This window comes from Chaetodon auriga, chromosome 8 (genome assembly GCF_051107435.1).
Source record: "Chaetodon auriga isolate fChaAug3 chromosome 8, fChaAug3.hap1, whole genome shotgun sequence".
In the NCBI taxonomy this organism is placed as follows: domain Eukaryota; kingdom Metazoa; phylum Chordata; class Actinopteri; order Chaetodontiformes; family Chaetodontidae; genus Chaetodon; species Chaetodon auriga.
The window spans coordinates 25309417-25449384 of record NC_135081.1 but is presented as its reverse complement, the minus strand read 5'-3'; the positions used below and the strand labels follow the sequence as shown (position 1 = coordinate 25449384).

General features: G+C 42.9%; 12 protein-coding genes and 1 long non-coding RNA gene across 19 annotated transcripts in view; 5 read left to right on the top strand and 8 right to left on the bottom strand.

The window, feature by feature from the left end:
• Positions 1-43254, top strand: part of grik5 (glutamate receptor, ionotropic, kainate 5) — a 78641-nt gene extending 35387 nt beyond the window's left edge. Inside the window, exons 4-23 of one of the 3 annotated variants that reach the window (XM_076736707.1) lie at positions 11169-11330; positions 12533-12697; positions 15615-15712; positions 16137-16302; positions 20218-20396; positions 21180-21233; positions 21953-22111; positions 22523-22675; positions 24331-24435; positions 26413-26520; positions 27536-27739; positions 28739-28852; positions 29450-29559; positions 29809-29982; positions 30582-30747; positions 31907-32132; positions 34866-34994; positions 36170-36336; positions 36902-36938; positions 37642-37839. In XM_076736707.1, the coding sequence (XP_076592822.1) occupies positions 11219-11330; positions 12533-12697; positions 15615-15712; positions 16137-16302; positions 20218-20396; positions 21180-21233; positions 21953-22111; positions 22523-22675; positions 24331-24435; positions 26413-26520; positions 27536-27739; positions 28739-28852; positions 29450-29559; positions 29809-29982; positions 30582-30747; positions 31907-32132; positions 34866-34994; positions 36170-36336; positions 36902-36938; positions 37642-37694 (2679 nt within the window). In that variant the 5' untranslated portion in view covers positions 11169-11218 and the 3' untranslated portion in view covers positions 37695-37839. Of the gene's footprint in view, positions 1-11168; positions 11331-12532; positions 12698-15614; positions 15713-16136; positions 16303-20217; positions 20397-21179; positions 21234-21952; positions 22112-22522; positions 22676-24330; positions 24436-26412; positions 26521-27535; positions 27740-28738; positions 28853-29449; positions 29560-29808; positions 29983-30581; positions 30748-31906; positions 32133-34865; positions 34995-36169; positions 36337-36901; positions 36939-37641 lie in introns of all 3 variants that reach the window. The other 2 variants (XM_076736706.1, XM_076736705.1) reach the window with 2 other exon arrangements.
• A 3113-nt stretch (positions 43255-46367) lies between these two features.
• On the bottom strand, positions 46368-47045 carry LOC143325298 (uncharacterized). The gene is made up of 3 exons (XR_013077515.1): positions 46960-47045; positions 46554-46592; positions 46368-46412 (listed from the first exon to the last, which is right to left on the bottom strand). It is a non-coding gene; the product is annotated as an uncharacterized LOC143325298 (long non-coding RNA).
• A 6345-nt stretch (positions 47046-53390) lies between these two features.
• On the bottom strand, positions 53391-57585 carry LOC143324783 (uncharacterized). Of its 3 annotated transcripts, none has more exons than XM_076737505.1 (8): positions 57458-57585; positions 57088-57165; positions 56825-56897; positions 55126-55470; positions 54527-54629; positions 53920-53954; positions 53751-53806; positions 53391-53586 (listed from the first exon to the last, which is right to left on the bottom strand). In XM_076737505.1, the coding sequence occupies exons 3-8, from the start codon at positions 56886-56888 to the stop codon at positions 53449-53451; spliced, it is 741 nt and encodes a 246-aa protein (XP_076593620.1). In that variant the 5' UTR covers positions 56889-56897; positions 57088-57165; positions 57458-57585; the 3' UTR covers positions 53391-53448. The 3 variants fall into 3 exon arrangements, with proteins under 3 accessions (XP_076593620.1, XP_076593623.1, XP_076593621.1); XM_076737508.1 differs by having other exon boundaries at positions 55126-55467; XM_076737506.1 differs by having other exon boundaries at positions 57088-57162.
• A 2678-nt stretch (positions 57586-60263) lies between these two features.
• On the bottom strand, positions 60264-62638 carry LOC143324734 (cell adhesion molecule CEACAM6-like). The gene is made up of 6 exons (XM_076737450.1): positions 62622-62638; positions 62430-62515; positions 62022-62336; positions 60846-61121; positions 60456-60704; positions 60264-60337 (listed from the first exon to the last, which is right to left on the bottom strand). The coding sequence occupies exons 1-6, from the start codon at positions 62636-62638 to the stop codon at positions 60264-60266; spliced, it is 1017 nt and encodes a 338-aa protein (XP_076593565.1).
• Positions 62639-71635: 8997 nt separating this feature from the next.
• LOC143324733 (cell adhesion molecule CEACAM6-like) lies at positions 71636-73655 on the bottom strand. The gene is made up of 5 exons (XM_076737449.1): positions 73649-73655; positions 73206-73526; positions 72281-72553; positions 71895-72146; positions 71636-71754 (listed from the first exon to the last, which is right to left on the bottom strand). Exons 1-5 carry the CDS (start codon positions 73653-73655, stop codon positions 71636-71638), a joined length of 972 nt encoding a protein of 323 aa, XP_076593564.1.
• Positions 73656-76276: 2621 nt separating this feature from the next.
• Positions 76277-91838, top strand: LOC143324732 (cell adhesion molecule CEACAM5-like; the record flags this gene model as incomplete). The annotated part of the gene is made up of 11 exons (XM_076737447.1): positions 76277-76610; positions 77614-77892; positions 78011-78277; positions 78650-78922; positions 79057-79308; positions 79804-79921; positions 80337-80356; positions 80442-80482; positions 80950-81167; positions 89079-89173; positions 91495-91838. Coding segments are annotated over 11 exons (2241 nt in total), but the record flags the coding sequence as incomplete, so codon positions are not given.
• Positions 91839-96463: 4625 nt separating this feature from the next.
• ceacam1 (CEA cell adhesion molecule 1) lies at positions 96464-103919 on the top strand. Its single transcript, XM_076737434.1, has 13 exons — positions 96464-96648; positions 96845-97138; positions 98492-98773; positions 98867-99130; positions 99393-99668; positions 99808-100059; positions 100216-100491; positions 100810-101061; positions 101177-101452; positions 101569-101820; positions 101918-102202; positions 102686-102937; positions 103199-103919. The coding sequence occupies exons 1-13, from the start codon at positions 96594-96596 to the stop codon at positions 103285-103287; spliced, it is 3105 nt and encodes a 1034-aa protein (XP_076593549.1). The 5' UTR covers positions 96464-96593; the 3' UTR covers positions 103288-103919.
• A 1887-nt stretch (positions 103920-105806) lies between these two features.
• pafah1b3 (platelet-activating factor acetylhydrolase, isoform Ib, gamma subunit) lies at positions 105807-109852 on the bottom strand. Its single transcript, XM_076737436.1, has 5 exons — positions 109409-109852; positions 108838-108927; positions 108621-108737; positions 107680-107802; positions 105807-107263 (listed from the first exon to the last, which is right to left on the bottom strand). The coding sequence occupies exons 1-5, from the start codon at positions 109487-109489 to the stop codon at positions 107003-107005; spliced, it is 672 nt and encodes a 223-aa protein (XP_076593551.1). The 5' UTR covers positions 109490-109852; the 3' UTR covers positions 105807-107002.
• A 4429-nt stretch (positions 109853-114281) lies between these two features.
• On the bottom strand, positions 114282-119905 carry tlr21 (toll-like receptor 21). The gene is made up of 2 exons (XM_076738062.1): positions 119839-119905; positions 114282-118792 (listed from the first exon to the last, which is right to left on the bottom strand). The coding sequence occupies exon 2, from the start codon at positions 118655-118657 to the stop codon at positions 115712-115714; it is 2946 nt and encodes a 981-aa protein (XP_076594177.1). The 5' UTR covers positions 118658-118792; positions 119839-119905; the 3' UTR covers positions 114282-115711.
• Positions 119906-121744: 1839 nt separating this feature from the next.
• cnfn (cornifelin) lies at positions 121745-122700 on the bottom strand. The gene is made up of 4 exons (XM_076736146.1): positions 122624-122700; positions 122144-122266; positions 121926-122062; positions 121745-121834 (listed from the first exon to the last, which is right to left on the bottom strand). The coding sequence occupies exons 2-4, from the start codon at positions 122262-122264 to the stop codon at positions 121745-121747; spliced, it is 348 nt and encodes a 115-aa protein (XP_076592261.1). The 5' UTR covers positions 122265-122266; positions 122624-122700.
• A 2805-nt stretch (positions 122701-125505) lies between these two features.
• cxcr3.2 (chemokine (C-X-C motif) receptor 3, tandem duplicate 2) lies at positions 125506-128518 on the top strand. Its single transcript, XM_076737467.1, has 3 exons — positions 125506-125545; positions 126262-126336; positions 126737-128518. The coding sequence occupies exons 2-3, from the start codon at positions 126301-126303 to the stop codon at positions 127835-127837; spliced, it is 1137 nt and encodes a 378-aa protein (XP_076593582.1). The 5' UTR covers positions 125506-125545; positions 126262-126300; the 3' UTR covers positions 127838-128518.
• A 1657-nt stretch (positions 128519-130175) lies between these two features.
• Positions 130176-133122, top strand: LOC143324115 (C-X-C chemokine receptor type 3-like). 3 transcript variants are annotated; one of them, XM_076736332.1, is made up of 3 exons: positions 130176-130659; positions 131248-131598; positions 131874-133122. In XM_076736332.1, the coding sequence occupies exons 2-3, from the start codon at positions 131248-131250 to the stop codon at positions 132675-132677; spliced, it is 1155 nt and encodes a 384-aa protein (XP_076592447.1). In that variant the 5' UTR covers positions 130176-130659; the 3' UTR covers positions 132678-133122. The 3 variants fall into 3 exon arrangements, with proteins under 3 accessions (XP_076592447.1, XP_076592446.1, XP_076592445.1); XM_076736331.1 differs by having other exon boundaries at positions 131245-131598; XM_076736330.1 differs by lacking the exon at positions 130176-130659 and having other exon boundaries at positions 131159-131598.
• A 1970-nt stretch (positions 133123-135092) lies between these two features.
• On the bottom strand, positions 135093-137938 carry cxcr3.1 (chemokine (C-X-C motif) receptor 3, tandem duplicate 1). The gene is made up of 3 exons (XM_076737334.1): positions 137797-137938; positions 136358-136750; positions 135093-136257 (listed from the first exon to the last, which is right to left on the bottom strand). The coding sequence occupies exons 2-3, from the start codon at positions 136742-136744 to the stop codon at positions 135520-135522; spliced, it is 1125 nt and encodes a 374-aa protein (XP_076593449.1). The 5' UTR covers positions 136745-136750; positions 137797-137938; the 3' UTR covers positions 135093-135519.
• Between the last annotated feature and the right edge of the window lie 2030 nt (positions 137939-139968).

The following is a 139968-nucleotide window of genomic DNA, read 5'->3' as shown; positions in this document are numbered from 1 at the left end:
CTTTTTTTCCGGTTTCTCAGCCGGTCTGAGAGGTACAGAAGAAGAGAAAATGCCTCTTGCTCGGGGCATCTGAAAACAATTTGAGAATGCTGTTGTCGGTAATGCATTTAGCACAGATGGATACACAAATAAAAAGCTTTTTATGCAAAACTGATGCACAACAACATTTTGAAAGTGCCCAGTCACTCCATATTTCTGTGTTTTGCTGAATCTTGCTGCCCCTCCCTCTCCCCTCTCCAGTCAGTCCCAATCAGGCCTAATGGTGTGATGTCCCGTGTTGAGCGGAGATGACCAATTTTAGACTCAGTCATGGGTGACAGAATTATACAACTTCTCGAGGAGACATGTGACATATTCAGGCAAACTGTGAAACGATTTTTAGGTGAATAAAATCCTGATAAATATCGACCGTAAGCCCCCGTTTAGACCACAAATCTAGAAAGATAATTATACGACTAATTTGATCTAATTAATATGCATCACAGCAGGTTGAATAGCTCAGCCAGGCTAGCATCAATCAGAGGAGAACAAACTATCCCTGGGCAATTTACATAAGATAAACGCCACTAAATTACGTTTTTATTTCATAATATACAATTATAATCTGAAGCAAGCAGCCGCGACGCAACATATGCACAGCTTTGGGATTAACATAATAAAATGTGGTCGGATGAAAGCAGTTTTCGTGGTCAGTTTTAAAATACAGTTATTAATGTATTTATGGTCTGCAGGCTTATATAGTAACATTGAAAAAGGAGAGTAAAGCTGATGAAATCATTTGATTAAAAGAATAATTTATGGCTCAACACAAATAGAACACTGAAAAGTCATTATTTTGCGCTTGTTGCCTCCTCCAGCAACACGCCGTTTTCTATGCGTTGTAGCATCTCCACAATCTGGCACAGGGCATTATTAAAGATTATTCTCCTGGTATTTCCACCGTGCTCGACGCTACAGAGCGCACAGTGAAAGACAACATGGAAGAGAGGCAATGACGTGGACCAAGGTCACGAGCGCCGTTCGTACCCATGTTGTTTTCAACATGAGACACAATGAAATAAAAGCCCTCAGGCCTTCATCGAGTTACACTATCGCTTCTGTGACCTTTTCAAAATGGATGGTGCTGGTTTTTTTTTTTTTTCTGCTCATAAATTGCTCATAAATAATTTGATCAATTATGTAATCCAATGCCACCACCAGGAGTGCCCCCGCTCATCAGTTTTTCTTCTTTTATGCACGCACAGGCACGCGTAGTGATGACAGTTACTTTGCATTATTTCAGCCGTTTATTCCTTTAATTGTAGATATTTAGAGTCAGTTTTCGGTGACAGTGAGATTTTTCCGCTGCAGTAACACGACGGCCAAAGTCAGTGTTATCTATTAAGACGCAGACTTCAGATTGTCACTGAGTCAACACAGATTGGTGCTGTCTTGACTTGAATGGCATTATTCATGGTTTATATTCACCATCTGGCACTGATGCAAAGTTCTCAGCTATTTTAGCAGCAGCAGCATCTGAAGTAAGAATGTATTTTTTATGTGTTTATCCCAAGGCACAATCCTAAACACAACCAGACAACAATGTCTGGCAGAGAAACATGAAGTAAACAAGATAATTACTGCATTTGTTTTCATTAAATTAAAGTATTTTAACATCCGCTGCCTGGTGCCTACTTAACTTCTAAGTGCATTACAGTAACAGATTAACAAGTGAATATGTGGAGAAGGCTGTGATTCAGCCAAAAGGCTGAACTGGCAAGTACTTACGAATAGCAATTACTAATAAAACACTGTTCTTACGCCGTTGTTAATTTGAAATCATCACATTGTCTGATCGTTTCAGTGATCAAATTAAATGTCGGTTCACAGAAAGATGTTTGCTGGAAAGCCATAATGATGTTTTTATGTCGTCATATTGATTCTCTGAAAGGCTTTCATCGCACCTGCAGCGACCGTAAAAGTACATTTCACCTAACTTAGAGATGATTCAAGTCTTGTTCATTTATTACACATCCACGCACGCTGTGCTTGAGAAGAGAGGCTGATGTCTGGCAGGTTTCTTTGTGACATGTCTTCAGTGAAAGAGCTGGTAGAAAAACCTGATGTAACGTTTAACCGCGGCGTTCCGCGTAAACACTCGACAGTTTAACTCTACGAGAGAGCGCGATCTTCCCTCTCCTGAGCGGGAACGCTGGCTTGCCCTACATATTTTGGTCTTTGCATAGTTACTTTGCATAGTTGCAAGTGAATCCTTTTCAGATGTTGAACTGAGTCTGAGAAGTGCAGTCAGAGAGAATTTGTCTCTTGCCGGGGGCAGCTGAAAACAAACCAAATTTGAGCATGCTGCTTTCTGCAGAGCAAATTAGTACAGACGAAAACACAAACCAGAAGCCCCTCATGTAAACTGGAATCACAAGAGCACTTTCGCAGCACTCGGTTACCCCTTTATTTTCATTATGTTTTTTTTTTTTTTCCGAGCTCGTCTCCTCTCCGCCCGGTCGGCCTCTATCAGCCCGGGTAGTGTGATGGCTCGTCCTGATCTCAGATGACCAATTTTGGACGTGGTCGTGGGTGACGGAATTACACAACTATCTGAGTGGACACGCAACATGCCCTACTCATACAGCACACACACCCGAGTCAGGCGCAGAGTGCGCGCTTGTTCCCAGTCACGTAGCACAAACACATTCCTTGTGTTTCTGCCTCTCACATAGTCAATCACACACACACACACACACACGCACACACACACACACACACTGCAGCAACGACGAAGCCCCGCCTCACATGACCAGTGGGCTCTGACTCCCCGATCTCTCATTTACCTGGTCCATCACCGGCTCCCTCTCCCCTCTCCTCTCTCCTCTCCTCTCTCTCTCACTGCCTCCCCACTCCCACTCCCTCCTCCTCTCATTCTCGACTCTGTTGCCACGGCAGCAAAACCTGACAATGAGAGAGAGAGGGAGAGAGAGAGAGAGAGAGAGAGAGAGAGAGAGAGAGAGAGAGACGGAGAGAGCAAATGCCATCTGAGTCATTTAATCCACAACCTGTGTATGTGTGTGTGTGTGTATGAGGGCAAATATGTTGGATATTTTTGTGTACATCTCCATGTATCTGTTGTGTGTGTGTCTGATGTGTGTGTGTGTGTGTGTGTGTGTGTGTGTGTGTGTGCGTGGGTGTCTAAGTGGGAGAGCTGTGTGGAGTCGGTTCATCGGTTCATCACAGAGCTACGGCAGTGCGCAGGCAAACACTCTACCTTTGCCAGTCACTGCATATAGCAGCACTGTTTCCGTTCCTCTGTTTCATGTTCACTGTAAATATGTGGTTATTTTAAAGCAATATTCACTCACCGGCTTTGAGTGATTCACAAACATCTCTGTGTGCTGGAGCCTGTGCGCGCCGACTGATTGAACAAACTCTGACTCTGAAGTGCTTTCTCTTATTGTACGGCGAGAGGCGTGATTTTAACATTGCAGTCAGCTGACACGTACAGAAGATCCCCGTGTTAACATAAGGTCCGATCACGTCAGATTTATTTGTACAACCACAAATAATGTAACTTCCAAATGTCTCAGCGGGCCTCACAAGCTCACACCATTGGTGCGAAGCTTTCTAAGAAGACAAGTAAAATACTATTCACACACACAAAAAGCCTTCAGCACATAAGCGAAAAAATGTGAAAGAAGCCTCAGGAGAGGCAATTCAAAAAGAAATCCCTCCTCCTCGGATGGCCGCTTGTAAAGTGGGAGCAGTATTTGGGAAAGAGACAACTATAGTACAAAAAAAAGAGCAAGTTAGTAAAAATTCAAAGCACAGGGGATTTATGGTCCAGCAGCAGGATTGTAGTAAGTCAAATGCAGTTAAGTACACACCAACGCTATTATATAAAATCCTGTAACTAAAGCAAAGCAGCTGTTTACGATGATGACAATCAAGACATTCGCTGTGACATCCACCTGATAGCTAACGCTGATTTAGATTGACAGCACTCAGTTCTGACTCATTGTTCTCTTCGCAGCACCGTGTGTATTAATACCGCTCTTATATTTCCAAGGCTTTGTTCTGAATGCACACTGTAGCACTCCAAACAAGCCAGGGGGCGAGTGAGTTCAAGGAGAGCTTCCTAATTGTGATTAAACTGCTGTGCTTACATAAGCCACAGCTGCAACAAGTGGGACCTGCGTCGACAGCTAGTGACACTGAGCAGCACATCTTTTTTAAACAGCTCCTGGGGAACGCAGTGCACTGAGCCCCCCCCCCCCCACACACCCCCCCACACCCCCTCCAAACCACAGCAGGTGAACAGCAGGTGGTACATATGCATGCAGGAAGGCTGAAATGCAAACTCACTCCTGGCACGTACAAATGTATAACACACAGGCATGCATCGGGAGGCGGACGCGGACAAAACAAAAAGACATGCGCTGCCCATGAGCAAGTGCGCACACGCCGTGTTTTTTGAACCTTCCTCGAGAGTTGGTGTATGTGTGGGCAGCCAGTGGATGCTTGTGTGTTTGTGTGTGTATATGCTTGTGCGTGACATACTCAGATGTGACAGTGTCACAGGAGCACGGTGGTTCCCCAAGCAGCCGGTGTCACTGACTGAGGGCCTCTTTGTCAAGGAGAACACTGGGAAGAATTTATCCATGTCCAATGAACAGAGAGAGGGAGAGGGGGAGAGGGAGGGAGGGAGAGCGGGGGGGGGGGGGGGGGGGGAGACTGTAACAGAGACAGTGCACTGTCGAGATTGAAGAGACCGGTGAGAGCTGAGATAGGGAGAGAGAACAGAGAGAGAGGTCAGTAAAGAGACAGGGGTATAGAGTGTTCCTGAGGAAGGGAGACAAAATAGATAGAGGCTGAGTGAGGAGAGATGGAGGTGGGGAGGACGGAGAGAGGGAGCGATGGAGAGAGAGAGAGAGGAGAGGAGAGGAGAGGGTAGAGAGACTGAAAATGAGAGATCAAAGTGTCTGCAGCCCTGCTGAGGGAGGACAAGGTGAAAACATATAGGAAGTGGGTGGGAGTAACAGCGAGACAGACGGCTGCAGACTGGAGCTGCTCGGGTTGGACACAATAACACGAACACCTGATGCAACCCACCATGTGACGGCCACGTACTTCATTTTGTGAAGCTCAGAATTAGCGTCGCTGCTAATGTTTATCCTACAAATTAGAAATAGCGTCGTTAAGCGCTCGTCAGTGGGCGCGAGGGTGGAAATCAACACCGATGGAACGACTAACGCCTGCACGCTTATTTATTGAAGCAGACAGCGTTTCAATCGCAGTCGGAGCTGCTTTCCACTTTGTTTTCTTCCATGGCCTGATGAAGACCTGACTGGGATTGAGACATTGTCCACTTAGATAAATACATTTGTGGGTTGCAAGCATTTCTCTTGTTGTCATTCTTCTACACAAGGACTTAAAAATGCACTTTCCCAAAGAAAGAAAGCCCGAAGAAACTCACTTTTACAATGATTTGGAGCAGAAATGCAACAAATCCTCACAGTGGAGAAGCTGGAGCGAGCACGTTCTTTAACTCTTTGCATCAAACTAGTATTCTTGGATTTCTGTGGTACATAATTTATGCCCGTTGCCAGTGTTTGGTGCCAGTCATACCGTAACAATGCAGGAAGTAGTGTGCCCCATTATGGAGCAAAGCAGAATGTAAGAGTGTGCAGGAGAATGCAATAATAATCCCAAACCTTAAAGCAGGGGCTTCAGTTGCCTCCCTTTAACCATGCAGAAAGAAGGTGCGCTGAATGTTAAAAAATATGGGTTTGCAGAATCATCCGGTATCAAAGTTCTTGTGATGGATTTGGCCTGAGAGGTGTTGATTCAACTGATTTTCAAGGCTGTGTTTTGTGGTGTTGCTGTGTTAAATCGCGCTGCATTGTCAGGTGTTTAGTGAGAGGAACTCTCCTCCGAAACAAACCTTTAACATGGCAAGCCTGTCGCACCAGAGTGGCAGTAAGACGCAAAGGTGAGGGTAATTAAAAAATGGAAACAGAGGTGGTAGAAGAGGAAGGCAGAGATGGTGAGATCGGAGAGGTACATGTAAGAGGAGAGGAGAGGGAGAAAGTGCAAATGGGTGCGAAGGGAAAATGCTGAGTCAGTGCGACCGAGAACATGCGCTGCTGCTTTGGTATTACATGCAGACACAAAGTACTAAACACTTAATCCTATGAAAAGCCAAAAGGGGTGAGTGAAGGGTCCCTGGTATTTTTTCCGACTCCCACTGACACTGATACTTACACACATGCACACACACACGCACACACATGCACACACAGCTCATCCACATTGTCTGGGGGTGAAGAAACGCTGTGAAATGGCCTGAGCGTGCTCGTGCAGGGACAGCAGCCCTGCTGTCTGCGGTGGCCCTTCCACAGACAGCAGTGACTCTTAATTGTGAGAAGAATGAGGAAAACAACGCTCGCGTCCCATCATGGCTGGCGGTTCAGTCTTTTTAAATCCACAGCCGCTGAAGCCGTTCCACTTGCAAATTCAATTATGGGAATGATTCATCCTTCCATTATGATAACTGTCAGATTTTCTTGTGTCATACAATAAGGCAGAAGGGGAAAAACAAATGATTCGCCAGCCCCCCCACCGACACCCTTCTCCTCTCCTCACCCCCCCCCCCCCCCCCCCCCCCCGCAAGCTGCTTTTCTCCATCTGAGTCCTCTTTGTCTTCCTCCGCATCCCCCTCTTCCTCCACTCCTCCCTTGCTATCGCTCATCCTGCTTCCTCTGCCTTAGTCTCCGTTCATCCTCTCCTCATCTGCCTGGGGGTTTGAGGCGAGATAGCGTTCCCTCGTTTTCTGATTTTCTCCATATCCCCCCCCCCCCACCTCTATCCCGCTCTGGCCCTCCCCCCCCCCTTTTCCTCACGCTCCCTAATTAAGATCTCTGATTTTACGGTTTTCTCTTTCATAATAGGTACTGCAGACACTATAAGCAAGCCGCCAAGTCTCCAGCACACACACACACACGCACACACACACACACACACACACACACGCACACACACACACACACACACACACACACACACACACACACACGCACGCACAAACAACGCACAAATATGCATATGCTCTCATACACTCATACACACACTAAGATGAATGCATGCACCAAACAGCTAAATCTCTAACTGGGATGAATGTCCTCTCTCTCACTCCCGGTTCTCTCTCTGACTCTCTGCCTTTTATACTCTCCCATGCACACACACACACACACACACACACACACACACACACACACACACACACACACACACACACACACACACACACACACGGAGCAAGTCAGGATATTTATGTATTTTTGCTTTTGTGTATTTCTCAGTGGTGCCAGCATGCGGGGTGACTTACAGCAGGGTGCAGAATGAAAGCAGGCGAGGGGGGCTAGAAGCGCTGTGTTCTGTGCAGCTCAGACTAGTCTGGCTCCGCTCGGGCCTCTCGCTGCTCCAGCTCCCTGCAGACTGACACCCGACTGCTACAGGGACTCAGCCATGTAATACTACAGCAACAGAGCACGTACGGCAGCCAGACACGCAGTCCTCGCAGATTGAACGTGGAAATAGTATCTCACCATTTGCTCTCTTTCTCTGACTGTATCTGTCTCCCTGACTCCCTCCACCTCTTACTACCACATTATAGCTGCCTGCTTTCTCTCTCTCGCCTGCAGTGGTGGAAGACGTAAAATCACAAAGGCCTCGGTGTAAAAATACTACTCGTACAAAAGTCTTGCCTTCAAAATTGTACCAGAGTGTCGAAGTATTGGAGGTTCTTTGCGCTTGCATCGAAAGTATCAGGAGTAAAAATACTCGCTATGCAGAATAAGTGGCTCCTTTCAGAGAGTTATATCTGAGGTCAGGATGTTTTTTTCAAGAGAGACTTAAGACTGAAATATTAATAGTCAGGTATCCACTCGACGTGCACACAAGAACACATCTAAACAGACAAACATCAAACAAAATGAATGGCTGGGGATTGGTTTGGATCACCCATTGATCAGGATTATGCTGTTACGATCATAGTTCATGTCCAACAGCTTCCTTCTTTACTATCAATGAGCAGTAATCAGGATGGGAAAACTCTTAATGTGGGCCTCTTAGCTGCAGAATATGGTCATGCAGAATAACTTATTAAGTGCCTTATAATGACTAATAAAGAGCCAACATGCTACTAATATGTATGCTAATGAGCAAATATGGTTAATGGCGAATACGTGTACTTGAATATGAAGTGTTACCTGATAGTAAAGCTTTAAAATCTCAAAGGGCAAAGAGAGAATCTACCTTTAGGGCAGTCTGCAGTTCAGTCCTTTACTCCAAGTGGAGCATATAGTTTAGTGTGTATCGTACACATGGGATATCTAAGAGAGATGTGAGGTACTTGATGTGAGAGCTTTAGAGGGGAATATCATGATGATATTCCTTCTTGTCAGTCGGAAGTTCATCCAGATTTATCATACGGAGAGCACTGATGAATATGAAATTTGTCATTAGCGATAAAGTGTAAGGCACTGTGATAAACTGAGTTTAATTGCTGAAGTAATGATGGAGCAGCCTGACAGCACAGAATGTCCCCAATATATTTAACTATATATTGGATTGGATTATAGTTACTGGTGAACATATGAGCAGCATTTCAATGCCGCAGCTCGGTGAGGTGGAGCTAATTTTACTTCATGTACTGTCGGGAGCTTAATCTGTAATAATCATACATGTGGATCACGTGTTAATCTTACTTCTACAAAGCAGTTAGCGGCTGTCAAATAAAAGCAGTGGGATTAAAACTACAATATTATACCTGAGTACAGCACTTGAGTAAATGTACTTTGTTACTTTCCACCACTGCTCTTCTGTGTTTCTGTCTCTATTCTGCTCTGCGTCTCTCTTTCCAATCTCTTCTCTGCGCTTTCAATTTTGTTCTTTTATTCCCCCATCGTCCCCAGCCCATTCCCTCTGCTTCTTTTTTTCTCTCCTTCTCCTTACTTCTATCACAGCTTTCCATCTCCTTCCTCCCTCCCCCCTCCTCTTCTCCTTGGAGTATAGATGCCGTAATCTTCCCTGTCTAATGCTGTCAATAGCTTTCAATAACAATGAAATAGCACCGGTTCCATCCCATCATTGATGAAGGCATAGCTCCAGTTAGGATCTTATTCGTCATCGTGGCAATCTGCTTCCTGGTAATAACCAATCAGATGGCCCCTGTGAAATGCAGTGCTCCCGTGATAGGTTCCCCATTGTTTTGATTGACCACACCTGAGGGCCCGCCACTTCAGCTGGGCTCGATCAATACGCCATCACGCTCGCACAAAGTAAGCACATGCCCATACATGGACTAGAACACACGGCTCGGGATGCTTCGCACACACACTTTAATGAAGAGTAAATTGAGAAAGAGGCCGCTGGTGTGTGGAGTAAACACAATACTGTAGTAACCAGCGAAATGGAGCACTGTTCAGCACAACACATGCTGCGCGACAGCAGTGATCTCACTGTATGGTCAGAATAATCAGCTGTTGCATAACTGTCTCTGTTGTACACCATTATGTGCAGAGGGTACATGCTCACAGACATGACAGCAGCGGAGAACATTTGACTCTTCGCTGCAGTAATAATCTATTTGCACCTTCGATGTACCATGCTGCGTTAGAGTAAGAATAATTTATTGCAAACAATGAGTGGGGGGAAAGAAACACTCCCACTGTGTGCCTGTTATTCTATGTTGTGTCACACATACAGATGGCCTGCATAAGCCCTGCCTCTGCTTACTTTGAACTGTGATAACCATAATGAGAGCAACACAGCCATCTGCACAGTATGGCGCATGCTGTTAGTAATGCAAGCATGGCGGCGTACACACTTGCCCACCCTTTGACACAACCAACCCGAGAAGGTGAGACATGTGAAGTCTGACAGGACGTAAGGGAGGACAGTAATTGCATAGAGAGCAAAGAAAAAAAAAAGGATAAAAAGGGAAGTTTGGTTGATTTATGAGACTTGAAGATGGATTCAAAGCACAGGGTTGCAGATTTTTTTGATGCGCTTTAAACTTCAAAGCTAAACAAGTGTTGGAAAGGTGAGCGGAGGAGGAAAAAAGACAAAATGAAGATCTCAAAGTGAAAAGGCTGTAAGAGAAGAAGAAAGGACGGAGGTGGGAGGACAGTTCATTCAACGCAAACCCCACATGCACTTGTCTGGGTCAAAGGTCGGCCTTCCACCACTCCAGCATCCCCTTGTTTACAGCAGCAGGGGTCAATAGAAGGCCGTGAACTGACTCTTTCAGTTGTCTGTCAGAACAGTCCAAAGCTCCGACCGGCGAACCAGACGTTTGAAACGCTCACAGCCCCCGCCACCATCGCCGCCATCACCAACACCACCCCTCCCTCAACCTCCCTGCCTAGTCCGTCACACAACACTTCTCCTCCTCGCCTGTGTCTTCATCCCTCCTTTCATCTCTCCATCCTTTCACACTCTGCCTTGTCAGGTTGTCAGTCAGAGCAAGGCTTTGTCACTCCTTGAGAGGGCTGCTCAGCACCACTGGAGCTCAGCTGAGCTCTTTCCGTGTGCTTCTTTTTCTGTTTGTGTGGTTGTTTAGAGGTGGGGGTGAGGGTTAGGTTATGGAAAATATATAAGTGTGTACAGGCGTGTGTGGGTGTGTATTGAATGGTTGTGTGTAGTCAATGCGGTTGTCTTCAGCCTTGTGAGTCTCTCGTGTGTGTTCACTTCGCTTTCGTAGCATGTAACCGCGTCATTTGTTTGTGTGTGCGGTGAAGATGCCTGTGTGTGGCGACGTGCGAGCCAGTCGTTGTGATGTTGTCCTTGAAACCCTGGAGATCTCTTCAAGGCTGAGTCCTGTCACTTCTAAACGGCAGTCTTTCTACAGGAGACATGAAAAGAGATGTGTGTGCTGTATTTTATTAGACAGGCTGTATGCATGGGACTGGGCCGCCTCTGTGATGTGACAGCGAACGTCTTCATATTTGAATATGAAATGTCTATTTATATGCCGTCAAATTACACGTGGCCCCACTACGTGGAAATGTGACAGAGCAAACTCAAGATAAGCCGAAGGACGACAATTTAAAGAGAGACATCTCGTGCCAGGAGTATGAGTGTGTGTCCAGTAACATGCAGTGTGTCCTCCGCTCCTGCAGGTGGTGGTACAGGCAGCCAGCAGACCATTCTCCATGAGGAGCAGTAGAAGATGCCGGCTCTGCCAGCACTGCTGCTGTCAATACACTTCCTCTCCTTCCTGCTAGTCACCATGCCGCCACGCTCCCTCAGTCAAGCCCCCTTGCTCTCCTCCGTCCGTATGGGTGAGTGGCCCGCCGTCCCTCCATCCCCAAAACTGCTTCAAAATGGTTGTTTTCAGCCTGGTTCGGTGCCTCAAAGTGGGTATTAAAGTCACAGCAAAGCACTTAAAAGACAAACTAGCACTAATAATGTACCTGTAGGTGTCTAAAATGTCCTTTTAGGATAAAATACTTTGGCAGCCAAAGAGTGATTGACAGATACAATCTCAAATTAAGTGTATCATTACATTAATTGAGTTTTTACACCAATCAAAAGTCTGAGTTAGTTATCAAACTCTTTTTATCACAGCTGCTTTACAGTAACGTTTACTCGCTTAAACATGATTAAGCAATCTGCCAAAAACGTATGAAACATCCTGTTTTTAGTGTGTTTGAAGAGGAGTTTCGTTGTCTCCTGATGTCTCCGGCTCAAACATGTGAGGTGGGACACTGTTCTCCTCAGCGGTGGCCATTTCCATTTGCATTTACTGGCAAGTTTTCCCAAGCAACAGCAGGCGTTGGCCTGTGGTTGGCCTGGCCATGCATCACCCAGAGAACAGTCAATCAGGAGAGGCACATGATTATGAATGACACAGGCTCAAAATGCTCTGTTCTCCTCATAGAGCAGCATGGAGAGGAGATAAACTAGGAGGTAAAACTACATCAAAGTGGTGTTTGATACTTCAAACCACAACTCTGTCTTAATATGGCTATCAGCACTTATTGGACCTTGAAGTCTTTTTGCTCTGCTTTATGTATGTAGGTGTAAGAACAAGAGTAGAGTTACAGCAATGCCTCTGTCCTCACTACGTTTTCAATATCAGTGGATCCCCTAGATTCAGCCATAAGAACATGTACCTGCAGAGTGTCAAATGTGTGGGCATTTTCTGTAAGAACTTAAGATTTTTGCTAATTTATACCGAGGTCAGTCAAAATAAAGTAAACATATCGTAGACTAAATGACTTGAGCTTTGAAGAAACTTAATTATGACAGCAACACTGATGAAAAACTGGCTAAAAATGTGCCGAATTCCAAATAGCAGCATTTGTCATCTTTGATAGTGAACTCAGGCCACTGAGGACAGATCTTATCAGCCCAAATGATTTAATATGTCAAGGGGAACCTTCTTCCACCTCTTCCTCCTGTACCTCCCCTCATCTCTTGTGCTTCCTCCTCACCTGTTCTCCCCTTCCCTCTCTCTCCCCTCTCCTCTCTGCTTCTCTAGCGGCAATCCTGGATGACCAGTCTGTGTGTGGGCGTGGGGAGCGGCTGGCGCTGGCCCTGGCCAGGGAGAACATCAACAGCGTGATGGAGGGTCCGGCCCGAGCCCGAGTGGAGGTGGACATATATGAGCTGCAGAAAGACTCCCAGTACGACACTACCGACACCAGTGAGTGAAGCTGATGCGCGCCAAAGAAGACCAGTGGAGTAGATTCAAACAACCCATCAGAGGATGATAAAATCCAGCTAAATCCATTACAGTCCAATAGGGCATAGTGTCTAATTAGCCAGGCAAAAACTGGACACTAAAAATACCAGTAGATATTATTAGTAATATGGAATATTAATATTAATAGTGACCAGTACAGAGAAGAGAAGAGCAGTTCCACTCCAGAGGGGTGTTTATACTTTTCAAAAAAGATAATTTTCTAAAAAGCCGCCCTTTTTTTCAGCAAAAGCCTCAAATGATGAGCAAAATGATAAAAACCCCACCACTTTCATGTGATTAGGAACCAGTCAGGGCTTCTGCTGATTAGTTTACATGTCAGCGGAGACTGGTAATGGGCCAGTAAGCCTGTCTCATTAAAAACAGTGGACTGGTGCCCTCCAGTAACAGCTGGCATGGTCTACTCTGCAGGCCACGACAAAAACACATCATCAAATACTAATACGGAGCAGTAGTGGCACACCGCAGAGGCCGCTGCATGAAATCTGTATGATATACAGGGATAAAACTGAATGTTTGGACTCTGTAAAGACCGAAGAAGAACTGCTGAATCCAGTCACTGAGGAGACACAGGCTCCCTGCTCCTATTCTAATAGGTTACTGACCCTGCCACAAGCTACTGGCAAAATGTCTATGTGTGCTTGAGAAGGGTTGTGTACATATGTGCATGCTTGAGTTGCAGGCATGTGTGTATGTGTGTATGTGTGTGTGTGTGTGTGTGTGTGTGTGTGTGTGTGTGTGTGTGTGTCCTTGACCGATGGGCAGGAGACTCTGACAGGCTTGTTTGCTCGCAGCGTTTTTTGGTCTCTGGATCAGAGAGCTCATCATCTTACAGCTACGGCTGTCTGAGGCACGCTCGCACAATCGCACACAAGAGCACACACACACACACACACACACACACACACGCACACGCACACACACACACACACACACACACACACACACACACACCCGCGCGTGCAGGCGTTTACACATGCATGCACACACGTCCCTTTCTGCAGATGCACATTCACACATGGGCACAGTGTGGGCTTACACACTCACACTCACACACACACACTAACACACACACACATACACACGCAGTGGCAAGGACTGAGGAGGACTTAATTGGGATGAATTAAAATACCAACCAGATATACCAGCCAGAAGAATTTCACGACTATCCGAGGAACTCAGGGAAGTCGCAGGGCTAAATTCTGCTCTAGCCTTGAAAGCATTTTTCAGGTGGGTAGACAGAAAACATTGTCAATAAAAATGAACTCACAGCACAAACAAGAGATACTGTACAACAGCAGGTTAGCACTTCTACAGTAGCAGATGTTTGAGTTGAAGGAAGTAGACATTTTGGCAAATTGGCTCACTTTGTTAAGTCAGCCTCAGACTGTATTTTACTACGTTTTGAGCTGATTTATCTCCGCTCTACCCTTCACGACAGTTGGAGGAGAAATTTGCTCCTGGACCATGGTCATCTGGTCATGTGAGAGGTTTCCAGGTCCAGTCTTAACCTCCCAAACGTCTCACACGCTCATCAGGACAGTAACTTCAAACATGTTTGATATTTTAGAGTTAAAATCTATCCGGTACTTTCTGAGCAACAACCAACGAGAACGTTCAGCCCTCTGCTTGTGTTTTCTTCTCACTGCGAAGCGTTTCTGCAGCAGGTTTTTGCATCATGTCGGTCTCCGCTTTGTTTACATCTCCTTTCCCATGAGATCACTTGAGAGGAATCATGTGAGGTGGTGCATTGCCCCCCTCTTGCGTGATAATCTTAATAATGTATTGTTTGATGTGCCATTATTTTCAAATCTTGTAGTCATATTTGAGATTAGAGAGAAGAACATCTGTGAAGTTTCTCCTTATGTGAGTGATGCAACCCCATTTTAAAATTGGTTAGTGGTAAGTCTGAGCCCGGCTGTAGATGAGGAGACTGACACCACTCTCGTATCTGTACGCTAATTAAGAAACTGCAGCTGGTTATCTCACCTTGGTGTAGACACAGGTCTTCTCAGCTAATCCTCAAGTCTTTGTTTCACCATTTCCTAGTTTCCTCAAATTGTCTGTGGCAGGTGGACATGTGAGTCTGTCACAGCTGTTGTTCCGTAACACAGACTACAAGCTGGTCAATTCGTCAATAACCTGCCATCTAATCATTCATGTATCCACTCAGAATAAAGCGGGAGTGTGTGGCGCTTTGATTAAAAAAAAAAAAAAAAATCATTAGTTTAGCTTAGTTAGCTTCTTCATGAAACAATTTAGCTTTTAGCAATTCAGCTGATCTTTGTCAGGGGTTACAGGTGGGAGATAATGACAGAAAACCGTCGTCACTTTGGGGTTTTGAACAGTGAAATCTGTTCTTGAATAGTCTACATACTGAATCACAGTGTTTACTCGAACCATTGCTGAGCAAAGTAGCTAATATAATCGACAAATGTGTAACAGTTTCTCCCACATTAGTGTCCTCCTGCAAAAAGGGTAATCACTCAAACTGGCGTTTATTTATTGAAGGCAAGTAACAATCTGTTGTGTTATTCTGATGCCAGATATGTAATTTTAGCAAAATGTCTTAAAAATTGTCTAAACGTCTTAACAAGTGAATAATAGCAGCAGGTAACCCCTGGCCTGCCCTGCTGCAGTCCTTTGAGTGTGGATCTCAAAATAAATCCGATTATATTGAGAAAGATTCTGAAGCTACGAACGAATCAGCGGTTAAACTGAAATCATGATGCACCCATTTTAAATTCGCACGTTTCTCTCCTGCCTGCAGCCTCTACTGTATGCCAGCTGCCATCAACATGAAGCAGAGGGAAGGTGTGTGTCTGCATATTCCGTGTTTACCTTCCTTTTTTCCTTTCAGTGTGTCAGATTCTACCCAAAGGCGTCGTCTCTGTGATAGGTCCCGCCTCCAGCCCCGCCTCTGGCTCTACTGTCAGTCATATATGTGGAGAGAAGGAGGTGAGTGTGGAAGATAAACACACACACACACACACACACACACACGTACAAAGCTGTCTCTGTGTCATGTGTGCATACAGACATCAAACACCGCTTTCTCTCTGAGCCGCTAACCATCCTACCCACGTAGACATCACGATGAATGCATCCAGAGATTCGATTTTTCTTGCTCATCGAATTTCTTCTCATTTATTGAAACGTCATCCAGTTCTTCTAAGTGGTTTCTCCTTTTATTCCCGTAGCCTTTTATCTGTAGGTCTCTGTGTTCTCTGCCTCTGCCTCTGTCTCTCTTATCTCTCTTCTCACCATGTAGCATCTCTAATTGATATTCCTCATTCACAGTTTTTTGTGTTTGTTTGGAGGGGAGTTAATCACGACACCTTCCTTAATGCTTCTCCTCTCCTCTCCTCTCTCCTCCTGCCAGATCCCTCATGTAAAGATTGGTCCGGAGGAAACTCCCCGCTTGCCGTACCTGCGCTTCGCCTCTGTCACTCTGTACCCTAGCAACGAGGACCTGAGCCTGGCCATAGGAGCCATCTTGCGCTCGTTCAGTTACCCCTCAGCCAGCCTGGTCTGCGCCAAGGCTGAGTGTGAGTACACGTGCAGCCCGTTTTCAAGTCATACAGTACATAATGTGCGACTGCATGGCTATGTTTGTGTTTAGGTGGGTGTAAATGCATCGGCTGTGTTCTGGCGAGCTTATTCGCTTACTATATGCGTGTGTTTGCGTGTATGTGTGCAAGTGCCTCCGTGGGAGTGTTGGCACGTTCGCACTGTTTGGGCGGATATGACTGTTTTGCGCCGTTGGACACTCATTTTGACAGTCTGGTCATAAAGTTCTGTCTGTTGTCAGAGTTCAGAACATGGCTCAGGCTGCAGCCTTCCTATTTATTACTCATGCTCTCGCACACCGTCTCTTATCCACCTCAGAGGGTTGTTAGGCCAAACCAATTTAATAAATATTCGTGTTTGAAATGCTTTCCAGTATTGGAAGAACTTAGGGGACATTTGATTTAACTTGCCAGGCACTCAGAGAGCTTTAACATCACAGGGGACTCAGGGCTTAGTCACCAGCCCTCCTTATTTTCATTTTGAAAGAGTGCGTTATTGATTTATTATGCACTACCCTGTCGAGTCGCAGGAATTAAAGGGCTTGGTCGGATGGTGGTTCTAGTGTTCAAACAAAGCTTTGTGAATACATGACAGGCTACGCTACGTGCTGGAGAACATGGCAAAATCCAAATTTCCCCCCCGAACTGGCCAAGTTTTTGTCCATTCCTGAGCAAATCTGAGGTGGGATGAGTTGTTGTGCAGCTGCTGACTGCTCACACAAGCCAAGTAGAGCCGTACAAGAACTCAAGGGCAATTACATAAAGAATAAGTGGCACCATTGAAGCCTGTGAACAGTTCTCATCGCAGTGTGAAAAGGGTAGATTCTGACAAACAAAAAGCTGTGACATTAAGAAAAATCGATTCAATCAGCGAGATGCTTTCATTATTTTCCCGAGCAGTTAAGCAGCCGTCCTGCAGCATCCTGAAAGTAAGCTGAATTCCTTGCGGACTTGTCATTTCGTTTAAGCAAAAGAGCTTTGAAATGGCATCAGACATCATTTTTTTCACGTTTGATCATCACTTGAATGGGTAGATTACAGTCCGGTCTCATAGGAATCAGAGGCAACAGATAGCCTGATAGTTGCTGTTCGGGCCAAAGCGCGCTGCTTTCACTGGCAGAGCGACTGAGGGGTGCGTGTGTGTAATATATTTGGCTTGAAGGTGATCTATACAAGGTTATCACACTCACAGACTCTGACCCACTTGGCTGCGCTATCTATCGCCATGGAGCTGGTTGCCATGGCTGCAGAATAGGTGCTAACTGCCACTCAACAGGCTTGTTCCACACTGAACGCCTGTGTGGGTGTGTGTGGCACGCCATGTGTGTGTGTTTGAGATATGCTTTTTTGTTCTCATGTTACTTTGTCCGTACATGTGTGAGCGTGCTGTATGTATGAGAGGGTTTAGGGTGTGTGTGTGTGTGTGTGAGTGTGTGTGTGTGTGTGTGTGTGTGTGTGTGTGTGTGTGTGTGTGGCTCTGCTGTGGCACCGCAGAGGTTCGACATCAGACAATGTTTACCACCAGAGCGCGCTTGTTTTATTCATCTTGTTTACCCCAGTGGTGTGTTCAAGTGAACTAGACATTCTCTCTTTTTTGTCAGCGAGGCGAGTAACGCGCAAAGTCACACATTTCATTGACACCCGCCGTGCATGCATCCTAATTAAGTAACGTATTTAGAAACTGGTCGTTTTTGGGGCAGCATGTTAACGGCGTTAATGTAATTTGTCCCGCGCAAGTAGCAGTTCACAGATATTCTGTCGAACAAGAGATTTTTGGGTCATTTCCGACGTATCCCTCTCTCGCCGTGGCTGGGTCACAACGTGCTATCTGAGCCTAATTCCATTATGCAGTTTTCATGAGATGGATGAGGTTAAGGACAGCGAGAGGGAGCGACTGAACACGAGGAGGAGGAGACGGTGGCGGCGTAAGAGCGAGATGGATAAAGACAGAGGGAGGTAACTGGAGCACAGGGCTAAGGCGAGAGACGTGGAGGGGTTAGAGCTTCTGTGTGAGAGAGAGAATATGTGAAAGAAGGAGAATGAGAGAGGAGGGGAGAGGAAGCTGTAAAGTGCATTGATTTTTCCCCTCCTTCCTCAAACTAATTAAAGTTTTGGCCTGGTTCAGTGATTACCCCACTGCTTACAGAGGCTTTCTCCTGCTGAAGGGCTCTGCGCGCTGCCTCCCCCTCCTCCTCTCCTCTCGCTCCCCTTCCCCTCTGTCCCCCAGATGCCTGCCCCACCACTTATTTACATAGCTAGGGGTGCTTTACTATGGAATTACAATTAGAAAGCAGCAGGGCAGACTTTCTAGTAAAGGCTCATTCCACGCACAGTGTCAAGTGAGTCTTGACTGCCATTGGTTATACTCATTCTTCAAGAGGAATTCACTTAAAGCGAGCGAACTGTCTCAAATGCTGTATTTGAGTCTTTCTGCTCCTGCATCTCTGTCTTCTCGGGGTGCAGAATTCCTGCATCTGCAGTTTTGTTATTTGATTTTAAGGTACTCATTTTTTTTTGAACACACACTTTTACACTCAAAGTACATACATCGCTCAAAGAACTGAAAAGCAGTTATTAATGGATGAGACAACGGGCACAAACTGAATTACAAAGCACTCAAAAAGTGACAAGGCACGACCCTCAAAATGTATTGTTCTGCTCATAGAAAATGTGAAGAAATTTGTCTTACTGATTGGCTGATGGCAGCAATTAGGACTTTGGGCAAAGATTCAGACGTGGAGAAACAATACCAGATGTTCAAAGCATATTTATAAAGACTAGATATCTAAAGGAGGAGGGAATCCTTAAAAGTTAAAACTGGACAAAATCTGTGAAAAAAGATTTCAAATGGAAAACATGGTGTGTGTAATATATAAAATCTAGCCACAGACACTCTGTATGGTGTAATTGGATGTAGTCTGAAAGATTGATGTGGAGTCAAAGGAAGAATTCTGCGTCTGTGCCTCGCTGCTCAGGTGTTATGAGCAAAATGTAAAATGATTTATGAATCGCCACATGGTCACACTGTACAGCACAAGCTAATCAGCTGTTCCCTGACCCATAATATAGACGTTACAAATGGTGGAAGGAGCTCCCGGCTTGGGAAAGTGAAGCCGCTGTGAAAGTGCCCTAAACCTTCATTCTGTCTAATGACCAGCAGGGGGCGACTCCACTGGCTGCAAAAAGAAGCCCAAGTGTGTATAAGCTTATGAGGAAAAGAGCCCACTTCTCACTTGATTTATTACTTCAGCAAACATTTACCTAATGAGTTTGTGGTCTCAATAGCTGGAAGTCCTCGTCAGCACAGCGTGATGCCCACTTTGTAAACTACAGTCCTGTTTGGAGTCAGAGAGACGATGAAGCACGGTGCACTTGAGGGTGCGGCTACCTTGTTGCTTCTACGGCTTGTCCTCAGGTTTTCAGTTAGATCAAATCAGGATAAAGGGGGAACAATGCGTCTCCGCTCTCTCGCCCAAATATGGCCGCTTCTGCCTCCAAAATACCAAGATGCGACGGCCATAATGCCACACTCGAGGCCTCAAAACGATAGTCCACAGACGAATGGGAGACATCGCGGCGGGTTAACTAACAATCAAACATGTGCTACAGGATCTAAAACCTCCTTGGCAGAGGTCAAAAGAGGAAACAGAAAGAAGTCGTCCTGTGAGAAACAGTGACTGCATACTGAGGAGTCCATAGGAAATTATGTTTCATTTCAGCGGGGATGCAGGCAAACCATCGATCATGTTTTGCAAAATGACACAAATATATGGCCGTCCGAGGATAAATCAAGATTTTCACAGGTCCTGCAATGCTTACATTTTGGAAATATGAGTTGTGTCTACTGATACAGACATTGATATGCAGCTCGGCTCTGCTTTGGCTCTGCCTCAGGCCTGCTGAGATTGGAGGAACTGGTGCGCCGCTTTCTCATCTCTCGGGAGACGCTGTCAATCAGGATGCTGGATGACAACCTGGACCCGACGCCACTGCTGAAGGAGATCCGTGACGACAAAGTGGCCACAATCATCATTGACGCCAATGCTTCAGTCTCCTATCTCATCCTCAAGAAGGTCAGCTCTGAAACATCAATACGCACCTCAGAGCTGCACACACACACGCGTCACGTGAAGTTACTCTTGTGTACACGCACTTGTACTGCACACGGTAATACTCTGGAAGTTGAGCTTTTCTCTTTAATGTATGCATTGGTCACATTCAGGTTACAGTCATGAAGGGTATGCAGAGCTTACCATCTGTAAAACAAACAAAACAACTTCCTCAGAGTCCCACAGGCTGCACATTTGTAGTCCTAACAGAATTAATGTGTATTTTTACCTTCTCTGCCCTCCAGAGCTGCACAGGGAACAATATTTATTCATGTCTGCCAGCAACAATCACTTACACTCTTAAGAAAATATTTGACGAAAGAACATTTTGCTGGGACGCGGTGCAGATGTTACCCAGGCTTGTTCTGATTCATGGTGCGGCCTGTAGTGCCGATAGCCAGCGCAGTGAGTCACAGTTTGAATACGTACTGGATGTTTTCGCTGGGCACGTTGGAGCGGCTGTCCGCCCTCAGCGAAATGTCCTAGTGTTAGCCCGATGATGTAAAACTGTGATTAACGTATGCTCCCTCTCCCTCCACCTCTCCTCCTCCGTATTCTCCCCTACTTTGTCCCCCAACTGTCCCCTCTGCTCTCGGCCTCTCGATAACTCTCCTCTTTCGCCCTCTCTCTCTCTCCTACTCCATCAATCTTTCTACATCTTCCCTGATTCTCTCTTTGCACATTCTGTATCCCACCTGGCTCTTCTTCATTTTTTCCTCTCACTCCCTCTGTCTCTTTGTCCTACAGGCGTCAGAGCTGGGGATGACATCAGCATTTTACAAGTACATCCTCACCACCATGGTAAGAGCTTACCAACTCCACCCCGTCCTCCTCTCGGCCTTCTACGGCTCCATTTTCACCTGCTCCTCTCCGCCGCTCCTCCTCTTTTGTCCCTTTATGAGCGGGCAGAGGTGCTAAGGTGGAGAAAGTGTGAGATAAAGGGAGAAAATAGAGGTGACAGAGAGAGAAAAGGAGAGGGGAGATGAAGGATGAGGAGAGGGAAGGAGAGAGGAAAGACCTGAGAAGTGAACATACTGTACAAAGATGTGGCAGTGCAGAGGAGGATGCCAGGAGAAGGGGGGTCTGAGGTGAAGGTGATGACAGACGTGATGCGCCCGTCTCTTCTACCCACCAGCTTCTCTGCGCTCCTGGTGTTTTCATCTGCCTCTTTGATAGGCTCCCCTGCCCTTCTACCATTTGAATTAATGTGTCACTTTATGCCGGGCGCCTCATTTTTACTTTTTTATCCCCTCTTCACTCTTGTGCTTTAGATGTCTTGTGTGTATATTTCTGTGAAAGCTGCCGGAGTCATTTCCATCAACCTCTCGTTCCCCTCTATCACTGTTTTCCTCTTTTCCGCGCCGTCTGTATCCTTTTTTTCTCCCTCCATCAGAGATTAGATGTTGTCACTCCCCGTAGCCTCTCTTCTTCCTCATCATGCTCTCCTTTGCCTGTATTATTCAGGATTTGATACACTGTCAACATTGTCATTTCTCTCTGCCCCTCTTCCTCCTTTCTAGGACTTCCCACTGCTGAGACTGGACGATATCGTGGATGAGCAGTCCAACATTGTGGGTTTCTCCATGTTTAACACCACCCATCCCTTCTATTTGGAGTTCATCAGGAGCCTGAACCTCTCTTGGAGGGAGGGCTGTGACCTAACGTACCCCGGCCCTGCGGTCAGTCTCATGGACACTTGAGTGTTCAAGCATGCGCACATTCAGAAGTCATTCTCAAAGCTTTGTTTGTATGCCACGTAGCATTAAGCTACTTTATTCCTCACTCTGATTCATGGAGCAGTTAAAGAGATTCAGCTAGTCTTTTGCTTGTGTTTAATGGGTATTGATGTATCCATCTGTGTTTCCTCCCCACTGGTTTGCTCATACCACACATCTTTCCTCTCTCTCTCCTCGTATTTTCCCTGCCTCCCTCCCTCCATCCCCGTTAACCATTCCATCATCTCTGCTCGCACCCCTCTCCTCGTTGCATCTTCTCCCTCGACTCCTCGCCTTTGCTGGCTTTGTTTCCATCCCCCTCCCTTGCCCTTCTCCCCCTCTACATCTCTCTTGTTTCCTCTCCCTCTTCTCCAGCTCTCGTCAGCGCTAATGTTTGATGCGGTGCATGTGGTGGTGGGGGCGGTGAGGGAGTTGAACCGCAGTCAGGAAATCGGAGTGAAGCCGCTCAGCTGCACCTCACCTCAGATCTGGCAACACGGGACCAGTCTTATGAACTACCTGCGAATGGTAAACGCTTGATAAATACGACATGTACTGTAAAATCACCCGCTGATATGCACGCTCGTACGCATGACACATCATCATGAGAAACATCGGTAAGAGAGCGCTCGAACTCTCAGTTTAATTACGTATTCAATTATTTAGATGTCTGCATTTGAGATTCACAACCATTGTAACGTCTCCATGTGTTATCATCATACTCACGATGTTTTTGCTCTATGCTGGACTACAGCTAACTATTATTTTCATTATTGATTAAACTGATGCTTTCATTTATTAATCTATAAATCATTTTGTCTGAAATTCTAAATAAATAATGAAATGTCAGAAGTTTTTTGCAATGTTAAATGTGAAAAAAGTAGAGAAAACACCATTACAATTTCCCAAAGCCTACAAGGTGACGTCTTCAAATTAGAGCTACAGCGATCACTTGAGCTACCAACAATTTATCGGCAACTATTTTAATAATTGATTGATAGTTTGAGTCATTTTAAAGCAAAAGATGCCAAACATTGTCTCACATTGTCTCGTTCTGGACTCCAAAATGTGAGGATTTGCTGCTTGTCTTTATTGTACGTCACGGTAAACTGTCTTTATGAAACATCTGAAAATGCCAACTTGGACTGAAGGAAATTCATTAAACAAAAAACAAATGATCAGATTAATCGATAATAAACATGATCTTGACCAGCAGCCCCAATATTCAGTCAGAGAAAAGTAGAAATCGTCAGACTTGAGAAGGTTCAGTTAGAACATGTTTGGCATTTTTACTCGAAAAATGACTCGAATGATTATAACTTATTAGCATTATTGATTAATGACTCAATGCAGCTACATTCTGTATCACCCTCATCTCATGTTGCATGTAACGTCTGTCTCTTGTTGCTCTCTGTCATCTCCCGCCTCTGGTCGTCCGTGTGTCTCTCTCATCGACGACCTGTTGTCAAGGCAGCCCGGGCCCCATCCCTCATTGCCTGCGCACCACCGGCCCGACATCTGCCTTTGTTAGTCAACATCATGGTGTGCTCCATCTTCAGCACTGTGCCATTCATCATAGATCTCGCTAACTGTGCCAGCATCTGGGTTTTGGAGAGGCAGAGCTGAGCTGTGAGGTGCAGTTCTGAGTCTTATTAGGAAGCCATTGACTCGTTTTGCTGCTCTGTGTCGCTCTCTTTCTCCGAGCTGATCCAAAACCGATCGTCCCTGTCTGGTCCAGCCTCAAACACTTACTCTGCCCCTCGAGCTCTTTCTGTGTTTTTGTCTTCCACCTTCTTTTTTACTCCTAACCACCTGTTTAATGATAATGGATAAAGGAAAGAAGAATGTTTGTGCAATACAATATGTGACATTAGAAGTTTTTCTCATAAGAATACTGGAAATAGTACTTTTTAGGGCAGTAGGTTTTTATAATCTGTACAAATGTACATAGTCGTTTTTCTATTCTTTATCCTGTACACTTTAATACTTGCTGGCTGTAACGGCTGAATTTCCCCAGCGTGGGATCAATAAAGTCTTATCTCGTCTCTTATCTTGCTGTATATAGAAGATTGCCTTTGTTTATTTTTCGTTCATCGTTTCTACCTGCTCCCCTCTCATTTTCTTATCCTGCCTTCTCTGCTTTCCCTTCCATTCTCACCTCACGCTCTCCGTCCGCCTGCCAGGTGGAGTATGATGGTCTGACAGGGCGTGTGGAGTTCAACAGCAAAGGTCAGAGGACCAACTACACCCTGCGGATCCTGGAGAAACACCGAGGAGGCCACAAAGAGGTCAGGAGTCACCTGTTAGCATGCAGCAGCCAGGTCACATTGCCCATAGGCTTTGGGTTAGTTACAGGTCGCTCGTCTGATTTCACAATGCCAGGGGAGGCGTTTAACACTGAGGTCAGCCTCATCACAGGCTCCCCTGATAGTAGCCAAATATATTTACTTTGTGAAGTTGGTTTGATGCGTTTCACCTGACGGCACTGCAGCGTAACCCGCCATCAGACGTGAGTCATGTAGTAGCTGCAGTTTGCACGTTTGCTTCATCTGAAGGCCTTTGGAATACATTAGCTGCTTGTGCAGTCCATCAGTTTCATTTCATTTAACGGAGCGGTTGCTAATTTTACAGCAGGTCTGCGGTATTGATTCCGGTGTAAGTATCGTTCTCAGTCTTGTGAATGGGCTCTGATGTTTGGACTGTCCCAGACGTTTTGTTTTTCCTTCTTCACATTTGGATGTTGACTTGATCCTGATCTAAAACATACAAACATGGTATTTTATTAACGGTTGATTTATTTCCTCCACACGGCTACAAACAATGACATTAATTTGTCGGAATCAGTTTTTGTATTTGGCCTCAAGCTCAGTACAGAGTGTACAGGATGTGCACATAAATCTGCATTACTGCTCGTCCTATATGTAATACTGGATATAATATTTATAAGGACTCTTAATGGAGTTTATTTTCGTCTTTGTCTTGTATGGAACTGCATCAGGTCTTGCAGTTGACCAAGATCAGACTTAAGTGGTCGGTTTCTTAGAACATCTTGAACTTGAACTGAAATGTCATCATGTCGAAAAGATTATTAGCATACCTGCTCCTTTTTTTAACACCCTGCAGTGTCTTGATATTGTTATTGCTCATGACAATATGGTCAAATCATGTTGTTGTTCACATGAATGATTTGTTTAAAGTGAAGATATGGCTTGGAGGAGAAGTGAGAAGTTTCCAAAGAGTCACAACAGATTTGTTAAGGGTAGATGGACAGTGTGGGAAACCAAAATAAAATGTCACCAGGCCCAGCCAGCGAGGTGCTGAGGATCATTCCGGTGCATTATTCTGTCAGTGCAGACTGCGTTTTCACCTGCATCTCAAAGTCAAGCTTACATGAAGAGTCACTGCAGATCCAGACTGAGGGAATTAATTGTCCTTCTGAACTCCACTGAAGACCAACACTAAATGCCACCTTTAACCAAAGTTAGAGCTGGATGTTAACTCTGTGGGAGAGCTCGGTTATGGTAATTAACACTTAAACTCTGCCCACCTCTGTGCACAGCGGCACCCTGTGCCGTAGGCAGGCAGTGGTGTTTAACAGGGAAAAGACCACTCTTAAATGTCAGGGCAGGATAAAGAGTGTCACTGAAAAACTGTGATTCCGTCTGAGGAGTCATTACCTCTCCTCTGACCTATTGAAAGATGTACAGTAATATCTTCCTCTGCGAGCTGCGGTTCCACCCCTGCACACTAGTTAGGTCATAATCACACACTTATGTACCTAAGCGACTTTACTGTCTCCATAAAATGAAAATATGTGAGCTGTTGCTTTATGCAATTTAAGAAAGGTGTTAGTAAAGGAAAACAGGCACGGCAGTGAAACTCATGATCGTGAATGCTTTCACTTTGCCGCCTTGTCTCAGCTCATTGCTCTGCTTGTAAACAGCTTTTTAATTTTTTTTCTTTTTTTTTCTTCAATGCATGGTGCTATAAGAACGCGCATGGCTCTAATGAGGGCAATTAAATCAATGTGAATATTCAGTGTGTAACAGTATGGATAGCAAAACAAAGCATAGAATATTCAGCATGCAGCGTTACCTGATAAAACAGACCAATAAAGTTAATGCACTCACTGAAATACTTATTTGCTCTACGCGGTGTGTAGTCTGTCACAATAGTGAAACAGTTGCAGTGAAGTTTGAGCGTAACAGTACATTATTCATCCTACAGTAGCCATTGATTTTCCCTCGCTTTCCCTCCTTTGTTAGATTGGGATCTGGTACTCCAACAACACCCTGGCAATGAACTCCACCAGCCTGGATATTAACGTCTCGGAGACGCTGGCAAACAAGACGCTCATTGTCACCACCATACTGGTAAGGTCACATTTACCTTCTGGACCGGCACGCTGGCGGGGTCAGAGTTGTTTTCGTGTTGCTGTGCAGGCTGTGCCGTAGCTCGTGCTGTGTTGTGGTCTGTTTCTGCTAATTTTGCTGTCACTGTAGCTGTCATAGCAACTGACAGAGCACTGAGGGAGAGATGTGTCACCAATTTCAAACTGCCAAAATCCTGGACAGAACACGAGGAGTCGTCTCCTTCTGGTTTCCATATGAGCAGTGTCATATCAGAAAATCAATAAATCCCTTACATGACGCTGCTCCATCATCTTCACGTCGGCCTAGACCTGTAATAGCACCTGGTACAGTTTCAGTGGCCAAGCTGTGGTCCCTGAATGTGTCATCTTTGGCTCTCTCAAGTCATTTGAAGTATTTTAAAAGAGTACTCCAGCAGTTTAGCACTGGACCTCAACAATGTTGGGGGACTCACAGGAGACAGAATATAAACAAACCCAAAAAATTGATTTCGCAGAGGTCAAGATATCCTGACGTTCAGTCCAAAGTTTTGGTCAAGCTCCAACACAGCTGAATCCTACAATTCCCATGACGAAACTGGACATATAGAATTTTTAATAACAGACTCTAACAGGTCAGATTCTGCCTGTCTGGTCAAGTCCTGTGCCTTTAAAACTCAATGCCTCCAGTTTATATGCACAACAGTTCTGACAGACTGAATGAACTGATTTTGTGATGTGATGAATAAACTTAATTTGGTGTTTAAAATTGGTGGAATTCCCTTTCAAATACCTTAGATTTCATTTGAGTGGAGGCTGGTGTGTTAGCTATGTTAAAGGAGTGGTTCAATATCTGGGAAACACGCTTATTTGTTCTCTTGGATGAGAAGATCGAAACATGTCTCATGTCTGCACAGCAAATACGAAGCCAGACAATCGATATCCCTGCTTTTGAAACATTGCATTTCACATTTCAGTCAGTAATGCTGGATTTTCTTAGTTTTGGTTTCAAGCCCCTCATGTTTTCCCCCCATGTTCAGGAGAACCCATATGTGATGCGCAAAGACAACTACCAGGACTTCCAGGGAAATGACCAGTATGAGGGCTTCTGTGTCGACATGCTGAGGGAACTGGCAGACATCTTGAAATTCTCCTTCAAGATCAAGCTGGTGGATGATGGGCTGTACGGGGCTCCAGAGCCCAACGGCTCTTGGACTGGCATGGTTGGAGAGCTGATCAACAGGGTGAGCGCTCTCCCTCTCCCTCCCTCTGTTCCTCTCACTCTCTCTCTGTCTCTCACACACACACCAGAAACGAAGAAACATGCTCAAATGTTCCAACCCGAGTCTCTGCAAACAGAAACCTACAGTGAACACACACAAATTCACACACACACACACACACACACACACACGCTGTAGCCCCAAACCACAACTCTGCTGTAACTTCCCATGTCTCAAATTGCCCTCAGAGGGGAGTAAGACTCTTATCTAGGACAAAAGCTGACTTGATAATTCCCCAAAAGAGAGTGGTAGCAATGCCTAAAATTGTCTGCACCATCTTTCCTCGCAGTAACCCTCCTCCCTCTCAGCCTGCGCCCCCTCTTTCTCTCCCAGTCCAGGCCGAGCGCGCCTCTGACAGACACTCTGGTTGAAGCAGGCTAATGAGAGCCCCTCTTTGCTTAATTACCATACGGTATACTTCAATTACCAGGCTGTGGTCCCTGTGTGGGGCCTGAAACACTGGTGCTCCCCCAGCTCTCCACGCTTCCTCTCCCTCCTTGCCCTCCCCACTGCCTGATCACTCAGCTCTAATTAGCAGCCCATGTTCATCAATTAGCTTTTAATGGAAGAGATGGAGGGGAGGCAGAGCGACCAGAGACCTGCAAGGTTTTATACAGGTGCAAAGACCAGCCACCTAGTGCTTACTTGCAATTAGCCTCATTTGGATGGTGGATAATGTGTGAGTGTGAGTGCCAGAGGGAAAGGGACAGAGTGCGCGTCTGTATGTTTTTCCAAATGTGTTTTCAAGTGCGTAGTCAGACTTTTCATTTTTCATTCGGGAAGTCAACATTTTATACAAACAGAGCTCTCTCCTACCCGCTGCAGCATCAAGTGTCTTTCTATTTTTGCACAGTTACCTGACCGCTTGTCGTTTTTCGCTCTGACTCTCCTCCACTGCCTCTATCTTTCTCTCGCCCCCACGACTATCTATCTGCCTATCTGTCTTTGTCAATCCCACAGAAAGCTGACCTGGCCGTGGCGGGCTTCACCATCACGTCGGAGAGAGAGAAAGTTATCGACTTCTCTAAGCCGTTCATGACCCTGGGGATCAGCATCTTGTACAGAGTTCAACTGGTGAGGGTGTTATCTGGGGCTGTAGGGCGCCTGCTGGGTGATGCTCGCAGCAGATCTTGTGTTGGATTTCATTTCTTTTGTTTGCTCGGCTTTTAAAGCTGGCAGGGTCACACAGAAGACGACGGGTTGCACTTGTTAGACGAGTCTTAACGAATCAGACTGAATATTACATAAGAGTTGATCTCATCTTTTGAAGCCGGGGTGTGTGTTTGTGTAGTACGCTGCATGCTGCATCCACTGTGTCCACAGTGAAATTTATAGGTGTAATTTAAAATGCTCCATAAGTGTTTTGTTACTGGGTAACAGTGGCAGCTTTACATTGCTAATGAGGTTTTGGGTCTAAGCCAAGTATGCTTCAGCAGTAGGCATTGTGAAACGGAGCGTTTATGGATTGTAGCATTAGCGTATCAAAGCACTGCAGACTTACTATCAGAGTGCAGTGAGGACACTGCCCTCCTGTGGTGCAAAGGGGGCTCTCCCCATCTGTGCAGACAGGACTCCTTGTCTTTTAACACACTGTCTCTTCCTGTCTGTCTGTCTGTCTCTGTCGCTCCATCTCTGAACTTCTCTGTCTCCTCTTCTATCTCTCTGCATCAGGGTCGGAAGCCGGGTTACTTCTCCTTCCTCGATCCCTTCTCCCCAGCTGTCTGGCTCTTCATGCTGCTCGCCTACCTGGCTGTCAGCTGTGTGCTCTTCCTGGCTGCAAGGTCCATACTTTATATCGCGCACTGCACTGATAGTCTGCAGCTCGCATCTGTGCTCTCTCACCATTTATCTTGTTGAACATGAGTCGCCTGTCACATAATGGAATTTTTTACCTTACACAACCTGCTGCAGACAGCTTGACAGGGATCGAATGACTGATTGGTGCTGACTTGAATGATGTGACAGATGTGCATTACTGTGCTGCAATCTGACCTCAAGGTCATTCTACTGTACCTGTGTCTCTCGATCAGGTTGAGCCCCTACGAGTGGTACAACCCTCACCCGTGTCTGCGGGAGCGCAGGGACATGTTGGAGAACCAGTACACGCTGGGGAACAGCCTGTGGTTCCCAGTTGGAGGCTTCATGCAGCAAGGATCAGAGATAATGCCCAGAGCCCTGTCCACCAGATGTGTTAGTGGGGTGTGGTGAGTTACACAATGGTTGAGTTTGTGCTTGTGTGCAGTTTAATGTGTTGCCTCACTTGGATGTTTGACCTTCAACAAAAAATGTAAATTGTATATTATTATTCAAAGCAGAGTATATTTATCTTTAAACATTTCTGGAGAAGAACTTTAGGCTTCCCAGATGTCACATCAAGTGTTCAAATTTGATATATGGTGTTACATATTTAATTTACACGTTGCTATAATAATAATAATAATGATATAAAAAGGTATTTGTATAGTACAAAATCAGAGGTTTACAAAGTGCAAAATAAAAAGAAAAAAAAAAAGAAATGCTGAATGGTTGAAAAAGATTAACATTAATACAAATTAATTAAATACATAAAAGGAAGGACGACACATTTGAACACATCAAAATGATAAAATGGCTGGTGAACAAGATTATATGTTTATTATTGTTTATTATTGTTTAATCCTTAAGAAGTCCCCCAGGTGATCTTCCCGACAGTCTGCTGTACCACGATATGAAACCTTTGTGGTCAAGAAATCACATATTCCAGGATAAAAGATGCCATCCGTAGTTTTCATCTTAGACTTCCTCCTTTGTCTCCACCTCGCAGGTGGGCGTTCACCCTGATCATCATCTCCTCCTACACGGCCAACCTGGCAGCCTTCCTGACCGTTCAGAGGATGGAGGCTCCCATCGAGTCTCCGGACGACTTGGCCGACCAGACCAACATTGAGTATGGCACCATCCACGGAGGGAGCACCATGACGTTCTTCATGGTACGCCCCTCTGCGGCTCTGCTTGACTTTATGTGTGTTCGCACTCGTGTGTACGTGTTAAACTCTGTTCTTCTAGGATTCACTCTGGAATGGGACGGTTTCCTAAATTGCAGCTATAGCGACAAAAGTTTTTGCGTTGTGTGTGTGCATGTGTGATTTAGTGCAGCGTTTTTGTCTTTATTGCCGCGCCTGGAGTGAGCGCTTGTCCTCATATTTGCTACTATATCTCCGAGTTCCTCTGCTGTTTTCTTTATGGCTGTTTGTGTTTGTGTTAAGTGGCTGACTGCCTGTGTTTGCTTATGAGAGTGCTTCCGGCATCTGTGCCGGCATCTGTGTTTGTCATAGAGCGTGTGTGTGTGTGTGTGTGTGTGTGTGTGTGTAGGTGTGTTTGCATGTGGGAGTGTGTGTAGGTGAGCGTATAAAAAGCTATGTATTTGTTTATCAGTGTGTGTGCATGGGAAATGGCTACGTGCCAAATTGTGAGTGTGTGTGTTTTGCCTTCTCGTGGTGTTTGTACATATTGACGTTATAAGAAAGAGGGTTTGTATTCGCCTAAATAAGCCAGTTTCAATGCTACAGTACATTACTCCTCTCAGTGCCTAATCCACACACACACACACACACACACACACACGTACAATACACACCCACGGTGTTACACACTGGCTGCCTTCTCTACCCTTTTCCTTTCTTCTCGCACAAAATAAACAGAGATACAACATGTAATTGTACACTTAATCCTGTTTTGGAGGTTGCCATATTTTGCTAAGTGCTGAACCACCTCCTGTGTGCTGATTTACCTCCATCTGTATGAGAGATGATGCATCAGCTACACCATGAGCGAATAATCTGTTGCCTTGATTCATGTCGCCTTTCTTCCCTCTGCTATTTTCTCTCCCTTTTCCCTGTATTTGCCATTGATGTCTTGACTGTGCTTGTCGTTATTCACAATGGATTCTCCATTCTGCGTGTACGTCCCTCCAAATGTTTATCGAGGGTGCATCTCTCTTCCTCTTTTCCATCTTCCCTCTTTCATTTTTATCGACCTCCATTTGATTTCGCCTCAGAGACAGATGATAGGACACGCTCGGAGCCTGGAATGTACAAACACGTGTAGTCGGTGTTTAACTCCCGTCGCTGTGCTCCCATTCCTCTGCAGAACTCGCGTTACCAGACCTACCAGCGGATGTGGAACTACATGAACTCGAAGCAGCCCAGCGTATTTGTGAAAAGCACAGAGGAGGGCATCGCCCGCGTGGTCAACTCCAAGTATGCCTTCCTGATGGAGAGCACCATGAACGAGTACCACCGCGGCCTCAACTGTAATCTCACACAGATCGGAGGCCTGCTGGACACCAAGGGCTACGGCATCGGCATGCCACTGGGTAACTGTCATTTTACAAACAGAACACATGTTACAAAGTGCTTGAGCTGTAAACATGTGGGAAAACCTGCAAATTTGACCAATTACGTGAAGGAAATGACATCCTGATAATAACTGATTCATTAGTTCTTTGCGTAAACTTCCATTATTCCAGTGTTATCTCATCATCAGTTAAACAAATCTCTCACTGCTTAAGATGTAATCATCAAGTTATTAGAGATAATCACTGTGTGAAGCTACTATTTGACAATCTGTTTTCTTTTTTAGTGTATTTACTATTTAGAGAAATACAGTATGTTATCACATTCGATGAGTTACTTTGATGTTGTTACCGAGTTGCTGCTATGATGTACACTGAAACGTTGCTGCAGCATGCAGCTTGCAGACCTCCGTCACAGGTTGCATGTGTTAGAACTCAGTCCTAGTAACCTTCCTTTGATTGACTGCTTCATTTGAATACTTCATTAAGACCCAGTGAGTGTGTTCCATATTTCACCAGAAAAAAGCAAATATCGGAAAAAAAGACAACATACGATGCAGCAGAATTTTGATTTTCTTATTTCCTCCCCTGGTAACCATCTCACAACCCCTTAGATTAACCTTGCAGGCCCCTGTGGGGTTTTTCTGAGGAGCAGCTGAGTAAAGTGATTGAATTTGCAGGGATATTCCTGCATTCTTGAGCTTTGTTTGCCTTCAGAAACGTGTCAGATATCCCTCCCTGAACATCAGCAAACTAATCATTTACTGCAACACAACTAGTGGGACACAAACGCTTCAACATCAACGTTAAGATGAGAATAATTAGTGTATTTCCAGGGGTATAATCATATTGTATGTGCCTGTTATGATCAGTGGTGTCACACAGATTTACTGTAGTTAAGATGGCATATATAATTAAAATTGTGTAAATGCTGCTCTTAAAGGACCTTCTTAATAAATCTCATCAAAAAAACCCTCAGTTGACTATGCAGAAACACCTGCATGAGATCAATTATGCTAAACAGACACATGTAGTAGCACTGATTGGTGAGAGATTACATCTGAAAAATGTCTTGTACGTGGTTGATTTATTTTTTATCTCAGGGATTAGTAAGTATTTGAACTGGAAGTAATGAACATGCAGTTAATTGCTTTTCCACACGCGTCCAGCTCCTCTGAAGCTCCTTTTTTAGCACATAGAGGTGGTGTCAGTGCATCACAGTGATCTGTTCTAATGAAGAGGAGGAGGGCATGGCTAGAGAGAGGAAGGAAAAGGACAGGAAGTGAGATGCGACGGGCCAAAAGTGAGGAGAAAGACGAGGCAGAGTTACTGTACATCAGCCCGGAGAGGAGGAAGAGGTTTTGAGGCAGAGACCAAAGGGAGAAACATTTAGATATTTTGTTAATCCCAATAACAATAATCCCAACTAAAAAACATGTGTTCTCATTTAGCTCTTGTTATAGTTCACTTTAAAGGAAACTTTGACAGCTTTGCTAAACACACTTGATGGCTTTCTTGCCTGAAGTTAAAAACAATCTGAAGTGCACTAAATGTGAAGCTACAGACAAGAGACAGTTATCTTAGTTTAGCATAAAGGCTGGAAATAGTGGGGGAACAGCTACTCTGGCTCCGTCCGAAGGTTAATAAAACACAGTTTTATAGGGAGTTATGTGCTGGACTGTTTCTTGGAAGGGAACAATGGGAATCTGAAGTCAACAAGTCTGCATCTTGCTGCTTTTGCATTTCAGTTTTTCTACAGATAAACACACAGAGAGATGTAATGTGTTAATTAGTGGGCTTTTTAAGTGCTGGTAAGCTGAATTTACTTTCCATTTAGATAGAAGCAGTCGAGGTTTTTCCAGCTAAGCTAATAATCTCCTGGCTGTAGCTTCATATTTAACGGACAGACATGGGAGTAGCATCAGTCCTCTCCTTTAACTCTCAGCTAGAAAGCAAATAAGCGTGTTTTCCAAAGTGTGGAACTGTTCCTTTAATTCACTTTGATGAGCTCACACATATGCAGGAGGCTTATTTATCATCATGGTATGGAGGCCGGCGTGTGCTCGTGGAGCCGGCAGTTCAGGCTCTGCAGTGGGGAATGAGAGCATTGTACTTGGAGATGGTTTGTCGTGGTGGGAAGTGATTTGTAGTGCCTCTGTGAGGATAACAGCTAGAGCAGGTGATGATCTGGGTTAGTGCCATCTGAGATCATTTTCCCTGCTCTGTCTCCAGGATGTTTTGGGGTAGTTTGGGTTTCATTTGAAGAAACACTATCCTTGTTACAATTCACAGACCACACCAATTTCCTTGCAGAAAGTAGTTCCAGTGAAAACTGTTTGCAGTGAGCTCTGCTGATTAACTTCACGGCTCGATAACATTTCTGGGGTAACTGAGAAAGCATATTTGCAATTTCCGATGAACTGACCCTTCAAACCTTCCCATTCTTTTCTACTGTATCCCCTTCGTAACGTGCTTTGTATGCTGTCTGACCGGCAGCCGCACCACTGGCTCTGTCTGGTTGTAATCTCGCTCTTTATCTCTCACTAATCCTCCCTTTATTCTCGCAGTGAGATTACTCGTAACCATCTCCAGGCTGCACCGGCAATCCCTTCTCCGTTTTCTCTTATTTCTCCTCATTTCGTGTTTTTCTCCCCCTCTTCTTCTGAAATATCCCCTCTCTTGTTTGGGCTCTTTCGCCACACCCTTTCCATCCCCCACCGCTTGCTCTTATCCCGCTTTCCTGTCATTTGCCAGGGTCTCCGTTCAGAGATGAGATCACGCTGGCCATCCTCCAGCTGCAGGAGAATAACAGGCTGGAGATATTGAAGAGGAGGTGGTGGGAGGGAGGCCAATGTCCCAAAGAGGAAGACCACCGTGCCAAGGGTCAGTCGACCGCAGCTGTCTGTCTCCTCTCCCTCCTTCTCTCTAATGTCCTCAGTAATAGTCTCCTCACTCTCTGCTACAGTCCAGCTAATGGCTAATGTCTGACCTAATGTCCTTGTGAAGGGTGCTTAGCACAATCTACTTTACCAAATGTCTTGTGTTTGTCTCAGGTGGTGTGTAATAGGACTTTTATTAGCCTGAGTGTGTCTGTTCATGCTTATGTGTTAAATGTGTGTGTGTCTCTATAAACGACAACGACGCCTTGCCTTGGAATCTATTCCGCTGCTGTCAGATCAGAATCTCTTTTGAAAATGGTTTTGGTAGCCCTGGGAATAGATTTCATACCTTACTTTTCAGCATCACTGAGCTTCATCTGTACAGTGTATCTGCGTTTCAGAGCCACATAACTCTGGCATTCACTCAGCCACTTCATCATGCGCCATTTACATTTTTTAATGCAATTGAGAGAGAGCACTCCTGCGATTCAGTATCGCACTCCGAGATGCTCGCAGGAGACAGATCTTAAAGCAGAATGGTCAGAATTGGAGCTGCAGAGGCTGACAAATCCAGATTTTCAGTCCCTTGTATGAGTCAAACTCCAAAAATACTCAATTGTATGCTTAGACTGTCCTTGAGTGCTAAGGCCTGCGTCTTTCAAACTCCCGGCAGTTTGTCACACAGTGCGTCTATTCAAAGACTTTTGGTCTCCAGATTACAAAAGTGAGGTCACTTGTAGTTCAACATTTGCTTTCTTGCTGAGAGTTGGATGAGGAGATTGATACCATGCTCATGTCTGGACAACAAACATGGCCCTGCAGCTAGCAGCTGGTTAGCTTAGCTTAGCCTGGTAACAAAATCTGGACCTCTACAGTGCACACCATGTCTTATCATATCTGGTTTTGTACAAACAGAGCCAGGCTAACAGTTTCCAAGTCTTTATGCTATGCTAAGCTAAGCAGCTGCTGGGCATAGCTTCACATTTATCATACAGACACAAGAGTGCTACCAATCTTCACATCTAACTCCTGATAAGACAGCAAAGAACCTCTTTACACAGCTGCTGTCGCAGGCTGTGTGAACGGGCTCCCCATGACGAGTACATTTACAGCGAAAAGTAGTGAATTAAATAAAAAAGATGTGTGTAATAGTGTTTGTTTCCTGTGGCCCACTTCCAGGTCTGGGCATGGAGAACATTGGGGGCATCTTTGTGGTGCTGATCTGTGGCCTCATTATTGCCGTTTTTGTGGCCATTATGGAGTTTGTGTGGTCGACGCGCCGCTCGGCAGAGACTGATGAGGTATGCCCCCATACCTGCCCTCGCCGACCCCACAGACACACCCCAGTAGGTTCCCATGGCATCCCGCCAACCCTTTTGATTATGATGTTTTGTGTGTGTGTGTGTGTGTGTGTGTGTGTGTGTGTGTTTGTGTGTGAGTGTGGGTAGACTCAGCTTTTTCCTCCATTCGTACGTGTCGGTCTGTGTGTGCCGTAACACTCGAGGTTCAGTGTGTTATGTGCATGTGAGATGGGAGGAATGTTCAGATATGCGGCGCTGAAGTGCTGCAGTGCCCACAATGAATACAGCAAATAGAGAGTTCGGTTTCACTCTGCATGTCCTGCCTGTTTGGAAGTCAGTGTGCCCTTTACGTTTTTGGTGTTTAACAGTATGGCACTAAGTGTTTGTGAGCTAAACTTGATGGTATGGATAAGCAATATTGAGAAATGCCAATATTTGCTTGCATAAAGTAGTGTGATCTTTTTCCCTGGCATTAAATGTCATGATGTATCTTCTTTTACATGCCTCACATGTACGCTGGTATTCTTCGTTTCCATTTTTGGATTACCTCTCACCCATCTCACTGTGTCTCCCTCTGTCTCTCTCTCAAACACACACCTCCTGTCATCAGTGTCTGTTTTCCGATAATGAGTACTGTTTCTGTTTATGTGAGCACATAACTTTTTATTATGATTTCACCGAGAATGTTGTTTGTCTGTGGTGGACTTGTTGATGCATTTTGTTTGTCGTGTGTGCAAATTACAGTAGTCATGCTGCTGGAATGATAAAAGAAAGACTGTGGGTGTGAAAGTGTGTCTTTCTGTGTGTGTGTGTGTGTGTGTGTGTGTGTGTGTGTGTGTGTGTGTTTACAGCTGCCGTATGCGTGAGTGTGCGTTCGTACATGTGCACCTGAGTTTGCAGGCCTGCCTGTCCGTTCATAGTGCATAGTGTCATAATGAAGTGCCCATAAACTAAACAACATTTTGGTGTTTTGTGTGTTTGGATTGTAATAACTCTCTCTGCTCCTTGGATATTCTCCCATCTCCATGTCCTTCCCCATCACCTCCTCGTTTCTGTTTTCAACCGCCATCCCTCCATTTGTTGATCTCTGTGCCCTCGCTTCTCCTGCGACTTTCCGTTCACCATGCCTTACTGTGTCTGTTCTTTCTGCCTTGTTCGCGCCTTGTTTTTCTTTTTGTTTTGCTTTTCCCTTCAATCTTCTTGTTTTTCCTCCGCTCTCCTGTTTACGTACTGCCTTACCACTGTGTTGTTCTGCTGCCTGCCTACTTTGGGTCTGTGGCGCCCCTCCTACCTTTGCCTCCTTCCCTTCCGTCTTTCCCTCTTTCCTCCCTCCTTCCTTTTCTCCTTTAGGTGTCTGTCTGTCGGGAGATGATCACAGAGTTCCGAAACGCCGTCTCTTGTAAGAAGAGCTCCCGTATGCGGCGCCGTCGGCCCCTCAGCAGCTCGGCGGCCCTGCGCCACCCCACACGCATCGCCCTGGGGGCCCCTCGGCCACTGCGCCTGGTCCGCGAGATGCGTCTCAGCAACGGCAAGCTCTACAGCGGAGCCGGCCCGCTGACAGGTGGAGCTGGAGCAGGTGGAGCAGGAGGCACGGGGCCTTCCGATCTGGGGCCTGGGCCACAGCGGATCCTAGATGATCCTCTGGGGGCCAACACCACCCCTCCTCCACCAGCCCCTACCCCTGTGATGCTGCCTGCCCGCAGCTGCACCCACGTGAGGATCTGCCAGGAGTGCCGGCGGATCCAGAGCCTGAGATCAGGCAGCAGTTTAGGGTCAACCACGACACGAATACCACCTTCATCAGCACCCCTACCCAGGCTACCCCCACCCCCACCCCCATCCTCATCCAACACAGACAGTGAGGGTGGAGGGGGGCCCAGCCCAAGGCGGCTACACCACAGCCCTCCACCTCATTCCTCCCGGCCCATTCCACCTCCACAGAACAGCAACACCACAGACCTACTGGGTGACCAGGACTGAGAGCAGACGCAGCAGGTGGGGTGAGAGGGCTGCCAGTGATGAGGTGACTGAGGAACGTTTGAGCTGCTGAGAGAGACACTGCTTGTTTCCGCAGGTGAAATTCATCGGAGAACAAGAGAGGGAGAGAAGGAGGGCAAAAAAGTAGAACTAAGTGAGGTCAGCCAGTAGAAAACAGGGCGGTTTAAAGGAGATTAAACCGTCACCCTTTCTCCGGTTGAGCTCGAGGCGCACAGATACAGTACCGGCCACGAGCAGGCTGTGAGATGGTTAAGCTTCTGTATCGAATAACAGTTCAGTTTGGACAAATCTGAGCGGGAATGCACATGACCGGATGACGGTTTCCACTGGCCTCCTGTTTCCCTCCTTACTCCCGTCTCACTTCACCTTTAGAGCTGAGGGCACTGGTTTTCCTCCGCAGACTCTTCCCTGGAAGCGAACTGCCCCTCCAGAAAAACGAAGCCTTGTTGGAGGACATACTGTCTCCGTATGTGATTTAAAACTAAGCAACTAAAAGACTTCCAGAGAATTATTTCCTGTTGTTTTTTTCTTTTGTTGTCTTTCTTGTTTTGTTACCATTGTTCAAAGTGGGAATTACAGAGTTAAATACAGACTATGTGTGACAATATGGTGGATTATAACATACTAAGACACTTGACTGCGGCTCGTTGTGTTTTGTGTCCCTCCCTGTGCCCCACAGCTGCTTTTTGGATGGTTTCAAGGAAGGTGGATGAGACAGCTTCAAGACAACGTAATGCAAACAGTAGCAGAGGAAACTGTTGGCCTGTCTGTCTTTACACTGTGCGAGTGTGTGTGTATGTGTGTGTGTGTGTGTGTGTGTGTGTGTGTGTGTGTGTGTGTATGTGCAACATTGTGTTCCCGTAAGTCTGTCTGTAACTACTCAAAATGAGGAGAACCATGTACGCAGCAACAGCACCCTTCTACAAATGTTAGATCATCAAACAGCCACAAAAGAGAGAGAGAGGGAGAGAGAGAGAGGCAGCAAGAGGCTTTGAAATGTGAAATTAATGTCCCTCGTTATCCTGGGTAACGCTTGCCAAGCCTTTACTTCTTTTTCACCTCTGTTCACACAGCGTAGAAGAGATAGAGAGACCAGGCGAGGCAAAGACGGAGAAGAACAGAAAGAGGCGAGATAGAGAGAGGCAGAGAGTGAAAAGGACACTCCTGAATTTGAATGAGAAATCCCTCACTGAACTACTTCCATTATTAGATCTGTCCTGATCTGTTAATTCTGGGCATCTTTTAAGGGGCTTGTTAATGCGCCAGCAGGCTGTAGCTGCAGCTTCCTCCCTTCTCTCGGTTTAACAGACAGACTTGGCCGTTCGCAGCAGAGGCTCCTGCCAGAGTGATAGACTCAACACAGCCTTGTCAATACTGTCTCAAGCTTTTGATCGCCTAATTACTCCCCTCGGTGGCTGGGGACTCATTCAGGAGGGGGTTGAATGCAGGGAAACATGCTGATAAATAGATTGAGAAGAAATACATGCTTTTTTCCTCTGGCTGGGAAAGGACTGTGGTCTCTTTTAATTGTGTTGTTAAAGTTACAGCCTTGCTGATGTGTGAAACTACAACTAAAACAATCTGAACGCTACAGTATATTAGCCACGGTGCTTAACGGGAATACTCTGGTGGATTTGCATGTTTTAGCCCTTTAACTTCAAATGGTGTACACTTCATATTATTGCTGATGATCACTCAAAGCGTACCACACGTTTTCACACAGATTTCCAATCTCTCAAGCAGCTACAGCTTGCACAGACTTGCTTTAGTTCTGACATCATGAGGAACGTTAAAGGCTGGTGACATTCAGTATTTTTCTCATTGTCAACAAATCCAATGAAAAGACCAAAATCACAATAAGTAGCCAAAGCCTCATGTAGCTTATTCCTCTGTGCCATAAACCTCCATTGTTTAAAAACTATTAAAAACACATTAATGAGTCACGTCGCTGCACTGAGTAATGTTTGCTGAAAACTGCGGTGCCCAGCTATTTTTGCAAAAAAAGAAAAAAAAATGTTTTTAATAAAACTTTGTATTTGTGCCCATTTTTTTAAGAGTTGCATCTTCAGTGGGACCAAAGGGGCTTGGGGCAGAGTATCACAAACAGGCTGGGAAGTCAGAGTATTGCGAGAAAGACGAACACATTGGTGGTTTGGGGCTTTTAATGGGATCTGTTGACAAAGAAAAAAATATGCAGTATTGCCAGCCTCTTTAAGTCGGCTTTATTTTATACACCACAGCCTCTCATCAGCGCCTGTTTGTGGGCAGATCAATCATTTTATTCATCCGAATGGAACCAAGAACTCGCTTCCATTGATGTTCAGGATCACAAGTAAAACAGATCAGCTCAGTTTTAGGTCTGTAGTAAAAGAACGAGCTGCAGCCCACTTGTTTACATGAATGCACGACAGCTATCGGGTGTGATTTGTTACTGCAGCGTGATTTCCCTTTAGTTTACTCCAATCAGATGTACCTGTGATTACTTTCATGTGCTGCAGCTGTGTTGTCTGTGGTGCGACACCTCTGAAAGGATCCCCTCAGAGCAAATGTAAGTGTGTCATTATTTGCACAATAGCCTATCATCCCCAGATTATTATTTTTATATATGACATCATTATCAAGTGCTGTATTAGCATTTTCTGCACTGCGGGTCATTGACTCATCAGCGTCTCACCGTTCTTTGAATCAGTTACCTAATCAGTTCCCAAAATACTCACTGTGGAGTGACTCACTGCTTACTGAACTACAGGGTGGTTTGATACACATACTAGTTATAGATAGTACGCTTAATTAGAAAATGTCTTTCTGGGGTATTCAAGGAAATGCTGACATCCAAGATTTGAGGGTTAGCTGATGCAGCGTTTTCAGTGGAAGATGTGACTGAATTCCCATCATCCTGCTCAGTGTCCATGTTTGCTTACTGTTTGTCTTTCACGGTTTGATTTCCTGACAGCAGATTTTATGAATGTAATGCTTTTCAGCAGTGATTCTCAAAGCTCCAGAGTCAACGTTTCCTGCCTTCTGAATGCATCAGTTTTTCCTTTTCAGCTTTTTCTCCTGGTTTGAAATGTCAGTTTGCCCATTTATATCACGATCTGCCTCTGGAAACTTCTTGACACCTGTGAGTCTCCTCCAATACACATAAAGTTACCAGCTGCTTTTTTTTTTTTTTTAATCTTTAACTGAGGAGCTTCATGCAACCATCTCATGACTGGTCCACATGCACACGGGTGTTTTGGAAAACAGGCTTTTTCCTACTTTGGTCTCAAAAAACAAAATAAAATCCCATCCACACAAGCATTGTTTTTTTGTTTTTTTTGTTTTTTTTTAATCTCTGTGCAAATGAAAATGCAAAAACACAATTGAAACTTCATCCAGAGCATGCTAAACCATCTGGCTGCGATATAACCCTAAGCCATTTGGCCAATCAGACGCCTGTAAATTGCACCAATAAGCTGACTGTCGGGTCTCATCCAAAACTGGCAACGTTGGCAGCGGGGTCTGTCTCATGGGAGTGCTGGATTATGTAGCAGTGACCTCTGTAGCGCATGCTGACGCCTCTGTTCCCCAACATAGTGGAAGAGTAACGGTACATTTCTAAAAAGTCCTGTTAGCGCCAGCAGCACCAGGCCACGTCTGCTGTTCGGCACAACATTGCCTCATGTAAACAAAGGAGATAACGGCACCCACTCTGATATCACAAGCCAGAAACCCTGCTGTCCCTGATGTAAACACTGAAACCAGAGTTTCTGAGCATCCTCACGTTTTCTGAAAGGTCTGTTTCCAGTGACCTAAAATGCAATTTGTGTGTGGACGAGTTGCCAAAACACACAGGCAGAGCTACATTTCACAAAACCCCCGTGTACATGTGGACCAGGCCTCAGATGTGGCCGAACAGCACGAGTGCGGCAACGAGGTTGGATCACTCACTGCCTTCCCATCCATCCATATTCAGCAGTAATAGGAAACGTGTGAGGTGGCCTGCGAAACCACCAGTTCAGCCCTTTACAAATCCCCTGAAAAAAAAAAAAAAAAAAAAAAGAAGCCGGTTTTGTTGTCTAGGCAAACATTGCATCGCTGTATAAAATTATGCATTCTGCAGTGAAATAGATTTGTCGACACTGTTGTGCTCCAGATAACGAATGATAACATTGTTTGCACACATTATGCTGTTTGCGTGAATGATTGCTGTCAGCAGAAGCAGGCCTGGATTTGACGCGTCTCTTTCTCTCTGTTTAGTTCTGCCTTTGTGTTCAGAATTGCTGACGAGGCAACAGCAGCCAATCAAACTTTACACGTGTAGTCAGAGCACACACACACACACACACACGCACAGATAAACAGAGACACAAGCATCTACAGCATCTTCATTTCTGATTCCCTTGTCGTCTAAGGGCTGTAAACCCACTGGTTGTTCTTGTAATTTTCAAAATTGTCTCCAGTCTCTTTTCCATATCTTCTTTGGTTTGTTCTGTGTAAGATATGTGACAGCACCACATGGCCATTAAGTGGCTATCAACAGCTTTAAACCATCAGCTGAACGCATTTATTAGCTGCAGAGCATGATTGTGGAGAGGCAAGAGGAGGGTACAAACCCTGCAAAGCCAAAATATTGTGTTAATATGAAAGGGAAGGGAGGGTCACAAAACCAGTCAGATGGGGTGTCTGAACGGTCGCTCCACAAGACAAACCTTTTTGTTTACTTTTATGTTCTTTTCTTTGGTATTTTTTCATATTTCTATACTAGTGCTAAATGGATTATTAAAACTGATGATGAATATTATGATTAAATTGTTGTTATTATTCCTATTGAGGAGCAAGAGGTTCTATAGTGTGATTGTGGGTGAAGGCTGTGGGGGTGGGAGGTGCTGGGGTGAAGGTGCAAAGATGTTCTTCAGAGAGATCGCCCTGTTGTTCAAACCTATAGACACACAAACTTCTTTTGGAATAAAAAATACTGAAACAGCCCCACAGTGAAACGTGTCTGCTTTCTGAGCGGGAGCTGAGTGACGTGATTCCCTGAAACGCTGTCGTCGAGCCGCAGATGGAGGAAGTGCCTCTACAGTAATGTGAAAGTACTCCGTTCCTGCATTCAAACTACTGCTAAAGCAAAAGTACAAAGGTGTTTGTGGTGGTTTGTTTTCTTGTGGACTGTGGAGAGGCGTATGTTTCCTGTGGTTCTCCAGGTGGCTTGAGAGCTGGCACCAACACAGCTGGGACTCATCACAATCAAGCACTGCTGACTGCAGAGGACTCGTTGCCGGATTGTTTCCACTGTGTAGTGGTAGAGTTGGCCGTTTACTAGTGCTACCTGCGAGTATAACTTATATTTAGTTTTGTTTCTCTCGTGTCAATCACCAGTTCCTGATCTCCTCTGTCTTTTTCCATTTTGCTCAGTGAGTTCTCCTGCACTGATCTCCAAACTCTTCCCACCACCTGCCTTGAGTCTCCAGTCCACAGCCGTCACCACCTGTGCCTCTACCACCATGTTCCCTCCACACAAGTACTTACACCACCTGAGCTCTGTGAGCTCCAGCGTATGCCTGACCTGCTCTCCACCTCAGTACCTCGTACCTCACCAGCTATTCCCAGGACTCCCCATCTATGAGTTTCCTGCATACCTGAAGCCTCCCTCAATCATTAACTCAATAAATTCCCATTTTACCCTTTCCCCCTGTCTGCGTGTCTGCTGTCGGGTCCAAATCCTGCCTAAACGCAACGGTATCATCAGCAAAATGTATTTGTATCAAAAGAAAAAGTACTTGTTCTGTAGGAAAATGGCCTATATGGCCTGTATGAACTCTACAGCACTCAAGAGAAATGAGAAACAGCAGGTTTCTGGGAAAATGTAGCGCTTTATTAAGCAACAATGGCCACTAACAGAAAGTTAGTTCTGTTTTAAAGCAAATGAAGACAGTTTAGGGACGTGTGCACACGTCAGTAAATTTCAATATAAAATAAATGAAAGCAAATAAAAAAAGGATATTTTTACTTTTGCATTTTTTTTTTCACGTTTTGGCAACATAGTGGCAACATAGTCAGAGCCAGCGACCCTCGACCTGCAGGAGGAGATCAGGCAGAGCAGCTCTGTTTCTTCATGTAAACATGCTTAACCTTTTGTCTTTGGTATAATAAAGCAAACTCAGACTGCAACACCTGCATACACGATTCTGACATGTCCTACACAACAGACCCAAAGCAGGCACAACAAGAAAAAAAACGCTGCCAACCAGCTGTAATAAAGAGGGTTCACGTCGATAAATCTCAGCCACATGGAGCAGACGTTATATTTCACCCATTTTCCTTTTGGTTGTGTAATATTAAATGTTTGTCTTTCTTTTCTTTGTTCCTCTTTGATGGTTTGGAGAAATGTTTTTAACTCTTATTGCGTGCATTTATGCTGTCTGTATCCCAGAACTGAGCAACACGCTGGAAGGAAAATCTCTGTGCTGCTCTCGTACTGTTCCACATAACTTTGTATTTCTGGCTGATTGCAATAAGATGAGGCACCTTATGTCAAGCCCTCAGGAGCAGCGTTTGTTTGTGCAGGGATTTTGATGGAGCTGTCAGAGTCAAAATTGAAAGGTGGGAATCACCCTGGGACTCATATAGATTTGTTGCCAAACAGAAAGGGCTGTAAATAGCAAATTTCCAGACTGTAACATACATTCAGATGAGACTAAAGTCAGCCGTACTAGTGCCTCTGTGACGCTGTTTAAAATGTTAGCATGCTAATAGCTGCTAATTAGCATTAAAGTACAGGTGAGGCTGATGGGATTGTCATCACCATAGTTCTGTGGTAGTTTGGGAAATTCTGGTATTTTCTTGTGTACTGTGGAGAGGTGTGGGCCTTTGTTTCCTGTGTTTCCTCTTCTGGCAGAGGCTGGGCGTGGTTCTCCAGGTGGCCTGGGAGCTGCCTCCAACTCAGCTGGGACTCATCACAATCAAGCACAGCATAAAGACTGTGGACTGCAGGGGGCTCGGTTTGTTTGTTTCTGCTGCCTGGTGGTCGTGTTGGCTGCTTTACTAGTGCTACCTGCGAGTAGAAGTTTATTTTTAGTCTGTTTCTGTCATGTCCATTACCAGTACTTGATCTCTTGTGCTGTGTCTCTGCTACCACGCCGCCCAGCCTCTTGCCTCCACCTGCCTCGAGCTTCTCGTCCACAGCCATCACCACCTAGTTTTACCTGTGCCTCCACCACCACGTGCTTTCAACGCTGTTCTCACACCACCTGAGCTCTGTGCGCTCCAGTGTTTATCTGAGCTGCTTTCCACCTCAGTGCGTCTGCCTCACCTGCCATTCCCAGGACTTCCCAGCTACAAGTTTCCTGCATACCTGGAGTCTGGAGCCTACCTCCATCCACGGCCGTTGATCATCTAGCGACGAGCCTCGACCCCCAGGCTTTCTGGACTTCAGTGCATATCTCCCTTCTCCCCTTTTCCTTCATTATCCACTCAATAAATTCCTGTCCTACCCTTGCTCCCTGTCTGCTGTTGGGTCCAAATCCAGCTGAAACACAAGTTCAGTCAAACCAGATTTCTGGGAAAATTTCACTCAAAACCACAAATGTCAGCCACATGGTGGCGCTAGAGGAAAAGTCAGGGAACCATTAAAGTCAGTAGGAGTTATCATCTAGGGACCATGAACATATTTACAAAATTTCAGGGCAATCCATCCAGTAATATTTGAGATATTTCAGTCTGAACCAACAAACTGACATTGCCATCCCACAGCTGCAGCGCTAGCACTGCTAAAAATACGAGAATGATGTCAGTTACAGTATATATAAGCCAGAGTTGTGATGACACTTTCTTTAATGCTATTCATCACCATTTTGGCGTCCCACTGCAGGAGGAGGAGAACCTTTTTTGAGTTTATGTGCTGGGTGAGCAGTTTTCACAGGAATAAATGGCCGCCATGTTTGGATTTCTCATGTATTATTTATTACATCCAAACTTTTTCTTAATTAAAACTGTGTGCATGACATGACTAGCATGTAGGAGCATCACCTACAGAAAAATATCATGATTGGCTGGTGAACCTGAGGTGCACTGAGATTCATGAGAGCATGAATTGAGTGGTTTTGGAGGATATTCTACATTTTTCTTATTGCCATCAAACCCTGCGAAAAGAACAAAGCCAACATTGATCCATTGTTGTCCAAAGTCTAATAAAAACACATCAATGAGTCTCGCTGTTGCACAGGGTGACATGTTCCTTCATTATAATGAAGTATGAAGCCTCAAACCAACTCCGAGCTCACCTCATCTCTTTCAATCACTTATCGCTGGACCGACCGTATCTGAAAGACAGACGAGCGTTTGTCAAGGGAACTGAAACAAACACCAAGACATAGAAATAAATATGCTGCCGGTTAGAAATAGAGGAAGACTCGCAGACTTTCTGGGTAAAGAAAATAGAGTTAGAATTAATTACTTTGCAGCGGTCTTCAGAAGTGAAGTTCCTTTTAACTCACTGAGATCCTGTAACAGTACACTATGTTCTGAAATAAACCAAAGCTTAGAAACCAAACCAAACCAAACCGGCTTCTCTTAACATTTTGACTGGACTGAATGTAAAAATGAACTTAATCCTCCTAGTTATGGAAGGAGTTTCCTTTTCAGCAGCTCAGATGCCATAGTTCTACATTAAATACACGAGACACACACCTGATTCTGATGATGAAGTAAGTTGAGGCAAACATGCTCACAACGATGAGCACGAATACTCCAGCAGCAATCATCCTCGCTAACAATGGCATCTGTTCTGGCTTCTGTTCTGAGAAAAGAAACACAACCACGATCAACTCCAAACTCCGGCAGAGTCTCTCTTTCGCTGATGTTCTGTTAAAGGAATAGTTTGAAATTTGGGGAAACACATTTATTTGTTTAATTTTTGGATTTTCCTTCATTTAGCCAGGTGAAAGTCTCACTGAAAGAGTTACATGAGAACAGAGAAAACTGAGACAAAATACTGGATTCAAACTGCTAATTTTGAAGATTGTCTGTAGGCTTCATGTCAGTGTGTCCACTTTATGTGAAAATGCTTTTCTTACTCACCTTGAACGACAAAGTTGGTGGTTCCTTCAAATGAACCACTAGGAAAGGTTGCAATGCTGCAGGTGTACGACCCTGCATCTCTCATTTCCACAGCTCTAATTATCAAAGAATATTCTGTGATGTTCACTCTCTCCTTTAGAAATGTATCCGGAATATTAACTCCGAATGAACGATGAGAATAAATAATTCTGATTTTCTCTCCTTCTGGTGTCTTGAGGTCCCACTGAACCTGAGTGATACTGCTGTGTGTTGGTCCTTGGATGAATTGGCATGGCAGGGTGGCATCATGGCCGAGGTATCCAGTCACCTCAGGCCGGACTTTGACTTCCTGTGCCTCAAAAGCTGGAAAAGAAAAAAGAAAAAGAAAGTTGTAGCAGAAAAGATGATGGAAACGGAAACGATCCATGAAAAAATCATGTTGGTTTTTTTCTTTTATGATTCGTTATTCAAAACTGAAGCCGACTTAAAGTACTGATTCAAGTACTGAAGCTGACTTAAAGTACAATGTTGAGTTACTTTACACTTTCACTTTGCTACATTTCAGAGAGAGATATCCTTTTAACTCCACTACATTTATCAGACAGTTGAGTGACTTTACATACAGAACATGAGGCACTCACAAACTACGATGCATTGTGATAGATTCAACTCCATAACTGTGTGTACTGTATGGTCCTCAGCCAGCTAAAACTTCAGAAGAACATTAATATCACTTGTGATGCATATTTTGCTGCCAGCACTTGTGTACTTTTACTTAAGAAAGGTTCATTTAATCACAATAACTATCATTATTATTACATTTTTATCGTGTGGGGTTGCGACTGTTGTAAAAGAAGTGAAAGATGAATGATTTTAACTGCAGTCAGCATTTCATAAATAGCCAAAATTGAAAATCTTTTATCTTACCTTGGATCATGATGTAAATGAACCACATAAATACAAGAGCTGATCTGCTGCAGGTTTCCATTGTGCACACTGTGTCTGCAGGAGGTCAACGAAATGACAAATATGCTTCAACAGTAGGAGGTCCTGCTGTGTTTTCTCAGTTTTGTCATCATAAAATTTCATCATTTGCAGTAGTTCCTTCCTCCCTGCCATGGTCAGGGCCGGAAACCCCCAGAAGCACAGTGGCCTCATGTGGTCAAATGATGATAATGTGCAGAGAAGCGCTCCTGTTTTGTCAAATAAAAGAAAGGGCAAATACCTGTCGAGTTATAGGCCAACGTACAACACGCGTGGGATGAATCAGAATCAGCTTTAGTGGCCAAGTCTGTGCACACATACAAGGAGTCTGACTTTGTTTTGATGTTGCACGCACACAGCAGCAGGAACAATTTACAGGGAGAAAGAAATCGATGCTAAAATAAGGAGGCAACAACAAACAACAGCATTCAACATCTACATGTCAAAGTCTTTGTATAACGTGCAAACAATGCAAGTAGTGCAAAGAAATCAATATAAATGTGCAAATCAATACATCGCTGGTTTTAGGCTGAGCCAGCGTGGGCTTATGCGTATAGTGTACACATCTATATACAGCAGGTTATATGTAGCGTGCTCTGATGCATATTTGACAGTGATGTGCAGCTAAGTTCACCGACACTGAGGACATCACCAACAAAACACCATCAAAAAATATCAGTCGTTAATTTACACATTCTGCTAATTTTGATCTCCCTTTTCTGTTCTGAGTAGCTAAACATCATAAAGTAGAGATCAACCCTTGTTCCTGGGCCTCAGAGTATCTGTCGTTTGTGCGGTTTGGGAAACAGGAAGAGGCTGCACTTTTGAAACAAGCTATTTACTTCTTTTCTGTGTGGGTTTGTTATAGTTCCTCTCCTGTCCTCCCTCCTTTTCCTCCAGCTGTCCCCCACACACACGCCACCATGTTCACCGTGGCCAAACGTATGTAGGTCCTCTATTTAAGTCTCCTCTGACCGTTACTTAATGTGGACGTAGGCCCGCAGAGTTACGCAGATGTCAAACACACATTAAACTGGTTCTCACTGGGAAGATATTCATCCTATTTTTTTGCTTGTTGTTTGTGATGACCCTCGCGCCAAGCTCTTCAGCTAAGCCTCACTGTTGCTGTCTTTAGTAACTATAAACTCAAGTACAGTACTTAGTACAGATTTGAGGTACTTGTACTTAACTTGAGCAGTTCCATTTAATGCCTACTTTACTTCTTCTCAACTACCTTTTTGGAGGCAAATAATGTACTTTTTACTCCAGTAGATCTACTTTAGTCACTTGCAGATTCAGATTATTAGTGCAACGTACATCAACTAATATATTATGATGTGTTAGAGATTACTAAAGTAAATACATACATACATAAAGTAAATGAGCTTAGCTCCACCTTCACCAGCTGCAACATTAAACTCATGAACACATCAATGCATCAATAATTATAATGTAATAACATCACATAAATTCTTCTTAAATGGGCTGTTTTGCATGATCAGCACTTTTACTTATGACACTCTAAGTAGGTTTTCACTTAAGTAGAACTGAGTGTCTGAGTAGCAAGTTTATACCTACAGTTTAATACTGCAATCAAACATGTACATCGTAGGTATCTGGTCTCTCAGTGGCCATGGTATAATGAATACTTCAGTATAAATGGAGAAAAACAGTTCCAGTGAGCTTCTGGCTGCTAAAAACTGTATTAAATGCAGTACACGAGTACATGTATTTTTCATATATCTTTGGTATCTGTCTTTGGTAAAGGGACGTAGAGGCTGTAATGAAAGGGAGAAGAAAAGAAAACATAACTTTGGGCTCTTGTGGAAATGTCTGTAATCAAATGAATATGGATGTTTAGATGAAGTGAGATTGTTAATGTTTTTTTTTACTGGTTAATCCATTGAAATTGTTTATTTTAATATTTTGTACATCTATCATTTTGTTGTTGGAGGCAGAGGCAATGTTGTAACTCTGCTGTTTGCTGTATGTAGTCTAAGGACACACATTGTGGATTACATGTGATGTCTTTACATATGGAGCCCAGGAAGGATCCAAGTGAACGATACACTGGCAAACATGCTGTTGTTAGAACTAAAGGAGGCCTCCATGTGTGTCTGCAAGGTGCAGACCAGTGAGCTTGAATACATCCTCAAAAAAATTCAACAAGTCAGATAACTCATAGAAATAACCCACGTTTTATTCCCCAGACACTTTCAGCTATCTCGCCTGTATCAGGGTGGTGTTTCCTTCACTCTCAATTATGAATGGGAGTTCATTTCCTGGTGGAAATACACTGTCTGAGGTGGAGCAAGAAAGCACGACATCACAAGGATTCAGATGTGTGCACAGTAAGCTCAGGATTGATGCAAAGGGAAGAGCGTGTGAGGAACTTGTGATGTAAATCTTCGTCATGCTTGTAGGTTTTATAACTTTCAGATCTGCAAGATTCAACAATTGTTAAATTGTTCAGTCAAATGAGTCAAATTCATTTAAGCTTTAAATGGTGCAAATTTAAGTTCCTGTTAATTTGTGCCATAAAGCGTTCCATCAAAATCTCTCATTTTGGCTATCATCATCAAGGAGGTTTCACATAATCTTTAAAATCCTTTGTGTTACAGGCATTCAACACACATGACCTGATGGACAGCTGACCCACTGAGGCAACAACACTCACACTTTTTCATAAAAGCATAAAACATTTAATGAGTCACGAGGTGATAGGTAGTTATCTTATTATTAATATCATGAATGGATTACTGGACAGGCCTAAAGGGGACAGGCCCAGGGCCAGAACCTCTGTAATAGGTGACTGTTAACAATTCTGGTTCGAAAGTCAATTAAAGTACTACAAAGAGACACAAAACCACGACAATGGTGCAAAATGACCACAGAGATACAAAATGACTACAAATAGACACAAAGTCAATACAAATAGACACAAAGTGACTAAAAAGACACAAAAAGTTACTACAAAGAGACACAAAGTTTCTACAAAAACACACAAAATGACTACAAAGAGAGAAAAAGTGACTACAAATGAGGTGGCTGAGTGCTTTGAGCTACCAAACAATTTTTGTAATGCAAAAAACTACCAATTTGCACATGATCCCTTCCACTGTGTGCATGCTCGCTCATTGTCTGTCCTTGAGTTCGACTTAGACGACATAGCTTAGGTGTGGCTCATTTTCAGTCGTACCAGAGTCACACTCACGTCTTTGCTGCGTCTTTTTTCTTCTCAGTCTGAGTAATACCTTGCACTGCTATGGAAAGACTTGCACGATGACTTTCACTCCCTTCAATCAGCATTTAGCTTATCTTTCTTATCTGTTTCCTGCCGTGGCAGAACTCTACAGCACAAAAGGAAAATAAGAAACGGATTTCATGAGGTGTGTCAAATTGGAAAACTTTATTAAGCCACAAAAGCAACTAACAGAAGTCATGATTTGAAGCAAACGTCGGGACAGTTTGCACAAGTGCGCATTGCTGCTTCTGTCGATCTGCTTGACTGCATGATTGATAAACAAGCAACAGGACTGAAATATCTCAAATGCATTGATTGTAATCAAAGTTCCAAACACTGAATATAAACTAAATGGGACAACAACTAAATATGAGCCCTTTGTATTTTTACACTGCACTACATGTTCTGACTGCACGGTGAGCAGACATGATCTCACACCCACAAAATCACACTGCCAGGAAACCCTGACAGCAGGTCATAGATGGCAGATTTCAGTGATGGCACGCATCATTACAGCTGCAGTGCAAACCATGTTTTATCACCTTTTTACATATAGTCTCAGGCTGCAACATCTGTATCTGCACAACAGACCCAAAGCAGATAGAATACAGGGTTGGGTAAAATAGTACTACTGTGTAACTATTACCAACTATTGGAATACACGCAGTATTGTGTCATGAGATGCAATTCTCGTCAGTGGATTAGTGCTGCCGCAGGTAAATATGCAGAAACAGACAGAAATATGAAAGAAGAATTGAGAATTTGAAAGAGTACAACCACAACCGCCCCAGCCTTCCTCTCTGACTCATGACCCCTTTAACCCTGACATGCTAATGTTGGCTACAGCCACTGAGATAAAGCCAGAGGTGTGCATCGTAGTCTCAACACATGATGATGTCCAGTTAAGTTGACTCACAATAAAATGGGAATCTAGGAGGTTAATTTTGGTGCCACATATAAAGTCTCTAAACACCATCAGCTCTCGCCATTATTAACACGCAACACTAGTGTTGCGTTGCTCAGTTAGTTCCCTTTTTGTTGAGTAACTTTCCTTTTTGGTCTTCCTCATTTGATAACCAAAGGGCAGAAGAACAGCACGTCTGTGTGTGTGTGTGTGTGTGGGGGGGGATTTCAGTGTTACGACCACCTTCAGAAGTGCAGGTCATGTGACACCTTGGGAGCCAGACAGTATGTTGGCCTTTCTCATCCATAACTGGAACAGCTGTCATTACGTGATTGAAACCTCCTGCAGGAGGGTTTGACCGAGGTGCAGTCACATTCATGGCTGTTTGTTGATAGCGGAGCAGATAGCTGCACCGAGCTGAGCTCAGAGCATCCGTGACCACCCTGGTGGTACGCGGCCCAGCATGGCGAGGTAAAAGACGTCTTTTAGCTTGATGACGTGTTGGAGGTGTGCTGATGTGCAGAAAGTGGCCCGGTGTGGCTCTTTCTGCCTGTAATATTCACATTATGTGCTCATGTTTGTTGGTGGACCTCTTTTGAGCCATGTTAGCTACATGGCTCTACGGATGGTAAAGTCAGTGATCCTCTGACTTTGGCGGTGGAATAAGATCGCCAATGAAAGCTCTGCTAACTCTGAGATAAACATATTGCCTTTCATTTGTTCAGTCCTGTGTCAGCTGCTGTGAGGCTGCAGTGGGATCACGGCTTGGCTTGGTATGGGCCCATGAACACACCGTACGCGAGCGCATGAACAGAAGGCCTGGAGCAGCCACAAAGCTAAACTTATATTTTAGGAGCAGCTGATTTATTGACACCTATCCGGATACGCTGTAAGTGATACCAAAACTATGGTAGTTTTAAGATTTTTTTTTTTCCCTCAGCAAGTACAAAAAAGAGAACTTTAACATTGCTCTGGTGTACATTTCATCTTATTTGTGCTGCTGACGCAAAACTAGGACCTCAGAGTACGTGACGTCGTCAGCATGCGGGATCTCTGTGTGGACGTCATTGGATGAAGGTGTACCATCTCTGGGTGACTTGAGCTTGACGTCAGAGTAGACCACATCCTGTAAGCATGAGAGAGTGTTAAGGTGGAGATTTTGTTGCTAGGTTGTATCATTATGTTGCTTTGCTGAAAAACAACAACAACAACAACAACAACAACAACAACAACAACAACAACAATAACGTGACTAAACTTCAAACTGCTTCAAAGCAGCTCTGAGCTCACCTCCTGTTTTACAGTAACAGATGGCCTGGCCACATCCATCACTGGACCGTGGGTATCTGAAAGACAGACGAGCTTTTGTAACAGGATGCAAAATAAACCACAAAAGATATAAATGAACCCCATGCTGTTTGGAAATAGAATGACGAGGAACTTGTGCTTTTGTTCTCACCGATGTAGACATGCTGTCTGACCGAAGAACCAGGTCTGAGTGAAGGAATCAAAAGGTCTGTGGTTAGTTTCTGCATAATCAGGTAAAACTTCTCTCTAAACCTGGAAACCTTGTCGTGTAAATTTCCCTTCTTAAATAAAAAAATATACAAACACAAAATGCACACTGCAGTGGTTTGAATGAATTAAATATAAAATTAACCTTCATTTAAACTTAATTTATTACCAATAAATATTCAAAACATGTGAAGGGGGAGAGTCCAAATGTTATTTAAAGATATGTGTAATTTTAAAAATTAAGAGTTTGGAGTGAAAAAGTGAGTGAATTTCAATCTTCAGAAGATACAAAAATACATGATGCATAGTTTTGCACGTGCATCAATAGCTCAAGGTTGGCCACCAGCGTATTGAAGATTGTTGGTCCATTAAGTTATCAATATAATAGTCATCAATAATTTATCAATTAATACGTAAGACATAATTTAAAAGGATGATTAATACTGATGTCTTTGTAATATTTGGTTATGGGAAGAGCTTTCTTTTCTACAGCTTGTGCACTCCTACGCAAACACACGCACACACACACACACACACACACACACACACACCTTCTGATGAAGATCAGGTATACTATGGCTGCCATGATCACTAACAGCAACAAGACAGCGATCACGACAGCAGAAACCACCGCCGATGATAACGGCATCTGCTCTGGGGGAAGAAACATGACTGTCAGTGAGCCTGTGTGTGTTTACCAGGACGTTAGTTTAAGTTAATGGTGTTTATTAAATAATAACAACACAGTATTTTCTTTTTAACATTACAGCATATTTTTTACATCAGTAGCTTTTGGAGAAAAAACACCGATGATCACACGATATCACGTCCTACTGATTTTACTTAGGATGTGAAAAACAAAAGATGATTTGGTTGATATGATGATATGTTGTATGAAAACTGAAAATAGGGTTTATTATAAAACCATTTATGACATCCCAAACATTAAATACTGTCCTCACTGCTATAAAATCTGTTTCAATAGAGCAGCATCAATGTACAAATATCTGTGGCACCTCTATTTTTAAATATCTAGATTTTCATGAATTCTGGGTCACAGCAGGAAAAGTCGTCAGATTTAATTTTGGAGATTGTCTGTAGGCTTCATGTCAGTGTGTCCACTTCATGTGAAAATGCTTTTCTAACTCACCTTGAACGACAAAGTTGGTGGTTCCTTCAAATGAACCACTAGGAAAGGTTGAAATGCTGCAGGTGTACGACCCTGCATCTCTCTCTTCCACAGCTCTAATTACTAAAGAATATTCTGTGATGTTCACTCTCTCCTTTAGAAATGTATCTGGAATATTAACTCCGAATGAACCATGAGAAACAACAATTCTGATTTTCTCTCCTTCTGGTTTCTTGAGGTCCCACTGAACCTGAGTGACACTGCTGTGGTTTGGTCCTTTGATGAATTTGCATGGCAGGGTGACATCTTGGCCGAGGTATCCAGTCACCTCAGGCTGGACTTTGGCTTCTTGTGCCTCAAGAACTGCTGAAAAAAAAAAAAAGGTGACATAATGGCCGGAGATGAGCCGCTTTGTTGAACTCTGGTTGCCTTTGACTGACCTTGTTTTATTTGTAACCATCAGACACACAGTATGGCAGCAGTTTGTCTGTTACAGCACATTACAGACAAACTTATCGTTTCACATCACTGAGTATTCACTGAACTAGGCTCTAAAACATGCTGTGTTGAAGGGGAAGTAGCCAGCGACCACATGTGTTATACTGAACATGCAATGGTTATAAATATGCACTGCAAACACTTATGGGAAAAAAAGGCCTTAGATTATTATAATTAATAATTCTAGATCATTCTAAATTAGGCTGATGTGAACACGATGTGAAGTGAGAGAATAAGGGGGCATCTTTTTTTATATTTGATGTGAGCTTGTGCATCCTTGAGAGCCGCACGCAGGTCATAAACGAGCGTCCACCATTCACGGCTGCTGGTGAAGTGAGCTGTTGTTCAGGGATGATGTACAGATGATTTGTATAGCTGTTGCCTGCGGTTAGTTTACCTTGAGAAAAGTCACGCTGAGGTTGAAAGTTATGACCCATCGCTCATCACATCATATTGTGCAATGACTCTCGTTAAGTTTTAAGTTTAATACCTTTTTCAGTGATTGGTGTTTCTGTCCTTTAGCGTTCATGGCGGTTACACTGAGGCAGGGCAGAACATCGCTCATCTTCTACAGCTGCCCCACCATCAAAAAGCTCCTCTACAGCTTCACAACAATGAACTGCACTCTGCGTAATAACAGCGTCAATCCGCGTGAATCTGCACCGCCTCAGGCTGCTGAAGTCTCCTCTAAGTGCATGTTGTAGCTCACACTGTACGGTGGCCTACTTTACAGCATCTCTGCAGGCCTGCAGTGTGTTCCTGATAATACTGGACCTCTGTTTGCTCTGCAGTACAAACACCGACAGTAAAACAGTCTGCCTGCCCTCATGTTGTTATCATTTGTACCCTTCAGTGTTAATAATTAGTGTTGGATCATTTTTAAATAATCACATCAGATTTATAATATTCTAGTGGTGCTTATCAGCTCATCTTCCCCAAAACTAATCTTACTGTTCATTAGGCCATACTGTGTGCTGTAATAACACAATACGCACCAAATAGTTAAAAACACCCAACATATGAATTATTTTTCATTCCCCTTATTCCCCAACTTCAAATCCTGTTCCTGTATAGGCCTGCCTGTATTTTTATATCAGTATATACTGTGCTGATAGATCGTTAGGAGAAACACGCGCACTGTAAATTGGGAAGTATTCCGCTGTGCGTTGCGCGTCTGAACATGATCTACAGCGTTATCGCAACAAAAACCATTCAGTCTTACCTGGGAGTAACGTGATGTGCATCAACTTCAGCAGCACGAGAGGTGATCTGATGCAAGTTTTCATTTTGCGCAGCTGGACAAAATAAGAGAAACACGTTACAATGCAACGGCCCTGCTGTGTGAAAGCTATAATACAAATGGATGCGCCTGAAATTTAGGAAGTAAACGTCATAAAATTGAAGTTAAAATAGCATATCATGTGACAGCTTTGGGTTGATTACCATAGTTGGATCAACTTTGAAGACAACATGAAGGAAACTTACAGGGAGGCAGATCCGCTGATGTCCTGCAGCTGAGAAAGCATGTAGATCGGCGGCAGGAGGAAAATCTCAATGAGTCTGCTGATGAGTGGCAAACAGAAAAATGAGCATTTGCAAAGAGGAACATTGTCTGAACAAGGCCATCCCCGACACCGACAGATACACATCTGCTGCAACACAACGCTACAAAAACCGCGGCTTCAAAAATCAGCTGGCTCCGACAGACGAGAATAAATCACAACCGAGCAGCACTTCAAGGTGCACAGCCTGCGAAGGTTTGACCTGTAGAATCCTGAAGCTTCGAGTTTGATAAGGTCTCACTGAGGTGTGTTCACACCTGCCTCATCAGTTTTTAGTGATCAACATAACTTACCCAGGAAAGAGAAGAGCATGACAGGGACATGACTGCGGCAGGAAGCACTTTCCCATCTGTCAGCACTTTTACCAGGACTACAAACTATATCAAAGCGCTTACAAGGCCGATCGTTCCTCCTGTGAGCGTTCAAGTCTGCAATTTCCAAGTCAGCAGTCAGCATGATCCCCCTCTGCCGCCCATGCAGCGCCCACCAGGAGAGCAGTGACCTCAGGTGGTCAAAGGATGATAATGACGCCGAGAGAAACGCTCATGACACGTGACTTTACTGCTGGAGCGAAGCAGTTCCTCCACGAGCAAGACTGAGTTGAGGTTTGTGTGTTTAGATGTGCGTCAATATCAGAAGCTTTGCGTCAGTTCTGGGGGGTAAAAAAAACATTCAGATGTGCTGATTATGGTGGATCAAATTCTCAACTCCTGTCACTTCCACCTCGCATGCTGGGATGTGCTGATAAAAGCATTTAGTGACGTGTAAATAGTGCTACTTTGCACACATTTCAGCTCCATATGTGTGACACACAAAAACACACAAACACACACACAAACATGACATGTTGTGGTGATGAACAGATTTCCTGGAGATGATTGCAGATACCGGATGTGAGTCAAAACTGATCTGTCGGTGAGTTTAATAGTGTTTGATTTGGTATCCTGTAACTTGCAATGCCTTTGATGACTATTCTTATATTCTATAAATGTACACTTTGCACAGTTCTGAGAACTGTGCCCTACTACTGCGGAGAGTCAAATTAAAAGTGGATTTTCACTGCTGGAGGGGCCATTGCTTGTCTCTTCACCAACAGAGAGCACGATTATCAACACAGACACCTTTTCACTGCAAGATCCAAATCACTGTCTCATCATAATTTTTCAATTTGCTATCAAAGCTTTGACCAAAGACATATTGAATTTCGAGATATGACAAAAGATTTCATTTTATGTGAGAATGAAAAACACTACTTTCCGTTTTTTGACTGAAAATACAATGTAAAGAAACTTTTTTGCATTAGCTGTAAATTTTGTGAATACCACCAACCATTTTCATGGTGATAATTTGGTATTTCATGTTATGTTGTGGTGAAAAACTCACCAATTGCATCCAACACCACAACTAAAGGGACAGCATCAACCTCACTGGCACACACATTGGATATTCCTCATTTATAATCAGCTGTGATTATCAATATTAATGCACTGCCAGTTTGTTAATTGTGACTGATCTGTACTGTCTGTATTATCTAATGTCTCTTTATTTCTGTGTAAAATAATTAGAGTGCATCACAAGGTTTTACCGTCCTTCAGAGGTGCTTCTTATTGTGAAACAGCCTCATCAGTTTTATTGTCACACGATGGTCTGAATGTTGTGTTCGAGCACACAGAATCCTCAGACTGAAGTGGAAAGCTGTTGCAACACTGACACCGCAGATTTTGCTCAGGCTGTCAGTCAAAGGTGCAGCTCTCCTCGCTTCACAGTTTCAGCCCAGATGCTGGAAGATAAGAGCGTGAAGACACGAAATGGCGTGAAGCTGAACAGTGCATGAATCGTAACGCTTCACACCAGTGACCTTGTGTCAAGCCTCCTGGAGGAAGCTGCATCTTAGGAAAATGATGTATAATTATCTCCACCAATCAAAGTCCCCGGCTGAATTAGCCCCAGGTGTTCGGCAGGGTAATCAGGTTGGGGATGCAAAGCTTTGCCAGTTTCAGCTGGTCGAACTCAGCGTCTCGGCTGCATGTAAATCACTGGTCTACAGGGCAAGACAGGAATACAACTGCAACAGGCGCTGCATCCTGAGTTACATTCCTCCAAGTCAAAGCACAGAAAATGTACAAAAAGTACAATCAGAACAACTGGAAAGGAGGGTTTGTTAGCACGCTGGCTTGTCTGAGCTGTACTTTCTGTCATATTTGGCAGCTCAGGAAACCACGAAGATCTGATCAGACTGACTTTTGGACAAAGTCTGTCGAGGACCCTTTTCTTTCTTTTTTTAAAAAAACTTTTTTGGCCACTTGTGGTCGATATAAAACTTAATCACTCACTGAACATATTGCAGAATCGCAGGGATGTAGAACATTTAATGTAAATGTTTTTGATTTGATTCATGCTGTTAACAGGAATAATATTTGGCACAAACTAGACTTGAGCTTTGCTGCATAATTTCTCCTGGAAGATTATCACATATTACTGAGCAAATTATGTTTATTTATGCATCATTTTGAATAGTATAAGACACGCATATGCATTTATACAGTTTGATATGCCAGAAAATAAATATATAAATGATGTAACAATCATGCTTTCATGTTATCACACACAATTTTAAATACACAAAACTGATGCAAGGAACCTACAAGCATCCACATGGCATTGTGGTTTATCTGTGAGGAGGGACATAAAAATGGAAATCCATGATCAGCAGTGAAGGACCTGGTGTTGTATAAGTTGCTATGGAAAAGGCATTCATTGAGCTATAATTGTTAAACCAAATGTGGACACACAGATGTTTATTGGCACTCTTACATCTGCATACATGCAAGAATAATACCCAGGAAATGCAAATAATAAATGATTGTTTTTCTAATGCGAGAGTTTCCACTTTGTCTCAGAAAAGACGAACTGCAGCATCATGGTCTCTTGAGTCAAGTTAAGTCTTCAAAATGGAAAGTCATTTATCGCACATCAGATGAATCTGAGAAAAAAAATGTAACGCAGTGTAAATTAATATGCCAAATAGATCCACGGAAGTAAAATATGACCGATAAGGAAAATATGTCATGAATTATTATTCTCACCTGCCACGTCCTCTTACATCAACAGTCTCAGAGGCAGTGCACTGATCAGCAGCGCTAAGAACGACCAGCAGGGGGCAGTGCATGATGCTTCATGAAGGAAAAAAGACAACAATTATTACCCAACGAAACGCCATGAAATTACAGTGTAGAAAAACACACACGTTCCTTTTGGCGAGTAAAATGACGCATCGCTCTCCGATCTCACCTCTCAGATTCAGAACTGTGGAGTTTTCCAACATGGTCACCATATTCCAGGCAGTGCAGGTGTAATTCCCAATGCTTTCTGCCTCCATCCGCTTTATGATATACATGGAGCCATTAACATGCGTCTCATTGCCGTTGAACATCCAGCTGAAGTTGGCTGGTGGGACAGAGTCAGCCGTGCACTGCAGCGTCACTCTACGGCCAGGTGCTGCCGCCGAAGGTCCACTGATTGATATGTTATGTGGTCCAACTGCATCGAGAAGAGAGATGTACCATAAAGGCCTTTAATAATGGCAAAGAAGCAAGAGCTTTATTATTTCTAAGGACAACACTTTAATCAACATTTCTGTAAATGGTGGCTAACTGGAGACCTACAGTGAGAAGTACTCACAGTTGACTGTCAGATTGTGGGTGGCAGTCATGGTGCTGACTGGGTTGCTGATTCGACACTGGTAGGCACCCTGGCTGGAGCTGTGAACGGGTTGTATGAACACCGTCCTGTTGCCGATGGAGAAGCTGACCCTGGCGCTCGGATGGAGAGGCCGACCATCCTTCATCCACACTCTGGTGCTGATGGAGCCGGAGGCCTCGCAGCTGAGGTTGGTGGAGCTTCTGTCTTCAATCAAGACGGCTTCGGGGCTGCGGATGGTGGCTTCGGTGACCAGCTCTGGTAAAACATTACGAGTGTCAATCCAGTGAGAAAAAAAGATGCTCTGACTGCTGGACCAATGGAGTTAACACAGAAAATCTACAGTGGACTCCCTCAAGAAGCACAATATGAAGGCTTTGCAGTGGCCCCCACAGTCCCCAGACCTAAAGATCATCCAAAATGTGTGGATAAACCTGAGAAGAGCAGTGCACGCAGGCTGGCCCAAGAATCTCTAAGTACCGACTACGCAGGGTGCTCAGAAGTTTGCTTCTGTTTTGCTTCTTTTGCTTTTGTCTACCTTTTTTTTTTTTTTTTTTTTTGTTATTTTGAAGCTGTAAAAGATGGAAATAAAAAAAAGTAATCTTGCATAAAATGTGAAAGAAATGTGTTATTTTTTACTTTATGCTGTTTGGAAAATCACTACTCACAGTAAATTTTAATAAGGGGTACCCAGACTTCTGCATGACACTGTATTCTGGCAAATCTGAAGCAACTTAATGATTCTAAAACAGCATAACACAATTATATCCACTCTGGATTTACTATTTTAATAATCTCTCTCTCTTTATATTTATACCTATTTTCTTTCATTTCACCACACATCTTATACAAATTAAACCTTGAAATCTTGAATCTAAGTAGGACCTCCAGAGCTCATCCAGGCAGAAAGAATGACTGGAATAATGGATTTATTGAGCTGCATTTAGTGAATCCAGAGCATACTTACCAACAGCGACCAACCACATGCGACGGCCTAAGAATTTAAATTGATAATGTGATGCAGTATCAGTCTGGAAAATGCAGTTTTCATTGCAGGATTACTGTACTGAACTGAATTCTATATTCCATTGTTATACAGGTAACCAACAGGCGATTTCTTATCAGATATTTTAAACATCACCAGAACACAAAACCCACCATACACGTTCAGTATGGTCTTCCCTTGCTTCTGCTGCTCTCCCTTTGGTATGATGGTGACCGTGTACTCCCCGCTGTCCTCCAGCACCAGGTTCCTGAGCTCCAGGGACCCCGTGGCTCTGTCTAATGAGATCCTGTTGGCATGGCTCTGTTCTGTGATGTTGATGTCGGTGGATGTGATGAAGTTCACCCCTTTGAAGCTCCAGCTGACTGACATAAACGGCTTCTCTGGAGGTCTGAGGGTGGTGGTAAACTTCACCGTGCCTGCCACAGCTCCACTCAGGGGCCCGGGAGGTAAGATGCCCTCACACATACCTATCAAATAGAAAACGTTGTGAGCCCAGTGTGGCATTCATGTTGAGAGAAATGACAAAACAAACTGATTTGGCACATTTGAATTGGATCTACCTGAGAAAACAAGCACCAAACACGCAGCAGTCCTGAGCATCTTGTCCACTGTGAATACTGACTTGACGGTTGTGTCACCGTCCTCTCTGAAAACAGGAAGAGTCACGGGTGCTCCTGCTCTTTTATCAACCCACACCCACTGCACAACTCCAGCCCCCCAACTCACTCATGAAAAACACAAGTACTGTTTACGATGCCACTGTGTACATACACCAAAATGCCCGTGGGTATATGTTCAGTCAGGAGTTAACCAGGTCGCTGTCGGACTGGCTGGTTTTTGGTGAAATATCCTTTGATCAGACAAACAGTGGTCTGCAGTATTTGAGGAACAATTCTTCATCTAAAGACAGAAAAAGATCTGAACACGTCTTGGCCGTACTTTGACCTGATCTTTGTAATCGCATAGCTTTCAGTACGTTTCCCCTCTCAAAGCGTGATTGAGCGTAATCCTTTCACAATAAGACAGAAAGCCGCTGAAATAAAAATTCTGAATAATGATTTTTGCTGGAGGACACCTCATCAATAAAGCAGTTTCCTCACAGCCAGTCCTCATCTTAATATTGTTTCCCACTTAATAAAAAAAGAAAATTAGTAATAAGAAAAAAGAAAGCTCTGCTGCACAAATCAATGCATAATTTGTCGCATGCTTAGGGTCATGTAATTACTTAACATTTAATCAACCATCAATTTATGAATGTAATTCTAATTAAGATGATTGTAATTTACAACTCCTCAGATTTAAACCACCAGAACATTTGATCCGCCTGCCTCTCCTTGCAGGACTGTACCTGAATCTTGTTTTTGTGCGTCACGTATGAAGCTAGTTGGACCAGACTGGCTGCGCTGAACAGCTATATATCTATAAATGATCCAAACTCTGAAATTAAAACTCTTACACCACACCAGAACTGATAAAAACAGGCATGAAAACACAATATTTTGACTGTCTTCAGGCTGTGCACTGATCTGAATTACATAAATTACATTAAGAACAACCATTCATTAGTTATGCATTGATTATGGAACAGATGTTTGCCCTAAAATGACTAAATAAGGTCTTCCTGCATACGGACACCAGCTTTAGGACAACAGTCAAATTTAAGTGAGCTGAAGATGCTTAAACTGGAAGACCATCAAAATTCAATCATTTATAAAGTAACTTAACAATAGACGAGCCTGAGTCATGGTGTTGGAGGCGTGCTGTGAATCGGTTTTATGAGGGCTCCAGTAAGTGGTTTTGGGTCTTTGTTTGAGGATCGTGTTTGAGGAGCAGCACTGACCCATAGCATTCCTTGAGGAGGAGGATCAAAGGCCTCCAGGAGACACTTAGCCTCCTTCAGACAGCTTCGCAAACAGGCCTCTGCCTTCAATGTCTGCAGACTGAATTTTAAATCGGAAAAAAGCGCAGAAATATGTCATGCAGTGTCTCTTAAAATGCTTATTCTTCCTGTTTTTTAAACCTCTATCCAGAGTGAGTCACAGTCCATCCAGATGCTGTGATGCAACCACACCATCAAATGAACAATGAGGTATCCCCAGAGTGCACCTCCTGTACAACGCAGGAGGAAACGTTACTCATGGAGGTGTCACCGGCAGATGAGATGTGCTTTGGTAAGAGGCACTCGCAGTGTAAATATGACGTTACTTCACCTCTGTTGTCACACTGTATACTGGGAGTGATGGAGGTAATGTGGCTCATCAGGTGCTGAGCGACTGATAAGACTCATCCTTCAGTCGAGAAGTGGTGTTTTTGGCCTGTGACGCCATAAATGAAATTTCTATTTGTGAAAGAAATCGACTTGGTTTGCAAAGGATGTAAATGAAACAGACTTATTATTTTGTTCTATCTGTTCTGTTAAATCATCTCACAGCGGCTCAGGTTTATCCTGCGATACCCAAAAACAAAAACAGACACAAATGACTTCCTAATGCTTTACATCAAGACCAAGCCGTCGCATACAGTCGAATAAAAATCAACCAACACACTTTTTCAGAGCTGACTGTCACACTTATTGTTTCATACAGAAACCAAAGTTTATGCGAAACAACACATTCTTAACATATGGAGTCATGCTACATCTCTGAGGGTTTATGAGCTCTGAATGGATTCTTTGGCTTTTTTCCAAGACTGTAAACATGTCACAGTATGTAGTCAGCGGTAAAGCAAACGGGAGACCACGGTTTAATAGACGGCGCATACATTCAAACCAATATGACTGTGTCTCAAGCGTCTGTGTTCTGTTCTTGAAAGCGGCGTAGTTCTGCTGAGAAACACACTCCTCACAAAGACTTTCACCTGGGATGGATTGTCATGACAGAAAATGCTTTATTCTACTGTACTGTATGGTTCTGGTTTCTGAGTCAGTCACAGCATGCACAAACAAAGAGGAGGGGCAACGTGTTCTGTCAAAAATGATTGAAAAGGAATAATTAAAATACTGTTTTTCGTCAATCAACTGACTAATAACTAATCGTTTCACTGCTCGCTCACACACACATTTTACGTAATGTCCCAGAAACCCAGCGCAGACTGACAGCGTCCTTCATCCGTTTGCATTGATACAAGAGGCTCAAAGGAGTTTTTCTTCATTAAAAGGGCCCGAGCACATTTCTGACACTAAAAGAAAGTTAGTGTTTTAGTCCTCTTTGCTGACGACAAAAAGCTTAACCTTGAGATTCCGCAAGAAGAAAATTAACATTTCGGAGGGAATGTGGGCTGTGTTATGTGTTTGATTTTGATAAAAGGATAAAAGCTGTTTAAAACGTCTCAACATTTTAGATCTTTCAGCGAAGTGAACCTGTGACCTCCGCAGAGTGCAGCTACTGCAGAACCTTATCTGTTCTTAAATGAGTTCATATTTCACCGCTGAGAAAATCCACCGTCTTATAAATCGTCAAATTTACATTATTATCACCTTACTGACAGGAAACCCTCTTATGGTGAGATTATTATCAATGGTTATTATTCGTTTTTTGGTCGTCTTTGTTTGTCTTTGCACGCTCAGTGGTGCTGACATGCAAAAACAAATGCAGCAATATAACCACAAGTAGAAATGAACCTTGAAATCTGTGATTTGTGTTATTAGGCTACAGAAATAAAATGTACTTTTGACTTGTCAATAAAATGCCCCTGAGAGGCAGGTCACTGCTTCATTTTCAGTGCTCATAGAGCGGGAAAAACACAGAATACATACGTACTATCAGACATGTAGCGGAGGACCAATCAAATCAAATCAAATCAAAATTAAACTGAGGATGGTAAACAACAAATATTTATCTATCTGTTCTCACCTATAATTGCTTTGTGAGCTTCAAAGATAAGATTAGCACAAACATTTCATGATCCCTCAGGGAGTTTGGCTTCATTAAAGCGAGTGAGGCTGTCACGTTTAGCCAGTAGATGTGAGCATCTGAGCAGCTTGGTGTGCATGTCCGACCAAACTTACACAGTGTTTTAAGCTTTTAAATGGCAAAGGAAGTTCAGTGGGAATTCTCATGCTTCTAACTATTTGAAAGCAATTCTTGTACAACCATCAGACGTTCTCATAAGGTCAAATGAAAGTTGCAGTGCAGCTACTTCTAGCATCAAACGCAGCGCAGTGAGCAGCAATCTGAAGGCGGCAGAGACGGGCTGCGTTGAATAAATACATTAAAAAACAATAACGCTGCTGTTTTTCTGTGACACTGCTGATCTTCAGAATTACAGAAGGCTTCTTATGAGCGTTTCCTCATTTTACTTATGCTGCAGGAGGAAAAGTTGACGAATGAAAGAAAGAGGATTAAGTGTTTTAATCAACGCTACGCCTACTGCTGTTGTCAGTAATTGTTTGGCTAAAGCGAGGTGTCATTTATGAGCCAATCTGAGCAACAACAGCGAAACTGAAAACTGTTTTTATTTGTGGCACATAGTCGATGCATTGATTCAGCACAGGCACAATATGAAAACAAAAACTCAGAGAAAACCTGCAAAGGAAGAATGTTCATCAGTCTGAGCTCTGGTCTGGGATCAGACAGGAGGTCCAGAAACCAGTGAGACAGGGCAGAGGGACTGGAGTCCGCTGAAGTTTGACCCCTCCACATTGTGTTCTTGTGATGGGCTAAATGGGGAAGAAGGCCTGAAGCAGTATGGTCACCAATAAAAGAGTAGTAGCTTGAGGAAAGCTGCATGTTGCGTTCAGCTCGGCTCAGTGTGAAGGGGTCATTACTGTTAAGTATGTCGTTCAAATGCTGAACTGCATCATTAAACTAAATACAGCTATCATTTACTCAGTACCAGCCAAACAGTGCGACAATCAAACAGCAAGGAGCACAATAAAAAGTCATTTAGGCAAAAACACTCCTGACATGATGGTTGTAATAATCATGAATCAAGCTGCAAATTTAAAGGTTTATCCGGCGTTTGCATGCAGACGCTGTAACAGCAAAGGCTGATTATGCAGGTAAGCACTGCGACTCACAGCTGATGGAGAAGTTCACTGGCTGGCTGGTGTAATTACTGAAATTACTGAACACATGACACATGAATGGCCCCTGGTCGTAGAGTGTCACATTAATTATAGAGAGAATGGAGCCTCCATCAGTGAGCCGAACTCTCGCCGGCTGTAACCTCTGAGCGAGGACACAATTTTACATAAAATATTTGTGGATTGAAAATATCAGAGCGGAGATGCATTTCAGGGACAAATGAAATAAAAGTTTCAGTTAAGGTATTCATCAAATACTTCATAAAAGCGCTCCATGATACAAAGTTGTGGTTTGGATGGTAAAAACTTTGAACTGACTGTTGAACTGTGACCTAAATGTGCTGCTGTTCATAGCTGGGATTTCTCTGTGGACTTGACTGATGTGTTCAGAGAGTCAAATCAATTCATTTTATGTGAAATAATCTGAAGTACTGCATTAACATAGTCAGCATTGGAAAATAAAAACACTGCTGAAAAGGTAGGGATAGAAAAAAGAAGCATGGTCAGAGCAATATAACAGCAAACCATTAAAAATCTACTGTGAGTTTTCTGGCAACATTATATAGAAGACCACTGCAAGCTGTTTAAAGCATATCATCAAATAACATTTGTGTTTAAGAATACATAGGACGGGATTCTGACTGTGCAAACCAAAGATTACAGAAGCTGAGGCAGACGCAATGAGCAATTTATTCCATTCAAAATGATAATTAGTGGGCAACAGAGTCGCTTTTTCCAGGGAGAGGAGAGGCTGAGCCGTGAGCCAGTGAGTGAGCCAGGGAAGGCAGATGAACTGGTGAGGGAAGACTGAGCGAGGGGGGGGTCAGAGTGTGGATCCAAAGATGGTTCCAGGTAGTTCAGCAGTGGATCAGAGGCAGGAGTTGGAGTGGGGAGGCTGCAGCCACAGAGAAACAACGATTATCAAGAGCTTAATCAAACTGAGAGATTCACCAGGCTGGAGCAAGGCTGGCCGTGTAGCTGAGGCTGTGATTGGGCAGCGTGCTGGAGATTAGACCTGGTGATTAAACCAGAGAAAATTGGAGATGATTAGCGGCTGGCTGCCCGACACCTGCTCACCTGATCCCACTCCTGTAATCGGAGCATTAACACAGACACACAGAGAGAGAAAGAGGACTGGCACAATCTTCGTTTTTGAGGGAGACCTGGCCAAGATACCGCACCATGACAACAGTTTTTGAGTCAGACAGGTTTCTGTTAGGACTTTGAACTTTCACAGGGAGACAAAATCATAAAGTTATTGTTGACTGGGAGAAAGTTGCTCTTCCAAGTTCTGAGCAAAGCCCAGTTACCTGGTGGAGCAGCCATCTAGAGGAGATTACACAGATATGAAGGGAGATTACCCAGCATGCCTTTGTAAATAAAGATCTATCAAAAATATGCTGCTGTCTCCTTTGACCTAATGAAAACCAGGAAACCAAAATCCATAAAGTGCACATTGATGTGTATGGGACAATGATCAAGTCAACAAGTCATTTTTTGGCCTTTCAAAGAAACTCTCCTGTGCTGACAGACAACACTTTGTCGCTGTCCTAAAAGCTGAAACTCTCTGCAGACACAGAGTCTGGTCGTACTTCATTCACCCTCTGGTGGACATGAAGGTTCACAGACGTTTTACCTTCTATTAAGTTTTTGCAGGGCAGGTATTGACACTTTGGCTTTGCACATAAAATGAATAAAAAGGTAATAAAAGGTGTGTTGACAGCATATCCAAGCACTGTGACAGTGTATTTAATAAAAAAGAATTCTTAAAACAGACATTTCCAGGCATTCTTCCCAATTCTTCTCTAACATTAAATACAGTGTCAGATCAATAAATCTTACCCTGCACCTCCAGCTCAGCAGTTCCTTGAATCAGCTCCTGGATGATAGCCTTGTTCCACTGCACTGTATAAAGTTATGTACCACTGAAGCTCCAAGCCAGTTTTATAGATGTTGTGACGGTTTGACTTTATAGCAAACACCTGCTGAAGTATGAATGTAGTTAACCAACATTTCACAGTCTGTGATGATGAACTGCAACATGTCATTAAGACGTCCACAGGCTTGACATGCTCAGTTATTGCCTCTAGTATTATCTCTGTTAAGACTTTTGTTATTGTGGCTCCTTGTTTGTGCACAAATTTGATCGCGTCAGAAGTTTTAGGAACAAAATCAGAGTCCGTTCAAGCAGGTCTGCTGCATTTAAGTATAGCAGTGCATTGAGCTAAACGCTAACATCAGCATGCTAACATGCAGCAACAATGTTCATATGATCAAATTTGTGATAACAATAATATAAACTTTATTTATGGTGCACTTTTCCAAACAGAGTTACAACATGGTTGACATGGTTGTGCCAGGACAGAAACATTTCAGAGCTGCACTGAGGAAAATAAAATCAGACAGTTAAAAACAAAAGAAAAACAGTAATAAGAATAAAACAGATAAGACATGTTGGAATCAAAACTGTGTGCTAGCATTATTACACAGGTGCAAGAGGAATAATCATTGTGGTCGCCAGCTTGGTTTAACATTTTAGTATGCAAACATTTGATAATTAGCACCTGATGAAAGGTCAAAGTTATCAAAGTTCATCCTGAGGGACACATGAATGTGTGCACAACATGTCATGGCAGCCAACAACCAAAGCTAAACACTCACTGTTAAATAATACAGACGTTCTTTCTGCTATTTGCACTCCTGTAAATGTTAAATATTAAAGATGCAATTTCACTCGAGCTTAAAAGATCTGATTGTGTCTTGAACTGATGCTAATTGCCTGTTCTAGCCTCAGGGAGAGTATAATATCCAGGAAGATATCCTGCCCAGTAAATCACATCAATACCGCTTTGCTTGATATCTTTTATCCACAGTCCAGACTGCCAGAACAACTACCGTTACACACCACAGGAGGGCAGCATACTGCAGCTGTAGGCGTGACAGTTCTCTGCAGAGTCAAAGGATTCATCACATCACTCAGGCACTGAAACACAGCATTTAGATTTTTTTTTTTTTTTTCAGCATAAAGTTGGACAAGAGTCATAAAATTGCAGCTGCCATGGGGCCACATGTATAAGAAGGACTGATGATTAGTGTATATACAGCTTTATTAAAGTACTTTACACTTCAAACCTCTTTTTCACAGTTGCCAGTGTTTAACTATCCAAAAAACTGTTACACATTCAGTGGTTGTTAGAACCAGAGGACAGAGAAAACATTTCATGGCTTCAGTTATCATACACCAGAGTTAAATGCAGACATATTCACCACTGTTCAATAAAAGCACTGCAATAAGCTTAATTGTTTCGGTGCAATACAAGCTAATGTACTTATAACATTTTAACAGTTAAACCTCAGGTTATTATCATCCAGCTCTGCAGCTCTGTGGAGCTTTCTGTTCTGTTTGAGCTTTGCGTTTGAAGGCGTTTCTCTCATAAATCCTCTTTCTGGCTGTGGTTCTGATACATCTCCAATGCTAGCGGCTACCTGCTAAAAGGAGAGTGCCATTAGAAATGCATTCAACAGGTGAACAGAGTTACAGGAGAGATGCTACTGTTGCTCTCTGGTGGATGAGCAAATAGGAAATTGTTTGCTATGACATTAAATATAAAAATGAATAAAGTGAAATGATGCCACAGCTGCTACGTCCTTTCGTCGAGCTCTTCAGCCTCCAGGTGGCCAAAAAAAGTCAATCAATGCTGCTTGAAGTCAACATTAGTAATCCTCTTACTGTCACATAATTTATGGGGACATCACATTGACTTACATTCATTTCCTGGAGATTTACAATAACCATAACCAAACCGCTGCTTGCCTTCCCCTGACCTGAACCCCAGTCTTCACCCTAAAATTTAATGATTCACATTATGGGGACCTGCATTTTGTCCCCACAAGGAAGGTGAGTCCCCACAGTGTGACCGTTTAAACAGATTTATGTCCCCACAACGTAAGGAATACATGGCACACACACACACACACACACACACACACACACACACACACACACACGTCTCTTCTTTTTACTAGTGATGTTATTTCCTTTCTTTCTTTCTTTTTTTTTTGCCAAAAATGGGCAAAAAAACAAACATTTCGTTCATTGTTATGATTAAGAGTGGTCAGGAAAAAAAAAAACAAAAACAAAAAAACCTCTTGGTGATTCTGTCTCTTTTCGCTAAGTCACAGTTCAAAACTCACCTTAAAATGCAAAGACCATTGAGTTTATACATTCCCATACACCGGTGACGTGGTCTCATACACATGTTCTAGGCAACAGACAAAAAAAAAAAAAAAAAGGTTTTTAGTTAGCTTCAGTTATTCGTGTGTACACTTTTTCTTCAGTCCGTCCATGTTATTACATCCATGATGATGTGAGTGCAGAATGAAGTAAGATCAGACAAATACTAACCTTCATTAGCAGAATGTGATGAAGCTTTGTTCTTGATTCTAAACGTTAGAAATGAAGCATTGTTCAAATGTGGTCATGGAACCAGAAGAACAGTAACCTGTGTGTCTGGTTAAACTTTAATAGAAGACAGTTGACTGAGAAGTTAGTGCGATAATTAGGCGACACAACAACTGTGTTTACGTTCCTGCCTGCGTTTTGGTCCTGGTCTGATATTGACATTAGCCTCACTAAAGCTGAACTTGGGCTCAAACCTGGTCTTGCTGAGCTGTCACATTTATCATAATTGTGACTGGGTCTAAACAATAAATAAAAATGGCTTTGTGGTTATGTCTCTCCACTTACTTTCTTTTATAAATGCCGTACCCTCCACCAGCAGCTGCTCCACAGACGACCAAACCTGCGATCACGATTCCAGCGATGCAACCAGCCGAACAGCTTAGTGTTTTGTCTGAGATGGCTTAAATAAAAACGGGGGTAAGAACATGATTTCTTGAGGCAGCCTGCTAGTCTTCAGATTATCAGAGGTATAATCCTGTGAGTTAATCTCAATATCCAATAGCAGCCTAACAAAATGTGTAATAACCTCCACATTGGTACCTGTTACAGACAGTCCATGCACCGCTGATGGTGCTCTCCCAGTTACGTTATTCATGGCTTGGCAGGTGTAGTTGCCGCTGTCGGAAAGTTCAGCGTTGTCTTTCGTGAACACAGAAGAGTTGTGAATCTCTGCCCCGTTCAGTGTCCAGGTGAATTGAGCAGATGGTGTGGACTCAGCAGAGCAGGTTAACGTTAAGGTCTGGCCGACGTTTATCTCACTTTGACCTGTGATTTGAAGGTTTTCGGGTCCATCTGAAACACAGACAGTTGTCAAGTTTTTACAGCGGCACTGACAAACAATAGTTGACATAAAAATCTAAATCACTGTTATTTCTGGCACACCTGACGTTGAACAGTAAATGTAGACTGTACACTTTGTTACCTACAGTTAACAACCATGGTGTAATGGGCTGCTTCACTGCTGACAGGGTTGCTGATATAACAGGAATATTGTCCGCTGTCTGTTCTCTTCAGAGGCTGAAACGACAGCACTCTGTTGTTGTCCTGAAGTGTGATGTTGTCGGTCGGGATCAGATCTGAGCCGTCCTTCATCCACGCTCTGTTCAAGAAGGAGCCGGCAGCCTCACAGCTTAAGATGGCCGAGTTCCCCTCAATCAGCAGGTTTACTGATGGTGAGACAGAAGCTCCTGATACTCTCTCTGTTGGGCAAGAGATCATCGTGTTGTGTGAAACACATGAAAAAGTAAAATAACTATTGAATTAATAGATATAGTTTCTTATAATAAGTATAAGAATATATATATAAGTATTCTTATACAACCCTGATTCCAGAAAGGTGGGGTGCTGTGTAAAATGTAAATAAAAACAGAATATAATCATTTCCAAACAAACTGTTCACAGATAACAGTTTTACAAAGTGTTCCTGAGCCCATGCCCCTGTTTCAGAGTTCATATCGGCACCTGACTGTTGTTTTAAGATTGACTTGACAAATGGTGAACTTATCCTTTAACATCCCCTGAAAATCCCATTGCTGCTCACCTCCAGTGCTTAAACCTCTCGCCTTGCTGCAGTGATGTACAGGTGCTTCTACTTAGATACTCATTAACTTTTATATCTAGATAGACCTCACAGGCCACAACGCTGTGGCTGGTCATGCTACGATGTTGTGAATTTTCATCAGCTGGTACAAATAATGTGGATTTACTTGATCGTAGTGATTAGCTTTATGAATAATGATGGAGAGTTGTACTTCATTGTTTTGTTTCCCATCACAGAGACTGTGAATTAACAGTATGTAATGTCCATTTGTTATGATTGAAAGGGATGCAACATGTGAAACATCTGCTCACCATATACGTCCAGTCTTATGTTCCCATTCTTCACTGCTTCTCCACTTGGTATAATGCTGACTGTGTATTCTCCACTGTCATCAAGAGACAGATTCCTGAGCTGCAGAGATCCAGTAGAGGGGAAGTAGGTGATCCTGTCTTCATACTCTGGTGCAGTTGTGTTTTCATCATTGGAAGTGATTATATTTCTATCACCAAAGAACCAGGCCACTGAAAAAAATGGTTTTTCTGGTGGAGGCAGCGTTGTGGTGAACATCACCGTCCCTCCCACAGCTGCATTCAGAGGACCGTCTGGCAACACAGCAGCTCCTTTGGTTAAACCTGGAGGAGACAGTCACAGGTCTGAGAGGAGCTCTAATGAAGACAACGCAAAACGAGCTGCTGTGATGATGTCCTTAAATCTCAATGATTCTGGCTCATGCGTGTACTTCTGATCAGCTTACCGTACATTCTGACACGTTTTTATACTCCTCAAATAGTAGTGCTCAAGTTGCGGCCAGAACATTTACCATGTGAAGAAAATACTCGCCTGAGTTAGGAAAATACTTCCTTCGTGATTCTTTAAACAAAATTGTCCAGAGTTACACTAAAGGTTTCACGTTCGGTTTTAAACGGCCTTTTCAGTTCTGCAGTGCAGTTTACATATTTTTGTTTAGTGGTTCCATTTGCTAATTTCCACTAACAAGGGTCAGGGATGTCGGTATGACAGGAACTTCTCCATCCACTGCACCCGTGGACTGAACGAAGGCGTCTGTGCACTGAAACTAGCACCAGTCAGAGGCTCATACCATGTTATATTTAAACTGAACGACTCATTTACAGTAACATTTTGTCTCCCACAGCGGCATGGGCAGGGGGTGTAATCTGACGCTGTGAAGCATCAATAATGGATGATCACATTCTGAGAAATAAGTGAATAAGTATTTGCTTTTATCTGCTGTATCAAGTGGTGAGAGCTCACCTGAGATGACTCCCAGGATGATGAAGTGTATCACAGCTGTTTCCATTTCACCTGCGGTATCATCGGGTATGACAAGAGGAACGAGGAATCACACTCTGCTTTGGTAATTTCAGAATAATTCATGCATTTCAGTATATGAAGCCAGTATGAGGAAGTGCTGTGCAATGGGGATTTTCCCGTCATCGTACCTCTGAAAGGTCCGCCTCATGATCTACATGGTCCGCCTTGTTGACCGCTAATAATGTAGGCACAGAGCAGCTTTTAAAAAGATAATTAAAGATTGTAAGCACTGGGAAGGATTTCTGTTTGTTAAGAGTGAACTGAGGTGACAACATGAAACCTGATATTTCCTGTTCACTCACTCAGTCTTTGATTCCCTCAGGTGTCTGATGGCGCTGCAATCATTGCTCACAGCTGACGTGGTTACTTAACCATCTCCTGTACTGCAAGTGATGTGTGACATACGATGCCTGGTGTCACTGTCATTTGGATTTTCAGTTATGCTGTCATGCTTGTAGCATGAATGGCAATGCAACATCTCAACAACTGTTTGAGGTCAGGTCAAACTTTTCACTTCTCCTGTAAAATATGTCCTGATCTACTGGATGAATTGCTAAAGAACTCTGTACAAATCCTGATTTGTACACACACATGACAATTTAAAGATTGAAAGTTGATCCAGACCTTCAGGTTCTCCTCTGGATGAATTGCACTTTAATGTAACTCGTCACCATCTTTAGGTCAGCATTTCTATTTGTCCAACCTTTGGTTTCTACATTTCCATCAGCCTCAGTATGGAGTGCTTATTATTATGTGTTAGCATGTTAATAACTGAACTAAGATGGCGAACATGTTAAACATTAAACCTGGTAAACATCAGCATGTTAGCACTGTATTGGTGAGCATTTTACATGTAGCATGTTACACTTTTACAATATGTAACTATGGACCAACTGAGAGATCAACAACAAAGTTCACACTGTATGGACATTGTTTTGCTGCATGAATATTGCAGGTCCATAAACATGGTCGCAGGCTTTATGTCTAAATTAGTCAGAAAATCTTTTGCATGTGTCTCGAGCTACCTCAGTAAAAGTTAAATATCCTTCTCAAATACACCCTGTGTTGTGCCTGCGGGATTTAGGTCTTTTCATTATACATCGACATACCAACACAAACAGGTTTCCACCACAAGAGGGCGACGTGTTACGGCTTTAAGGCACGTCTGCTCACTTAGTGGGTTTGCCTCATTATGCAGGCAGCTTATAACTGCTCGCAGGTAACTCTGTGTTTACTGAGTGATACTGAAGGAGCTGCCGGAGGCCTTCATTTATTAGAACAATCAAGGTTTGATGGCTGACCTTCACTGAGCTCTTTTAAATCTCACAAAGACACATAAATGGAGGTGTTAGCTGTGCTTTGTGTTGTCTCTGTGGCTTTTACAGGTAAGACATCAGTCCACTGCTGCCATTGTTTAAAACGCATTTTTCTGAACCTTAAAACTTAGCTGCTTTCATGAAAATTTGTTGGAAAGGAGTTTAGCTCGGAGTCAAGGAGGAAAGCTGATCTTCACCTCTGCAATCAATGCTTTTGTTTCTCGACTCTACGTGAAACTAATACGAGTAACGAACCACAAAAACTGAACTGACTGAAACCAAAAAGTTGTTTAAAGTTGCGTGTGGTTTAGGAAATATTGATGTATACATATAAATATATGTCTGTTTTTATTTATGTGATTGAAATGCGATATAATGTCGCTTTATTAATAATAGTATCAGTATCTCCGTAGATGAGCTGCCTTTTACTGTGTGGCCTGTTTGTTTTGATGGACTGACATTTTTTGATCGGGGTCTCTTCTTGGGACTGATTTGCATAATGTGATCTAAAAGCTGCTGGCCAAAACTTTCATCTGTTTCAAATGCTTATGAGTTAACTTTAGAGCTGTTCAGTAAATACACATTCACTGCAGTGAATGAAGGAAGGTGTCAAGCACTCAGGCTGTGAAATAAGTCACGAGTCTGTCGAGCTTTTGGTTTGGATTGTGATGAAAGATGTTGTCCTACTGGTCCGTTTTGTACTCAGCTTATTAGAGCTCTTCTCAGACCTGTGACTGTCTCCTCCAGGTTTAACCAAAGGAGCTGCTGTGTTGCCAGACGGTCCTCTGAATGCAGCTGTGGGAGGGACGGTGATGTTCACCACAACGCTGGCTCCACCAGAAAAACCATTTTTTTCAGTGGCCTGGGCCTTTGGTGATAGAAATATAATCACTTCCAATGTTAGAAACATAACTGGGGCAGAGTATGAAGACAGGATCACCTACTTCCCCTCCACTGGATCTTTGCAGCTCAGGAATCTGTCTCTTGATGATAGTGGAGAATACAGAGTCAGCATTACACCAAGTGGAGAAGCACAGACGAATGGGAACATAAGACTGGATGTATATGGTGAGCAGATGTTTCACAGGTTGCATCCCTTTCAATGCTGAATGGAAACCATCCATAGTATTTGAGAAATAAATGAATGTGGTTTGAATGATTGTATTTTGGTGCTCAGTGGATTCAAAAAAGAGACAAAAATAAAAAGATTCAAAACATACAAACGAAAAGGAAAGACCTTGTTTTCAGGGTAATTCAAAGAAACGTCTATAAATACACTCTGAACTATTAATCTTAACTCATAGTGCACTTATATTTGCATTTTCCAGAGTTTTCAGTTGCATCTCACGGTGTTCATCAGCAGATGGAATTAGCTTAGCTGTCATCACAGGTGATAACAGGCGGTCGAGTTAAATCATTATGTGTCATCATCGTCTTTGAACTCATGATAGATGTGTAAGAGGAGTTAACTCTTGGCAGAAATGTCATAGTGCTGCAGGTTCTTCGGGCTCTTGGCTTTGACTCTCCGATCTTTGATGTCCACCTGTTTACCCCAAAGGGTGATGGGAATGATCTCTCAGACACGTTCGTGCGTGGGTACGTTCTTACAGGTGACTCGAGAGGTGACGTCAGATATGATCACAGCACACTGAGTTTGAATGTCTGCTCCTGACCCCGCCCCCGCCATCTTTGGTCATGACAGCTGAGCTATCTTCATGACTGCAGGCGACATGACTAATGACTTCTGAAAATTCGATTTATGAGACGTGGTGAACCTCGCTCCATCCTCGCTGTGAATGACTGAGCCTCTCCAGGATGCCTCTTTCACACCCGATCATGATACTCTCACCTGTTACCAATGAACCTGTTTACCTGTGGAACGTTCCAAACAGGTGTTTTTGGAGCGTTTCACATCTTTCAGTCTGTGAAACGTGTTGCTGCATCAGATTCAGAATAAGCAGATATTTATTTTTCTGATGAGGTCAAACATTAAATATATTGTCTTGTACAGTTTTCGATTGAGCGTATGTCAGAAAGGTTTAGTAAATTGTGACATGATTTTCACCCACAGTGCGTGTTGCTGGTGTCATGGTAACTTCAGACAGCACAGACTTGGTGGAGTTCAACAGTACTGCCCGTCTGTCCTGCTCCTCCTCTGGACCCTCCCTCTCTTTCCTCTGGCTGAACGGCAGCTCTGAGGTGACACAAAGTGACCGAGTTAAGCTCACTGATGGAAACTCCACTCTCACTGTAGTCAATGTGAGCCGCTATGACCAGGGACCGTTCAGGTGTCGCGTGTTCAATCCCGTCAGTAACGGCAGCAGCGGTCCAGTAAACCTCTCCATCAGCTGTGAGTGGCAGCGTGCAGTACACTGAGTACTCAGGTGTAATAAGTCATGTAGCATTTCCTTCAAGCTGCTCACATCACTCTATGCTTGTTTTTACTCTCCGTGTGCTGCACACTGTAGATGGGCCAGAAAATATTAAGTTGACAAAATCTCCGTCACAAGAATACTTTGAGGAAGGATCAAACATCAGCCTGATGTGCTCAGCTGTCTCCAGACCTGCTGCCCTGTTTTACTGGTTTCTGAATGGAGACCAGCTGCCTGATACTGGATCAGAGCTCAGGCTGACGAACATTCAGATGAATCATAGCGGTAACTACAGCTGTCAGGCCTTCAGCCAGAAAACTCTGAGACGTGAAACATCTCAGCCTTCAGTCGTGTTCGTTCTGGGTAAGTTAGAACTGTATTGGCAAAGTCTGTTCTCAAATCAGTGCACCTTATGAAATAAAACTAAAGAATGACCTTGGTAACAGGTGAGAGTATCATGATTGGGTATGAAAGAGGCATCCTGGAAAAGCTCAGTCGTTCACAGCGAGGGTGAAGCGAGGTTCACCACTTTGTGAACACATGATTGTAAATGGTTATATTCTGTTTTTATTTATTTTATTTACTTTTGCAGCTGGCTGAGGAGTTGGTTGTTAAAACTATAAATGTTAGAATACATTTTAGATACACATATAATAAGAAACTATATCTATTAACTGAATAGTTATTTTACTTTTTCATGTGTTTCACACAACACGATGATCTCTTGCCCAACAGAGAGAGTATCAGGAGCTTCTGTCTCACCATCAGTAAACCTGCTGATTGAGGGGAACTCGACCATCTTAAGCTGTGAGGCTGCCGGCTCCTTCTTGAACAGAACGTGGATGAAGGACGGATCAGATCTGATCCCGACCGACAACATCACACTTCAGGACAACAACAGAGTGCTGTCGTTTCAGCCTCTGAAGAGAACAGACAGCGGACAATATTCCTGTAATATCATTAACCCTGTCAGCAGTGAAGCAGCCCATTACACCATGGTTGTTAACTGTAGGTAACAAAGTGTACAGTCTACATTTACTGTTCAACGTCAGGTGTGCCAGAAATAACAGTGATTTAGATTTTTATGTCAACTATTGTTTGTCAGTGCCGCTGTAAAAACTTGACAACTGTCTGTGTTTCAGATGGACCCGAAAACCTTCAAATCACAGGTCAAAGTGAGATAAACGTCGGCCAGACCTTAACGTTAACCTGCTCTGCTGAGTCCACACCATCTGCTCAATTCACCTGGACACTGAACGGGGCAGAGATTCACAACTCTTCTGTGTTCACGAAAGACAACGCTGAACTTTCTGACAGCGGCAACTACACCTGCCAAGCCATGAATAACGTAACTGGGAGAGCACCATCAGCGGTGCATGGACTGTCTGTAACAGGTACCAATATGGAGGTTTTTACACATTTTGTTAGGCTGCTATTGGATATTGGGATTAACTCACAGGATTATACCTCTGATAATCTGAAGACTAGCAGGCTGCCTCAAGATTTTTATTCCAGATTCATTCCACCAACTGAATGCAGCAGATTTGTTTTAAGATAATGAGACAACAAAGGCTTGAAATGCAAAACTCCACTTACTGCCTTTTAAAGAGCAACATTTAGCATTGCAGCTCTGCAGGATAATATTGTTGGTTTCATGATGGACAGTTTTATAAAAAAAAAAAAAAAAATGCAGTAGAATTAGAGGTATTGTTCATGTTAAAACCTCACCCAGAATTATGGTCAGATTTGGATTTGTTATGCCAGCAGAGATGAGGAGCAGGCTACAGGAAACAGGAAAGGGAGAAACTGAATGATTATCCACAAAAACAGTGAGATCCTGTTTAGAAAATGCTGTGAAAATCATGTTCTCCTCTCGTGTTTTATCTAAGCCATCCCAAACAGAACACCAAGCTGTTCGACTGGTTGCATCGTTGGAATCGTGATAGCGTGTTTGGTCGTCTGTGCAGCAGCTGCTGCTGGCGGAGGGTACTGCATTTATATCAGGAAGTAAGTGGAACATAGCTTCAAGATTTAACCAGGGAGCCATTTTTCTCATCACAATCATGATACATGTGACAGCTCTGCATTATTCAGGAGTATTTGGACCCAAAAGCACGACGTGAGACCTGGCAGATGAAGTTAGAAGTTCAGATTAAGTCGTGGTCGGACACAGGCAGAAGAGATGGTGGCTGGGAAGCTAAGCTGAAAACAATGGAGACAATAGAGGAGAATTGAATGGAACGGGCCGATACATGCAGTGTACTGCAGGGCTAATGGGGAACTGCTTTGAGTGTGGTTATTTGTAAATTATTTGGACACACAGTATGATTGTGCTAAAGCTCTCTTTGAGAAAAAACTCTGCTTACCTGGTTACTGAACATACACCAGAAATCTGATGGTACCTGTCTCATTACCTCAACAGAAAACGGACGAAAAATACAGGTGAGTGCATTACAAGTTCGTGTGTACGTGGTTTTTCCCTTGATTGAATTCTTCCAAGAATTATTTGTTTTTTCTTGTTTCAAAGGAGCTGAAGGCCAGAATAACACAGCATTCTCAGGAAGTCAGGTAACAGCCCTCAGTTTACACACACCTCAGAAACCAGGTTATTGGAGAATGCATGCATGTCGCAGTATTATTGTGCGTACATGTTTGTTGTGCATCATTAATTGATAAATCATTAATAATCCACATACGAGGTTGTTCTTATCATAAATGATTTTATTGCACACAAATACAACGTGACAAAACTTTATGTACAGCACTGTTAGAGGCCAGTCTGTGAGGAGGTTTGTTTGGTTTTATGGAGGTTGAGAGAGGCTTCCTCCCCCCATCACAGGGCTTTTGTTTACCACAGTGCTCCTGATCAGACTTTGAACCAGGAAGAAGATATTCAGTTGACATAATGGAGTGAAAGTGAGCCTATATGTGCCCGAACCCACAAGATTAATTAGATTTTGTAGAATTTCGAACGGAGATGATTAGTTTCCCTGAGCAGTTATCTTATATTGTTCCCCTCCCTTTTTCATTTTTAGGAGCTAAACTATGCAGACTTCAGGATTTCCCAGAGAAATAATGGTGGGACAGTTCAGATGGAGCCACAGGATAACTCAACAGAATACGCTCAGGTCAGAGTGAACAACGGTCCGCCTGCACCGTCCTCACCTCCCACCTATGATGCCCACATGGAGCGAATGAGGTCAGCTGCTGAGCCTGAAGCTAATGACGCCCAAAATTACGCTCAAGTTCGCAAGTACTGACCACATTGGACGTGATGGATCATCTGGTCAGCTGACATGTGGATAGACAAACCTGCACTTCCCTCTCAGAGATTTTACAGAGAACTAATTTAGAACTGAGTTTACTTAGTCAGAGCACTTTCGCAGCGGTTAATAATCAACCGGTTCATGACAGTTATTGCCATGGCTGAGGTTAGAAGGAACAACATGTCCTTTATAAGCTGCATAGAATAGGTTTCCTAACATCTTTCTTTGTCCCTTTTTTGTACAGTCAATGAGAAGTTTGCATGTCTGAGTGTAAATTTTCTCTTTATGCGACCCGCTTGTTTGTTTGACACGGCACTCCACATGTCCGCTGTGTCACTTCAGCTGAGATTCCAGCTTGCAGTTTGTCAGTTGTGGATTCATTTTGTATATATTTTGCGTATTATAAAATGAAAAATAGCAGTTGTTTAGTTATATTGTATTGACCGTTTAGTAGTGTTTTCAAGACATGGATAGTCCTTGACATTGACAGAGCTTGTGCAGTTTGTCATTATAATAGAGAGCCATTATGATCTTGCAGTCGGTTAGTCCAAAGGAACAGTGGAAAGATCAACAGAGGTTCACATCTTTTCACCTTGATTCCATAATGTGAGGTCTGCAGGCACAGAAATACAAAATGCCCGCATGTAAAAATAAGCAAAAACAAGGGATTTCTCTCCAGTTGCACTTTAACCACTGGAGGATCAATAGTTGATAGAAGTTAAAGGACCCTCCATGAGATGTCCAGTAGGTATTTGATGGATTTTTAAAGGTACAGCACCAACAGGGATGTGGAAACTGTGGCCTATAAGATATATGTCCATCTTTTTCCTCAAAGTGATTCAGAGTAATTCAGTAAATGTTTCCAGTAAATGTTTGCCAGAGTTACAGCAGTCTTACAGCATGATAAGATGCTTTCTCAGTGGCAGCAGGAAGGTAATTTAAATATGTGCAGCAGTGCCAGTAAACGATGCCACAAACCACACCTGTGTGTCACACCTATACGAAACCTAACTCTGTGATGACATTCGTCTATTGTGCAATTGTGTATACTGTAATGATCCTGAGGCATTAGATGAATGTTTGCACTGACGTTTTTTATTATGAAGGGTTTCATTTGAGAACTGTTTTGTTTATGAATGATAGAGTAGTTGTGTTTCATGTCAGTATAGAGGTAGTAATGGCGTGTGAGGACACAATCAGTGTTAAGTTGTTTTTTTCATGAAGAAAACAATCATCTGTATTTTAATCCTCAGTTTTGTCACAATATGAGCGACTCCTTTCACATTGTTTCCACGTAGACATTTGATATATTGTTATTGTAAAAATATAGATTACGGCTGTTTTACGTAGACAGATGCAGAACAGATAGATTGGATTTGATGTCACTTTAAACAGCCAATGCATGAAATAACGGGAAGCGATAAGTGTCTTTATGTTTTGTAAAGGTTTATTTAAAGAGTGAAGGCAAACACATTTGTCTACAGCCAGGCTCCACATTAACTTAGATCAATGCTGTTCTCCTTTGTCAGACTGTTGAGCAGCACTAGAATAATCCACTCTGAATAAAGGCCGATGACATGGGTCAGGAACCAGGCTCATGTAAACAGAACATGTTGTTGAATTAGACGACAAATTCTCTCTTACTTATTGCCTCTTTTTCAAACAACTGGTTGGTTCAGAGCAAATGAGATGAAGAGCATGAAGACTCCCAACCCGAGCTAATGAATGTGGGTGTTCGGCCAGATTTCCCCTCCTCCATCAGTTAACCATTAGTAAAGATCAAAGTCCCAGTGAGTTCTTCCCACAGCTGATTTCACCTGCATGGAGAGGAAGTATCCATACTGGAGGGGAAGTACTGTTTTAAGAAAACTGAATCCCTGAATTTTTTACCTTAAAATTCAATTATTCCACTATTATTCTGTTGTATTGTTCCATTAATTTACCCATTAATGGTGATAAAATAATTTTTGATGCGATTTTAACAGGATAATCAATGGATAAATGAATGGATTATAATATATTAGGACATTTTAAATGGATTTAAAAGCACAGTTGATCATGAAAACCATCCCGTAATTTATACTGTAGGAGACTTTGATCTTTCAGTTAAGGTGAAAATTCAGGGATAGATTTCATGGATTTTGGTCAGTTTTTTTATTTTACCTCTTCAAAATTCACTGAACTGTCCACAAAATCCAGTCATTACTCCCATATTTGGGGTGAACCCCTGGATTTGCCCATAAAATTTTAAATTAAACCATGTATATCGATTATAATACCTAAATATAGTGTAATCTATTAATTTGCTAATCCCACATTTACAGCATAAATAGCTCAACACAGTTTGAAACAAGCTCTCAGGGCTAAATTAACGAATAATTCATTGTATTTCAAGAGACTCTTGTTTAATACTGAATTGTGCTGTCTGATGATTTGTTTTACCATTGACCTCCATTCACTTTTGTTTTTTGTTGAACCGTTCAGCCTGAACGTGGCTTTTTCTTTAACTGTCACACCAAAGTGAATGTGTGACTAATGTCTGACTAAAGAAAGGATGCAGTGAATGTAACTCTCAGGTTGGAAATACTGCATTTGTGCTAATTTGACTGATCATTCAGATGAATAAACTTTTTTTTTTCATGAATTTACAACCACTTTAGTGACATTTTGTGCATTTGCAGACATTATCCGCGCACATCACAGTGGTCTCTCTTTCTGTTGTGCACAGAGTCTGATTCTACAACGTCTAGATTGTGTCTGTTTTTGTATTTACAAAGTTTAATGGAGCATAAGAACAGCGATCATGTACGGAATAAGATGTGGGTGCGGGTTGTTTATTCAGGCCAATAAAGAACCACAAATGAAGGAGGAAGTTCAGAGCATGATATGGATCTATCTTCTACAACAGCAAGAGATGGGTAATTAAATAGCATGCAAACATAAATCCATTCCCAGGATGGACACTGCCTTTGATTTAGATCAATAAATTCAAAGTTCACTATGACTAAATATGTTTCTTTGACAACCCGATAGCCTCACAGCAACACAGTCTGCAAATAACACTAAAGCACGGGGAGGGTGTGAATGGACGAAAGCCAGAAAATGTATTTTTCCTTTGTGCTCTTGAGTGTATTAATCAAAGTTAAAGGAAGACTTTATATTTTCTCCCGGATGCAGATTCAAGTTTTCACTCTCTAAAGCGGATCATCAGAAAAGCGCCACCTGTTTGAACACAGGCAGCATTTACTGACTGTTCTCCGTGTGTGACAGGAAAACGATGAGTCATCGAGTGATAATTAACTTATAATGCCATAAAAACGGATCATTTTTGATAGTCATAAAAGGACTCTTCCTTAGGTCTACGTCATGCTGTAGCTCACAGACGTCACGTCCCCGAGGCTCACGAAAGTCAGACTCAGTTGGAAGAAATAGGAAACGCTGAAAAGATGTTTTATTATATCAGCAGGCCTGAGGCAGACGGGCTGAGAGGCTGCTGTAATAAAACAGTTCAGGCCATGTGCTGCACACCTTATTTCAAACCAGGAGGGAACTACAAGTAATGACAAATTGCCAGGAAACAGCGCCATCTAGTGTTTAAAGCAATGCTCTGACAAACTGTGCAGAACGGTTGTGCAATTTCAAAGCATCATCTCACTGTTTTGCTGAATTACCCAATCCATTCATGAATGAAGTAATCCATTGAGAGCATTAAAAAAAAATACAAAATAAAACTGCTTGCAAAAGTCACAAAAAGAAACAAAACATTTTAATGATTATTGTATTATTATTATCATATTGTTAAATATTTACCTTCACAGTTTAGGAAAGTTTCCTTTTGTTATAGATTGCATTGATTTCGTCATCAAATAAATTCCAGTTGTTGTCATTCCAGCTGTCAGTTTAACATCTTGTTAAACAAGATGTTTTAGTAGTAGGTTTATAAGATAACTTTCATCCTCTAACTCATAGTCAGTGTAAGAAAAGGAGGCTGTGCTGTGTTTTGCTCTTGGCACTGATGGCGAATGTTGAAGTGAAGGGATCGTTTCCAACAAAAGCTGACATACATCATCTGACACAGACATGGGACTCCTCCTCTCCCTCAGGTGTACCAGGTACAGAGGCCTGGGAGCAGATTTCCTGGACCGGTCAGGTGACGGCTGGTTTCAGGACAACGTTCACCTGTTCGTCCTCTTTTTCCCAAACTGCAGGTACACCTGGTCCTTCAAGGGCCGCACAGTCACTGGGAGCGCACTGATCTGGACGCCCGATGTACTGGACCCTGCAGTGGAGTTACAGTGCAATGTGCTCAATCCAGAAACAGGAGTCTCCTGTTTCAGATGTCTATGAGCTGTTAGCAGCTTCCACCAAAGGCTGATCCTCCCTCCAAACTTTCAAAACCGTCAAAATTTGCTGAATCTGTTATTATATGCACAAGATGCAGAGTGCATTATGATTTCGACGTGTCTTCTCTGATGTATGCTCTTCTTCTTCATGAAATCTTCTCTGTCTGGTGTAATTTGTTGCAGATCGAGTGTCTGTGCAAATCAATCCACCAAACACTCTCCCATCTATCAGCCAGCCACTGGATCTGGTCTGCCATGATGCTTCATCACCGTCACACCTGATGAACCATGTGATCTGGTACAAAGATGGACAGAAAGTGACCCTGCAGGAGAATCTGCAGCAGCAGCAGAAGGCTTCACTTCACTTTGACTCCCTGCCTATTGGGACCTCATGGTGTCACATTCTAATCAGCTGATTAACTCAAAACACCTGCAAAGGTTTCCTGAGCCTTTAAACGGTCTCTCAGTGGTTCAGTGGGCTACACGATCATGGAAGACTGCTGACTTGACAGACGTCCTGTCATTGACTCCCTCCACAAGGAGCGCTTCATGCTTCCTTCTGCTGACAAGCTTTATGGAGATGCTGATTTCATTTTCCAGCAGGATTTGCTTCCTGCCCACACTGCAAAAAGTACCAAAAGCTGGTTCAGTGACCACGGTACTACTGTTCTTGATTGGTCAGCAAACTCGCCTGACCTGAACCCAACAGAGAATCTACGAGGTGTTTTCAAGAGGAAGACAAGAGACACCAGAGCCAACGATGCAGACAAGCTGAAGGCTGCTATCGAAGCAGCCTGGGCTTCCATTGCGCCTCCACACCTGATCGCCTCCATGCCACACCCACATTGATGCAGCAATTCATACATAAGGAGCCCCAACCAAGTATTGAGAGCAAAGAAATGAACATACTTTAAAAAATAAATAAATAAATAAATCCTTTTTTATTGATCTTATGTAATATTCTAATTTTTTGAGACACTGGATTTTGGGTTTTCATCAGCTCTAAGTCATAATCATCAAAAAAAATTGAACTTTTTCACGATATTCAAATTTTTTGAGCTGCACCTGTACAAGAACTGCAGCTATAGTTGTCATCACTACTTTCTGTGTTGTATTCCATATAAAACCCAAAAAACAAGCGACTCAAGATAATGACAAGAGATAATAAAACAAAAATGCAAAACAGTGCCTGTTAGCATACACGGCTGTATGTCCTACATATTTTTTCTCATAACACACTGAAACACATGTGGCTGATACACAGAAGATGTTAAAAATGAAGTTTCATCTCGCTGTGTCAGGGTTTGGCAGTATCTTCCTGTCTGTCTCCCTGTCTTTCCTCTGTATCCCTTCCCTTATGTGTCCTGTGTGTCTTTGTCTTTGTCTGAGCTGAGCTGGGCGTGGTCACCTGCCCCTCCTCCGACCAACCCGCCTGCACACCTGAGGCTCATCACTAATCACCTGCACAGTATTTAAACCCCAGCTCTTCAGTCCAGATTGCCAGTTGTCCCCTGCGGTGCTTTGTCCTGTCTCTCTTTGGATTAGTTTTTGTGATCTTTGCTTGACACTCTTGACTAGTGCTTTGACTCCTGTGCTTTGTCAGAATCCCCTGAGCCATACACCACCTGGCTGTCCTGCAGTAAATCAGCCAGCTCTCTCTGCCTCACCTACTGCTGTCTGTCATTCCTCCCAGTCACCACAGCTCAGCCTACCTTTATATTGACTGTTCGCGATGACCTTTTTTCTGTTTTGAACCTGCTTATTGTTCTGCAAAAGCACCCCGTTACGACACATTGTTTCTGCAACCGGCCGTCACCACATCCTGCTGAAAAACGCGCAGTCCACTGTATGTTACGTCCAAACGGCTGGTAATTCCTCCTTCTCCCTCACAGATGAGGATTTCGCATCATGAGACATTGTTTGACTTGCAGCTGACCTCTGACCCAGCCGTGTTACTGATTCACTCGCATGCTGAAAAGAGGGTTTTGTGAAGTTGAAAATAACTGCCTCAGAGAGACTGATGTGTTTTTAAAACACGTGCAGTTCGTCACACAGTGCTCGTCACATGTCTCTCTCACCTCAGATAAGAGAATGACACAGAGCAAACAGACGAGGGAGACAGAGGCCTCCGCTGGGTTCTGCTTTGAGAGTTACCTTAAGTGACGCAACAATACTATCCGTCCTTTTCGTTCTTTTGTCTTTCTTCTCTATGTTATCTCACCTGTTTCATATAATTTTAGCAATGAGGTTTAGATGGAATGGGGAAGCAAAACTACAGAAATATTCAAAGGTTATTTATTCAAGGTTTTTGTTCCTTCACTAAAATAGAGTTATTTTCAGGTGAAACATTGGAAACTGTTTTTATTATAAACTGGAAATGTGCAGTATGGTGATGGTACAAACTTAGAGAGCAGTGGACCACCGTGTAGAAATACAGTAAAAGTACAAAAGTATGAGCGTCAAAATATTAAGTAAAAAAACAAATTTTACATTTCAGAGTAATGTGTATCTTATTATTGGATTCTAATTATTGATGCATTAATGTAAATAACATTTTAATGTTGCAGCCGGTAAAGGTTTAGCTCACTGGAATTAGTTTGCTGGGCAGCTTGTGAGTTTCCCCCCAGGATCAATAAAGTTTTAACCCATAATAATATATCATAATTTATTTATTGACAATATTTTGTATCATTAATCTGAATCTAAAAAGTAACCAGTAACAATATTTACCTCTGAAACATAGAAATATAAAGTAGCGGAAAATGAAAGTACTCAAGTTAAGTACAAGTACCTCTGGACAATACTTGCTGCAAATGCACATCCACCTTTTTTTTTATTACCTCAAAATGCTGTTGAGGTTTCCATCCTCATTTCCAGTGGTGTCAAGATGTAAAATGGACTGTAAGAGAATGTTTTTACTAATGTAGTCCTGTTGAAACCTCATTGATACTAATGTGTTAAATGTCACTGTTGTATTTATTTTTGGTGTCTTTGCTTTCCAAAGGGGGGCGCTGTGCTCTCAGTTACATGAGAAGTGAACCAGATCAACGTCCTTATAGAGCTTTGTTTTTTACTGCGGTGCATGTGTCATCGTGTTTCACCCTCAGAAAAGTGTTGCCTGCAGTTTCGTTTCCTTGAATCTAGTTTAGTTTAGTTTAGTTGATACAATGCGATACTACAGTGATGACACAATGATACAGTTCAGATAAAGACGCAGGACTCAAGGTGATTGGGCAACATCAAGCCACCAGCAAACCAACATGATAACCTGTATTATAATCAATAAACCATAAAAACTGACCGCAATCATTATCATCGTCATCATCATTTGACCCGAAGGCATTAATGCATTAGCAAAGGTTTATTCTGTTTCATGCACCTATGCAATCACACTCGTCTCTGGCAAAGTAATTTTACATTTTAACAATGACAATGACAAGGCGTTGGCAGGACAAACTCACGCCCTCATTGAACAGGTGCATATCGTCAGGCTCACGGCCAAGCACTGCACGATGATTCTGCTCTTTTATTGGGAAATGTGGTTCCTCTGGTCAGGGTGTTGGATTACAAGGACCAGGACATGAGGGCATCAGCAGCTGCCAGCCTGATGCCCTTCATAGAGTTTATCCCGAGCCGGACACTAGACATGAGTGAGAGCATTCAGCTTTAAAAGCAGTCCAATATGTCGTTGTTCCCATATGTCAGGTCTCTAGTGCACCTTTTTTAATATTTATGAAACCTCACAAAACATGTTTGCATCCAAATTTGCAACAGAATTTTGCATATGACATGTATTCAAAACAGACAACATCTGAGCTATGAAATGTTTTATTAGGCCATACAGTGAGATGAAGACAACACTGTGTTCGTCTTGTTATACACCTCAGACATCTGACCTGACCTACCAGCTGATACTGGCTGATATAGATGAGCAGCAGACACTGGGGCTTGTTCTGCTCACAAGCTGTTCTCCCTTTACAGGCTGTTGGAGAAAGGAGTGCCTCACACACTTATGTGAGGACAGTACCACACCTTTTGAATGCCGTGGAGGCAGTATTCAAACTCATTTGGATGTGTGGAGATTTTCCTCAGGTGGTTTTGACCACATCAGACTTTATTTTTCAGCAGTGGTGTTGGTACATTTTATGCCACCTTACACTTCTACTCCAGTACATTTCAGCTTTTTACACATTTCAGATTCAGATGATTAGAAATCAACTAATAAATTGTGATGTTATTTAATAGATTAAAATAGTCTGCAGCATATAATGCAGTTGTATTAGCCCTACCTTTAGCATCAACATTAAAGTGATGTTTATAGATAATGCGTCACTAATTATAAGCCATTAATAACAGACATTATTCTGAAATTATGATGATAATGAGTACTTTCATTTACGTACTTTAAGTATATTTTAATTCCAATACTTAGGTACTTTTACTTAAATAACATGTATTGTATTTTTGTATTTTTAACTGTACCTTATTTATCTAAAGCCTCCCTGTGGAGGTTCCAGTCCTACCAATGGTGTCATGTTATTCCACCGATCAATAGGTGACGGCAGCAAGTCAAAATGTGCCGCAGTGTGCCGGCAAAGGCAGGGAAGAAGAAGACTGCAAGCTAGTAAACATGGATGAAAACAATGCTGGATTTAAAATACTTGAAAAATGAAAAGAAAAGTGCGATCTAAAGGATACACACAGTGTGTTTTGGTGAGAAACACTGAATATAAACATAATTTTGTTTGTTAACAAGAAAATTCCATCAGGCACCTTTAAAAAACTTTTTTAAACCAAAAGTTTTCTCTAATTAGTATACATATACCCTGTAAGAATAAATACTAATATACTGTATATGTACAACAGGGTCTGATGACAAACCACTCAATTCAATAATTAGCTGAATTTTCAGTCTAAAATTCCTGCCCGCTCATGGTGGTGGTACTCCCGCTCACCTTCATAACACAGTTTAGTCATCAGTCTCACTTCCTGTGTGTCAGGTATAAAACACAGGTGTGCTCACTCACTGAACTTTGCACCACCTCAGCTCAAGTCATTCCACAGATGTTTACTGAGTGCTATTGTGAAAGGTCTGATGTATTTAATGTAATTTGAAATATGTAATGCTATAAAAGACAGCATGTCTGACACAGATGGTGCACTGATGACGTGATGAAGTGTGATAATGGTCATTTATGTAATATAACATAATATCTTGTTGTGTCTACTGGCGAGATTCTGTAGACTGAGTACACAGAGCAGAGCAGGTGCAGGTGTTTTCCATATGAGTGTAAAGCTGCTGAAAACACGCAGAGTGGAGTTGATATGAAATCTTTGTCTTTGACACACACACCTACACAAAGAGAGACAGAGACAGAGAGAGAGAGAGAGAGTTTGTTACATTAGTACATCGAAACTTTCAAGTGTAGGTGTAGAAAGTAAAAAAAAAAAAAAAAATCACCAAAATTAACTCTCATCCAGACAGGACACAAACCAGCATAAGGGTTAGTGTTCACTGCCTCCCCCCAAAAAATCCTGGATAAATACCACCACCCACAAGCCCCCCTCTCCCCAGCCCTGCCTGACATACCTTCTGTCATAATTTGTCATTTTGCTCACTGGCCATGTACAGGACTTCACCCAGTGTGGTAAACGAAAAATGTAATGCACATTGTACGTTTGACAAGAGTGACCACCTAATAGGCAGAAACACCTGCAGATAAGAACTGGGGTGTAGGTATTTAGGGGTAGGGGGTTGGACATATGTGCAAATATAACAGGAGAAACAGTGAGGACATCCTCAGACCATTGATTCATAATGGAGAAGAAAAGAGAAGGAACCTTGGCGATTGTATTTCTGGCTCTTATACAAGGTAGAATATGAGAGCTTCATTATATTGATAAAAATATAAGAGAGCAGTCTTTTGTGTTATTTGTATTACAGTAAATAACAAACTGTACTCTCCTTCAGGTGTTCTGGCCTCAGGTGCTGTGGAGGTCCAGCCCTCCATCAATCCCGCCGTCGTCGGGGACACAGTGACGCTGTCTCTGTCTCCCTCTGCGACTCTGAAAAGTGGGAGCTGGGCAGTGGGAAAGACCCTCATCCTCACCTGGCTGGATGACCAGCAGGCAGTCTTCCCCAGTCACAGCGGCCGGGCGTCGGTCAACTTCGTCACTGGAGCTCTCACTCTGAGCTCGGTCAAGGTGGCCGACTCAGGAGTCTACATAGTGCAGAGCACCCAGCTTAAGGCCAATGCTTCCATCTCTGTTCTGGGTAAGAATAAATGGCTGATGTTCAAGGTTGAGAGTAACTGATTTCAACAGTTCATCCATTAGAAACTCTATAGCTTCTCCTAAACGTTGAATTACAGTAAACTGCCCAAATGTCATTCAAGGTCAGAGTTTGGTTAGCAGCAACAAGAACTGAAATAAGGATTTCCTGCAGAAATTAAATAATCACAACATCGTCCCTCTGATTCGAGTTATATTTCAGGAAGCAACACCAACCAGATACTACCAACAGCTGCCTACGCACATTAATGTTACCGCTGTTTATTAGCAGCATCATTTGCGTTGAATGTCATGTTCAATGACATTTCAGCAGGTGAATGCTCTCTGCCAAAGAGGCTTTAGTCATTCTTCATTTCCTGTGTTCCATTCATCCTTATTACTGACTCTCAATCGGGTTGGTGCGTTCGAGAAGGCTTTGAATAAACTGTGGGCACTGTTGGGTAAATACGCTGTTTGAGATGAATCACATGGGGGTTGTATAGTTTCCCCTGATTCCAAATAAAGCTACTCCCTGAAAGATGTGTATCAGCAATGTAACTTCTGATGCTGTCACTTTAAAAACAACTCTGTTCTTGTTTGATTAAACCTGAGTGATACATGCAAGTAAATTAATAATATGTACAGTCAACAAGGAAATTAGCTTGAGAGGCGCGTAGAGAAGTGTAATAAAACAAGGGGTGTAGACAGAGACAACAAAACAGGACAAGGTAAATGTCATGAGCAGATAAAGATGTGTGGACAGCAGAAAGCCAGAAAACTAGGCTAACGATCGGCAAAAAGAAGAATCAGATTTAAAGTAATTCGAACAAACAAACAAACATATGGAGGCATAAAAGACAAAGTGGACAATGTCTTTTGAAATGAACAAGTACAGCCAGACTCACGGACGGCGAGAGGCAAAGAAAAAGTGCTGATGAACTGTTTACACTACCCTTTTTACTGGAACAGGTTCCTGTTGCACTGAAAAATGAGGATCCCTAAACAGTGTTCAGAAAAGGCCTGAGAGGCGTTCATGTTCTCGCCTCGTGACATTTGGGCCGACTGACAGCAAACTGGAACGCTGCAGCTCTCTACGTGCCGTAAGAGTCTGCCTGTGTTTTGGTTTTGCTGCCCTTTAGCTCACATGGCCTTTAGATGTCTGCGCGTGTCACCTTCGTCTGGTCTCTTGTTCTCCCAGTTTCACAGATCCAGTTTCTGCTGGGTCGAAAGCCCCAACACGACTCTGTCTTTTCAATGTGAAACCAAATCTATAAGAGTTATCAGTATGTGTGATGGATACAAATATACTGTGTTTTACATTTGATCTGACAAGACAATATATTTTATGTTTGACCTCATCAGCTAAATATCTGCTTATTCTGAATTTGATGCAGCAACATGTTTCAAACAAGTTGGAACAGGAGCAACAAAAGACTGGGAAAGATGTGGAATGCTTCAAAAAAAAAAAAACCTGTTTGGGAAATTCCACAGATAAAAGGTTCATTGGTAACAGGTGATAGTGTCATGATCGGATATGAAAGGGTTGTATACTTACACCTCTCTTACCAAACAAAGGGAACATTGTTCCGTAGAGGGAAGCAATGTAAAGAGCGGGAATGAATCCCAGTTTAATGACACCGCTGAATGACAAGTAATAATGACTTGACGTTCAAGGTTTGTATTTGAGTTGGACAAATAGGTGTCGTCACAAGAATGTGGACTTGAAACTTTGCTGTGAGACTTGACAACTTAAGATTGAGTCAGTTTTCACCGTCACAGGTAACTCTACAGTATTAAATGTCAGAAAGATCATAGATGACTGTTTAATTATCACATCTTATCCTATCTGATGCCTAATACGTGGTGCAATGCTTAACCAGTGTTGTCTGAACTTAAAGGTTTATCTAATTAGCCTAATTGGGTTATTGACTCTATATCTATCATTGGCTTATGTTGATTGACTTATGTTTATACACTTTGTCTCCTTTAGCTAGCACAATGATTCATCAGGAAAACCTTCTGGAATACTTTCCACTAAAATACTTAATGTCTTCTTGATGGCTGATCACCTTTTGAATAAGCCATTAAGCCCAGATATCATGGCAGGACTGTTGTATTGGACTGCATTCGATTGTACATGTGTACCTAATAAAGTGGCTACGGCATGTCAGCTGATGAAAAATCAACATACATTTCTCTGTATGGATGCTGTTCCTCCATTGCTTGCCGGCCACAGAGCCTCATAGCGTACAGCATGTTGACAGTTTGATAACCATCTCGATCTTCATCTCATCCACTTGTCCTCCACAGAGACCGTTTCAAATGTGACGCTGAGGGTGAATCAAACCGACCTGATGGAGTTCAACAGTTCAGCGGTCATTACGTGCTCTGTCTCCTCTGGATCCTCCCTCTCTTTCCTCTGGATGAACGGCAGCTCTGAGGTTACAGAACGTGACCGAGTTGAGCTCACTGATGGAAACTCCACTCTCACTATCGTCAATGTGAGCCGCTATGACCAGGGGCCGTTCAGGTGTCACGTGTTCAATCCTGTCAGTAACGGCAGCAGTGATTCAGTAAACTTTACCATCGTCTGTGAGTAGGACGGCATCATTTTACCCATCATTTGCATTAATTTCCCTGTTCCACTAGCAGAGCTCTAAAACGCCTCACGCATGCCTCTCCTCTTCTGCCTCTCTCTTCCTCAGATGGACCAGATAGCATGGCTCTAACAGTGAATGGACTGAACACGACCTCCTTTTCAACTGGATCCAATCTGACCATGCTCTGCTCAGCGCAGTCCAATCCTCCAGCTCAGCTTCAGTGGGCTTTCAGAGGAGAGCTCGTGAACACCACAGGTCCACTGCTGGAGCTGTTCGGGGTCAGCGAGGACCAAAGCGGTCCGTATTCCTGCCTGGCCTTCAACAATCACACCAACATGAGCAGCAACATCACCACACACATCATGATATCAAGTGAGTTTGTTTGTAAAGTGACGTCAGCCTGCATATTTCTCCATGTTCCCAACTTCGTCCTTACTTTGGTTTGTCTCTGCAGAGCGCTCAGGATCGGAACAACGGACGGTCACTGTGTGGCTCCTGCCTCTGCTGCTCATGTCTGGATTCCTCTTCTAATTTCAGGGCAAGCTGCAGATTAACCACTTGTAAATAAAGCGTATTTTGTGTCATTCATATACTCCAAAATCCCTTAAAACAGTGAATTCTCTGCCTGAATTCAGATCAGTTCAAGTTTTTTCATTATTGATTTCTGTAGAGATAATTTATTAATAGTTTGTCTTAAAAGATTCAAATGAAGCCTCTTTTGTCCCAGAATGAGTCCAAAACACAAACATATCCAATTTGTTATCATTGAGAACTAAAAAAACACAGAAAAATAGTGTTTGTACACTGGAACCAGTGATTTTTTATTGTTTGTTAAATGATTTGGATTGATTCAGCAATTAAAATATAGTCAATCCTGTTCTAGTCAGTGTCTCCTAATTGCATTCGATTATGTTGAAGAAACACACTTTTTTTGTCTTTCACACACTAAGAAAATGATGTATCATAAAGACATGAATGCAGCAATATGACATGACTAATAACTTGAATAACTGCTTCTCTGTCACAGATGTTGGGGGCTCATTCAGTCCAGACGGCTCCGCTGCAGTGAAATAAATGAGATACAATGAACCTTGAAGCAATGTCCAAGACAGCACTGAAAACCATTTCTATGTGTCTTGAAATGTTTCTTTTATTCAACACTTAAATTATAAAAAAAATAAACATTTTTCTCAACAAATTTGATTTACATGACTGATGTCAGATAGCTTTGTCTTTCAGCCAGTATGTTCTAATATGTTCACTGATCAAACAATGAGAAACGCATCACAAATCGTTAATTACTAACTCTGATCGTCAGTGGGAACAACAGAGGAGACGACTGACCATTGAAAAAACACCTTTGGTTCGTTCTTTATGTTTTAATGCAACTCTTACGTAAAAAACAACAACTTTCTTACTTCCTTTGTTCGCGGCTGTGGAGAATATTCATTCTTTGGGTGTTTTGTTACAGTAAACAGAGAAAAAACAGAGAAAGAGACATTTAGCAAAGGGACAGACGGTCTATTGTCCTCTATTGAATCCTGTCAATATTGTTATTCGGGATGTAGGTCAGTACCAAATAACTGTAAAAGCAAAAGTGTGCGATAACAATAAATATATTGGAATATAGATTTATAGATATTTAAAAGAAGTTTAAATCCAAAATGTGCTTAGTTTATTTTCAAGACCTCAAGATAAATGTTCAATAAGTTTTCCCTTGTGTTAGCAGTCTTTCCAATGTTTATTCCACCTGCATTGTAGGAAAAAAGCGTCGTGTTGAACACCGCTCAGCAACATTTGTCGAGAGTGCATGACTCCATTTAATGGGTTTCCGCTCTTGTTACACATCCAAGTCATACAGTGCACTTACAAAATATCCCCATACCCTCCCCGGGCTGGTTAAAAGTTGCAGAGCGACAGAGGTTTACAGTAAATGGACACACCCTGGTGTGTACCACCAAAATCCCTCATGGACCCAGGGCAAAACAAGGTGTGGCCCGGACTGTGAGGTGGCATGGTAATGACAGACCAGCAGTAAGCATTTACATAATGAGAACAGAAAGCTGGAGTGATGCAAAGCAAATATTTGCTGATCAGAAGGCGACTGTGACCATATAATATTGCTAGATCGCGGCCAGAGTCAAGTACACACACACACCTGACGAGACAGTTTCCAACCGAGAAGAAACTGAGGATTAGAATGGAGTCTCCAGGGGTGTTTGTCTTAATTTTGGCCATGATTACCTCTGAAACAGGTAAGGCTGAATTCTTGCTAACATGAATTCACATTTCATTTTTTGGGAGGTGTCAGTTCAGACAGTGAGTGACAGACATTCGATGGATCTGAACGTCACCAGTACTTTGACTAATATTTTAGCAGTATTTGTGTGCGGATGGTAACTACATTTAAGAGTGATTGAATGTCATCTGTTCACTGCTCTTTGTTTCTAGCTCCTGCATATAGCCAGAGTATCCATGCCTCGGAGAACCCCTTACCAGTGGGCGGCGAAGTCACACTTTTCAGCACTGCCAATGTCACCACAGGAGCATGGATGTTCAACAACGCTCTCATTGTGATGATATTCCCTGGAGATAAAATCATAACTAACTCTTGGAGTAGCAGGGTTACATTCAATACAAGCACTTCGTCACTGACTATAAGGTCACTGCAGGTGGAAGACTCTGGACTGTACACCTTAGAGGCACTGAATTTGTTCCGTGCTCAGTTGACACTGTCAGTCCAAGGTAAGGACCACTTCATCACTTTTCATATTTACTTACTCCCCATATACTTCCTCACATTCTACAAATTCTTTAGACAAAGCCTAGTCTGCACACGCACATGCATACACATTAGCACTCATTCGACCTCTAATGTAATCATACTGACCTGCTAACATTCAAGAAGAGGGCAAAATGAGCAAATAGTACTTGCACATTCCAGCGTTGATTTACAAGACAAAAGAACAGAGCAGTGTGGGGCTGAAAGTTTTCAACATGATTAAATCCTTTTTCTCCTTTTTTTTGTGCATAAATTTACATCATCAAACATGCATGAATATATATTAAAACCTAATGGACCTGGTGCAATTACTGTCACTTCGGTCACACACTGTTATTAAGTCCAAATCTAATCTCTTTGTCACCTGAACGCCTGAAGTTCAGTCTCAAACAAGACTAAGAGTTAACATCTAGTGGCCCTCACACAGCAGAACTTTGAGCTAAATGCTAATGTCAGCGATTTTATTTTTCTAGTCTTGCCAACAAAGACAAAGCTAATATTTCGCAGGTATGATGTTAACGCTCACTATCTTCGTTTAGCGTGTTAGCATGCTAACATTTGCTGTTTAGCACTAAAAACAAACGTACAGCTGGGGCTGATGGGAATGTCATTGGTTGTGAAAGTATTTACTCATAAACAAAAATACTGGACAAATTAAAATGTTGACCTGATAATGGAAATACATCTAATAGATATTTCAGTCTGGACCATCACACCGATATTGCTGCTAGCAAGGTTAATACAAATGTTGGTTCCAGATGTTTCACTGCTACAAATGAAATCTATGTAAGATGAAATATCTCAAGTCGGAGCAGTGTGTTTGTTTTGTGTCTGACAGGATCTTCATACCAGGCAGTTTTTATGTTGGAGCGTTTCACTTGTTTCAAGTTTTTTTCTCCTTAATTATCATAATAAAACATTCAAGCGTCTTAGTGAGATTTTAATACTGGTGCTGATTAACTCAGTGCTTGGAACTAGAATTTCCAGGATTAAAAAGCTGTTTGATCAAAGTATACAGACACATTTTGTTTCTCGTCCGGCTTCGCTTCTTTTAGGCTCACTGTGGGTTTTTTAAGATGAGGTGTTTTCACTTGTTTTAAAAATCTTGGTAAATGCTCTGTTGGCAGTTAATTGTGCTTATTTCATGCTTTTTTTCCTTTTTTCCTTGTTTTTGCTGAGATTTTGAGATCAGACTTCAGTTCAAGAGTCATTTGAGCCTCTGCATGTTACGTAGAGGGAACACCTCACTGCTTGTCCACTGCAGTCACACATTTACACAAAACTTGATGAATGGCTTGTTTTCTCCTTCTCTGTAGTGCCTATTTCTAATGTGACCCTGAGGGCAAAAGCAACCAACCTGGTGGAGTTCAATGACACAGCTGTTCTCATGTGCTCTGTGTCCAACGGGTCGTCCCTGTCTTATGTTTGGCTGAAGGGCAGCTCTGTGGTCACAGCTGGTGGAGGCGTACAGCTCAGCGATGGAGGCGCCACTCTCACCATCGTCAGCGTGACCCGCTACGACGAGGGGCCGTACAAGTGCAATGTATCCAATGGTGTCAGCAGTGGAATCAGCCTCCCTGTGCAACTGAACATCAGCTGTGAGTTTTCACTAAAGACGACGTAAAGGCCCACTATCTGCGCTAACGCACATTATCATCCCCTAAAGCAATTTCCTCTTGCTGCTTCATTAGATGGTCCAAGCAATGTAACGATGAAGCTCACGCCCATGGAGTACATCTACAGAACAGGATCTAACATCACACTGTCATGCTCGGTGGAATCCAGCCCTCCAGCAGTAATCCAGTGGATGGTTAATGGGGTGTACCTCAATGAACAGGCCCCACAGCTTCAACTGGAAAGTGTTACAGAAAGCAACTCAGGAAATTACCAGTGTTCATTTCACAACACAGTCACGTCCAGGTTCACCAGCACAAGTGAAATGATCACGATTTTGGGTAAGCTTGACTTTGTGTAAGTGTAGTATTCGGCATGGTAGTCTGTTGCTTCTTTGATTTTGGTTCTCTCAACAAAAACTCTTTTTGGAGAACAGCTGTGTCCCCCTGTTTCCAATCTTTATGCTAAGCTAAGCTAACTGGCTGCTGGCTGTAGTCATGTAGTTAATGGACAGATGAACTACTCCTTCAAGTTTTCCAGTGGAATATGCCATTTTCACTCAAACACCATGTGTGAATTTAAATTACTTCCCTTGTCCTATAGCGCCACTAGCAGCAGTTGTGGTGAATCATACGGGTGGACCAGCAATACTTGATGAGCCCTTCACTATGCATTGTGAAGTGACTCGATCTCCTGATGCCATTCAGTGGTGGAGGAACGGTCAGCTTCTTTCAGCTGACAATACGACAGTCTTTACCATGGACAACAAGACATTGACTCTCAACCCAGTCCAACATTCAGATAATGGAGGTTTTCAGTGTAAGGCTTTTAATTATGTGAGCAACCTGACCAGCAGCCTCTACACAGTTGTAGTAAACTGTAAGTATTGAAAATTGTCTTTATTTCTTTCTCTTTTCTCTGCATATTTTTATATTGTTCACATCAAATACTGGAGATACACAAATAGCAGAAATATTGATAAATGTAACCTTTTCCCTTATTTGTCTCACACTGAAAGATGGTCCGATGAAACCAGTGATCACGGGGCCGTCCATGGCTCTGGCAGGAACCTGGGAGAACCTCAACTGCTCAAGCGCATCTTATCCCCCCAGCCACTTCAGCTGGTACTTCAACGATTCGCTCCTGGCCACCACCTCAAAGTTAGCGATCGGACCTCTGACCTTAAATATGAGCGGGAAATACACCTGCATGGCCTTCAACAACATCACCGGCAAAAACAGCTCTGCGTACACAATGCTCACTGTTTTGGGTAACAGATCTAGGCTAGATGTTTCCCCTGTTTTCAGTATTTATGCTGAGCTAAGCTAAGCTAAGCTAGCTGTAGCTTCTTATAGACAGTCAATCATAAATCTTATGGACTTGCTGCACATAAGACACTATTCTTACATTTGCAACCTTTCCACAGCTCCAGTGACCATGGCCACGATAAAAACTGTCGGAGCTCAGCCAATCCTGAACCACACTTTCACCCTTACCTGTGAGACAGCTGGAGAAGTCAAGTCAGTCATGTGGATGTATGATTCATCCCCACTGTATGCTGACGACACAACAAAACTCACAATGGACAACGCCACCCTCACCTTTGATCCTGTCATGCGCTCTGACAACGGACAGTATCGGTGTGTAGCTTCCAACCCACTCAGCAACGTAACCAGTGAAATCTTCATGCTGGATGTTTTTTGTGAGTACTCTGCATGCAGTATACCCTAAGCCCCTATCCCCTTTTGAGGGGTGAGGGTTTTTTTTTTTTCAATATGTCATGAAAAAAAGGAGGGATTCAACCAAAACCAAAGTATTTACACTTTCAAACACTTTAATACTGCAGTATATGGCATGGCATGGCAAAATACTGAGAGAAATAGACCAAACATCAGAAAGTTGGTGTCAGGTTATCCAATGGTGGACTTCTCCATTCATGCACAGATCTGCACTGTCTGAACATCAACGAATGAGCATGTTTTCAGTGAAGGCGATTTAAAGGTATTGTTCGTGTGTTTAGATGGACCGGAGACGCCAACTATCACGGGTCCGAATGTGGCGAAGACGGGAGACAGTGTCACACTATGCTGCAATGCATCATCAAACCCCGTCAGCATCTACAAATGGTTCTTCAATGATTCTCTAGTGGCCAATACGTCTGAGTATGTCACACCTCCTCTAACCAGAAACATGAGTGGGATGTACACCTGCATGGCCTACAACAACATCACTGGCAAAAAGAGCACGGCGTACACCACGCTTACCACTGTTGGTGAGACTTGGATGGCTAATTTTATATTTCTCAAACAATGTTTTTCCTTTGCACAAACAGGCGGAGTGGATTACGTAAGAACTAAATAATTGTGGATTTTTTGCTTTGTTTTTAGATCCAATAACTGATGTAGAAGTAGAAGCACCGATGAATCCTGCCATAGCAGGGGATGTTTATAAGCTAAAGTGCAATGTGACTGGACCAGCTGAGCATGTTTACTGGATGAAAAATGATGAACCACTGCATGAGGACAACAGAACTGTTTTCTCCATGGATAACAAGACGGTCACCTTCAACCCACTGGAACAAAATGATACTGGAGACTACCAGTGCATGGCCGTTAGTGCGGTCTGGAACATGAGCAGCCCTTCTTATGAGCTCCTTGTGAACTGTGAGTAATATTTCAGGGATTTATGTCACTGACCATTTTAAAGGGACAGTTTTAAGTTTTAGGTTATTTTGATAAATACAGTACAATGACATCTGACTGTCTCCTGTCTGTCTCAGTTGGACCAGAAACACCTGTCATTGATGGGACAGCTTTTGCAGAGACAGGACGCACAGCTGTCTTCCAGTGTTCTGCCAAGTCGAGACCTCCAAGTCAGTTCAGCTGGTGGTTCAATGGCTCCGAGGTGGCCAACACGTCAGTGTTTTCAACCGGCCCTTTGTCCTTCAATATGAGTGGAGAATACACCTGCATGGCCTACAATAATGTGACGGGAAAGAACAGCACAAACTCCAAGACGCTCACAGTTATTAGTAAGAAAACTCAAGTGTGAGTTTGACTCTTTCCATGCTGGTCATATGACTGTATAAGTGACCAAATACTCATTTCCACCGTGTTTTGTATCCACAGAGGCGATAGAGGCAGTGATCACACACAGCACAGTTCCAATAAACAATAAAAACTTCACTCTCACCTGTGAAGTCAGTGGGCCCTATGACGTGGTCTACTGGATGAAGGACAACGTGCAGCTCAGCTCGAACACGTCCACAGCTACAGCAAACATGTCCTACCACTTGGAAAACAACACGCTGCACTTCACTCCGTTGACATTGCACAATTATGGAACGTATAAGTGTGTCGCCATGGATCAGACTGGTCAGCACACAAGCCCCCTATACAAGCTCGTGGTGAACTGTGAGTGTTGCAGGAAACAATGGAGAGTGTTTTTTTTTGTTGTTGTTGTTGTTTTTTTATTCTTTTAGAAAAATGATGCATGAAAAATGTTTTAATACTTAAATCCCGGAGAGTAAAGAGGAAAACCCAAACACTTCATTTGACATACACCAACATCCTTTATCAATGATTGTAACTCACATGAGGGCCTTGATGGGACTCAGTAGATTTTACAGTGACATAGTGAAGTTAAGATCAAGCAAAATGTGAAAAATTTGAATGGACCAATATTAACATTTCTGGTAATAGTAATTGCTATATAGCACAATGGTTTGAGTTTCACCAGAAATCCATGAATGAGTCTTGGAAAGCTTATCAAATGCTGCTCAGAACAAATGTGGATTTAGACTTTTTAGACTAAACCAGTGCGTTTCGTGCCAAAGCAACACCATACATTATTTTGCTGCACATGATTCGATCAGTTCTCTCTTTGTGTGTTTGCAGACGGCCCCATGGCTGTGAATATCTTTGGTCCTGATTCAGCGACAGTTGACGCTTTGGTGTCCCTGACTTGCTCTGCTGGTTCTTGGCCAGAGTGTGACTTCCTCTGGTTCTTCAATGATCAGTCGTCAGTTCTAATGGCTGGCTCTGGTATCACTTTCCCTGCACTGAAAATGAATGAGGGGAACTACACATGTAAGGCGAGGAACCCTGTGACCAATATCATAATGTACACGACTAAAGCCTTCACTGTCGGTGAGTGAGCCTTTCTTCTTCTTTTTTTTTTTTTTTGTTTTTTAAGTGGTCACTGCAGCAATAATAGGTTATTTAAGGATATTTACGGCCTGAGCAAAAAGTTTTGTGATACTGGGTGAACGACTAGCAAAAAACGAAAGAAACGGTGCAATATTTTGATAGGGTCATTTCAAAAGTCAGAGCAGGTGCTGTACAGTGACACATATCTCATGCTGTGCTAAATGCTACCGTTTATCAACACCATCCCTCTCTCCCTCTCAGATCATGCCTCCACCCTCCACATCCCATCCCAAGGCCGCTGGATGTTGATGAGTCTGTTCGCTTTGTCTCTCACGGCGCTGTTCAGCTGAATCCTCCACCTTGAGAAATACAATCAGACTGAAAGGCCTCTTGCTCCCTCTACAGTCAACAACCTCACCGTCAAATTAGCAGGACGGTACCATATGGTCAATAATCTGTGCCGTGTCCATGACACACATGTAGGTGTGACTCAGTTACAGTTTTTCATTAACATGCAATACAGAGTAGTAACATGTGATAAGAATAAGAGCATTTATTATTATTATTATCACTGCATTTTTATGTTAAATGTTATCATCATTAGCCAGCAAGCATTAGTGTTATTATTTCTGCCCTTACTACAAATCCACAAAGGGAAAAACTGCAAGTGTATTCCTCTAAATACCTCCATACTCTTTTGGCATAAAGTGCAATTCTTCTCTCTGAACACCTACATCTTTTTCTTTTCTGGGTGATTCTATTAAAACTCTAAGTAAATGTACGTTTTTATCATACTTTGATTAATGGTGTTTTACTTCTCAATCAATAAAAATCAACACAATTTTGGGGAAACTTTATTGAGGAGGATTCAGTGTCTTCAGTGTCAGGTTACAGTCACACAAACTTTAGATGGTGAAACATTGTCTTTCTGTTTAAAAACACATCATTTGTATTCAAAGAAAGACGACATGTATGAGATGAATAAATGCACAGACATCAAATATAAGCAGTGCCCCTTTGTGTTGTTCACATGGGGACACTGGGACTGAATTTCCCTCTGTGAAATCTGCACTTGTTCTCTCTGATCAAGCGGCACCTCTTCAGTTTCAGATTTTCTTCCCTCTGGCAGCACGTTTTCACTTGCGGTGTTAAATAGAACAGACAAAGCAATGGGGTTAGATTAAAACACAGATTAAGTTCGCCGTCCAAAATGTTTCAAAATCTGTCATCGACACTTTCAAAGGGTCCTTTTCTAATCTCACTTTCTATCTGCTGTTTTACTTTATCATTTTATGAATCTCAAAAACTATAACTCACGTCTTCTATGCATGCGTCTGGCACGTCGCTGACAATGGCAGCCTTTGCTCACCATCCCTCTTCCCTTCCCTGGGTGACCCAAATACAAGGACAAAAGAGCAGAATAGGTTAGGATGATGTACTCCGCTAAAGGAGGCTCTGCTTACATGTAAACTGAAGAGATTCTAACCAAATGTGTGTCTTGTTTGTTGCTGTGTACCACTGATAATGCTGCTTTCACCTTTGCAGTTGCACAGTGTGTGCTGTTGTCCTGGGGTGTTGATTGGGTTTACAGTCATCAGTGGTTTTCCAACATCAGAGGCTAGAACACCATTGTTATTTTAAAGTTAATGAATAAATAACAATTAAATGAAGTAATGCAAATCCAAAAACATTAACGAAGTCCTCTTGTGAAAACGACATTAAATTCACATACCATCAGGGAATGTGTCGACAATCGAGGATTGTTCATGTGTCTCAGGAGCACCTTTGGGGAATTCACAATGAGATGCACTGGATGTAAAGCTGCTTTTAAAACTCATTACACTGTCTCATTCTGATAAAGCATACAATACCTTGGCTGTGATCCATATATATGAGCAGTACAACAACCAACAGCAAAAACGTCCTTGATCCCATGTTGTCGTAAAGCCAGTACAATACAGTCAATTCCAGGCGAAGAAATGCTGCACGCACACTGACTTCAGTCCCAGCGAGGAAATGAAATACTTGTTGCTGTGGCTCCTTATAAAGGATGGTGTTGATTTCTGAAATTACAGCCCTGACACATTCATCAACGGCCAGATATATGAAGCATGTCCTGCCCAGCCAGCACCTTTAAGGTGGGTGGCTGTGAATAATAGGAAATACACAAAAAAAAACCAAACCATATTGTGGATTAGAGTCATGGCTCATTGTCGTGAGAAAGGGCAGGACCCACATGCCCTGCACTAGAGCATGCGAAATGTGTCCATGTCTCGACTTTCGGGGTCTTGTTACTCTATGATCGTGCTGTGAATGGCTAAGTGTGCCACATACACAGTTTGAGATGTTACGCTTTTGATCCAAGCTGAACTAAACACTATGTCCAAGGCAAAAGCGTTACATTTCATAAAGGCTTACCATCAATCACAATTATGGGTGCTCGTCACCAGCCTGTCAACACCACTGCAATGGATACGCCATAACTGTCACATGTAAGGTCATGCTTGCTATGATCTGGTAAAATTGTATGCGGTATTGTATTTTGTGTGACGACTGTTGGAAGAAATGTGAGTCTTGACGAGCTTGGATGCATTTTGAGGGCAAAGCGAGACTTGTTCACCTTCCTCAAGTTTCAGAAATGCAGCTTTTGGCTACACAAGCATGTCTGGGACCAGTACAAAACCAGTCAAGCAAAAGCAATAAATCTCTTGTGGACCTAATCTGTGTGCTGTTGGTGAACCTGCTGGTTAGTGATCAGTCTTCAGGCAGCAAATGTAGTACTGCATCAGTGGCAATCAATGTCTCTGACTCAGCATCAGCATGCAGATCTGATCAATCAATCAGTCAATCAAGGGACACTGAAACCATCTTGTTTTCGTATTTAATGCATCCTTTCATCACTTACACAATCACCCATCCTGAATCATAATTCAAGTTCTGTGACACAATCCTTTTCCAAGAGGCTCAGAAGCATTTTAGTGTGAAGTAAAGCCTTTTAACATGGTCTGGTGGGCCATTTGCAGATGAGATTAAACTTGATGCACAAGCAACTTCATATATATATATGTATACAAATTCACGACCTACTCAAATACATCTATGTTCGCGACAAAACGCAGCCTCTCACGACCAAACAGGTGAAGCAGTAAGGTACGAGGACAACAACGACACAAGATAAAAAGCAAATAGACAGTGACGGTCAATCAAAAACATTTGGTCATTCAAATGAACATAAAGACATCAGACTTCAGCACAGAGGAAACAAAGCTGTTGCCAATTAAATGCAACTCATTGAACTTAGTGAGAACGAGGAACCAATATGACAAATTCTAGCAGTTTCCTGGTCAGGGGAGTTCTTGTATTTCATATTTTTTACCAGACATATTATCGTGGCACCTGAAGAGCCAAAGCCTTGTGCCCGTTTTTAGTTACAACCTGGCAGACACGTATCTTGTCGTACAAAGTGTCTGTGAAAAGCAGATTCAAAGATAAAATGGGCTCTTATGAGAGCTGGAGCTGCAGGGATGACGTGTGGAGCACATAGTTCTAAATAAAGTTTTTAATGAGGAGAGTTAATTAATGTTTTGACCTACAGCATGTCTTCATTAGAGTAAAATGTTGCTGCTTCTTTTTTAAAGCTTTACTCCTAAGCACTCGTCCCTTCAGGTGTGATTTCTTTGTCCTGACCTCATGGATGTCAAGCGGAGTTCCCCCTATCATATTCATTATATGCATCACGTGGCAGAGAAAAAAAAAAAACTTTGAGAACAAAAGCTAGTGGAACAGATGGTTATCGGGAATTGAGGCAAGACATTGTCTCTCTATAGCACAGCACATTTAATTTCTGACTGTATCATAAAACAAAAGACTTTATGGTCCTGTTATCTGTAACAGTGGTCACCAACCCTGGCCATGAAGAGGACTTAACACAAACAACGTGTGCAGCTCTTAGCCCTTAACAGCTGATTTTGATCCATCATTCAAGGTAATAATAAGCTGAGTGCAATGCTCTCCGGAGACAGGCATGAGGACCACTGCGGTAGTGTAGGTTTGTGCCCTGGTTGCTCAGTTCTCGGCAGGCTTATCTAGCATGGACTTGAGATGGGCGTGTAAGGGTTCACACACAGCCTGGTAGCCCTGAGGGGTCAGGTGAAGGTAATCGTACATGTCCTGATGGGAGATGCTACCATTGGAGTGGACGAAGCCTGGGTCCACATTGAGGAAAGTGGCGTGGGGGAGGGGCGACAAAGCCTCCTCGACCAGCTTGTTCACCTTGGCATTTCGGTCCCGCAGAGGGTTTGGCATTTTACCCCTGGGCAGTATACCCTGGAAAACAGATTCATGAATGCCCCTGTTTAAAAAGGTGGTTTGTAATATTCTTAAGAATAAATTAATCAATGTAAAAACTGTTCGCTATCGAAAGGAATGTTTCCCAAAATGAAAATGAATCAGACATTACCTACTCACCCATGTCAGCTGAAACTCCAGTGAAGTTCGTAGCCCCATCAAACATACAGCAAGTTCATCACAGCCTTTCAAACATAGTGTGAAAAGCAGCTTATTGCCGAACAATTCACACACAATCTAAATCCATAAGTCTGCTGTTCGCCTGAGCTTGAACTGAAAGGGGTGACTTCACTGTGCAGTTTGATGGTTGTATGAACTTCACTTGTCATTTTCAACGGACATGCCGGCGAATGGATCAACACACCTTCATGGAATGCATTGGAAAAAAAACCTACTAGTACAAGCGTCCGGGCGTGGGGCAGCTTGTTCTTGATGACTTGGACAATAGCCATGATGCCTCCACAGATCTGTTCAGCAGTGTGACCATGATTGTTAGTGCCTACACACAGCACCACAACCTACAGCAACAAAAGAGAAAGGAATTCATGACTGAGCACATGTCATTGATAGTTTGGGGTCCATATACTGTACCTGGAATTAGGATTTTATCACAAGTTAAAGGGGTAGTTAGGGTTTTTTGAAGTGGGGTTGTATGAGCTACAACCCTGATCCCAAAAAAAAAGTTAGGAAGCTGTGTGAAAAGTAAATTAAAACACAATGCAATCATTTGCAAACAAACTGTTTACTGAAACTGGGTTTAGGAAGTGTTCCTCAGTCCATGTAGTCAAATCCTTCAGACCATCATGTGTTCACAAAGAGGTGAACCTCGCTCCATCCTCGCTTGTGAACAACTGAGCCTTTCCAGGATGCCCCTTTCACACCCAATCAGGATACTATTACCTGCTTCCAACGAGCCTGTTTACCTGTGGAATGTTCCAAACAGGTTGTTTTGGAATCTTTTGTTGTTCCTGCCCCAACTTGTTTGGAAGGTGATGCTGCATCAAATTCAGAGTAAGCATACACTTACAAAACTAAACGGAGTTATTAAACATTACATTAAACATACTGATTTCTTACGGTTTCCAATTCAGTATATGTCAAAAAAAAAAGGATTAGCCAGTTATCACATTCGGTTGTTCTACATTAGTGCCCCTGGTGCTTCTCTAACTGGGAGAGTGCTGACGAGACAGAGTCAACTGTAGGGAGACTCTGTCTATGGACAATAACTCATACAGCTTTAATCCAAAAAACCCAAACCATTCCTTTCAGCACAATCAGTCCACTGTGCGAATAAACAAGCATGATCATGTTCTCTATTTCTGGCGCTGATTAGGACCTTTGGGCTGATGTTATCCAGTTCGCCATTGCTCAGTCTCCACAGCACATGTTGTGTTGCATCCCCACCCACTCCAAAATTCAGGGCATGGAGAGGGGAGAACAGCTGCCGCCATATCTGCAAAGAAAACCACAAGCGTCCACATGGTGAACCCAAAGTTCACAGAATTTTAAACAACACTAGCTATCAAACAAGAAGCGTGTGATCTGTGTTTTACCCCAAACTGGTGCATGAGCTGAATAACAGAGTCTCCTACAAACAGGACATCAGGTTCTTTGTCTTTGCTGTCAGACACAAAGCGGTTGTGCTAAAAAGACAAAAAGGAAAAGACACATTAAGCATCCCATGAGATGCAGCATCACAGGTTAGTCTTAAAGGTGAGGCACATCAGTTGAACTTCACATGAGACATGCTTCCAAAAAATCTATTTTGTACATTTGCCACTTAGAGATGGGAATCGGAAGATATTAAATAAATAAATATAAGTGCGTATTTAGATGTGTCTGATGAAAAACTAAAAAGAAAAATAATGATAATAAAAGAAAACCCCTGTTCATTTCCTGAAGGATCTCTCAGAACTATGACGATTGTCTAGACAGTTCCATGTCATCAAAATAAATGAAAACCAATTAAGTCGTTATCTGCTTTGCTTTTTACTTTCAATTCACAAAACTAAACATTGGCGCCAATGCAGACTGACAAAACTTAACCATGCACGGCTGTTGTTATGCTGCAGGTACGTAAAATGCCGTAAACAAGGAACATGATAGTGACGTTATTTCACACACCAGAGACATCCATCGGCCATCTCCCTGGGTGTCTTCACAGGCAGTGGGTGTGGCGGCTGGGTTTGGGTCTTCTGCACTCATGACTTGGCTCTATGTTGGGAAAGCAGTCACGCAGCCTTTGTGGTACTTTTAACAACGGAAACACACCAATAAATCAATAGCTAATAGCTATAACTGCTAGCTAAATCTAAGGCGATTGGTAAGAGTAACGTTAGCCACAGTAGCTAGCCTACCGCTGCAACACAAAATACATGTAGTTTAACTGAGAGATACCGGTCACACACTTGTAACACAGATTGCTGTGAACGTGATTGCAAGCTTGCACTGTACTAAAGGGAAAAAGAGAAAGTTTTGTATAACAGCTACATTTAGCGATACTACTATACATAGGTTACCATAAAATCAAAAAATCGTCATCTCCCAGTTCAGTTTCAGGAAGTACATGTTCGCTATACGTGCAAGTACCATTTCTCCCCATTGACAAGAAATTACACGTTTTAATGTACTGTAGTATCATCCAACACTTTACTACTACCGCGTACTTAACTGGTAATTTTAGGACAAATTCTATGAGGAAAATACAAATGAATCATTGTTCAAGTGAAGAAGCGTAAAAAAGATGACACAGTTTTACCTCCTCGTCCGGGTAAGTGGATTCGCCCTGTTCCTTAGTGTTCATGGGAGTTAATGCTGCGCGAAAAAAACACATCCGCGACATGTTGCCGAGCAACGACAGATTTACATGCGGCGGAGAAATGAGAAACGGACAGTTTCGGTAAGCGAAATGTCTTTTTAAGTTTGTCTAAACAGGTTTCTTGACAGATTTAACGTTTGTCTCCCGTGGCAAGTACCAAAAGTCAAACTTAGTTACCACGTTTCGTAGCCGTCACAGCTGAATACTGTAACTTCAAACGCGTGCCATCAAGCTCACCTGGAGGTTGGTGGTGTCATCACCTGTTTGCTAAACATCTAACTGGCCAGCTAACGGTTAGGTTACATGAAGTGGCTGAATCCAAGCGTCCGTGGTCTGGATGCGCAGGGGGCGCAGTGGCATGGATGCTGTCACGCTCAACAGAGGTTGTTTTCATTAATATTGTTGACATTATTCAGGGTGGGTGAGAGAAAGGCTCATATATTACTTGTAAGATATCTTTGGATGCTGTATATTTTGCTTCATTCTCAGATACGGTAGTGTCTCACTTCGAGGGCATTGGTCAGAAATGGTAACCTTCAGGCATGTTGACAGTATGAGTTTATTGATTTACTGAGCAGAGATGCATAGCCCTAAGAAATGGGGGTTTGTGTCTTAAAATCTGCATATTTAAGGTCTTTTTAGATTGGCAAAAAAATTAAAACAAATTTGCTGGACATAATTTCTTCAAAATTACAGCCCTGTTCCCTAAAATGTTGGGATGCTGTGTAAAACATAACATAGTGTCATGATTTGGAAAACAGTGAAACCCCATGTTTAATTGAAAGTATTGCAAAGACAACAATGAAATGTTGAAACTGAGAAATTCCATTGCTTTTGAAAATTATATCCTCATTTAGTCTTTGATGCAACACATTTCAAAAAAGTTGGGACAGTGGCAACAAAAGACTGGAAAAGTTGTGAAATGCTGAAAGGAAACACCTGGTGGAGCATCTCCCAATTAATTAGGTTAACTGGCAACAGGTTAGTCACATGATTGGCTATAAAAAGAGCCTCACAGAGAGGCTTTCTGAAGTAAAGATGGGGAGGAGTGTGTGTCACTCTGCAACAGACCGTGATGTCAAATAGTGCAACACTTTAAGAATAATGTTTCTCAGCATAAAACTGCAAAGAATTGGGACATGTCATTGTCTACATCACATAATGTCATTAAAAGTTTGAGAGAATCTGAAGAAATCTCTGTACACAAGGGACAAGGCTTAAAACCAGTGTTGGATGGCCTTGATTTTTGGACCTCACACAGCAATGCATTTAAACAGACACGACTCTGTGGTGGACATCACTGCATGGGCTCAGAAACACTTCCAAAAACCACTGTCCATCCCTGCATCCACAAATGCAAGCTGAAACTCTATCAAATCAAAAAATTTAGTCCCAACGTTTTTTGAAAGGCGCTGCTGGCATCAAATTCTAAATGAAGATATAATTTTCAAAAACAATGTAATTTCTCAATTTGAACATTAAATGATCTTTGTGCTATTTAGTTAAATTAAGGGTTGCAGTGTTTTGCAAATCATCACATTCTGTTTCTTTGCACGTTTCACACAGTGTCCCAACTTTTTTTTGGAAACAGGGTCTTATTTACATCGGAATTAAACACAATACCTCTGGTTATTTCTAAGTTTCAAACAATGAATTTACAAGATGTCAGTGAGTCAGTTACAACATATTGTGTGGATGTCTGCATTTGAAAAGAGCTGCACTGATATCAGCTTGGCCCATCGTGACAAGTCGGTAAACATGTGTCAGTGGAAAGGTAAGAAACAAGCCCTGATGGTTCAGATGAGTCTAGTTTACAGTCAGAACATCTGCAGAGACTTTGGCTGAGGTTAACCAACAGCTTTTCCATTTTTATATCATGTAAACAATTAAGCTGCATGCAATCACCAGCTAAAGGCTACTCATGCACTTGTGCCAGCACCTGTGCACTTCTGTGAACCACATCATAATCATTCATGTATGAGATTATGTTGCTGACTGAGTGTGCAGTCCCAGTATCAGCGTGTGGTTTCTGTGGCCTTTGTTGCAGAGCACAAGCTCTGTCATGTTTTGTATGCAGCTGTTGCCTTGTGTGACGTGGCTAATTTCGACCGACTGGATCTGTCATCTTACAAGTGAAAACAGAAGAAAATCAACCTTGGAGCAAATAAGTCCAGTAAATGACACGTTTCAGCAAAACAAAACTGAGCTCTGAGTGCATTTTTTTCATTTAGTGATATGTTTTTAAATGACATGCAAATTAATTTCCCTTAAAATTGCACTCGATGTAAAAGGGCATATCTTGCATAAATTTCCAATGTCCATTTATTGTCATTAACCATTTAGAAAAATACATTTGGTATGCGTTTCAGACACGTCACAGTCTGTATGATTGAAGTCTGCAAGATCACAGTCCACATGTCCAGAGGGCTGGAGTTCGGCCACTGTCACTGAAACATTAGTAATTTGCTTCACGCTCTAGTAGAGTTGACATCACTGAGGTGCAACGGCATCCTGCAGAGGCTGTGTAGCTCTCTTATCCCTGTTTCCTGTAGTGTTACACATCACCACCTGCCGTTATCTTTCTACAGAATCAAGTGCAGCATGACCCATGTGTGTGACAGGACTTCGTCAGACAAAGAAAGGATCTTCAGTATTTTCAACAAGCAATTAAAAACAACAGACAGAAGCTGTATCTCAATGAACCGAGTCCCTGCAGCCTCCACATGTTTAAACCATCATAGTAGGACAGATGGGAAACACAGAATAAAGAGACTGAAGAGCTGCAAGGAGAGGAGTTGGATGAAAGGTGGTGGGAAAGAAGCCTCAAAGTCCAAATCACGTCACCATCACTGCCGTTGCCAAATCAGTAAAGACGTGGCTCATTTCCATAACTGCTGTCATGGTGGCTGTCATTGTCCCTCAAAGAGAGATGCACCATTTCCAAGTGTCGTGTCTGCTGCACAGGAGCCCAGTATTATCACAGACAGTCGCCTGACTGGACACCAAGGCCTGTTCAACCATGAAGTGAAATCTATCGACATTGAACGCTTTCTAAGCGAGCAGAGGAAACTGGAAAAAAGTGGACAGCAAGTACAAGAAAAGAGCAATGCTACTTCACGGCCATCTTCAACATCTCCCGCTCCTTCTTCATTCTCCACTCATGATTTGTTGGGTGCTGATACTGATGAGGTTATGCCAGAAGAGAAGAAGATCAGTCAGGAGTCAGATCTTACACCAGGGCAGAGACCACAGCAGCAGCTTGATCTTTCATCTGGAAGTGTTAAAAGCCTCTCCTCATCCAAACACAGCTCTGTCGACGTGGTGATCATCAAGAGCGTTAAGACCAACGCTGTCGTGTCTGAAAAAGGTGGAGAGGCACAGCTGACTCCCGCTGTTGACGGAAAAAATGTGAAGACATGTAAGAAGGAGGGAAAGACGTGCCTGATTTCTACTCTGGAGCTCATCCCAAAAAACCAGGAGTCACCTGTCCTCCAAACACAAGCTCATGGCCTCAGCTCAAGCCCACTCCAGCTCTCCAGTTCACACACCGCTGACAGCTTTGACATACAGCACAGAGGACGAGATCCCGACTGTGTCTCTGAGTCTGTCAGCGCAGTGGCAGCAGGTTTGTGTGACAGTCTGCATTTCCCACTTCTGAGAAGGAGAAGCCTGGTGGCAGAGAGCAGGGAGGTGCTAATGAAAGCTCTACAGGAGAGGCATGGACCCCAGCTTGAGGAGAACCTCCTCAAGGTGCAGCAACGCCTCAGCTTTGGTACCGATTCCTCAAAGGAAGTCCCGGATCAGGAGCGAACCATGGCAGACAAAGATGAGCTCCTGACTACAGGTAGGGACTGATATACCAGGCGGCTCCTGGGATTCGCATAATAGAACTAAAATATGGTCATTTATTAAACATTAGTGTTGTTTTTAAGTGATAACTCAGTGTTATTGTGTGTTTTATCATCTCTGTATGATCACAAAATTCATAAATTGAGATATGGTGGCTCACAGTTGAAATATTTGCATACTCATGTATTCCTGATTTTTTTTTTTTTTAATGAGGGAGAAGAAGTAGGTGTCATTGTAAGGATTTTAATGTGTTATACAATTAATTATACATTTTTTCTGCAAACACCATGTCAGACACACATTAGACAATTTCTCATCTGCTGGCAGACAGACAGACAAACCAACGAGTTGGACCCAAAACATGACCTCCTTGGTGGAAGATGTCACAGTGACTTAAAGGACAGGTTCACAATTTTTCAGCACTCTATAAAAACAATAGTCAGGTGCCCATATGAACGTCGAAGTAGGTTTTTCTCACTGTAATAATTCCTCCTGATCATTCTGGCCAGCTACTGAGGATTTACAATGCATTCACCACTCTTACTCATCCCTTGCTGAATTTGTGCATCTTTATAGTATTATGACTGAAAAATTGTGAAACTGTCCTCTAAAGTGACATTTGACAGCACAACCCCATGAATTCACTTGTTTTAAACTAGTAGTAAGCACTGTACACATGAGTTTCTAGGCAGGTTTTCAGTTGTCTCCTCCTCTCCAGGTGCAGCGTTTCAAGCCGGAGATGCCAATCACCTACATTTTGACACCCAGAAAACCAGAAGAACACAGTCCAGTTCACAGCTACACCACAGCCTGACACAGGTAAGAGGTTTGCTGTGACGCTCTCATACTTAAGTTAATACGGCCCAGCTCTTATCCTGTTATGTTTTTCCATTACCCTGGGATAAAATGTTTTCTGGTTTTCATGTAAAGACTGCCGAATGGTTGACAAGCCCTGTGGAGCCCTCTGTCAGCCTTTTGGATGACATCCTCAGACCTACTTGCACTCCTGTCTTCTGCATGGACTTTGGGCCCTTTGGAGTTACAGCCAGTGATCACTTGTTCGCCTCTTCTCCCACCTCATGCTGGGGAGACAAAGCCTCAGCTTCTCAGCACTGGGAAGACAGGTTCAACAGGCTAAAATGCAAAGAGGCCGTTACATTTGGTTCCTTTGAAAACAGCTTTATGAACCGCACCAGAGCGGCGACAGAGAGCAGCAGTGGGTTTCAGCGCAGTGACAGCAACACCCAGCCCTTCTTTCCTTACCAAGCACAGCGGCCACATTCAGCAAAGCCAGTGCACTTTCCCAAGGAGCAGGACCGATTTGAAACTGACACATACTCTTTTCGTCCCTCCCTTTTTCCCCAAATTCACCATCCTCAGCAGAGGAACAACTTCCAGCCTTTCAGTCACCCTTCAACTTGCCCTCCCCTCAGGCCTCACCATACTGACATGATGCATTACCCGCCATCTTACATGCTTGAAAAAGACCCAGCACCCCCCATCTCTTTTTTGCCGAGCTCTGAGAACTGGTCCTTCCCTCCTATGAGACTGTACTAATGTGCGGTGACATGCCTGTGAACATTTCTTTGACAAACTAAAAAACAATACTATTCATACTATCAAGACTTTTTGTTGACAGTCAGCGAAGACGTGTGTTATGTGCCCATTTTTTATTAAAACACAGGATTAAATGTAGTTGCAATAGCTGTCATCTCAACAATGAACTCTTATTAAATCCAAAATAAAATGGCTAAATCATTTTAAGGTAACAAGTAATAGTTTTCATCTGATGTGTGAGTCTCAAAATGTTCAGTTTCATTGCTTTCAGTTGCACGACCTTCACTTTTGTAATTTTCTTCTGATTCGATTCTGCTCCCTGTTCTTATTGCCCTGCGTAGCTGATTCCAAAACAGGTCCTGGGCCTGCGTGGGGTCAGTGCAGTCTGAGCCAGGCCACTGCAGATAAGTCTTTTTTAACATTACTTTCCTCATACGGTGATAGGACGACAGCTGCCTCTCAGAGATCTGCTCCAGAAACACGAGCAGGAGAACGTCCCGGTGCTCATCAAACAGTCGGTAGCTTGCCAGTTGGATCTCCAGAGAACACCACTCACTTCTTAGAAAGTTTCTGCTCACCACACAAATGGTTTTACGGCTGCCATATACAGCAGAGACAATGTTGTCCACAATATAGCGTCCGAGTTCAAAGTCCCTGTGATGTAGACAAAGTTTGAAAGACGATCCATTTCCCTCCAAGTTGGGCAGCAACTGGTCCATGACCCATTGTTCATCAGAGGAATTATAGGAAATGAATGCATCGTATTTGTAGTTTTCCTCCTCCTCTCTGACTCTGCGCCACTGTTCGCCAAACCAGGCCCAAAACACATAGTAGCCGTACTTCATTCTCCAGTATAGTTTGACATAAAGTAGAGGAGTGACTGTGAACAGAAAGATCACAAGAGCTGTGCTCAAGAACAGGTACTCTCCCAGATCGATATAACAAACTTTGCTATCAAAGTTGTAGAATTTGCGCTTTGCATCGTGTGGGCACATCTGGTTGTAGAGACAGACCACCTGGACATTTGTGTTGTTCATAGTCCAGTTTTTCAGCAAGCTGTTCTGACAGGTACAGCTTAGAGGAACATCACGTATGTCAAGGTAGCGGAGTTTCTGTAAACTTTCCAGTGCATCGACGTCAATGCTCTGCATCACATTGCGGTTGAGCTGCAGTGTGTGTAACTGTGTGAGATTCCCAAAAACCTCTGTTGAGAAGTTTTGAATGCCCATATTTTCTCCACTCAATTTGGTCAGATTTCTTAGATTTTTAAAGACTCCTGGCTCCAGCTGCGTCACCCCGACACAGCAGTAATCCAGTGAGAGGAAACGTAACCCTGTCAGGTCATCAAAGGCATCAGGAGCAAGATAAAAGATGTTATTGTTGGTGAGATACAGAGATTTCAACGAGCGGAGGCCATGGAAGAATCTGTGGGGTAAAACACCAAGGCCATAAGGCTTCTGCCCGTTCAATTTCAGATCACTGAGTTTGCTGAGATTCATAAATGGTGAATCGGAGAAACCTTTAGTGAGGAAGCGAATCTCATTACTTTGTAAATCCAGTGCTGTTAGCGTACCTTGGAATACACGATAGAGGGAGGTGTCAATCGTTTTGAGATTGTTTCCATCTAGATAGAATTTGGACAGACGTTTTAGTCCTTTAAGGCCAGATGGCTGAAACTGAGTGATCTTGTTACCTCCTAAATCCAGTGTAGTCAGTTTCCCAAGATGAAGGAAGGTCCCATTAAAAATGACAGAAATACGATTGTTGCGTAGGTTAAGGGTTTGCAGGTTGAAGAGATCTTTAAAGGTGTTATTGAACAAATCAGTTAAGAGGTTATTGTCCAAACGGAGCGTCTCAAGCCTTTTTAACCCTTCGAGAGCTCTCTGGTGGAGAAAAGCAATTGAGTTTATGTTTAGCTTTAGCGTCTTGATATTTGGTGTATGATTGAATGCAAGAGAGTTGACTAAGAGGATGCGGTTGTAACGATAGCTCAGCTCTTCCAGATGTGGCAAATAAACCCCAGTTTGATTTTTACAGGATTTGAGGAAGGTGAGATGGTTATGCTCTGCACTGAGGCTTTTTATATGTGTCTTTCCCTTGAGGAAGCTAAGACAACTTATACTTTTCAGTTGGTTGCGGGATAGATCCAAAGCCCCTTTGATTTCAGGACAATTGTGCAGAGCGTTGCTTGTTAGATTCTGAATCCCATTACTACCCAGGCGCAAATTTTCAATCACTTTCACCTTTGTCTTTAACAGTTTGCATAGCTCCTTGAGCAGGTTGTCATTTTTTAGACCTGTGCCAGAGAAATCAACGTGACCTGCAGAGACATTGGTGGTGTTCAAAAACTCCACTATCTTGACACTTGTTGAACGCAAACGCAGATAGTTTATGTGGCTTAGATCCACTCCTTGAAAAGCCGTTGTAGGGAGCCATGAATTGTACGACAAATCTAGCACCTGGATGGACTGGAGAAATGAATGTTTGCATCCTAACGTGGACAGATTATTTCTGCATATGTACAAAGTAGTGAGGGATGTGGGTAGCGACGTGTTGGAGTGGAGAGAGGTCAAATTGTTAAAGCAAAGATCCAGCATACTCAGATTTTGTAAATGTGACACAGACTCAGCAATCCCAGAGAAATTGGTCAGAAAGTTTTGTCTCATGATTAAAGTGTCCAGCTTGAGAACAGTGGAGAAAATGCCCTCCGGAAGCTGCTTTAGTTTGTTGTTTGTCAGCAAGAGAAAGGTGAGGTTGTGCAGGTCGCTAAACAGGTAACGGTTGAGCTCTGATATGGAGTTAAAGGACATATTTAGAGACTGAAGTTGGTGCAAGTTTTGGAAAGCAAACTGATCGATTTTGTTCAAGTTATTATGATCTAATCTGAGGTGTTGAAGGTTTGGTAGATGAACAAAGCTGCGGTTGGCGATGTGCCACACAGGATTAATGGAGATGGTGAGATTGATGGCAGATGGCGGCAGGTCATTTATAATCGCCCCCATGTTCTTGTACTTTCGACGGATGCACTTGAAACTTTGTCCATTTGAGTATGGGTCTTCAATGCAGTTTTGAAAGCTGTAACCGCCAACGAGGTGAACAGCACCAAGAACAACTGAAAGTGACAACAGCTGATAAGTCAGACTTGCCATTCTGTCCTGTTGCTGCCGAGAGAAACAGCACTTTAAGTCTCTTTCATCAGTGTCTTCCTTGGTTTGAATATTGCGTTGCAGATGTCTGTCAACAAAGCCTCTGGGATTTTCACCTGTTGACCGTTGTACAGGAATCTGAGAACAGAGAGCAGGACTTATATAATACCACATGTCTGAAGTTACCATTTCACATCTGACCTCTTACTTTTAGCACAACAATCCTGAAACAGAACTGATACCACAATCACGTTATGACCATTCACAGCCTTTATAGGAAGTATAGAAATGGAGGTGGATGTTTTAATTGTAAAGCTCTCCAAAGGTTGTAAATGTACCTGTAAAACACAATAACATTGATATCAGATAAGTTTCAAGTAATATTATTTTTGTGTGTCTTTTATGTATATTTATAAAAGCAAATACTGAAGCACTGTTGGACAGAAATGAGTGCTGTTTCAAATTGTTATCAAATACAGCTGTTTTCAGAAAAATCTCTTTACAGTAAAACTGACACGGAGCCCCAGAATGGCCTTATTTTAAAGATGGTGTGACCAGAGTGAAAACCAACAGGTTTCAGCAGGCTCTTAAAATACTCTCGTCTTAAAGTATCTCATAATCCTCACTTGAGGTGTGTCTGTGTTTGGAGAATCTTGTTAAATTTTAACCCTGTTTTCAGATTACAGGCTTCCTCCTGTGTTATTTTCATATCCCCTTTCTCTCTGGCGTCATGTTCCTCTTCCCGACATTTACTCCACTTTAATCCACATCTGATACTGTTAAAAACATACCATGGAAGGATTGACAGTGTTAGAAAAATGGCAAACAATGAGTTTACTGCTCCAGTAAAGAGCTACAGCCGAATTAAGAACCTCGACATTTTGTGGTAATCCTCATCTGAGTAGTGGTAGCATTAGCACAGACATGCAGACTTTTTAAACAACCCTTGTAGATTTTCTCTCATGAACATTCCCATGAGGTTTTTTTTTAGTCTAAAAACTGGCTGTTGTCCAGGAAACATGACTTGCAAATAACAGTGATTTCCTGTGAGAAGCGGTTCACTAATCTTTCACACAATCTTTCACTCTCTTGCTGATCAGAAAAACACTTGCCAGTAAACTGCTAAATGCGGCTCTACATTTGAAGTTAAAATTACTAACATTATTTTGCCATTGCAGCCTTACCTGTTCAAACGAATGTCGTTCACTTCACCTTGTCCCTTCGGAGAGCTTCTTGTGCCGTGGATATCATAGATGCACACTAAATCCAAAAGAGGAAGATGGGTCCAACCCATCCTTTTCTTTCGATATGCACATGCAGCTAACAGAGCATGAAAAAGCCTAAATCACAGCACGATATATCCAAGAGGTTTTTATTGAAATACTGCTGCTTGAATTGCTGAACGTTAGTTAATGAAACATACATAAAACAGTGTATAGAATAGATGAACACATGATATACATTATTGAATAACATTGTGTGCAAGGAAAGCAGTATTTATTCCAAATAAATAATGCGTGTAAATTCAACACCAGGGGCCCGTTTCACAAAGCAGGTTTAGTGAAAACTCCGAGTTTGTTAAGCCTGAAATGAAGGAAACTCTGAGTTTTCCGTTTCACAAAGGGAGGTAACTCAAACCAGAGAAAGAGGGGTAACTCTAGCCTGTTTCACAGAGAGGGGTAACTTAAGCTCTCGGTCAGTTACCATAGTAACAGACTCTATGAACCTAACCTGGTCGGGACCAGGTTTTTCTCAATGAACCTCGAGTTTCTCTCCGTCTCCGCCCTCTCCGCACACGGTATTTGATTTCCTCATTCATTCGTCAGCAGGCGAGTTTTGGGATAACATAGTTCTGCCGTCTGTTATTTAAAAAAATCAGTCAGTAGGCACTTTTTTTCTCTAACATGTCTTTTTGACAACGATCCCGTGGATGAAGGCGCAGCATTACTGCGCAGGGAATTAAATATTCCTCGGGAGATGGTTATCAGACCGCGCATAGATGTTCTGGCATTTCCAGACAATTATCTTTTTGAACGGTACCGTTTCACGTCACAGTCCATCATCTACATACATAAGCTAATCCGTCTTTACATTTGCAGCATTACCAGCCGGAGTCATGCGCTCACATCCCAGCAGATATTGTGTGTTGCGCTGCGTTTCTTTGCGCAGCATTATGTTGGTGATAAAACAACTGCACAGTCAAACAGCCGCTTAATATTTGCTTTATAATATAACACATGATCAAAATGAGGTACCCCCATTAAATTATGCCGTGTCTTACCTGTTTGAACAATGTTTTTATGTTTCATCTTGAGCTGCTACCAAGTGCACTTCTCCCCCGCGGGATTGCACCTACATGAAATAAATTAACGAGCTACCATTCAAGCAGTTTTCCCCTGTAATATTATTGTGATTGCAAAGGACTACATTTAAACTTACGCATTGACCCAAGCAGCAATGTTCTCCCACGCCGCCTCCCTCTCTTTTGCAGCTGCAGCGGTGTTACACTTTTTTCTAAAAACATGCTCAAATTCGCCGTATGAGCGCATTAAGATTTCGAGTTCCAGTGTGGTAAAAAACGCAGCCCTCCTCTTCCCCGTCGCCATGGTGACTCGTCGAATCGGGGCTCCATTGATGTTGGCTTTTTATAGTCGTGGTGCACGCGCTTAACCCTGAGTTAACCTACTCTGAGTTGACTGAACTAACTCAAATCACCTGTTCGGAAACCGAAAACTCGGAGTTTCCTATCTCAGGCTAGATCAACTCAAGGTTCAGGATTAGACTCGGAGTTTGTTGAACCTCCTTTGTGAAACGGGCCCCAGGTTTTACTAAAAGGGAAAAGTCATTGTTGCTGTTGATGATGACGATAAGTATATGTATTTAGTTGATACAGTCTGTAATATGCTGGAATAGTTTAGTATAAAAACATGAAACAAAAGGACAGTTGAGTGATTATTACTCTGTCATTCTTACATTGTTAACCTTGTTCCACATCCTCTGGCAATGCCATACCTAATTATAATTGAAACGTAAATTTCCACATATTCTCTTTCTTTGTAATTTGAAAATGAGATTCGACGGTCCTTCTTTTTATCCTCTCATCCTCTGCTCCCGCGCCATCTGACACAGTCCACACAGAGGCAGGCAGGCCATAACTAGCCAGTCATCACACACCGAGCCCTGGGAGGAAGCACAGGCACGACAAGCGTCATTTTCCCCATCAAAAATGAAATAAAATAACAGACTGTTGATGATAATTTGGCACACTTACAGAAATGTTGTATCTGTTGCGGATACTCGTCCGTAGAGCAATCATCGCGCCGGGAAGGCAGGGGACGCAGCAGCTTTCCCCGCTGTCCTGAGCCACCTTACAGGCCAGGATACAAGGGACGAACGATGCGCAGAGACCTGCAGGTGACACACGTATTGTCATATTTCACTGTAGTGGCGAAGTTCTGCTTGCTTCCCCAAACACACGTAAGCACTTACAGATGCCGCAGTCTTCACAGCAGTCGCACAGATTTGAACTCCATTCTGACAATCCGGACCCATTGTACTGTGTGATGATGACCTGAGGCTGCGAGTCGATCACATTTGGCTGGTACTCCATTGCTGCAAGTCGAAGAAAAAGAACATGAGGAGGAAGAGAATGTAAAACAGAGCATATTGGCCAACTGTCATGATTTAGCATAATAGTCATGTAGTTGTACTACGTCATGATATTAAAAAAAAGATTACAGTTCACTTCACGTCCTCTGCTGTCGATGCTTCTGCAGGTTTTCATTCCAACCAAACGTAAGTTTAAGCGTCTTTTACAAATCGTGCACCAGAAACCAACCAGAGAGGAAGGCAGGAAGGCATTAAATCGGTAGAATTAGTTGGTGTAATAAAATGGAATGAAGACCTGAAGACTCTTTCATTTCTTAAGACTGGACAGCCTCAGTTTTGAGAAAATTTTTCATATCTCACCTGGTCTCACCTTCTGAGGTTAGTGTATGGCTCCTGAAAAGGTTGTCTGACGTTGTAGTAGGTCGCAGGATCGATCCACAAACAGGAGGGCAAAGGCATGGCCACAGTTCTTATACTCAGCGTGGCATCAGTCGCACACTGAAGCCCAGTTTCTATGCTGATATGACCTGGCAAACAGTGGCCATGTGGGCAGGTGCAGAGACAATGCCCAAATGTTTAGTTTTTGGGCGTATTGTACCTTTTCAACAAGGTGCGGCAAACATGACGAGGTCTTTATCGGCACACGGTAATTGAAGAACAAAGTAGACATATTGTGCATATTTGTGTTTCACCAATTTATAGACTAGGTTTTACCTTTAAAGGCAGGTGTGGTGTGTGTACACACTGTGGGCCCAACACTTTGAATGGGAAAACTTGTGTAAAAAAAACATGAGCCTTGGTCCTCAAGTACAGATCTGAGCTAATGTCAAAAGGGGTTTGTACTCTTGTGCTGCAACGCAGCTATTGACACTGAATCTGTATGAATGCAGAGTACGCAGGTGAACAGTCTCAACACGTGCATGCTGGAGTTATGTAATGTGGGAAAAGACATCCAATGCAAATAGCACTAAAATAAACTGATAAACACGAGTGAATCAAATTTAACAGACTGAAAATAGTATGAAACACAAGAAAGATGTAATGCAATAAATGTATCATAGTGTAAGATAAAAACATCAAGAGGTGATTCACCTGATTTGGCCCAAGACTGTGGTATCAACAAAGACTGCTTTAAATGGACATATTACAGACGTGAATGGAAAGAACCACATCAATATTCAGCCTTTAAAGTACGAAACCTGGTCACATGTACACTCAAAACACCAGTTAATATTTTTACAATAGGTCAAAGATCACCTTCCAATTCGCTAACCTACTCTGTCGCAAGGGGAACATTACAACCTTTACATGTACTGAGTTTTTGTAAAGTTTGCAGAAAACAAAACTACATATTTAAAGAAAAAATGTTGACTTTGCAATTATTAGTTTTATTTCTGCACAGACAGACGGGGAGTCTGTGAGAACCCAAACGAAGAGGAAGTGAGGCCGATATTAGCAAAACACAAAGGTTAACCTTATTATGTAGGGTGGATAAATGGTATACCCAGGCAAGATTTATCCTTAGTTAAATGGGTTCTTTTTGGTAATATAATATACAGTATGTGATATATAAGATCATTATTTACAGTTTCAGATAACAGCACTGTTGTCCTCAGCCGTGACTCATGCGCTGCTTCTGTAATTTCACACATTTCTTAGAGGACAGCTGCACTTAACCTCTCACGTGACCACACGTTTGTGGTCCTCGAACATTTTTTAATTGTTTTTAACGTTTGTCTCAAATTGATCAAAATGAATCAGGGCTTTGTTGAAATCTGCAAAACTCTATGACACCCCCCCAAAAAACAGATGCGCAACACCTTTTTCACACATGAATAAGTCAGGAATTAAATTTGATTTTAACAGTTGACTGAAACAGAATTTTATGTGTCCTTATGTCATTATGGCAGCTGATTAGACGGTGAAAGTTCCACAGATATCATGTAATTTACAGATGCAGGAGCTTCATATAGATCTGATCACTGATTAATTAGCCAGGTTGGTATATCAGCTGATATCAGCATAATTGATATAGGTGCATACGTTGGCTGAAAAATAACAAGCCATTACAGTTCAGCAAGGCCAAAGTAGGTTTGAGCTGCTTTAGAAATAATGTTACCACTACATAATTTGTCCACTAGAGAGCACTTACCAGCAGTGACGACTGTAAAAAGTCCCACTTGAGGAAATGAGGAAGAAAATCTAAGGGATCCAAACCAAGATTATTTGATTATGTGATTTTAAGAAATCCAGTATCAGTCAGACTACAGCTTCTTTATATACATACATTGTTTGGAGCAAAGGCAAAAGAAAAAACAGCTTGCAGGGCGGGGGTTCATTTGCCCCCAGGTCACGTCAGAGAGCCAGAGAGGCGTTTGACTGCCCCAGATTTTAAAAATGATGCATGGCAGTGTGCTATTATGGCACCAGACACGCTTTTTTCCCCATTAAACAGGCACTGTGGAGAAGTCAGAAGAGCTAATCCAGACAAACAGTATGTGTAGCTAACTTTAACAATATGCTTCTGTGGGATGTATTTCACTGTTCAGCAGTCAGCTATGACAGAGGGAAGCAAAACATGGGTGATGTTGCACAACAAAGGAAGTTTCCAGAAGACCCTCAGTCGAGACACAAGTAACCGCAACAGCGGTCAGTTCCTCACACATTTAATGCTAAATTGTTTTTTTGAAAAGAAATCATATAGTAATACCGAAAGGGGATTTTGCACATCACATTCTGTCCATCCTGTCTCTCTCTGTCTGTCTGGGGAAGTAGCAAAAAAAAAAAAGGTTTTTGTGACTCATCACTGCACTTTATCCCTTAACCAGCGTTTAAAAGTGCTCCTGTGCTGAGTCTTCATGTGTTTGTTAAAACTGCTAAGCAACACCTTAAACACCTCCACACTTTAGAGGTGAAAAAAATGATTTGTAATCTTGGCAGAGTATCAGCTTCAGTGGAAGGCTTTCTGCTTTACTGTGATAAAGCATCCGGTGTCAGTCTGCATTCATGAGACTATTTTATCAGTTTCATGGTGCTTTCACAGACCATGAGAGACATTTAAATGCACATAATTTGACTGCATAGTGCATTCTTGCAGATGCCATTTGCATGCCATCGTTTCTGTTTGCCTCCTAAGAATTTCTAATTTCTAACCACCAAGAACAAATGACTTCATTTCCTGTTATCTTCTTTTGAAGTGCATCCAGTCATATATAGAATTCAGTCTGCCTGGTACGTAAGCCCCTTGTTTCGCACTCTGCCACCTTGACCAGATCTCAGAGGGTAAGTAAATCTTGTCCTCCTCTTGATTTACAGTGAAAGCTTTGCAAAGGAGCGAGAGTTTAAAAAAGAAAAATCATTTTCTATTTTTTTACATTCTGATATTTGTTAAGTTTGCGACCATCAAAGAACGCCACTGCAAGTCTTCACCAAGTTACTACGACATAGTCCGGGTGTTATGCTTCATGTCTCAAAACAAGAACGTAAAGAGTAACGTAGTGTTATGGATGGAATTCTTGCCAACTGAGCACTTTCCCTTCCCCATTTGTGGAGGACTGTTTTCTAAAACCCGTTTCTCCTTCTTGAAATTTAGATTCCAACAAATTTTGTTCCCTTGTGATGTCATGACATGTAAAACATTTTATGCACTGAATCAAAAATTACTTGGACCCGCGGCAGATGTGAGTGCACGATCCAGACGAAAGAAAATAGAATATTTTTCCGTATTGAGGGCTCCAGTCATGCACTGTCTGTCTGATGGGCCTTTTTATCTGCCTGTGGCCATGTTTTTAAAACGTTTGTCACAATTTCCCTGACACTCATCTGTTCCCACTGTAGGTCTGTTTGCATCGGTCAGAAATGAGCCAGGGTTTAGTTCCTGAAATCATGACTTCTTCTTTCTGATCCTCCCTCATGTGCAGGACTGTGGCACAGATGTGGCTGTGAAAAAGGATGTTTAGCTGATGTGTTTTATGAGTGTGCTCTCTTGACTGTTGGAGGCTTTCAGGTGTTCTGCTGCCTCCTTGTTTGCAACAAATATGGATCAAGTGACGCCAACCATAGAAGATTACTGGGTAAGTGGATATTCTTACAATCCTAACTGAGACTTCTGTGTCTGTTTGCACTTTATTTTCTACAACACAAGCAAGTTTAACCGATTATCGAGAACCACCAAGAGATATTATCAGATGAGCTACTCAGCTGGTATACAGTATCTGGCACGTACATCAATTATCTTTAAAGTGATTTTTTGATCAAATGAAATACTGAAACAGATTATATTTAACGTTCTGGGATTCTTATGACGTTTATGTCAAAAACTGCCCTCAGTAAGGCTCTAGTAGATTTAAAAGGGAAGAGAAAATGATTGGTTTCCACATTATTAAGTCTCTGAAATGCTGTGAATTACACTTTTATTGAATAACCCCTCTGGTTCAAGAGTTTGACAGAACTCCTTTCCCCTCTTGTCTGCAGATCTTTGACGACTATGACAATTACACCACGTCCCCTGAGCTAAGCAGGAGTGGTGCAGTCCCATGCTTGCAGGAGGACATCTACAGTTTTGCACAGATGTACTCCCCTGCTGTCTACAGTCTGGTGTTCCTCCTGGCTGTCGTGGGCAACGTGCTGGTGCTGTGCGTGATCCGGCGTTACCGAAACTCTCAGAGCGGAGGTGCCTGTGCCTTCTCTCTCACGGACACCTTCCTCCTTCACCTGGCCATTTCTGACCTGCTGCTGGCCTTCACCCTGCCTTTGTTCGCAGTGCAGTGGGCTCACCAGTGGGTGTTCGGCTTGGCTGTTTGCAAGATCTCTGGGGCCCTCTTCTCCCTGAACCGCTACAGTGGCATCCTTTTCCTGGCCTGCATCAGCTTTGACCGATACCTGGCCATCGTTCACGCTGTCAGCTCCGGCTGGAAGCGCAACACCTGCCATGCTCAGATTGCGTGTGCCGTGATCTGGGTGATCTGCTTGGGCCTGAGTGGAGTGGATATGACCTTCAAACAGGTAGTGGAAGTGAACACTGTAGGCCATCATAAGGCGCTCCTGTGCCAGGTGTGGTTCACTAAGAACTCCACACAGTGGCAGGTGGGGCAGCAGCTGGTCAGTGTGATTCTGGGTTTTGGGCTCCCCCTGCTGATCATGCTCTACTGCTACATCCGCATCTTCAAGTCTCTCTGCAATGCCAGTCGCCGCCAAAAGCGCAAGTCTCTCCGCCTCATCATCTCTTTAGTGTCTGTGTTTGTCATCTGCTGGGCACCATACAACTGCTTCCAGCTGGCAGACAGTCTGGACAGGCTGGACGTGGTGACAGGAGGTTGCCAGTTCGGCCGCGTGGTGGACATTGGGACTCTGATCACCGAAAGCGTGGGTCTGTCGCACTGCGCCCTGAACCCTCTGCTGTACGGCTTCGTCGGGGTGAAGTTCAGGAGGGAACTGGTCAGGATGTGTAAGGGGCTGCTGGGACAGAGAGGCTTGCTGGGGATGGAGAGACTGAGGGTGAGGAGGATTCGAAGAACCACCGGCTCCTTCAGCTCTGCAGAAAGCGAGAACACCTCCTACTCTGTCATGGTGTGAGAGTGTTTAGGGAGACAGGGATGGAGAGGGAGGTGTGTGTGTGTGTGTGTGTGTGTGTGTGTGTGTGTGTGTGTGTGTGAAAAGGGTTGGTGGTGAGAGAAAAGTAGAATGAACTGAAGGAAAAGTTCACTTTAATTAAGACTTCATAAACGTTCTCAGCAGGAAGGTTTCCTGCCTGTCACGTACGTCCTTCATTGGTGCTTTGCCGTTTAATTGTTGGTACAGTGCAGCTTTAACATTTTTTTTTTCCTGTGGTGCAGTTATTACGTGAGATTGATGCTTAGAGTAAAACAGAAGTCCACATTCCACATGCTGATGCTATGCGGAATCCGTTTGGTAAAAATTGTGAAAAATCTTGTGAAACGTGGGTTTCTTCATACTCACAGAAAAGCTTGTTCAGCACTTACGCGAGGTCGTCTGTGGCGTCATATTTCACACCCTTACATTCAGATTTTTCTCATCAGGTTCTACACTCATCTTGCAGGGAAAAGTAAGCGTTGTAAAACAGTGAAAATGGTTGTATATGTTGAAAAGTTGTCGAATTTCTCATTTTCTCTTTCTTTTTGCATCATCTGTGCACAGCTGTTCTCTCAGCTGCGTGCTTCAAAAATGAAACCGTGCTGTAAAAAGAGGAAATTACTGCAATGACTCATTTTCAATTTCATAAAACTCATCTTATTTGTTCTGTACAAACATTTTTATGATAAATATTTTGAAATAAAAATATAGTCTCATGTTCATATATTCATCAACATCTCAGACTCTCTCTCTCTCTCTGCAAATTTACTGTTTTCATCCAGCGCAGCGTGCAGCTGCACCGACAGCTCTCATGGTCAAATACCAGTGACTGGAAATTTGTGGAGTTTAATCTGAGTTTATCGTTCAAATTGAAAGAAATTCAAAATCAAAGTGAGGACTGGAATGTTTTTTTTTTTTTTTTTTTTTTTTTTTTTTTTTTTTTTTTTTAAAGTAATATTAGTGATACTGCAATGTAAAAAGCACTAAATTACAAGTATTTATACTGTAGTACAAGTTCTTTTTTTTTTTTTTTTTTTAGAATGGCCAGTTAAATATTGTTACATTACTACAGTCGGTGTTTCATCATTTCTGGTGCCTTGATGCGTCAGCAGCTTTTACATCAAGTTTGAATTAAATTCTACTGTTTATATAAGGTTGTGTTGTTTATCACAATACATCATTATTTAATAAGATGATGATGTGTTTAACTAGTAAATCTTGCCGTCAAAGAACGGAGCTCAAAAGTAGAACAGAACAAGCAGAAGTGGAAAAACAGCTTCCCTTCTTTTACTCAAGTAAAATAAAATAAGAAGTGCCAGTGCAACACTCTGAAAATACTGCATCACAACTCAACGTCCTGCATTCAAAATCCTGCTACTCATTCTGCAGTGCAGTGCCCCCTGATAGACTGCCAATACTGAAGCATCCACGGGTGTAACTGCTTTATGTAGAAAGTTAGTTTAGTCCGGTGGTTCCCAACCTAGGGCTCTGACCCCTCCAAAGGGCCACGGGCTAAACCTGAGGAGCTGTGAGAAGATTAATGGAAAGAAGAAAAAGTCCTGTTGCACAAATTTGTACTGAGTTTTGAACTTTTCTTCTGTCTTCTTGTGTGCGTAAAATATTGTAGAAATGTTGCCCCCAAAAACAGTTATTTTAATGAATCCATCTTAGAAGTTTAGAGGGGAAATGTCTCCTTGGTGGAAACTGCTAATTACTCGTTGACATCTGGAACATGTGGTCCCAAATACAGGCTGATGTTTTGCTAAGAGGAACCACTAGTTTAATCTTTATCCATGCAATGGATTCTAAAAGCTTAATATTTATACGTATACTGTAGTACGAAATGTAGTGACATAACAAACAGACCTCTTACGTATTTTATTCATTTTAATTATATTTATTTAATTACTTTAATTATTGTCCTGCAGGTTGGAACAGCGTGTCGTCATGCCTGTTGCTCAGTTTGGAAACACAAATACAACAGCGCCATCTAGTGGAAAGCGGCTTCGCTTTGTTTGACTCTGCTTTGTGTCCCGCGTCAAGTCAGGAAAGTGGAAAGTGGGTACGCGGAAGTTGGACAATGCGGCCTTCAAAATAAAGCAACTTTTTCCCGTAATAACAGCTGAGGTCAAACCGAGTCTGCCCTTTTTATCACATCCTGCACCTCTTACTGAAAAACAAAGCGCAATGTCTCTTTTCAACCTCTTTCTCTTGGCTTTGTGTTCGTTGGCGCTGCGGTGAATTTCATTACTTCTTTTATTTTGAAAAAGCGAGTTCATCCAGCGACGCGGTTTTTCGTGTGAGTTGGCATATTCAGCAGAGGTGGCGAAATGTGGAAGGGTGACATTTGATGAACCAAAACATTTCAGCAGGGAAGTAAATAAAGTGTATGTGAGTCCGTTCCGTACATGAAATGGGCTGTTCGACGGCGGCCTGTGGTAAAACTTCCAGCTGATGAAGCGCAGCTTTTCTCACCGTCGGTTCTCTCAGTTCGCCCTGTTACCCGCCGGGTGTGTTTTGGTGTTTTCACCCTGAGTCAGTCACAACACGCCACCTCCCTTCAAGTTGGAGTGTGGTGATACCTGAACACGGACGAAGTTTGCATGTGTTTTTGGGCTCGGCCGCTGCAGGAGATTGATCGCCTTCCTGCCAGAAATAAACAACGACGGGGGTTATTCGTCCGAGGCTGTTGACCCCGATGTGAGGGGCGGCGTGCAGGTCGCTGTCTCCTTTTTTAGTTTCATCCGTCCTCAGCGCGCAGAGACGTTCATCGTCCTCTAAGTTTGCAGCTGAAGCCCTTTGTGGTAAGTGAGAGAATATATGTGCAAACTATTGACTGTAATGATAAAACAGTAGACTTGATTCATAGTTTTATTCAAGCCTTTCTCTTTCTGTTTCTCTCTGAGTGTCTGTTCGGAAACGGATCGGTGCTGCGCATTTATCTGCGCACGCTTCGTTGAAATGCGTCTTATCTTCGCACCTACTGGCGCTTCTGGTTTCACGGTGTGTTAGCACATCTGTTCCACCGACACTAAAAAGTGACAAAACCTCACAGAAACTGCGTGAAACAGCTTCGTAGGGTCTGTGTGTATGTGTGTGCGTGTGCGCATGCACGACCAGGCGGAACCGTGCTTTCCGCTTCAGCCCGCTGCCCTGTTGCTTCATGCACTGACATTGCACCATGTGAGCCATATGTGAGTTTGAGTATTTTTGTAAAGTCACAGCCGGGTTTGCCAAGGGGAGATTTTCAAGAATTCACCCTCACATGGCTGCCTGACGACACACACAGAAGGAGGAAAGTTTATAAGCTGGTGCTTTCTGACATCCAGCCTCTGAGGCACCGCAGCGCTGTTACCTTCACCCTGTGTTTAACCAGTGTCTCTCCGCAGCAGATGAACATGGATGTGGACCTCGATGGATTATTTCTCCACAACAGCACCTATGACTACGATGTGGACTATGAGTATAAAGAGGACTTTGAGTCAAGGGGCAGTCAAGCGGTGTTGATCCCGCTCCTGTACTCAGTGGAGTTTGTTGTCGGTCTGCTGGGGAATGGACTCCTCCTGGCCGTCCTGGTACAGAAGAGGCGATTCTGGAGCGTGTCAGACACCTTTATCGTCCACCTGAGCGTTGCCGACATCCTGCTGCTGGTGATGCTGCCCCTCTGGGCTGCGCAGGCCGCTCGGCCGTGTGGATGGTGCTTCAATGGTTTTCTCTGCAAGATCAGTGGAGCTGTTTTTAATGTAAGTACTGGGTGGTGCGTAGAACAGGAAGGGACCAGGCAGGGAGAAGGGGGTCTTTTCAGGGGGGATATGAGAGAGCTGTTCTTGGATGGATCGTGTGTTTGGCTCTCAGCCATTAGTGCCTGTTTAATCAAGACTCTTGAGCAAGTTCTCCACGGATCTCAGCATTTCTGGGAAAAGGCAAGAGGGGAGAAGTGAAAGTTAAGTCTTAGAGATGGCTGGAATTTCCTGTCTTATACTAGATCACAGCTTAAAATGTCCTTTTATTTTCTCAGATCAACTTCTACTGTGGGATCCTTCTGCTGGTTTGTGTCACTGTGGATCGCTACATGTCCATCGTCCACGCCACCCAGCTGTACTCCCACAAGAGGCCCCACTTAGCTCATATCAGCTGCCTGGTGGTCTGGCTCATCTCCCTGATCCTCGCCATCCCTGACTGGGTTTTCATGGTGGCCAAGAAGTATTCAGCACAGGAGAGAACACTATGTGTTCACAAATACTCTCAGTCAGGCACTGACTGGAAGCTGGTGTCACGCCTGCTCCACCACATGTTGGGCTTCCTGCTGCCTGCAGCCGCCCTGATCTTCTGCCTCTCCTGCATTCTGCGACGGCTGCTGGGCAGCTCTAAAGGCCTGCAGAAGCAGAGGTCCATCATGGTCCTCCTGCCCCTGGTAGGGGTCTTCTTCCTCTGCTGGATGCCCTACAACATCACACTCATCGTGGACACCGTCAGAAGCAGCCCTAAGGACGCTGATGACCCTGAAGGTTCCCTGAAAACAGCTCTGATGGCCACGTCTGCTCTGGGCTGCCTTCACGCCTGCCTCAGACCTCTGCTCTATCTTGGCCTGTGTGGAAACTTCAGAAAACAGATTCTGGCCACGCTGAAATGTACTGCAGTTGAAACTGAGAGCTCGCTGTGGGAGCTGGGCGTGGGCGAGGAAGTCCTGCCTGACCAGGGTCCTGAGGGGCAACAGTTGAAGCAGATGACAGATGTTGATCATCAGACAGCTCCCAGTGCTGATGAGTGGACAAACACGCCCTCCTCAGGAGTGACCTGCTCCACCCCGGAGGGAGTTTAGTGTGAAGTCATGTCATGGGTTCAGGGAGCAAATGACTGTGTTCTGTCTAATGGTGAGAAATAGATATTTCTAAAAGCATGACTCCCTCGTGTGAAGTTTTCACAGCCATGCCACTGATGTCACACGCTGTTGTACTTTTATTTTGTAATCCCTGTTGCACAACTTTAGCTCATCATGCTAAAAAAAAATATCATGAGCTTTTTTTTATTCAATTGTAGATATCTGTATTTTTATTGTGTAATATTATTATTATTATTATTATTATTATTATTACTGAAATCAAACTGATTTTTCTTGATTTTCTATGTAGAAATCCCTGTGAGTGTCCAGTTTGTAGCTGTTACAATCATCATAAAGCGAACGCCACAATGTTTGAAAGTGGGAGAAACAGAAGCTGTTGTCCTTGTCAGTGTTATATGATCTTCCATTAAACAGTCCGACACAGTTTACGATTTCATGGCTGATAACATATCGCAAACAGTCTCATTTAACAAGTTATCTTCGGGCAGTAAAACTGTGAATTCCATGATTGCACAGTGAGCGTGCGCGTGTTTTTGTTTCACCACGGTGACTTGAGGGAATTCCCCCTCAGCCAATCCCACAGCCTCGCTTCTTTCTGACCTCATTGTTACAACATGGATGTGTGGACTGAAGGAGACCGGATGACACAAACAGGTGGTGATGTCATCAGTCAGGTGACAGGGAGCGAGACAAGAGGAGGAGAGGAAAAAAAAACAAAAACTGTGGCCTTTTCATTGTGCATTTAAAGACTCGTCTGTGTGGTGAAGAGACGACAGTGGCGTGCTTTGTGAGAGCTGTTGACTGGAAAAAAAAAAAAAAAAAGTGTAGGTGGCAACTGGAGGGAAGAAGAGGAGATATAGTTTTTATGTTTAAGATCACAGCTCATGCCGTGCCAAGCTCTTACTCTGTGGTTTTACCTCCGAGCTGCTGTGCAGGTTATGGCCTGGCAGGAGCACCTGATTTCTGAGCTCAAGGCAAGAGCAAACACATCGAAATGTGTTTCCGCTTGAATGGTGTCGAAGTTCATCTGGTCTAATCTGAGAAAGGCCAGTTGACTCGAACAGCAGCAGCATGTCAAATTTATAGCGTCGCTGGTTATAAGTAGGTTTGAGTGTTGCGTCAAATTGAGCTGTTACTTCCTGCGTCAGAGCTTATGTGCTGACTAAAACAGAGAAAAGCTGATATGCGTACTGTTCTTTAGTGAGTAAAACACCTGCTATCAGCGCAAACACAAACTTTGTTTCTTTGTCTCAAGATAACAAGAATGGCCATCGATTCCCCCCTAAAAATCAAGGATAAAAAGATATTTTGCATCGCGACGGCATGATTCAAAACAAAACCGGCGCCTTTCGACCACACACCACACACAAAGCTCGACATGTTTGCCTGGGCACGGAGCCAAGGCCTTTGCTCGCTGTGAGAACCAGTAGAGCAGCTGCTTCTGGGGGAAACACTTTATCATGTAGATACGCGTGAAGGGATGATCTCTTTTCACACCAGCACCACCCTGTTAGCGTCGTGGTCAATCATCGGTCCACGTGGGAAAGCCTGCCGTGGGTCGCAGCATTTCTCTGCATGTTTGCTCGCCTCCTCTCTCTTTTCTGATGCAACCGCGTGTGTGAGGATGTGCGGCTGCGTTTTCATCATTTTGTTTCAATTTCCTGTCAAATAGATGGAAGATATTTCCACTGAAACCGCCACATGTGGGTTTGCAGTTCTTGTGTGAAATCACCTTATCACAGAGAACGTTTTAGAGTGCCATACACGTAGACATTAAGGTATTAATGTCTCAGAAGTGTAAGACAGAGAGAAGAGAGGAAATAGAAAGGGATGTTGCTCAATCGAACTTTACTTGAGGTTTGAATTGGGAGGTTTCATGCTACAAATTTATCTACCCTCTATCTCTCAACTTAGTGACAGAAATACAATGCAAACTGTGCTAAAGTCTGCTTAGCAGCCAATAAAGATTACATTCATTCAAAAGCCTGCAGTAAAGTGGCAGACTTTTTTGGACTATACAGGAAAACAAACTCATAATTAGAAAAGAAAAACGTGCAATACAAACAGGAGATAAACCCCCAGCATTGCGTCTTGGCTGCCTCCTTGCTTACAGTGGAAGCTGCATTGCACCATCATCAAAAATGTGCAGCTGGTGTGGAAGCAGTAAACAGAGCAAAGGCACTTAGAAACAGGCAATGATACCCCTCTACTCAGTGGAACAGCTTTTTGGACTGATGACAAACCAAACTCAGATAAAACGTCTATTTTTTAAAATTCTCTGTATTACCAGACATGTTGTTTTGCCTAAAAGCAGTAACATGTTCTGACGTTTAGTGTAAGAAATGTCCGTTTGGCCACGCTGCTGTACTGTAATGTTGAAAACACGCTGGTTTATGATTCAAAAAATACAATTTTATTCTGTATTTGAACATACAAAAAAATAACAATGAAATATGCAAAAGAATTGTGGTATAAAATATATATCATTTAAAAGTTTGCAAGTGAGACGGTAATAATACTGGTTATTAATGGTACAGTGACAGAACAGGAAAATGTTATATTTCTGCTAGACAAGAAAAATAAATCTGCTGCCTACAAGTACGGGTGCGTGACCTCAAGTGCCGGACAAACATTTTGTCCAGTGCTCAGGCTCATCTTGAGCTACTAATGCATAACAAACTTCAGGAAATTCAAAGACAGCATAGCCGGTTAGAGGTTATGTAACACAGCAAATGTACAGAAACATGTTGTCTGCTCATCTGTATGACTCATGTCATTAGAATTCAGTTTGTGAGCTTGTTCAGGTTTGTTTCTCTCTCTCTCAGACAGCAATGGAGTTGGAGGTGTCGGCAGACTCGGACCAGAAGGAGCTTCTCCGGCTGCTCATGCCAGATTGGAGCTGGGCACTCATCTTCAGCTTGCAGCCCAGAGACCTCAGGATGTCGAGGAGCTGACGCCGGAACTTCACACCCACGAAGGCATACAGGATGGGATTGAGGCTGCAGTGGAGGTAACCCACGGAGGAGGTGATTATCTTGGCTTTCTCCAGGAATGTTCTGACTCCACAGGTCTCCTGGTTGGTGTTGGAATGGAGTGTGTCCACGATGAGTGTGATGTTGTACGGCGTCCAGCAGATAAAGAAAACCACCACCACGGCCACGATGACCCGGAAAGCCTTCTGCTTTTGGAGGCCCTGGGAGCCACACCGCAGCCGCCGCAGGATGCAGGAGTAGCAGAAGATCAGGATAGCTGAAGGCAGCAGGAAGCCCACGGTGTGGTAGAGCATCCGTGAGGCCAGCCGCCAGACAGCAACTGCCTCATGGCCAAACTTAAGGTAGTTGCGAACACACTCTGTTCTGTTTCGTCTGCCGTCCTTCTCAGCTTTCAAAAAGATCCAGTCAGGGATAGAGAGGAGCAGGGAGAAGAGCCACACTGCCAAGCAGCTGAAATGAACGACCCAGGGATTCCTGCGGGAGTACATCTGGGTAGCGTGGACGATGGACAGGTAGCGGTCCAGGCTGATGCAGGCCAGGAGAAAGATCCCACAGTAGAAGTTGATCTGTGGGTACAAAGCAATCAGCCAAAGAGATTCGAAAATCTTTTTGCAACCAGCTCATCATGCACTTTGATGCAGACTTTAGCGCATCTGTCCCACTTACCGTAAAAGCAGCTCCAGTGACCATGCAGAGGGGGGTGCCGAAGGTCCATCCACTATCTTGAGCAGACTGCACAGCCCACAAGGGCAGTGTGAAGAGCAGCAGGATGTCTGCCACACCCAGGTGGAGGATGAAGGTGTCTGTCACACTCCAGGTCCTGCTCCGAACCAGAACTCCCAGCAGCATCCAGTTCCCAAGGATACCCACAACAAACGCCACAGAGTAGAGAACTGGGATGAACACCGCTTCAAACCTCACGCCCTCCTCCAGGTTGCACACATCACCCCCTTCACAACAATCGTCTTCAAAGGTCAGGTTGTCATAAGTGTAGTTTTCAAATAAGGCATTAAGCTCATCTGCAGACAATGTAAACGCGTCTCCGTCCATCATTGAACTCTGCACAAGAGAGAAAGAAAAGAAGAAATCTATACATTAATTGGATTGAACATTTGACCTGTGCAGTCTGTTGCAACCACATGGGGGTGCTGTGTAGCTTTCAACACCTCTATCTATCTATCAATCAATCTATCTTCTGTATATATGATTTTTAAAGCATGTTTCTCACAGTTCAATCAAATGTTCTGCTCAATACAGTAAAATAGCAAACTCCAGAATCAGACCACATAAGAGCAAGATATTAGTTCAAAGACAAACAAATGAAACAGGGAAAACAAAAGAGCATAGACCAACATCATAAGCATTTTGATGTAAAGGCAGAAGATGTTTTTTCGGTGTGTGAGGAAGTCCTGAGTGCTCTGTTTGCAGTGCACTGTCCATGAAGCAGAATACTAAGCGGGAATATTTTTCTAATAAATAAAAGGATCCTGAAGTCAAAATTCGAACTGCACACGTGCAAAAAGAAGCATGTCTAAAAAAGAAGAAGGAATATTAATTATATGCATTATATTAACTGGCGTCTGTAGTTTGTGTGAATGATCCTTTGGTCATGGCAAATGATTCAAAATCCAAATTGTTTTAACTTCCACGCAACGTTGGCTGTAGCTCCATCAGTGTCTCATCGCTTGAACTTCCACAAAAGGCCACGACGTTTTACTGAATGGCACTTTGATGTAGTGGCATGTTGTCAAGCTACAAACCACATCACAGTCTATCACACTCTGCTAACTAACTGTGAACTAAAGGTGTAAGAACAAATAGCAGAAAGGGGCGAACAAAGATACAAATGAAATATCAAATGTGCTCCATCAAAATTCAACGTATGTTCATCAGGAACTTGTTAATAATTTTAAAATGACACACACGCACGGAACAGGTGCACTGAGAGCAGCAAAAGCAGTTGGAGTGCATTATGCATGTGCCATTCACAGATTTGAATTAAAAATTATAATAAATAATAATAAATTCTATATGTACGTGAATGAAGATCTTCCTGGTAAAGAAATAATGTGTGCATCATGTAGAGAATAAGGCTCATCACTTACCAAACTGAAGCCCTCTGGCAGCACGGTCTCTACCTAGTGATCCACCTTTGCCAATAACGGCATCTGTAGAGCGAATGCAGGAAGCCCACAGACAAGACAGGGCGAGAAAACAGCCTCCCACCACGCATGAGGTGTGAAAACGTTCAGCACTGCACGAAGAGCACCGACGCATCTCATCTGGGAAAATTAGGGAAACTTCTTTTATTGTTGTATTAAAGAGTTTCTGTGATTTAAACCTCACATTTCTATTTTATTTTCTTTAAATATATACGTATGTGATAGTTGATTATTACAACATGAAAATGTGACTGATGACGTTTTTACACTGACAAAGACTTTTAAGACTTTATTTCACTTCAGTTATTGAATCACTGAACAAATCTAAGATCTTGTCTGCATCCAAAACCACAACAGACATTATCTTATTTATTAATTCCCCATGAAGCTGCATTTATTTTTATTTATTTTTATTTATTTATTTGATTTGATTTTTTGCTTTGACTGACTCAAACTTTTCATGCTGCCTTCTTGTCTTGTATTGCTAAAGGTGCTTTACATCAGGGTAAAGATATGAATATGCTGAAAGCGCTGGAAGACGTCACGGTGTGTGAGTATGCTGGTAACTGTTTCAAAGAAGCTGATGAATAACAGTTCTTTGAATTTACCCTGACTGAACATGGAAACACAGTTTCATCCAGTTTTGCATACTGTGTTTCAGAATCTGTTGGCGTTGAAAAGAAGTCCGGCGTGCTGAGTGCTGACTTTGTAGAATATGGTGTGTGCAAATATATTAAGATTAAACTGCATGTTCATTATCATTTCAGTGTCACTGGCAACCTCAAGAACAGTTGCATTTGTTCTGGACTTTGAACAACGGTGTGCAGGAAGTTTTACTTTCGCATGAGACATTTTGCACTATTTTCAGATCACTTTTGTTTTTCAGAAATGCTCTTCAACTTCCTTTATGAACCACATTACAGGCCAGCCACCATCACGCCACTTGAACAGATTCAGTGCATGAATGATCTCTCCTGCGTGTTTCAGGTACTCTTATGTGTACATTAATGCACGTCACTCAGTCGTGTGTGCTCGCAGCTTGCTGGTGCGATGCGTAGAATTTAATTGGATTTTTACTGTAACATTCAATAGAGATGTTGAAGCCATTAATTGCATTTCTGCATGGCACATTTAGATTAGATTAGATAACTTTATTAACCCCCAGGTTTGTCTCCCATGCACGATAGCCAAAGAGATACAAGGTCACAGCAGACAACATATGAAACTGCCACAACAGTAGTAACAGTACAGAGAAACCAGCACATATTTAAAGAAGACACAGAGACTTAGCAAACTGATTAAATGTTAAAAGTAATTACAATGGAGCTATTAATAAATGATCATAAGTAATGCACCTGAAGTCAAGAGGAAACTCACCTTTAAAAGAGACAAAGACTAGCAAAAGTTGCTTTTTTTTGTTTTATTTTTTCAAACAGAGCAATGAAATGTGTGTTATGCTGTTCACCTTTATTCTCTTTCTTGCCAGTTTACAGGAACAACAGTTGTCTTTGTTGTTTTAGTACAGATGTAGTGAAACAGTACAGACACGCAAACACACCAGCAACTCGCTCCCTTTCAGAGTGAGTGAAAATACTGAATGAACTTTTTCTGTTGCTTAACCAGCTTGATCCACTGATCAACAGGTGTCGGTAAGAGGTCAAGATATGCAGCAGTGTGCCAACCATGCAGGCACGGAGAAGACTGCAACATGGATGTAAACAAAGCTGGACAAATACTAAAAGGGGCAGCTGTGCAAATGTTATGAGGATGCACATGCAGGCGACATGTTTGTTAGACCTCCAGGATACACACAGTGCATTCTGGGAATTAATTATGTAAACATAATTCTAGAGTACACCTTAGAAAATTCCTGATACTATTTATATACCTCGTATCAGTGTGAAATCTCTCCGGCCATTTCAGATTAACATCGATCTTCTCCAAAAACCTCAAGACTTTTTCACACCTTTTTTTTTTTTTTTTTTTTTCTCGGTATTGCTCATACGTTTGCATGCAAGCACACTGTCATGCAAATACGACACCTGCGGCAGAATGGGGTTTTAACTGTCTGTCTCCCCCATCTCCAGTGCGAAAGGTTCACAGTGTGTTCCTGTT

What these genes read in the sequence shown, in the direction of transcription:
- LOC143324733 (XM_076737449.1), bottom strand. An exon ending in CATAAGACTGGACGTATATG is followed by an intron (nt 72,554 to 73,205) that starts GTGAGCAGATGT and finishes CTTGCCCAACAG; the next exon opens with AGAGAGTATCAGGAGCTTCT. An exon ending in GCATGGACTGTCTGTAACAG is followed by an intron (nt 71,755 to 71,894) that starts GTACCAATGTGG and finishes TTTTTATTTAAG; the next exon opens with CCATCTCAGACAAAACACTA.
- LOC143324115 (XM_076736332.1), top strand. Translation starts at nt 131,248, where the DNA reads ATGAACATGGATGTGGACCTCGATGGATTATTTCTCCACAACAGCACC. An exon ending in TCAGTGGAGCTGTTTTTAAT is followed by an intron (nt 131,599 to 131,873) that starts GTAAGTACTGGG and finishes TTATTTTCTCAG; the next exon opens with ATCAACTTCTACTGTGGGAT.
- cnfn (XM_076736146.1), bottom strand. Translation starts at nt 122,264, where the DNA reads ATGGAGTACCAGCCAAATGTGATCGACTCGCAGCCTCAGGTCATCATC. An exon ending in CTGTGAAGACTGCGGCATCT is followed by an intron (nt 122,063 to 122,143) that starts GTAAGTGCTTAC and finishes TGTCACCTGCAG; the next exon opens with GTCTCTGCGCATCGTTCGTC. An exon ending in GCAACAGATACAACATTTCT is followed by an intron (nt 121,835 to 121,925) that starts GTAAGTGTGCCA and finishes GCTTCCTCCCAG; the next exon opens with GGCTCGGTGTGTGATGACTG.
- cxcr3.1 (XM_076737334.1), bottom strand. Translation starts at nt 136,744, where the DNA reads ATGATGGACGGAGACGCGTTTACATTGTCTGCAGATGAGCTTAATGCC. An exon ending in TCACTGGAGCTGCTTTTACG is followed by an intron (nt 136,258 to 136,357) that starts GTAAGTGGGACA and finishes TTGTACCCACAG; the next exon opens with ATCAACTTCTACTGTGGGAT.
- LOC143324783 (XM_076737505.1), bottom strand. Translation starts at nt 56,888, where the DNA reads ATGAAAACTTGCATCAGATCACCTCTCGTGCTGCTGAAGTTGATGCAC. An exon ending in CACCAACTTTGTCGTTCAAG is followed by an intron (nt 54,630 to 55,125) that starts GTGAGTTAGAAA and finishes TTCTTCCCCCAG; the next exon opens with AGCAGATGCCGTTATCATCG. An exon ending in CTGTTACTGTAAAACAGGAG is followed by an intron (nt 53,587 to 53,750) that starts GTGAGCTCAGAG and finishes TCATGCTTACAG; the next exon opens with GATGTGGTCTACTCTGACGT.
- pafah1b3 (XM_076737436.1), bottom strand. Translation starts at nt 109,489, where the DNA reads ATGAGTGCAGAAGACCCAAACCCAGCCGCCACACCCACTGCCTGTGAA. An exon ending in TGGATAACATCAGCCCAAAG is followed by an intron (nt 107,803 to 108,620) that starts GTCCTAATCAGC and finishes TTGTTGCTGTAG; the next exon opens with GTTGTGGTGCTGTGTGTAGG. An exon ending in ACGCCCGGACGCTTGTACTA is followed by an intron (nt 107,264 to 107,679) that starts GTAGGTTTTTTT and finishes TCTGTTTTCCAG; the next exon opens with GGTATACTGCCCAGGGGTAA.
- LOC143324734 (XM_076737450.1), bottom strand. An exon ending in CCACAATCTGACAGTCAACT is followed by an intron (nt 60,705 to 60,845) that starts GTGAGTACTTCT and finishes TTCTCGATGCAG; the next exon opens with TTGGACCACATAACATATCA. An exon ending in CACAGTTCTGAATCTGAGAG is followed by an intron (nt 60,338 to 60,455) that starts GTGAGATCGGAG and finishes TCCTTCATGAAG; the next exon opens with CATCATGCACTGCCCCCTGC.
- cxcr3.2 (XM_076737467.1), top strand. Translation starts at nt 126,301, where the DNA reads ATGGATCAAGTGACGCCAACCATAGAAGATTACTGG. An exon ending in CAACCATAGAAGATTACTGG is followed by an intron (nt 126,337 to 126,736) that starts GTAAGTGGATAT and finishes TCTTGTCTGCAG; the next exon opens with ATCTTTGACGACTATGACAA.
- ceacam1 (XM_076737434.1), top strand. Translation starts at nt 96,594, where the DNA reads ATGGAGTCTCCAGGGGTGTTTGTCTTAATTTTGGCCATGATTACCTCT. An exon ending in CTACACAGTTGTAGTAAACT is followed by an intron (nt 99,669 to 99,807) that starts GTAAGTATTGAA and finishes TCACACTGAAAG; the next exon opens with ATGGTCCGATGAAACCAGTG. An exon ending in CTTCATGCTGGATGTTTTTT is followed by an intron (nt 100,492 to 100,809) that starts GTGAGTACTCTG and finishes TCGTGTGTTTAG; the next exon opens with ATGGACCGGAGACGCCAACT.
- tlr21 (XM_076738062.1), bottom strand. Translation starts at nt 118,657, where the DNA reads ATGGCAAGTCTGACTTATCAGCTGTTGTCACTTTCAGTTGTTCTTGGT.